Source organism: Ambystoma mexicanum, chromosome 7p, assembly GCF_040938575.1.
Source record: "Ambystoma mexicanum isolate Mex_15411 chromosome 7p, UKY_AmexF1_1, whole genome shotgun sequence".
Taxonomy (NCBI): domain Eukaryota; kingdom Metazoa; phylum Chordata; class Amphibia; order Caudata; family Ambystomatidae; genus Ambystoma; species Ambystoma mexicanum.
In genome coordinates, this window is record NC_090939.1 from 159,802,972 (window position 1) to 159,947,150 (window position 144,179).

Below are 144,179 nucleotides of genomic sequence, written 5' to 3' on the forward strand. Positions count from 1 at the left end.
GCACATGTACACAGTGCTGATACATGCAGCTGAAAACAACATACATGCGTGACATCACGGACATGTCTACTTACATACACATTCATCCAAACTTGTGTGCCCATACAACTGCATTTGGCATTCAAGCCTACACACACAAGCACCATCCATGTCTCACACATTACAGCCCTCGCATGTGTTAGCCCCACGGCCCTGTACACCCCCACCCATACTCGACCCCATACAAACAGATGTGCAACCTGCACACTACTGAAACATCACCACACGCACAGCTCACAATCAGGATGCATGTACACTTACCGCTCGACTCCAGACGGGTCTGCCTCTCAAGGACCTGGACGTGGAGCGCTGGGGATATGCGTTCCAGGACCCTCATCTGATCTTCCGACAAGTGGCCCTGGCGCCCCTTGGCATCCGCTGCCTTCAAGAGGCGTCGGGCCTTGTTCAGGGTCCTGGACCTGAAGTCCTCCCAGCGCTTCTTGACATGTTGGAAGTCGCGGACTGCCACCCCCTCTGCGTTGATGGCAGTCACGATGTCAGTCCAGATCCGAGTCCGTCCTTCCTTGTCGGCGCGGGAACCTCCGAAGAGGGCATCATACTGCCCCAGGACTTGCTCCACCAGGACACCAACTTCGTTGGCACTGAAGCTGGTGCCCCTCTGCCTCTCTGGCCGGGGGTTGTCAGTGGTGCCAGATGTTGCAGTGCCCGACATGACAACCCCAGAGGCAGGAGTGGGTGGGCAACTGGGTCCTGGGGCTGGGCTGTGAAGCGATGGAATCCCAGTTTGGAGTCTTCGGTTCCAGCAGGGGTGGTCACAGCAACAGCACCCCTGGCTGATGTGCAGGCAGCAAATGGCAGGGCACGTGGGCAGCAGGCAGTCAGGCAGCAGCAGATGGCAGGTGGGAGCGTGCTCAGGGCTCTGGGGGGCAGTAGATCGGCCTTCTGGGCAGGAGCGTGGTCTTCCGTGTGCTTACGCGTGGCCAGCTTGATACGGAGTGATTCGGCACGTGAAAATTCGGCACGTCAGCGTGTAATTCGAGGAAAGGCCCTTAGCGCGTAAGCGCATCTGCACGCATACGCAATTTCATTGGACAGAAGGCCCCTCAAGCGCAAGCGCCCCTGTGACATGACGCGCACAGGCGTGCATGGGCATTTCAGCGCGTGTGAAAAACTGCACGTCCGCGTGTAATACGAGGAAAGGGCCCATGCGCGTAAGTGACGTGATGCACGCGTGCGTTTCCCTCAGCACGGGTTAAAGGTGAGCGGGCCCAGCAGTTTGCCGTACGTGCCTTTTGTGGAGACCGATATGTTGCTGCTTCCTGTTGTTTCGCGCGCCATCACAACTTCACAGCTATCAAGGACGTATCTCTTCTTTTGGCGGGGGTATTGGCTACGCGTGTTTTTCTGCATCGCGCTAGTCAGACGGTGAGTCGCACACGCTCTTTTTCCCACTGCGGGTGCCCTGTGTATCGCACCCATTTTCGATGTCATAGTAGCCTGTGTGTCCCACGCGTACGTGTTATTCGTGTTACTGGGTGCCACCGCGTACTGCGGGAGGTTGAATCTACACACGTAGGCTGCAGGGTTGCGTGCACGGTTTTACTGCAGTTTTGGGGTGCCTGAGCGTTGCGTGACCCGTCACTACATCACCGGGGTCACATACAGCCTTGCAGGTGCAGGGGGCTGTTAACATCTTGCTTCCCTCCCCCTTCACCTCAATTGCCCAGGTCAATTGTGGTGTACACCTCCCATTGGCACCACTCCATCTGTGCCGGCACTACTACATCTGTGCCATGGTTGGGAGGACACCAAAGGTGAGGGGCGCCTCAGCTGGGTGTACTCCTCGTGGCGGGCGTGATCGGGGACGTGGCCGTGGTGACCAGGGAGTAGGGGGACTCCAGGGTGTCCAGGGCGGCCACAAAGGGGGAAGAGGCAGGGGTGTGCCACTTGAGCACAATGTTGTGCCATGTGTCGGTGCAGTCATGCCACCACCCCCTGTGGTTCCGGGGGATGCAGCTTCTGCATCTGGCACTGGCGCCCGTGTGACCCGGCAGTCCATTCCATCGACTGCCACGGGCCGAAGGGTAGTGGTAGCTGCAGGTGCAGCTGTGGACACTGCCACCCAGGCTCGGGGTCTGCCAACACAGGCTGCGTTGGCACTCGAAGAGCCCTTGGTAGATCTCCAGCAGGCCAGGGGGGAAACCATAGGGGCATGCTGGGCTGCTCAGACCAAGACACGTGTCCCTGGGGCATTCATGTCATCTGCTGCCCCGAACAGCCGGGTGTTGGCAAGTGCAGGGGCAGATGCACCCAACAGCACCCCGGTTGTGAGTCTGCCAACCAGGACCGTTGCGGTCAATGACCCTGCCACAGCTGATGTATCTGCGCAGGGTCCATTAGTGGGCACCCAGCTGCCACTGACACAAGTCAGGCCTTTGGTCATCCCTCCACGCACTCCCTTGGCTCAATCCACCGAACCCACTGGCCATACTGGTCAGGGCGGCATTAGCCAGCCAGGGTCTGCGCCACAGTCCAAGAGGAGGAAGGTTGCACCTGCAGCACATGCTTGGACCCCACACACAGCCACGACCTCCTGCACGTCGAGGAAGAAGCCTTTCTGTAAGCAGGAACTGGACTTCCTTGTGGACTACGTGCGGGGCCACAGCCGTCACATGCTAGTGGGTGCCAATAGTCAGACTACGGCTGCCCAACGTGACACCCACTGGAAGCATGTTGCGGAACATGTCAGTTCATTCGGCCATGAGGTGCGCACGACGCAAGAGTGCAAAAAGCGTTGGAATGACATCAAACGCAGCACTAAGGCTAAGCGTGCCTCTAATTACAACTTGACTCTGGTGACTGGCGGTGGGCCTGCACCAGAGGAGGAAGAGCTCACTCCGCATGAGGCACTCGTTGCGGAGTTCATACCACATGAATTGGTCGAAGGAGTGGGAGAGATGCTGGACTTTGATGCCCAGTCCAGTGAGTGTTGATGCGTGTTTGTTGAGGATGTGTGTGTTTCACTTGTGGAATGTGTTGTGCATGAGTGCCGCTACATGTGACGTGTACATGGTTCTGATGTGTAAGTAATGCAATTCTTCCGTCATGGATGTCTCCTCTGCCTGCATGCGGGGACTCATGTAGGCATGCTCCCTTGCCCCTCCTCCGCCACTCTGCACCCCAGTTCCACCTTTGCACTGGTGTTCTTCAATCTTGCCAATGTGTACTTTCTTGTTCATGCGTCCTGTGTAGATGCTAACTTCCAGCATAGAATCTGCCAAACATATGCCGTGTGGTACAGCCTTAGTACTTGATGCAGGGTATCTCACTTGTACTGTGCATAGGTCAGATGTCCCGCAGGGACATGAGTGCCCATTCATGCTCCATGTGCATTGCACGCATGCCCCTATGTGTCCTTGACTGGATGATCACTGTAATACAAGTCCTTGGTTACATACATTGCCTGCCATCTCATCAGCCTTCCCATGTCAACTGTGGCTCAGTCCTGCGTTGCACACATGTTTAGGGTCTGACAATCTGTGTGGCTCACAGGCCTCAGCCTGTTCAATGGCCAATGACTCTGTCCAACTGTTGTTGTGTCTTCTTCACACATGGGCGGAATCCAGAGTTTTCATCATGTGTCCTGCTTACTGTCCCAGCATCATTTGCAGTGTTGTCACTTGAATCACATTCAGCTGTTGATGCCAGTCAACTCTGCCTGTCAATACACAGGTGTATGGTCAGCCTTTTGATACCATGCTAGGCATCCCTGCTTTGGTACTGGGGTGGAGGGATGCTTGGCTTCTAGATATGGTACACATTGAATGCACAATGCACGTGATGTCTGAATTTGACATTGCACTGCCTTCACATTTCCTGGCACACACCATGGAGTCCTTGTACATGTAGGTAGTGAGTGGCGTACACATTTTCTGCACTGCATAGACCCACTTCCATGGAAACTGCCACCTTTCAACAGGTCTGATCACAGAAGCAATTCAAAGTTGACCCAGCATGCATGGCAGGTTATATGTTGTGTGTCACATGTCTGCCTGATGCATTTGCTGTCGGTGTGTGTGTGTGTTGTGTGCTTCTGACATGTGTAGTGACCTTTTTTCTCCCTATTTTTCAGGTGATGACGCAATGGAGGCAGAGGATGGTGTTGTCATGCCAGACACAGGGTTGTTACCACTACATCAACCCGGCACTAGTGGGGGTCGTGGGGTGGTAGGCCACGAAAACCCCCAAGTGCTACAGTCCATCTTGTCTCTGGCTGCCTATGAGTTCAGCCTTGATGACGACTCTGACGTCCATGTTGAGTTGGATGAGCATCAAGTCCATGTGTCAGGGGTGAGTGATTCTGATGTGGACACTCCTCTGTCTGCGACACCTGCACTGAGGGATCAGACAGTCTTGGTTCCTCCGCCGGTGGTGGATCGGGACGCAGGGTCACTCTCCACACCAGTCACTGATGTGCCTGGGACATCACGTCGACGGGGGCATGTAGTCGTGCAGCCGCGGGCGGTGCCAACACAGCGAGGACCCCCAGTCCTTGGGTCCCGCAGGGGTCAAGCCCGGAAACGCGGTCGCCGCGCGCAACCGCAGTATACTGAGTGGGAGCAAGACATGACTGCCAATTCAGAACGGCAGGGGGCAGCAATGGAGAACATCGCTGAGAGCATGGAGCATGTGGCCCGATCTGTGCTCCCCCCTGCTAGGCAGGTGCTTCTCCAGCAGCAGGCGGCACGGTCCAGGGCCCGCTCGCTCAGGCTGGGCATGGCGGCCTCAGACAGGGCACACCAGGCTGAAATGTCGTCTCTGCGTCAAGTAATTGCTGCTCACGCAGAGGCGCACATGGATGCCCTGAGGGAGGAGTATGCTTCCCTCAGATCCACTCTGGGTGTCCTTATGATGTCCCAGAGGCAGCAGTCAGAGGAGAGGTTTGCACAGCTTGAGCGTACCATCTCGGCTGAGCTACAGGCTTGCCGGGAGGTGCAGCAGTTGTCCAGCCAGGCCTTGAAGGAGGAACTCCGTGTTACACGTGCTACCTTGCAAGAGGAAGCACGTGTATCACGTGAGGTTCTGCATGCAGACCTACGTCACATTGCCACAAAGAACCAGGCTCACCCGTCCGGCAGACTTGCTGCCGACGAGGGGCAAGCTGCGGCTAGGCGTGGCCAGGCTACTGTGCCACATCCTCCTTTCCAGGATGAGCCAGACTCGGACGACCATCTATCTCCCACATAGGTTGGGCTGTGCAGGGGTTGAGCCCATGGAGGTTTTTTTTTTGGCTCCACATCATCGCATGTGGATGTTGAGCAGCACCCTGTACCTCCCCCCTCCCGGGTGCCTCCCCTCCCCCCCCCGGGTCGTATGTGGCCATTTTTGATTTTTCTTTTAGTTTAGTTAGTTAAGTTTCTGTTTGATAGTTAGTTTAATTAGGTAATGTAGGTTTTTCCATAGTTAGTGTAATTAGTTAATAGTTAATATAGTTTAAAATTGCTTGTCTATTGTGCTTTCATGTGACGGTGCGGTGCTTTGTGGCTTTTGAAGGCATCCACTGTCTGTTCCAGCTGGGCCCTTCAGGCTTGTCTTGTGTATGTGTTTGCTGCTTGGGCCCTTGACTCACATATGCCACTCCTGCCTCCCTTATCCATGGGCTCGCAAGGATGGTTCGGTGTCACAAACATTTACACAAGTGCTTTGGACTGTCATATCTGTGGCATGTCTGGTGCTGTGTGACTTGTGTTTACACCCCTAGTGGGGATGATTTTGGTGTTATTGTCCACTGTTCAGCTTTTGCTAGATGGGGTGTTTCATGATTAATGTGTACATTAATTGCTATGTATTGTGTAGTATGTTTCTTATCTTTACTGTACACGTGCTTGTTGCAATTCATGCTGTAGATAGTGTTCCACACTTTGGATGTGAAAGACGGACTGATGGTGTGATTTATGATGTGACTCTCTGACATGGTCAAGTAATGGGATGCCTGAAGAGACACACACAGATGACTTTGAAGCATTAATCATGTGTTTCATGCCCTTTCTGCAGGGGGATGAGCCTCCAGAGCACCTTTGCCAGCAGACATGGCCCATTGGCATCAGACGAATTCTGGACACGTTTGTTGGTGCCCACATGCACATGTGTGCACAAGCAGAGGCACAGGGATTGCAGACCTACATCCTAGAACTGCTGACGTGTTCCAAGGAACTCCAGGCAAGGTGAGCAGCACAGGGGGGCCACAACACAGCAAAGCTTGCACCAGGCGAGTTGCACATGCAGGCTTAGTCACAGCACTGCGGGTGAGCTTGGACGAATATTGGTGTTGAAGCACACAATGCAGCTCAGATGTGTTGGTGGACTGATGGCTGTTGATTGTAAGGTTGTCTGGGACACCTGCAGGGGCAGTGGCACATACCCTCCGGTACACCAAGGTCCATTGAGGCACTTGTATCAACCATGTAGCCTTCCGAGACATGGAAAGGGGCAGCTCACAGGGACATACAGCAAGGGACATACTTGGGTGCAGTGCATTTCATTTCCATGTACATTTTGATACATGCACTGCCAACTTTGTTTCGGTCATGGTGGTACGCAACTTGCTCTGAAGTCATGGCTTGCTATATGGGTCTGTCTGCTTACCCAGGGAACATTGCATGTTGTGTGAATTGTGACACATTGGTGTTCCATTTGCCACGCACCCACCGGCGGCTGACTTACTGCATTGACTGTGTATGACCCGTCACAGGGGTAATGTTATATATGGGTACGAAGCATCTACACCAGATTGTCTGTTTGTAGAGTAGTTTGTTGCTATGGGGCATGTTTGGTGGTGTGTTTTTGTGTAATTGGCACGTACAGGTTGTTGACTGTGGCTCTCTTTGCAGCATTGCAGTGCTCCTGTAACCGGACCTGAGAGTGCGCAGGCAGGAGGCCAGAACTCAAAACCAGAGCTAAGTGTGTTGTTGTTTTTCTTTCAAACTGCTCTGCATAGGCTTGCTGGGGGGTGCACTAATGCATGGATGTATGTGTGATTCAATTTGGTATTTTTTTTCCCCCTAATCACCCGGAATCCTATGCAATTCTGAACCCTGTACCCTCTACCCGGTGTTCCTGCTTCCCGTACCTATCCAAGCAATGTTCCCTAACCCTCTTTCCCCGCTGGGGTTGCGGATGCCTGTGTAAGCCCCGAACTTGCAGGCGCCAAAACCCTAGAGGGGGTGGTTGGTTCGTACCACTCCTAAGCCTGGACTACAGAAGGCCATGACAATGATGTCCAAGTTTGTTTGGATTGTGTATGTGTTCATGCAGGTAGTACATTTTCGTGCATTCCCTACTTTCATGTGTCATTCCTTCTCCCCTCTCCTGCCACTCATTCCAGTTATCCAGTGTGCCAACACCTGTCCCGACTGCATATCCCTGAACCTCCTTCCCCACCAGGGTCTCAGGGGCCTGTGTGAGTTTGACCTTGCAGGCACCCGGGACACAGTGGGGATGGTTGTTTCGTGACACTCCCGCGCCTGTACACGGGACCTGTGACAATACATATCCGTTCATGGTGCATCATCTTATGTTATGTACCACACATGGTTCACATCCTGTTGTGACATTGTTTTACTGTGCTACCTTGGTTGTTGCATCATTGTGGTAGTACTTGGCCTTTGTGAGGTACTGCTACGTCAAGTCATCTACTGGAGGGTGTTCGGGTTCGTTTTTATGCCTTGGATTTTGTGATTTTGGAAATGAGTGTGGATTCTGAGGGTGTAGGCACCTTTTTACACACAAGGTGGGAGATGGTGACGAAGGGTAAAGGTGATCCTGTGGCCAGGTGGAATTGAGGGTTGAAGGCGCCATGACCCAGGTGCAGTTGTTCAGTGGGTCATGGTCATTTGTGAGGGAGGGGGGGGGTTGTTGTTGATAGTTGCCTTGCCCTGCAGTGTGATGGTAACTCTGACATTGTAATGGTGTTATCCTATGTACATGTTGTGTTCTGCTGATCAATGCCTGTTCATGTATTGTGTTTACTTTTCAGGTGCGAGGGGATAGTTGTGGTTTGACATGCTGGGGTGTACACATGGTGAATGTTCACATGTGATGTGTAGAGAACACTGATGGTCACTTGAGTGCACATGCATATGTTGAGTGCATATCCTTGCAGACCCACACACTTGCACTCTGATGCACTACATGTACTCCCACCCTTGCATATCCACGTGTACACTGTTTGCCTTCTGGTGGCCACTGTGTCCCTGCAGCACATGTTCTGTGACCAATTATGGAACCTGTACATGCCTAATTTGCTTTTTGATGTGGTCTGTCGCTTAGATGTGATGCAAAGGGTGTGCATCACACACAATAGCTGTTCACTGTGCTGTGCGCTGAGCAGTGTGTTGCAGGAGTAGGACACAGCACACAGAAGCTGCAGTGTTGATTTTGCAATGCACAATGTGCATGTAGACAGGCATTCATTGTTATGTTACGTCTACAACTCTTGTAATGCATTTGGAAATGACTTATTTTGGGTGGGAGGTTGTTGGTCTGTCATTTCATCTGATTCCTGGTCAGGCATCATTGTCTCATGCCACTGTACATTTTGGACATGGCAATGTGTACCTTATTGTTACTGTGTTGGTGTATGGGTATTGCTTGCCATGTCATGTTGTGGTTTGGGAGGGTTTGAGTGACATAACAGTGATGGCCATTGCCTGTTTTGCAGGTGTGTGTGATGCACACCTTGCATGTCAGGGTCATCCGGTTCTCAGAGCAACTAGCTGGGGGTAGATCTCTCTCCGCGGCAGGGCCCTCCCTCTGGAACAGCCTTCCTGCCTCACTTGGACTTGAGGGGAAACATCTCCGGTTCGGGAAGCACCTCAAGACCTTCCTCTTTGCTTCTGCTTTCTCTCTGCCTCTCCCTTGCGGAATTCTTCACTGGAACTGCACTGGATCTGCAACTGGGCCACTCTCACCGACCTCGGTCCCTGGCCCAGCCACTCTCCACTTGCACTGGCTCCCTGGCAACCCCTGCACTGCGGTACTGTCTCTCTATCCCTACAGCCCCCCCTTCCCAGCACTTGTCTGCACTTACCTTTGCAGGGGCGCGCTGTCATGATTGCCAGTACCTGGTGTAGGCAGCATGACTGCGTGGCCTGTGAGACCCCCCCCCACTATGGCAGTAGTCCGCTGAAATGACCCAGTGGCCAAAAAATGCAGGACACTGAGCACCTTCTCCAAGGGGCTCAATGCTTGGGAGCAAAGGGTGGGGGATGTAAGGTCATCTTCCCACTCCCTGACCAGGTCTAGGATGATGTGGGGTGGAAACCTATACCTGCCATAGACCTGGTTGTCAGTGTTAGGCGGAAACCTGTGCAGTTCCCTCTGGGACCACTGCAAAAGATTTAGGACTACAGGTGTTTGGCGGTGAACCCACTTGGTAGCAGTCTGTACCACACAGATTCACTTGGTAGCTGTGGCTGAGCAGTCAGGCTTCTCCCAAGAAGAGTTAAGCAGTATGTAGAGTATACAATATAGGACAATTCTTCACAGTAAGATAAGCAAACACGCAACAAGGCTTCAGTGTAAAGATATTAAGGTATTTATTTATAACGGAACATCTATGAAAAACACTATGGCACTATCACGGCAAACAATTCAATTACAATTACTCTACGAAGAAGAAACGATCAAACCCCCTAACAATATTTCGACAAGTCTAGGTTCAACCGGCATCACTTATTTACAGACAGAGGTGTATACCTCAACCTAGATGGCACTCTAATATTAATTAGGACGGGAGAGAAAAATAGGCAGGTTACGAAATCAACACAGTTCAATACTTCATGGGTAAAATGCAAGGCAAGAAGGCGAGAACCACAATAGATCATAAAGTTCAGAGGCCAGGCCCACTCGGAGAGAGGCAAGGCGATATGTCCCAAAAAGTCTCTAGTGGAAATGCGTTCGAGTCTTTGTAGCAAATTGTTATCGGCAGATTGAACTAGTTCAGAACAACACGTGAGAAAGCTTGGAGGCGACCCAACGGAAAGGAGAGGATTAAAACACCTCACTCGAACCGATCGAAAGGGAAGCCAGGCGGAAACGGTACCTTGTTGTGGAGAGACAGCTCCGGTGGGGGCAGTTGTTCCTGGTGGTGGATGCACGTCGGGTCTTTGCCAAGAGTAGAGATGATCTCGTCGCTGAAGGAAAGTGAAGTCCGATGCACCACCAGGGAAGAGACCAGCCGCGGAGTGCTCCGTCACAAGGCACCACCTTTTGGTCACGGTACAGGGATAGTGGCTATCCGGTTGCCGGGGTGCTCTGCACTGGCAATTCGACCACCGCATCCTGAGGCGAAGAAAAAGCAAAGGGGACTGGTTGTTCCCACCAGTCAGGGGAAGAGACTCTCCGGCAGGGAGATCTCCTCTGTCGTCGGGAAGTGGTGAGTCGGTTCAGCAGGGCTCCACCAGAGGTGTCGTCGTTGCAGGTCGGCTCAGCGTTACCCTCGTCGGATTCTTAGGTCCTGTGGCGACTTCTGAAGATCCAGTCCCAAAAGCCCTGCTTTTATGCATAAAACCCCCATTCATTCAGCCTAGCTGTCAATCAACACTTGCTAAGTGGTGAGCGGGGAGGCTCACCACTTGGGCCAATCACACCAGAGTGCGACCGGAGTTGGCAAGGCAACTCGGTCCAGGGTGTCTAAACCCCCTCCCACACCCCTGTGGTAACCCAGACAGAATGGCACCACTTTGGAGGGTCTCTGTACAGAGGCCCGCCAAAAGTGGAACAAAGGGCTCAAACTTTGGTTTAGGAGTCACAGAGACGAACACAGACTCCATTTTAAAAACCGAGTTCTGGCAGAAAATACCATCCGATAAACTTATTTAAGATAAGTAGACCGGTGGTACGTTGGAGATTAACGAGGAAAAGTATCAATCTCCAACAATGGGACGAATCCCATAGGGTTATGTTCGGGGTCGAACATAAGAAGTAGTTTCCACTGCCACCAGCCAAAACTTGACGAGGGGGGATGGGACAATGCCCCCTCGAATAACAGATCCAGGAGTAATCGAATTACCCCTACTAGTACGTCCACAATAAGACGTACCAATAAGATGGTTTGTACTAGTTCTGTTAGTAAATTTTGGTCTAGTAAAGCCAATGGTGACTTTACATGCCCGGGGAGACAGTAGTCAGTCCCCGGGTATGGAGTCTATGGTGGAGGTCCGCTAGGACGCCCCAGTGTTACGGCACGTAGGGTGCGGTGTAACACACATAGAAAAACATATGAGACCCTATGGAGTAAAAGACCCCATAGCCCATAGAACACATTGACATTCAAAGGAATTACACACATTCACGTCCAAGAGTGGGAGGAAAAGAGTCTCACTCTTGGCAGGATGGAAAAAACAAACTCCCGAAATCCAGCAAAGCTGCTAGGGGACTTACTAGGTTAGGAAATTCAGCCTAAACAGAGAACTCTCCCTAACACTCAGGCATCCCAAAAAGGCTTGTCCGTGGTGCGAAAATGCGTGCCCTGGCTATTCTCCTCCTCTTGCGGTGTCCCACGATCAGTGCTGCGACAAATGGGGCATTCATCGTAGCTGTATATACGTGTTTGTTGTTTGCGCACACTTTTGTACAGTGCGCGGGGACGCTTCCGCCTGCCTTCGTGTGGCGGACGCGTTAACGCCTGTGTGCGTCTTTTGCCGTGCGCGGGTTTCCCGTATTCGGATCCATGAATACGGGTTGTTCGCGTGCGTGTGGGCGTTCCGTGTAGTTCCCTGCAGTACTTCCCCAGTTACGCCTTCTTTTTCACGTGTTGTTCCCCATTCCGCGTGTTACGCCCACTGTTCCGCCCACTTTGGTTGTGTGCGCCGCGGCTATGTGCGCTTTTGCTGTGCGCGTAGCGCACGCCGTGTATGCCTGCGTGCGCCGTGGCTGGATTGGGCGCACGGACAGCGGGAAACACGCGCAGCGTCTTCCTTGAATCGCACGCATGTGCGTGCGCTGCGTTTCTCACGCTTGCGCTCCCTTGCGCCTGCTTGCGCATGGATTTTCGGCGCACGTTTGTTCCATGAATCGGCCCCAAAATGTTCCTCAATGTTTTCTCGGTACTTAATCAATAATCCCCTGTGGGCACGACCTTACTGGCAGATAGTGGCCCATAGCCCAAGTTAGCGAGATCCCTGGTGACATTCGGTAATAACCTCCAGTGAGGGAGCGCCCTGGCATCATTTCTGGGGTGCTAATTGTTTTTTTAAGTTAAGAAACCCTGGCTGTTTCTCAAGTTAAATAAACTTCGAAATAAAATGGCTGCCACAGAAAGATCTCCTAGTTCCATCTCCATTATCATGGCAGTCATTGCTGTATCACAGAAGAGACGGCTGTTGTGAATGTGTTCCAGAGCTCTGCTCCATAGAGGATCTGGAAACCTGGGGATTGGGGAGTCATTTGGCGAGTGCTGAGTGAAGAAGGAGAGCCGTTCTGGGCTCCTGTTGTGATCCTCTAATAAACCCACCTACGACACATTTTGGCGACGAGGTGGGGAGTGGGGAACCACAACAGGCATTTTCAGGAGCACGACGTGGGGCAGAGCATTTCCACCCGACCAGTGACCAGCCACTAGAGCTCCGCAGAAAGCCCAAGACAGGATTCAGGGAGCAAAGGACAAGGAAGCCACTCCCAGCACGAGCATATAATTCAAACGAAAGGCTGAAACAATGCACGTTCTGAAGAATAAACCCTACACACAGCTCACATAGGGCTCCCCCTGCTGGATGCAGATTTTGACATCACAATATGGAATGACCCCTATACACAGCTCGCAAAGGACTCCCCCTGCTAGATATAGATTGTGAAATCACAATATAGCAGAAGAATACAGTGAGAATAGGACAGAAGAATACTTTAACCAGCAGACACTGGATGAACATAACAAAGGACTGCGATAAAGATATTGGAACACTTTAACACAACAAGGGAATAAAGGACTAACCAGCTTACACTAGGGAAAGTGTAAGAGGTACCACAGAAATCTTCTTGTGTGATCAACCTGTACGCACACAAACAAAAAGAAAAATCAGGGGAGCAAGTGAGCGACAAAGAAACCAACAACAGTCAATAAATAAATAAACAAATAAAAATAATTAGTTGCACAACACGCAGAAGGGTTTACCACCCTGCTGTTTCCTCACCATCCTGGGGAACCCACAATTCCGTGGGAGCAATGGTCAGATTCCTTTCAATTATATCTTCGAGCAATTGGAGGAGCAAACTTTAATGATGACCAAAGAGAGGTGTCTCTCCTGAATTGACTTGGGAGTGAAGGACTATGAATATTTTGCACACTCCCTGATGTGGTCACTCAGGAAGGTTCTGGAGATTCCATAAGCACCTCATCAAAGAAATATGAAATAGCTGTGGCCAAACTGGAACAACACTTCTCTCATAAAACTAATGTAGTAGTACTGGAACGATATTATGTTTTCTCAAGGAAGCAAAACAAGGTCGAGTAACTGATATATTGACAGCCGGCGACTTTCTCTTGTACACTGCTCACTGACTTTTCTACCAGGTAATTGGTTGGTCAACTGGTAGCTATCAACCTTCCAACTCTGCCAACTCTGACTAATCCTTACCCTCCTTCAGTTCAACCGCACATTATCCAACTCTTGCCGCAGCTACTCCATTCTTTGCTGTACTGTGCTGCACTTATATTCTCCCTCCTACAATGATACCTTTGCCACCAGTATTAATATGCACTTATTCGTTGTATTTATTGGTTGACTGGCACAGTTTAAGAGCTGTACAACATAGCAGAATCGTATGAGCATTCAGTCCATTCACCTATTGTCATAGGCCCATTGCATTCCATGACAATAATGTGGTTTATCATCTTGGCACTGATATTTGGCATAACGACCTGGCACCAAAACTCATATCCATTGTTATGTTCCATATGCACTCAAAATAAATCAGGGAATCTAGACTTCCTAGAGATGCTTCATCAGACAGGTACTTTGATGGAACACTTTGCAGGCGATTTGATTGAAAGGTGTCCTTTCTTTCTAAAGGCCAGCCTGTTGAACCATCCTAGGGTGATGGCAGTCTCATCTAAGAACAGGAGGACCTTGAAGTATTCCACTATCTCTAGGCAGATCTTCATGTGAGCCATTCACTTTTCTTTATTGGTGTGGCTGGTCATAGTGTATAGCCTGTAAAGTCATAATACGTCATGGTTCAGGTAAAATAAACGAAATGGACACTGTCCTGGTCACCAGCCAAACATAATGCAGAGGGGCGGTGTCTAAGGAGACAGAATAAGGTATGGTTATCATAAATGAAATGAACACACAAATATAACTGACCTTGCAGGCCCCCGCTTCCAGCCGATTGTCTGGTGAGCACAGTAGATCACCCTGCGGCTGACTTTTGTCCTTTGATCTCGCAACAGGATCACCTTTAGCTGACAAGAAGTCCTTTCATTATCTTGTTGCAGGAATCCCTCTATAAACTTGCACAGACGTATAAATAGAGGCACAAGCACAGGTTACTCTTTCAACATCTGTAAAAAATATATGAACAATAGCCACATTTTGGTCTAACAGATAGGACGTCTACATCCTTAAATAGGGATGATTTGCTTTTTTATATCAGTACCCACACCTGCTACAGTATTCAGTGCTGTACAGCATGTACTACAGTTAAACCCTTTTTAGACATTTTTAAGTTCATAAAAAGGAGCAGACTTCCCAAAAGCTCTTAAAGCACAGTACTGTACAACAATTACCCATCCTGATGCTTAGTGATTGACTTCTGTTGGTGTGGTAGTAGATGGCAGACAGCAGGGAGACAATCCAGAGTGAGTGACTAACCACAGCCAGAGTCAAATTCTCCCCCGGCTTGGTGCTCCTCTCTGGGCTGGTGAATTTAGTCAGCATTGCAAGTACAGCATTTACTTTATAGCCGGTACAGCAGATGAAGGCTCCCAAGATGCAATGCAAAATAAATAACTGCACTGCCATCTTCAGAACAGGGTCCTTTAATTTGGGTAGAATGGTAGGAGGCGAGGTGCACATGGCACCAAATGTCTGCAGATTAATTGTTTCATCATGTAACATCTTAAAAACTACAATTATGGCTATTTTGCAGTCAGAAAGCTCCATTAGACTACACATAAACAAACGAAGATACAATAAAGCATGGACATTCCGTCACAAAGAATAAAAATAAGAGATAACATAAAATGGTGTAGTACTTAATCTCATGAATAACCAAGGTGAATTACCAATTACCTTGAATAACTGTTGAATATGGACTAACTAGTGGGTCAAACCAAGTGAACATGCTTAAGCATGTCAGTTACGATCTTGTGTGACAGAATTGTCTTGGGATTGTTTTTAAATATTGCAGCCCAAAGAATCCTGGCTGCTGCTAGCTGCTCGGTCACCTCTGTGTGAATATTGCTGCCCTGGGCATACCCTACATAATAGTGCAAAACATATTTTCCACCACGCGCTAATGATTTTGCTCCACTTGTCCCCAGACACCTGCACCATATCTACCCACTGCCAAAGGCTTTCCAAGAACGATCTGCAGCAGCTGCTCTGCAGAGGAATACTTGAACCTGGACATCAACCTAAGAACCCCTCCCATTTACTTGTGACATCTTCATAACCTGTTTTCACAGGGTTCTCTCAAACCATATTCCCAAATAATCATATTGGCCAGACTGTGCCATCATTGCTCCATTTAGGATGTCGAACGAGAACACTTCTAGATGGACCGAGAATGTTGCTAGGTTCCTTGGAGAGGCCCCCAGGTATCACTATGATGTCACTCAGAAATAAAGGTGGGCAAAACATATGTTTCATGCGTTAATTTACAATTATGTTCAAGGCATAAAGTTTCAGGATATTTGTTAATCGAACGATCTAGCGTGTCAAAAAGTACAGTGCTGGATCACATTCCCAAAGAGTCCTTCTCAAATGTGAGGGTAAAGCAAATGTGGGTGCCCAATAAATAATTCAAAAGAATAAGGAACTCCCTTCACGAGCCAAAGGGTATCTGTGTCCAAAAGTCCAATGTTCCAAAGTTCAACAACAAAAGTTCGGTCCCCAGTGGAGAGAGAAAGAGCATCAAACAGAACGAGAACTGCTCTTGAGGCCTGATCTCAGTAATGTAAACAACACAAACGGAATGCAACAAACTCAGTCTCACTGACTGTGTACTGCTACTATTATGCTGATTGACTGATTGATTGATTGATTGATTGATTGATGGCACACAGAAGGGTTGCTTAGACAGACAACAGCAGCAGCAGGAAAAGTGCGCCTGGAGTAAATAATTAATTAAATTAATTATTGTGACTTTAAGATTCAGCAGAATTGCGCTGTGCTACAGGGCAGTGGCAGAATGAGTGTCCCTGGTCATGCGGGAGTCTCCTTTGTGCTAACAATGACACATTCCTCTATTTTCGGTGGGGGAGCCCTCACACACATGCCATCAAGATGGATGGCAAGCACAACAGTCAAAGGAGGTCTTACTATTTTTTAAGACCTTAAAGTGCTCATGTTGTCAACTCTTAAGGGGACCTTAAAGCACACATTTCACAAGGGATTCATTGCATTTGCCGTAACTAGAAACTTTGGGTTGCCACCGGACACACTGTTTCCGTCTCCTAATACCCTGGTGCTAACGGGACATTACAAGTTCCAGCGCCCGGGATATCAGGCGGTGGAAAATGTTAGTCGCCATTCCCATGGAGCCCCCTAGGACTCCCTGAGAGTGGGGACACAGAAGAGCTGACACCGTTGGTAATGGTGCTGGTGCTTCCGTGACAACTCAATTTTCCAGCGCAGTTGCGCCCGCCAGGTAAGACCTGCCGGGGCGCACAGGCCCAGTAAATCAGAGTTGTCGTCTACTGGTGCAGAAAGGGTGCCAGTACGATGCTACTGGCAGCCTTTTTTCCAGACCAGCAGACTCGTAATGACGCCCTTTGACTGTTTGGATCATGGTTACAACGTAATGTCGTGAAGTGTGAAGGTTTTCTGAAATATGTTGAACAACAGTTTTAAAATTTGAGAGGGGGAATTGAACACCATTAATAGCAATCCTCCGAATAGTTCGAACGACAAAATTACAATTACTAAAAAAAGGCTCAACTACTATGTTCCTACAATGAACGGTCTCAAACACCTTGTAGCAATGCCAGACATTACTTGAATATGTGTTGTTTTCAAAACCATAGTTCAGATTGTGCTTTTTTCTTTCTACATGATCTAAATGCCTCCCTGAGAAAACAATTCCAACTTTCCCTTTCAGTGACTCCTGTACAGGGGTAGCAGAGGCACCACTAGGGGTAGCAAGCAGGTTGCCAGGGGTAGCAGGCTAGCAGCAGCTACCCCGGCTGCCCCAAATGACAGCAATCATCACTCCTTTTATTGAACGAAGAAGGTGGTGTGCACTGACAGATTTTCCTAATCATAGCTCTTGCCCCTTATCTCAGTTCAGTGTGCTGAGGCACATGGAGGCCAGGCCAGACTGGAAATGAGGCACAATGAGGATGAAGGGCAGACTGTGAATGAAATGGTAGAAATGTGTAGGTTACCTATTTTGCAAAACCATGCATGTGTGACAAACTCAGTCTCGCATACCTTTCCGCCAGCGCTCAGTTTGCTTCTGCTGTCTCTCATGGGCGCAATTTTATGGGGGGGTCAAGGGTGTTTGTCCCCCAACATTTGTGGCACACTATTTGTCCCCCTCATTTGGCAGGGGCCCCTTTCCTTTAGATGTCATGTCTCCCCACCCCAACATTTTCCGCAAAGTTACTTCACTGCTGTTGCTGGTCTCCAGGCATCCATGCTGTCTTTTCCCTCTGCACGCCGGCATCTGTCCACAAACCGTCACTCTTGTCATTGGTCAATTCCTCCCCCGTTATCCTCCATTGGTTGGGTCCACATGTCCGAAATCAATCCAGCAGCTTCACTCTGCCCCAACAGCAGTTATCGCCTCAGCGTTGCTCCTCCGATTCTCCACGGCTCCTCTGTCTCCACTGGCAGGACAACATACACCGGACTCTGCCTCTTCTCGTATGCATTAAACTTGGCAAAGACTTGACAATCTCAATTAAATATTTCGGCCTACACACACACTTCAGGATGATTTCGGATTATCTTCTTCAACTATCCATAGATGACTCTAGGATGGAGTCACCCGATGACTCCAGAATGATTTCAGGATGATCTTCCTTTTTGAATGGAGCAGCCACTGACTCCTCCTTTAACAGCCCCGCTTACCTGTTGGAGGAAATAGATAAACAGAAAGCTCTCTTGATGACGCTTCAAGTGCCTTGTGATCATTACAACACACTGGAATAAAAAGTGCACTGCACAACAAGGAAATGCAGTGAAAAGCTTCAATGGTTTTGATTCAATTTGAAGTATAGAATAGTATGGGCACAGACACAGGCAGGAAGATACGGCGTGGCTACAGAGGGAGACAGGCAAGGGATGCAGGTTATGGAGTGTTCTAGAAAAAAAACCTGATAAAAGCTATACATGAGGTAGTCTTGGGAAATATTTAATAGCGTCAACACAAAGCAAACCAATACACAACACAGTAACTTACATCAACACGACAGCTTCCACAAACAAAACCAATCGACTGCCCCTCCCCGAAATGTCTTCGTTTTTACACACTTCCCAATGCATTGAAACCTATAAGAGTGGCGTGGATTCACAAACCAGTGACTTCACTTTAAGCAGGTTATCTTGTTTTCCTAACTATAATCAACAATTTCAACGCATCCAATCATTCTTTCACTTTCCCTGGACCAGCTCTGGCCATGCCACCTTTCATCCAGCCACACCTTTCATCCGGCCACAGTAAGCTTGTTGTAGAAGATTTATATTTGTTTATCTAGTTTTGGCTAAGAGCAGTCAGCCAGTATTTGGCGGTGCAATTAAAAGTAGGCAGAGTTTAACAAAGCAGGGAACGGTGCAGTAGCTGAGAAATGCAAAACAACATGCTCACTTTAGCATGGCAAGCAGAAACACATCTGTTAGGCAAGCGTTCCCTATTTCAAGGTGAAGCCTTCTACCTAAACAGACCAGTGAGGGATTATATGGCCATATATAAAACTAAAAGAGCCGCATGATTGCATTGTTTTATCTTCTGAGTCTGCAACAATTACTTTGGGCCTCATTACAAGTTTGGTGGTAGCCTTGCCGATAAAACCGGCAGGCTGCCGCCAAACCTGCTAATTTTTCCGGCACCCGCGAATGGGCAATTACTGGGTCATTACGGCTTTGCCGGACCCCGTAATTGCCAATTCACTGCCGCCGGAAGAAAATGCTCCCCATTCCCATTGAGCCCAGTTGGGCTCAATGGGAATGGGGAGCACGGTAGCACCGGCACTATTCACAACTGGAGGGCGGGAGGACCCCCGCCCACAGAACTCTTAGTTTGCCGGCCCGGTGGCAATGGTGCTGGTAGCTTACCGGCACCGTTACTACCGGACTGGCAAACGTGTAATGACGCCCATTATGTTATGTTCAAGTTTCTCTTGTTTATAACATATATATTTTTTTTTGCCACAGGAGGGAAGGTTAGGTGCAGATGTTTCACAGATTATGGGGTCAGCCGGTCCGGTAAAAATGCAGGGGAAAATGCTGGTACTACCGGCTCCAGCATTTTTACTGGACCTGCTCAATCCAAGTCTGCCGGTAGGTGCATTGACCTACCGGTAGGCCTGACCTGCTGGGAGTTCAGGCCTCTACCGGCACGGAAATGACAGAATCACGTGCACCGTTGGAATGGGAACTTACTGCAGTTGCCGGCACCTGTAATATCCCGGTAACACAGGATGGTGGAAGTGGATGGGGGGGAGAAGTGGACAGGGCTGGGCAAAGCTAAAAAGGGGCTCAGAGGATCAGGTCACTATAGGAATACTCAGCGGAAAGGGGGAGACCAGACTGAACACGGAGAGACAGCTGGACAGGGTGTTCCCATTTAAAAATAACCTGGGAGTGGTCAGATAACGCTTGTGAAAGGACCATAAAGAGGGGGTGGAGGCATAGTTGCCATTGGTATCCCATGGACTTTGTATATCACCTGCTCCTTTGCTCTTTATCTGCCACTGATGGGCAACAATCTGTGCTGCACATGACAACACTGTTACTTCATGTCTTCATGTTTTCTGTGCCACAGTGTACGAGTGCCACACCAAAATCTGAAGTAATGAAGTAAGGTACACGTGTGTATATATATTTTATTTTGATTTATTTTTACATTTGTAAAGCGTCCAAACCTTGAGGCACCAGGGCGCTGTTGCAAGACCAGTTACATGATACAATCTTACCGAACTAAATAGTACATTTCACATTAAAGTATAGAACAGCATGAATGTGAGATTAAGGACAGCAAACAGTGTTCAGAGGCAACCTTCTGGACAAGCCAGACCAATGAAGGCTGCATTGGCGGTGGTCAAGACTAGGTCTCAGGAGGGGTGAGGGTGATCTAAAGTCCACAATGAGCACACACAGTAAACGACACCACAAATTACTCTCAGTCAGGTTTATATATCAAAAATACATATACATTTATTAAAGGCCTTTTAACTCAAACGCAAAATGAAACCACAGCAATATTAACAATACTAACACAACACTATATGAGGAAACATATATACAGTAACTATTAGTCTAAGGTAATATTCAATAAGTAGAGATCCACAACCTGAAACAGAAAGGGGTCATACAGTGCAAATATACTTTAGGCAGTCCTTCAACAACTCAAACCCTAACTAATAGGCAGTCCAATCTCTACGAAGTGTGGAGCGTTGTGCTCAAAAATACATTCAGCACGCGAGCACTCGATCATGCAGTTAAGTACAAACCGGGTCTCTTCAAGGGGCTGTAGTGGCTCATGGATGTGGGTGAGGTGATGAAGAATAAAGTTCCACTATTCAAGGAGGGTCTCCATAAGAGGGCAGAGCGATTTCCAGGAATCAATATAGGATGGCAGCATAGGCTAGCCTAACAAAGGAGAGTGGCCATTGGGGGATACTCGTGTGTAAATGTCTATGGATGCACCAGGGGCCACTGGTAAGTGTTGCAAGTACTCACTGACCATCAATGCACTCTGGACCAAACATCACCAGTCTTTTCCAGTTCACTTGCAAGTTCGAGTCCAGCAGTTGCACGTCTCTCCGGATTTCAGGGGCTGCGTTCTGGGACCACGGTTCATGGCAGGACAGTGGCGTTTTCTACGTTTCTGGGGAAGGGATCAGGCCAGTTCCACTGCCGCTCATCTTAGGACACAGGGGGGCACAGCAGCAAGGCACCCACGGTAGCTCGTCACCACAGCAGGGTGACACGGGTACCGCATAGACTCGGGTTCAGGTGGACTCTCGTAATTACAGACCTAGGAATGCTAGGTGTATGAAACTCGGCGGAAGAGTGCCTTCCACCAAGAACTTACAGTTCCCAGTGTCTTGAAACTTGAGACAGTGGCGGTTCCAAGGCAAAGGTCCTGTACAAGCTGGTAATTTCACTGGGCGGTCCAGGAACACAGGTTAAGCAGGAGTGTCAAGGAGTGTCAAGAGTAGTTAGTCCCACTACTCTAATGGGTCGAAGCGCCCTTGCAGGCCTTCTGTGATCAATGAGAAACAGGGGCTCCGATGGGACAACAGCGGGGTCAGGGTGCCAAACCTTCCAACGTTCAGTGTGAACTAAGAAGATCGACCTGAAATAGGTTTAGAGTGCCTTCTCTTATCAGAATCTCCTTCGCGCCAAAACGAGGAGAAAGCATAGGAGATGTGCTCACATTCAACCATTCCTGATGTGGACCAATCACGGACCATGGTGGTCCCAGTCATCCCAGCACACCAGACATCCTGGCACCCAGGATGTGTATTGGAACTAGACAGCTCCAGCCCACATTCTGGGCGCGCATACACAATGCATGCAGAAGCCAGAGAATGCTCCGGTTTGTGCGGGGGTCTGCATGACCAAATAAGGAATTTCCCCCGTCTGCTCAACCTGAGGAAGGCAAAGGGACAAAATGGCCAAAGGACAGAACAAAGGACCTTGTGGCATGGCAATTTTAGGCAATGACCACTGTTCTGGGCCAAACGCGGTAAATGCGGTTTGGACCATTGAAAAGAGTCAAAAATGCTTTAAAGGTAACTGCTGCCACCAGCTCTGTCGTAGACACACTTGTACATTCACCAAATATCCTTTGAGGGTGTCTAAGGTGTTAAAATGAAAAAGAGACCCAGCGCATTGTACTGGAAGGTACATTGTGCCCTGATCAAAATGTTGCCAAGAAATGGCTACAAAATGAAAAACTACGGGAAACAAGGTCTCCCAGTACTGACAGTCTGAAGCGCATGTCAGTTTCCCCTTAACAAGATGAGCAAAAGCCCACTGGAGTTCAGAAGAAGGCTGGGCTTCACTGGTAAAAGTAAGGCTAGGATGGTCAGAGAAAAGCAAAATGTTGGGGGGTTCACAACTAGAGTGAAAAGTACCCATAAATGGAAATCTCTTCTAACACTCGGCCCTCCCAGACCAAGGACAAGGGGAACTAATCCACCCCTGGATGAGCTTCTTGTTCAGGTTGGTTAAACATTCTGGACAACCCATCAGCATTGCTATGTTGGACACCTGGCCTATGCTCAATGGTGAAGTCAAACCCTTGCAGCCATATGAACCACCAGAGCAACTTTGTACTCTCTCCCTTCAAGTTCATGAGCCACTTTAGGGGTGTATGGTCAGTTTGCACAGTGACGTGGATCCCATAGAGTTAGGGCCTCCGATTCCTTAGGGCTCACACAACAGAGAAACATTATTTCTCTACTATGGACCATTTAAGCTCTCTGTCCTTAAACTGGAGACCGATTAATCCAATAGGGTGTTCCTTGTCTTTCTCATCTACCTGTGATAGTACAGCACCTATCCCAGTGTCAGAGGCATCTGTCTGCACAATAAAAGGTATTTTTTCAGGTCAGGGGACCTGGGAACAGGGGCCTGGCACAAGGAGTCTTTTAAGCCATTGAAGGCTTTCCCACAATCCTCAGACCAAGAGACCTTATTGGGTTTCTTTGGAGTTGTGAGAGCAGTCAGATGGGCAGCTTTGGTGCCACATTCTGCCATAAAGTTTCTGTAATACCCAGTGAAACCTAAAAAGGCTCTCCCCTGAGTTTCAGTAGTGGGCGTAGACCAGTCGTGTACCGCTTGTACTTTACTGGGTAGAGGGTGAATCCTCCCTCCACCTACTTCATGACCAAGGTAGACCACAGAACCTTGAACAATCTGGCACTTGCTGGCCTTTATGGTCAGATGGGCCTTCTGAAGGGCCTGCAACACAATTCTGAGGTGTTTCACATGTTCCTCCCAGGTGGCACTGAAAACTGCTCTATCATCCAGATATGCAAGACGGAATTCATCCAACCCATTAAGGACATGATTCACAAGCCTCTGAAAAGTGACAGGTGCATTCTTCAATCCAATTTGTATTACCCTGAACTGGTAAAGGCCCTCTGGAGTTGAAAATGCTGTCTTCTCCTTGGCATGTTCTGCTAGGACTATTTGCCAATACCCAGCAGTGAGGTCAAATGTGCCGAGGTACTTGGAGGCACCCAAGGTATTCACCAGCTCATCAGTTCTAGGCAAGGGGTGTGTATCGGTTTTGGTGACAGCGTCCAGAGCCCTGTAGTCCACACAGAACCACAGCTCAGAGGTACCTGCCTTTGGTACCAGAACCACAGGACTGGACCAAGAACTACTGGAGGGCTTAATCACCCCAAGATCTAACATCTTGTTGACCTCTGTCTTGATGTAGGAACTCACCTTATCTGACATCCTGTATTCCCTACTTTTAGTAGGTACACTATCTCCTGTGTAAATATCATGTTTGCACCAAGGTGTCAAATCAGGAGCTAGGGAAAACAAGGGGGAGAATTCCCTAGCAAACTTCTCACTGCATCCTGTTGAACAGAAGTCGGGTGAGGGGCCACTTTGACACCCTCAATGGAGCTATATCTGAAGCCAAGAGCAGTGCAGCTATATCTGAAGCCAAGAGCAGTGCAGCAAATTTCATCCCCAGGGATGAAAGCCTTCAGCCTATTCACATGGAACACTATTGGAGCACTAAATATTTAACCTCATCTGCCCCACAGGTGTGGTGAGGGAGTTGAGAGGGCCCCAGTACATTTCTCTTCTTCATATGCCTGCATGTTTCAATTAATTACCACTTTCAATCACCCAATCCCTGCACTGCCCGGGTCAGGTCAGTTTCTAGCAGTCTGTTCCATAGGAATTCAAGTACCAGCGTCCCTAGCAGCGGAAGAGCCCACGAACAGCCCCACGCAGAGAGAGAGAGAGACAACAACAATCTGATGCGGAATTAGAGCAAAGGGTGCAGCAGTCTGATCAAGCCAAGCCATTACGTGACCCACACCAGCACAAATCCAGAGCTAGCAAGTGCGTGGAGCACTCAAACAATGTTCACATGCTAACCCACAGAGACATTGCACCCACCTGCAAGGGTGGGTGGGTGAGTGACTCCACAACTGAGTTAGGGCCTGACCATGTATCCTGTCACGCTCTAGACCTTATAGGGTTCATGATCAGGACTTGCTGGCCTGGTGTAAAGTTGACAAGGGAAGCCAGACGAAGAAGGCAGAATGGAACTATGGGAAACCAAATAATTCATAAAACCATGCCTGCTTAACCTCAGAATTTAGCAGAGTCTCCCAGTTTTCCAGCCGTTCCAGCGCTGCCAAGCAAATGCACACAAGTAACACACAATGGGCCTGATTCATGGAATTTTTTGCACGATTCAAAGTAACTTTGCACTGCTGAAAAGTGACTTTGCACTGCCGACACAAACCCTATACAGAGGAATTAAGTTTTAAAATAAATTGCTTTGTTGGCCATTAAGATTGATGAGGGATACACTGTAATATACTGTAATATAAGATGAGGCTACAATTACAATTCATTGTGCACTTATCTGTGGTTGCTAATACCACAAGATAACATGGCACTTTTATATGTAGATTTAGCCTTGCAAACTTGTACGGGGCATTCCGGTGACATAGGCGAGTTTGCATAACAAAAATCTGTTATGTAAATAAAATATCAATGTCCAGGAAATGACATGGCTGATGCAGAAGTACTCATTTCCTGAAAATGAGCTCATTTCTTATATATAACTCCCTGACAGACAAAAGCTAACCCGGCTCCTCGGTGAAATAGCCAAACTCTCAGGTTGTGAAGATGAGACTGCTTGTCCTGCTCTGCTCTGCTTGGGGTTTCATACCCTGTAAGTATGCCTGATTTATGTGCTGTGTCGCGTATTTAAATAATGCTGCAGGCAGGTACTGCCAGTGCTAGGTGCATGGCTAGTTATATTGGCGTCTTTTCTGTGTAGACAGCCTGCTTGCAATATTCATACCTCATGCCATATTTTCATTCATTTATATCGATCGTAATTTATGTTTCCGCCTCCCCCTTCCTCTCTGCAATACAAATGTACCAGCATATGCGATAACATGACATTTTATGAATTTCTGTAGGATCTGCCTGCTTTTTACTTCAACAAAAAGGAGGCGGATTGCATAGGGATCCATTGTAAACGCTGCCTGACATGCGTAAGTGCCTGGACTAGCTTGCCTGCTTATTGGACGGAATCGCTGTTCCAGCACTGCTCTGCATAATGACAGGAATTGTTGAATAGTCGTTTGTTTCATTTGAGGAAGGTAGAAAGCAAGATGCTTTGGCTCCAGGTTCAGCTTACCGCCTGCCATGCTTTGTAAAACCGGTGCTTATTACTATAACCAAAACAAAGATGGGCCTATTGGAAAAATGGGAGATCATTCCTCAAGAATTGCTGTCCTCTGGCAGGCCAGTTGGATTGGTAAGGAGTCAGTTGCACTCCAGGTTAGACTGAGCTCATTAAGTTGTTGAACCTAGTAAACACAAACCCAAGCCGAGTGATAGGTCTGGGGGTAGGGGGGAGGGGTGGCATGTGCGACTACACACAACCTCTCATTTCTGAGTGCTGTGCAGCCATACTTCTTCGCCAGAGTCATTCTGAGAAAGATGCTGCCATGCTGGGAGAGACTGAGAGTGACAGAGATTTGGTTTCAAAATGGGTGATGGCAGAGATTGTATAGCTGCAGAAATAGTTGGGGTAGGGAGGTTGTGTCGTCTTGTTGTCTAAGGGAAGCTTGCACTTCTACTGTGTTCGCATTGTTGATCCTGCTTTGTGGGAGGGAATACCATGCCATCGCTATCTGTGGCATAGTCCATATTCCAGTTGCCTGTGCTCCACAGCATATCTCCTTTGTGGCAGGGAATACCATGCCATAACTACCTGTGGCATAGCTCATATTCCAGTTGCCTGTGCTGCACAGCATATCTGCTTTGTCTGAGGGAATACCATGCCATAGCTACCTGTGGCATAGCTCATATTCCAGTTGCCTGTGCCGCACAGTATATCTGCTTTGTGGCAGGGAATAGCATGGCATAGCTACCTGTGGCATAGCTCGAATTCCAGTTGCCTGTGCTGCACAGCATATCTGCTTTGTGGGAGGGAATACCAAGCCATACAGGTGGCTCATATTCCAGATGCCTGTGCCGCACAGCATATCTCCTTTGTGGGGGGGAGGGGAATACCATGCCATAGCTACCTGTGGCATAGCTCATATTCCAGTTGCCTGTGCTGCACAGCCTATCTGCTTTGTGGGAAGGAATACCATGCCTTAGCTACCTCTGGCACAGCTCATATTCCAGTTGCCTGTGCCGCACAGCATATCTGCTTTGTGGGAGGGAATACCATGCCATAACTACCTGTGGCATAGCTCATATTCCAGTTGCCTGTGCTGCACAGTATATCTGCTTTGTGGGAAGGAATACCATGGCATAGTTACCGGTGGCATAGCTCATATTCCAGTTGCCTGTGCTGCACAGCATATCTGCTTTGTGTGAGGGAATACCGTGCCTTAGCTACCTGTGGCATAGCTCATCTTCCAGTTGCATGTGCTGCACAGCGTATCTGCTTGTGGGAGTGCATACCATGTTTTAGCTACCTGTGACATAGCTCATATTCCAGTTGCCTGTGCTGCACAGCATATCTGCTTTGTGGTAGGGAATACCATGGCATAGCTCATATTTCAGTTGCCTGTGCTGCACAGCATATCTACTTTGTGGGAGGGAATACCATGGCACAGCTACCTGTGCATAGTTCATATTCCAGTTGCCTGTGCTACACAGCATATCTGCTTTGTGGGAGGGAATACCATGGCAAAGCTATTTGTAAGAGACAATACCATGCCCTAGCTACCTGTGGCTTAGCTTATATTCCAGTTGCCTGTGCTGCACAGCATATATGCTCTGTGGGAGGGAATACCATGGCATAGCTACCTGTGGCATAGTTCATACACCAGTTGCCTGTGCTGCACAGCATATCTGCTTTGTAGGAGAGAATACTATGGCAAACCTATTTGTGGGAGGGAATACCGTTCCAAAGCTACCTGTGACATAGTTCATATTCCAGTTGCCTTCGCTGCACAGCATATCTGCTTGTGGGAGGGCATACCATGCCTTAGGTACCTGTGACATAGCTCATATTCCAGTTGCATGTGCTGCACAGCATATCTGCTTGTGGGAGGGAATACCATGCCATAGCTACCTGTGGCATAGCTCATATTCCAGTTGACTGTGCTGCACAGCATATCTGCTTGTGGGAGTGCATACCATGCCTTAGCTACCTGTGACATAGCTCATATTCCAGTTGCCTGTACTGCATAGCATATCTGCTTTGTGGGAGGGAATACCATGGCATAGCTACCTGTGGCATAGCTCAGATTCCAGCTGCCTGTGCTGCACAGCATATCTGCTTGTGGGAGGGTATACCATGCCAAAGCTACCTGTGGCATAGCTCATATTCCAGTTGCCTGTGCTGCACAGTATATCTGCTTTGTGGGAAGAACTTCCATGGCATAGCTACCTGTGGCATAGCTCATATTCCAATTGCCAGTGATGCACAGCATATCTGCTTTGTGGTAGGGAATGCCATGGCATATCTACCTGTGGCATAGCTCACATTCCAGTTGCCTGTGCTGCACAGCCTATCTGCTTTGTGGGAGGGAATGTCATGGCATAGCTACCTGTGGCATAGCTCATATTCCAGTTGCCTGTGCTGCACAGCCTATCTGCTTTGTGGGAGGGAATACCATTCAGTTGCCTGTGCTGCACAGCATATCTGCTTGTGGGAGGGAATACCATGCCATAGCTACCTGTGGCATAGCTCATATTCCAGTTGTCTGTGCTGCACAGCATATCTGCTTGTGAGAGTGCATACCATGCCTTGGCTACCTGTGACATAGCTCATATTCCAGTTGCCTGTACTGCATAGCATATCTACTTTGTGGGAGGGAATGTCATGGCATAGCTACCTGTGGCATAGCTCATATTCCAGTTGCCTGTGCTGCACAGCATATCTGCTTGTGGGAGGGTATACCATGCCAACCTGTGGCATAGCTCATATTCTAGTTGCCTGTGCTGCACAGCATATCTGCTTTGCGGTAGGGAATGCCATGGCATAACTACCTGTGGCATAGCTCACATTCCAGTTGCCTGTGCTGCACAACATATCTACTTCGTGGGAGGGAATGGCATGGCATAGCTACCTGTGGCATAGCTCATATTCCAGTTGCCTGTGTTGCACAGCCTATCTGCTTTGTGGGAGGGAATACCATTCGGTTGCCTGTGCTGCACAGCATATCTTCTATGTTGGAGGGAAGCTTGCACTGCTGCCACGGGTACTACAACATTTCCAGCTGGTGGCAACCCTGACCCACTGCGACCTGCACAGCGGATGTTATTTAAGAGGGAAGCTTGCCCACCGACTGGCAGTGCTGTATATCTGTGTTGTTGGTAAGAGGCTTGCACTGCCGGTGCCTGTGCTACTCTTTAGCTTGCTAAATGCCTGTGCTACTCTTTAGCTTGCTATGATGTCAGTGTCTGAAACAGGAGCCACAGTAAAAGCACTGCACCATCACTCAATCGTTCTTTTAAGTCGATTTTGCAAAAAGCCTATAGACACAATGCATTTGTAACGTGTATAAGTCTTTCGGCTTGGAGCCTAGCACTTGAATGCTTTCACAATGAATTCCGTTTTTTTTTAAAACGTTACGTTTGGCAAGCACAATTAAGAAACAGCATTATATCGTTTTTCAGAGGTACAATGATTGCATTATCGACCATTTGGTTCAATTACAGTGTTGCATACCACGATTTTATCAACAACTGTATCACAAAGCTTTGTTGGACTTTATAGCATCAAAAGCCCGGAATTGACCCAAGGGCCTCATTAGGAGTTTGGAGGTAGCCATGCCCTTAATAACGGCATGGCTACCTCCAAACCCGAGTCCGGGTTCCCTGAAAGGGGAAATACTGGGCCATTCCGACCTTGGAAGGCCCAGTATTTCCCTATTCAGGGAACCCGGACCATCCCCATTCCCATTTGAGCCCCCATTGGGCTCAATGGGAATGGGGAGCATGCTAACAACGGGCCCGTTAATGATGGGCCTGTTGTTAGCATGCTGGGCCGCTCGCAGGACCCGCTAAAGGCGTCTGGTAAAACCAGATGTCCAGAGCAGGTCCCGCGAGCGGACCTCATAATGCGGCGGTATGGGTTTAACGGCACCGGCAGCTCTAACGGTGCCGTTAAACCCATACCTCCAGGGTCCTAATGAGGCAGGGGAGTTGCTAGGTCTGGAAAAGACCCGGGGCTAAGCTGATGTCAGAACTGTTGGGACCGGGGGCTAGCTAGCCTTTTGGCTGTAGCTCCCGAGATTCTATCCGGGGCTACAACCAAAAGATCAGGGGCTATAACCCCCTTAGCCCCCCCCTAGCAACGCCCCTGTAATGAGGCATTATATGTCTTTCAGACAGGACGAGGTCGGCTGCGTCATTATATGGGTATCTTCACAGTCACTGGCCCATGTTAATTCCCTCAACCAGTGCCACTCATTGGGAGGGTGCAAGTCTTACCATTTCCGTAAGGTACCACGTTTAGAAAGCATGCATCCTTCCCAGCGTAATTCCTAATAGCAGCTAGTTCCATGTGCCCTAAATCCAGGGTGCACATGCAGCCTATGTCTGTTTCTACCATCCCTGCTTTATGATCCCACCAACACCCCCTCCACCTCCTGGTGCATGCGTTGTCTAAGCAGTTACTAATAAAATCATATTGAAAGGCCCTGAAAAAAGTGTGTCTAATATTTGTGGGTTCCATGATTAATCACTGCTGGCCGTGTTTGCCAAAGCCCATGTAACCGAGCCCGCCTTTCCAGCTGCGACAAGACATCATTTGTGGTCCCGGTCCCCCACAGATCCCCGACTTAATGTGGGCGACACCCCCACAAACCCCGTTCTCTCCCTCGCCCATCTTTGCTCGCTCCCAGTCCCATCCCCAATCTTGTGCCGGGGACACCCCCAATGTCCCTGTTCTCCCTCCAAGCCCAGGTGATTTCTCTTCCCTCACTCCACCCATTCCTCTGACACCCCCAAAGCACCTCACGACCCTCTCCAGTACGCAACTGAGACCCGCCATCCCTCTCCTTAACTCTTCTGTTGCGCCAGGGTCCTTCTGCCACTGCCTCCCTTCAAGTAAGTGCGAATAACACGTACACTATTTCCTGACAAGCCGGAGTTCTAAAATGCAGCCTGTCAGGAAATAGCTATGACAATGGACAGTTATGTTATGCTATGTTGTGGTACTTTGCTTTGTACTGCGCCGAATCACCACTGCAGAACTTTCAAAGCACTGAGCCTTGTCTGTGGTGTATTATGCCCCCGCCTGGGGAAATCTGATGGGAAGGGGAGGAAGAGTGAAGTAAGAGGGAGGCAAGGGAGGCAAGGAGGTTGCATACACACTGAGGGAATCAGGCAGGAGGGACATGCTTTGTATTAGTGTGGATGAATGTTAGTCCATTATACATTGATTATCTTCTGGAGAGATGCCACACAGGAAAGAATTTGTTGGGTTTTGGAACTCATAGGAGAGAACAGAAGAAGTCAGTTTTGTGCTAATTCTAGGCCAGAGATCGAGTTATGTTTGGTACGTGAGAGGTTCCAGAATATGCTCTGAAAATCCTGGCAGGTATGCAGGCTTAAAATACCTGCAGTGTTCATTTATGGTACCACAGGAATGTCCCTGAATAGCAGTCCTGGGGCTGCCAAGTCGACTCCAGAAGGTGGCTTAGTCCAAGATGAGAATTTGAGACAAGGTGAATGTTGTTGGTACCAGAATTTAAGGGAGTGGGATAGCTAAGATTAATAAAATCCCTTGCCCCTAGATGTCATTCTGAAGGATGCCTGGGCTAATAATGTACAAACAAGTAACTTGGAGGGGGTGATATAACAACCTTCTCCTGATGATACAGAACCAACGTTTTAGAGGGTTTCCACTGTATGTGCACAAGGAATGTAACTCCATGTCCTCTTCTGATGCAGGTTCTGCACTGGTTCTTCATGAGAAGACCCTTAATGCCACCGTAGGGAACAGAGTGACTTTGCATTGCCAACTCTCCAAGTCCCAGGATGTCCTGCAAGTCACCTGGCAGAAGGATGCAGGGGACTTCAGCGGCAACATGGCTACCTACAGCGAGGACTTTGGCCAGAGATTTATGGGTCATTACAAGCACCGTCAGGTTCATTTCTCCAAAGCCGAGCCCAACATCACTGCCATCACACTCAATTCTGTCAGCCTGAAAGACGAAGGCTGCTACAAGTGCATCTTCAATGTCTACCCTACTGGATCCGTCATCGGAAGGACGTGTCTGCATGTCTATGGTGAGATATGGACCGCCTCCATCCATGTGTTTATTACATCTTTTTGGGGTTCCTAATAGTCTAAGCATATGTTTGCATCCTTTGGCTCTCCAGATGTTTTGGACTACAATGTCAATCAGCCCTTGTCTGCATAGTCAGTGGTAAGGGATCATGGGGGGGGGTAATCCAAAACATTAGCACAGACACAGTTTGCAGAGCCAGCTAGCAATATGTCATCTCCAATATGGACTTGGCCATCTCTACTGATATCACTATAGTTGACAGGCATTGTCAGTCTCATGCTAAACTTCTTACTTCTGTGTCAACAACCTTGTTCTACAATACAAAGCACACAGACAACCTCCTGTTGTTCACATCGGTGTTTGTTTTAAATTTAAACAGTTGGCTCTCCTCATTGGACTTAGTTACCAAAATGTTTTTGGTGACCCCAAATGCATTTGCGCTCACATAAAAACACAATTTGCGCGAACGAAAAATCAGACGGATTGACAAAGGGTATCTGCCTGTGTGTAAATTCAAATGCACATGCACAATCTGAACGCCCAATGATCGGCACCTAAAACGACATCCATTTTGCATATGCAAATGAGTGCGGCTGGAGTAATCACAATGGGCAGGCAATGCAACTGAGGTACACACCTACTGACGCAGATGGGGCATGCTGTTTCAAAGAAAGAGCAAGGCACTTGCTCCTGTGGCAGTGGCCCTGTTCCAACTTGGCTTAAGTCAGACTTAGGCAAATCAGGTAGGGACAAACTCAACGGGCCTCATTACAACCCAGGCGTTAAGGGTTAACGCCGTCGCTAACCCTTAACGCCTGATTCCAATTTTAACGGCTGCTTTTAGCAGGCGTTAAAATCCATGGCGCTAAACCGCCTTGGTGCTAATTACGGCACCGTAATTTACGGTGACGTAATTAGCGCCTTCCCCACTCCCATTATGCCCTATGGGGCAAAAATGGGAATGGGGAAGGGAAAATGGGAAATGGGGATTTACCGCCCCACTCACCTTGGAATGGGGAGGTAAATCCGCCATCCACCATGGTGGTAAAGTTGGTGTACTTACCGCCTGGGTCGTAATGACCCCCAACTTGTTGTTATCATTTTTCCCTGAAAGTATTTAACTTTCCCCAAGTGTTGGACAACACTGTCAGGTCAATCCGTTTTTCTTTCACTTTTCAATTACCAGTTTTAAATTTCACTTCCAACAAATTACACCTGGGCATTTGCTCCTTTTTTGAGCATCAGGAGGAAGTTACACACAAACAGCCTCTTTATGAGTTTGGCAGTAATTCTATTTTACCACCAAACTATTTTACAGTAACTGCTGCTCAGTCTGGTGGAATTACCGGCAGATTACAAGTTGCAGTTTGGTAGCGTTCGTCCCCATTCATGGAGTTCATAGGGCTTTTTTGCGAATGACCTGGAAACAAATGTGGATTGTGAAAAGCATGAGGACTTGCCCTCGCTATTGGGCTGGAGCAGGAGGGGGAGCTCTGATTCGAAGGAAAGGACCCGCTGGAAAAATGTGAGCTGGCGCTCAAGAGATCTCAACGCTCTTGAATATACCGGCATCCCTAGAGTAGGAGCCAGATTTCTAGAATTCTCTCTGCACTTCGAGATACATTTTTCAGGCCGCTGTATCTTGGAGGTTATTCACTAAGACTACCAGATCGAGCTAATCACTTCTCCAAGAGCGACACCTACTTTGGAAAAAATCAGTTCCAACGTATCCATTGAAGTGGTGGATAGGGTTATGTGATCCTATGCCTCTGTGTTTTCGGTTCCCAAATCCTCATGGGGCTGCTGATTGGTCATCAGCCTCAAGGCGACCTACTGGTTGGTTCAGAAGATAGCGTTCAAGATGAAGACTTTACAGTGGACTATTTATTTCATTTCAAGGGTTGGCTTCCTTAGACCTCCCCAATCTATCTGTACATGCATGTGCCCATCCACCCCTCCTGCTGGCAGTATCTGCAGTTTACAGTGGGCCAGGAACATTTCCACCCTCCCTTTCGGGCACTGATCAGTTCCTGGTATCTTCACCAAGGTCTTGGCCTTATTGGCGGGTCTTTTGCATGAGGAGGATATCACTCATTACCCTTATCCAGACAACTGGTTGGTCCAGGGGTCCTCTTGTGCAATTACAGAGAGAAGTGTTGTTAGAACCTTCGGTCTGTTCAGGGACCATAGCTTCATTATCAACCGGATAAAACCTCACTCATATTCGCCCCAGAAACTACAGGTTATAGGTGCTGTATTTTGCACAGGCACCAGCTGGGCCAACCTTCCAGAGGACAGCCATCTCTCTGTCCCTCTCTCTCTTCAGGAAGACGTTTGAACACTTTGGTGGCTGAGGTAGGCACCGGCCTGATTTATTTGGTTGCGAATTTTGGGGTTGATGGCAGCAATGGTAAGAGGTGTAGCATTCTTTGAACTGCAGGACGTTTGAAGCAGTCTGTCCGGACCTCCTCTTCTCCAAACCAGTGGTTCAAACTTGCTGTGTTGTCGTCAGGACAGGCATCATTTCAGCCCTGGCCTACATACATTATCAGGGCGGAGCGAGTTCCAAGGCCTGGAACAAGATGTCCAGGTCCTTGCTGGACTGGGCATAGGCCACTTTCCTTGTGCTCAGAGCAGTACAAGTGAAGAGGGTGGAAATCCCTCTAGCGGATGCTCAGCCATTCCTTTCCGGCTTCAGCAGAGTGGTTTCCGTATAGGGAGGCCTTTTGATCCCTCTGACAGTTGTGAGCCCTCCTTATTGTGGACATGTTTGTTTCCACAAGGAATCCACTCCTTCCTTTGTTTTGCCTGAGGCTTCTGGAGCAAGGGGCTTGGAGAGTGAATGCTCTGATTGTTCGGTAGCCAAGGACTTTGACCTACACCTTTCCCCCAGAGGCCCTTAATCCCCAGGCTCTGCAGAATATCAGGGAGAGTGGGGCGTCAAGTGATTCTCATGTTTCCCTGCTTGCCCAGGTGGGGTTGATTGGCTCATCTGATACTGTGGTCGATCTCCCTACTCCGGCCCCTTCCCTGGGTTTCTCCCTGTGTGTGATGGTTGGATGTTAAAAGGGATGGACTAAAACATCAGGGTATCAGGAACGTAGCCTCCTCTTCTGTTCAGGATTCTTGTCATTTTACGCTGAAAGTTATGCCTGGCATTGGTCCACCTTTCTTTCTTCTGGTGCTGTAGGCATGGGGTCCTTCCTCTTGGTTGTGTAGTGGGATACTTTCCCAAATTCTTACAGGGACGCTTGGGTTTTGCTCATTCTTCCCTCAGGGAACAAGGTGCTGCTATTTGGACCTTTCCGGAAAGCCTGACCTGGGGGGTTTGTTCAGCAGCTCCCATTGCGGGTGGTTTCTTGAAGATTTTTGCAGTGGCCCACCACAAAGTGACAGCGACGGAAAATATTTTTGTACCTTTCTTTCATCGAATCATGCCAAAGCTATCAAGATCTCAAGGAAAAGCGTGCTCTTTACAAAGGTTTCCAATGGATGAAAGCTCAAACGTCAGTACGTTGCTATGGAGACACTACATAAACATGCAATATTACCTAATGTGAGGAAGTGTTGTTCTGTTGCTGTGCAGTGCATCAATGTGGCGAGATTGTTTGCAGAAGATGATGTCGTGTGTTGGTGTTGCTCGCTAGTATCAGTCTGTATTGACTGCCACACACCTGCAATAGCTCTATAAAATAAGGATTGTTGATGCTTTTCTCACTTCAGAAATGATGCACCTTGGCTAGTTCGTATTTTTGTACTGAGCTTAATTGTGTGCCATTAACGTTCTGCCAACACCTTTTTCGTCAGGGAGCTTCTTCAAAGCACGTGTGATGCTGGTTATTATTTATAAGTTATAGGCCCGCATTACAACACCAGCGCTAAACCGTAGCGATATTAGCACCATGGTTGCTGCCGGTATTGTAACGAGTCCGCCATGGTGAAATGGGGAAGTACCACCCCATTCCAAGGTTGGCGGGGCGGTACTTCCCCATTTCACCATGGCCCTTCCCCATTCCCATTTTTGCCCCATAGGGCATAATGGGAATGGGGAAAGGCGGTAATTACGGTACCGCAAATTGCGGTACCGTAATTATCGCCAGGGTCCCTTTGCGCGTCCCTGCAATAGCGGCTGGTTCCAGCCGCCGTTATGGGAATTGGGCGCTAAGGGATTACCGGTACCGGTACCCTTACCGGTACCGATAATCCCTTAGCGCCAGGGTCGTAATGACCCCCATAGTGTTGATGAAGTAGAGGATTTAAAATGAGGAAACAAGCGACACAAAGAATAAAGAAAGGATTTGGGAATCTTAAGATAGCTAACTATCCAAATAAAGGAAACACATTGACAGGGTAGTTTGATGCCTATTCCAAACTGTAAGTTCTTGTTATAGAGCAGAACATGGTCAAACATCACATAATCATATCATTATTGTGTCATGGTGTGTTATCTTATAGACTGTACAGATCTAAGTTAGTATCAAGCACGCTGCACACAGATCAGACACACCGCCCTGATCAATACATGAAATATGATCTAATCAGGAGGTGATTAAGTTATGTTTAGTCGCGTTCCACATGGCTATGGCGTACAATTATCCAGGAGTGAAAGTCTGCCAGGAAGGTTACTGCCTGGAAGGTTAGAAGGCTGTTGATGAGTTATTGGAAATCCAGGTCGTTTGATGTCTCTTGGATTTCACTCACAGGTGCTATGAATGGAAAGTTCCCACCTAATGTTTCTAATGACGCACACAAGATTAGAGAAAAAATGGAGTCTGGGAAATACCAGACACAATCCATCTAACATTTGCCACAAATACTAAAGGGAAAAAATGAGCGTACGGTTTACAGGGTGGGGTTGGGCCTACATTTGGTGAATGCAAAGATTAAAGGGGATATCGCTGGTACCTACACAAGACATTCTGTTGCAACCAAGTTACTTATAGATCAAGGTTTTTCGACCTCATGTATTATACAAATGTTATTCCTTGGATGTTATCAATCACCCTGACAGTGATCATACCATCCTGTATTCGTCATGGTGTTGGTTGATGTGCAGTCGGTTGGTGGGGAAAGTTATTTGAAGAGGGTGGCTTGGTCCTATGGTAATCTTAAGGTGTTGGGCGGTGTCCTTCATTCACTAGAAGTGGGTGTTTTGGGTACTTATTTTGAAGGAAGGTGTTACGGGCAAGGGCCTGCTCTGAGATGTTTGATGAAATACTTTTGAATTCAAAAGAAGATGGAAGCACATGAGAGAACAGCTGCCAAGCAGAACTTCGGTGTTAACAGCTCTAGGCAGTATACAATATGGTGTTAACCTGAGCTATATGTATTGAGGAAGTTACTTTGCAAACCACCCTGTTTCTAAAACTGAATTTTCTCATGCCATGTAGGGATGTGGACGTTTTGATCGAATTTGGGTGGTATCATTTGTTCAAAGCTTAATATACTGAACATGAGGAGTGGGGGTTGCAGGGTGTTCCCCCGCTTCCTTGACATGTGACCCTGCGGCGTCAGCTGCGGCCCACGTTTGAGGGACAGAACTGGCGCTGCAGGGCTGGGGAAGAAGCACCGACAGCCTGCGAGAAGGTAAGTAGCTGAGGTGGACTAGTATAAGGCTGCCTGTGGGGGAAGGGGTTTGGGTTGTTTGAAGGAAGGTCAAACAGAGTTGCGGCAGAATCGACTACAAACAATTCCGCTGCAAACTGTTTGAATTCGGTCAAACAACCCAGATCCTAGCGATGTGCTGTGTGGGTTTAAGTGTATTGAACAGCAGTTCAGAAATATTATCAACTAGAGAAAGAAAATGGTGGGCTGGTTCAGTGAGATGAAATTCAGAGGGTCGTAAATCAAAGGAACTCCCTGATTTTTTGGGAAATTAGTAAATTAGCAGAATATCTGGAGGTGGATTAATTGGAAATGAAGCATCATCTGGAGTGGCTCTCGAGAGTACTAGGATGGTGACACCTAAATTGTGTATGTTGTAAAGCTGCAATCTGTACACCAGGTTAAGACCTTATTATCAGTCAGTGAATCGTCTCACACTGAATATCTGTCCTCATGGTTAATGGAGCAGGCTTGCAGGTTCGGATTTGATGGATGCTAGGAGAGTCTGCTGTGGGATGGAGGGGTCGGTGAGGGTTTTTTCAGGTGTGAACTCGCCCGTCCAGCTTTTCTGCTTGTGTTTAATGCTTCTTGTAGCTCGTTTTCCATTAACATAAGTGCAGACATAGTTTGTGTTTAGGTTGGAATGGCTGCGGGAGAGGGGGGTCTTCAGGCTGAGTGTAGCATTCTCTGTCATTGGTTCTGTAGTATGACTTTTGTGTGCCCCTCTCCACTATATTTAAAAAAAACATCCAAATAGAAAGTATGAAATTAAGTATAACAGAGAAGGTGTGGGGGTTCATATACAAGAACTTGATGGGCTATCTTTATTGGTTCCCAAGATAATGTATTGCCCTCTTTGTCTTTGTAAGATTCTAAGTGGGATTGTATCCAAACTATACAACCTCTTCCAGGGATTATTAGTGGGTTAAAGTACCCAAGAACATCAGGTCTTGTTAGATTATCAAATGTGTCTCTTAAAACACGTCCATCAGAGTGGGTTGACTCCTGGGTGCTGGTGCGTAGGCAGTTTGGAGAGGAGTTTCCTGTCTCTGCATCCTGGAAAGGGGGCATCCTGATACCTCTGACTTAGAAAGGGGATAGAGTTAAACATCAAAGGTATTATCATTCAGCATTATTGGCTACTCCTGGGAAGTGATTAGCTCAAAATGGGATGGGACAGGTTAGGGAGTGAGCTATAGAAAAATGACTAGTCCTCTTGACACAAACTGATTTTCAAGCTGGACTGCCTGATTGTGTTGTTTTAAGTTTCATTGTAAAAAGAACAGTACTGGGGGCTTGTGGTGCATTGTATGTTGCCCTTGTTGATTACAAAGTAAGTTTATTTTACTTTGGTGCAAAACGGTGGCCTGGGGGTGGTATTCTATTAAGGTGAGGGCACATGATCAATGTGCATTATTTATGAAGGTACTTGGGTATATAGGTCTGCCTATATAATGGTTACTCAGTTACTCATTATGTGCCCCCCCCCCCAGATGTTTTGGACATTAACACGCGCTGCCCAGTGTTGTACATGAACAAAAGGGACACAGCCCCTTTAAGAACACCAACACAGAAAGAGCGGGAGGAAAGCGGAAGGGGAGGGGTTTGGAGGGGAAGACGGCAGTAAGTGTGAAGGAGTGAATAAAGGAGGTTCACAGCAGCGCCGGCTCCGTCTCGTCTTTGCATGCCTGTGCGTGATTGAGTGGAGCCCAACACCCAGTCAGCGGTGAAGGATCATTGGAGTTGTATTCCAAAACGGCCTCATAATGAACATGTTCTAGGTGACAGTGGAACACTTACACAGAGGTTCCATTATTAGCTAGGATAAGCAACGTTACACTTACACTGTTTCTAGTGATTTTCCGAAATCTAGAGCATTCATTCCGCAAGGTGACATTCCTGCGTTCCCAACACTATCCTACGCGAATGACACCACAGGTCAATGACGTGTAAGTCCATTATCTGAAAAGAACGATACTGTGCTTCGGAAAGGTTTGTACATTGTAAGGTATTTGGTCGGCAAATTGGGGGTCACAAACCTAAAGTTGTTAGTAAATATTGTTCTTTGGGAATATATTTTGAGACAAACTAAGCTGGAACAAGCAACTTGGCACTAACATTTTTCGAAAGCGGGCTCAATGAATGGGTACCTAGGCCTGCGCTTATACATCATGAGGGGGTCTAACCTATCAACCCTGGAGTGATGTGTATAAGAGGGAGGTAAGACCCTCTTTGATTTGAGTGTCGGGAATCTGCAAGGTTCTGGATTTAGTGGAGGGGAAAGCCCTATGAGGGGACATTGGGTCCCCACATGGGAACTCCTATACCTTTGCTAAGGCTGGAGCTTGATCATTCTCTGTTGGCCCCAGGGCAGTACCGCCTGCATTGTTGTTCTGTGGTTAACCCCTTCAGTGCCAAGGACGAGTATACGAGTTTGCATAGACTTGCATAATAGCCTGGCAGCTAGGTTTCTCATAGAATGCGACATAAACGAAGGGTTAGAAAGATAGTGTGTGCTTGCGTGCGTGTTTAAACATGCTAGAGACAGTTCATATTTAAAATAGCATTCAGAATTCTGTAGTGTTTATATATCAGCAGTAAAATTGCTTTACATAGTTGGTATGTGGGCCATAATCGTGAAAATTTAATAGGAACTATTATTAGCGCTTATATTAGAGGATTTACAGAAGATGGGCTCAAGTGATCCCACAGTACAATTCATAGGGTCAGAAGAATGTGTAGGTTATGCATGGGGGACATTGAAACCTCTTTCTGTGTGCTAGAAAAATGTATGAATTCATGGATGTGATGGAAATCTTGGGGCAAGTTCCCTGAAATGCACTATTTTTTGTGGCTATTGACTTGTGGCGTTCTTTAACATCCATCTGCAAAAGTAGTACTACTATGTATGGTTATTCATGTTATGGCCCTCGGATGTTTTGGACTTCCACTCCCATCATCCATTGTCAACATATTCAGCGGTGAGGGATAATGAGAGTTGTAGTCCAAAACATGTGGAGGGCTGCATAATGAGCAAGTATATACTAAGGTTTGACAGAAAGTTGTTCCTGATGTTTTAATGATTGTAATGAATATGTATTATTAACTGTTTTACGAAGTACATTTCTTAGTGTATATTTGTTGGCAATAATTCAAAATATCTTTTGATAAACTGTTTGTGAATGAATTAGGAATGTAAATTTATATTTTATTTGAAAACGTTTAAATGGTGATTGATTTTGTGATAAAGATTTGTTGTAAAAACTCAAAAATACAGTTGAAAATATTAAAATAAATAATAGGTCCAGCAGTTTTTGCCGTAGGTCAGAGCAAAAAGTCTTTGTGGGAAATGCAAAATTTGGGATCCACCCACCCGCACTATAAAGTTGCCTTTCCGGGACAGCTTTTTATGAACCTTTACCAAAGTAGGATGAATGTTTTTTTTTTGTTATGTTTTACGCAGTTTCGTTGCTGTTGGTCAAAGTTGGCAGCTTTTTAGAAAGTGTTCTTCCCCTGGGGAGTCCAACATGACCTTAACTACAGATTTGCAATTGCAGACGCTATATTTCCCATGGGCTTTCCAAGTGGCGCGAGTGAACACATTCCCCCTAAGCAAATCAGGTCTCACAGTTCCTCAATAAAATGTTTTAGGTGTTCTCCAGAATCTGCAAAGGCACGTGTGTTCCTCTTTACCCGAGAGCAATTAGCAGAAGTAGTAGATGATTCATACTGCCACCCTCCCCGCCTTCTCTATTTCTCGTAAACAGCCTAGTGAAGTAACCTGCGCAAACACAGAGTCAAAGCATCCCTTGTATTGTACGGTCAGCAGAGGTCCCCGTGCTTTCCCCCACGTTCCTGCGTGGTTACGTGCCGCGTCGTTACGTAAGTTTACGCATCCCTGGTGCTGTCTCATCGAAACCAGTAGACGTAACGCTTGCTCAAACGCTTCGAACCCATGACGCTCTGCTTTGTCAAAACTAACGTGTTGCCCCTGAGCTAATCTCTCGGCGTCGGCCCACTTCCGCTTTCTCACACAGACACAGGTTTATACAGACACAAATTGGCGCACGGGCATGGACTCACACGCCATCTTCTCTTAAGAGAAAAACACAACGATAAACTGGCGCACAGATACACGCATGCGCACTGATATGCACACCCTCACTTCGATATGCATTGACACACGTACCTATCAAACAATGTACTGAGGTACCTATCCTTTCGCTGAGCAACCCACCGAAATGCATTAATGCACACAGAAGCATCCAATCCATACACATTGATGCACATACACACAAGCACTGATGCCTGGTCAGTGAGTAGATGCGTGGTAGCTGGCATCGCTCTTCACATGGTCAGGCTCCCAGCCTTCCCTCTCCTGAAGCAGCACAGGGAGTGACAGCCAAGCTGTGTGTGTTGGGGGCGGTGGGCGCCAGGGTACACGAGGCATTCTCCAGAGTTTACGAGAGCTCTGTGAGAGAGTTAGGCAGACCTAAGATGAAGTAAACAGTGATTTTGGGATCTGAAGACTTACATGAGAGTCACAACCTAGCATGTGTTGGATCAGGCTAAACATTTGAAGCATTTTTAAAGCACTCCTCTTCAGATGGGCTGCTGTTCTACTGCTCCCTATTACAATTAAAGCAAAATCACATTCATTTATTTGAAGTTCATGAAATTGCTACTTGCATACAAAGTCACTTCAAAGCACCAAAGAGAGAAGCGGGCGAGGCTGGTGATTCTAAGGACACCAAGGTGGGGCACAGGGGGGCATGGGAAGCAGGAGAACCGATGATGGATATCCTTTGTGGGGAACATTTAAGTTCTCTTCTAGACAGACAGGTTTACCTCTAATCAGGGTTGTTAGTGGTATAGATAAGGCTGGGAAGGCTTAATGGAACATAAGGGGTTTTAGCACCTCCCTGAACCTGAGGTGTTGTGTCTCAAGTCTTTGTTCAAGTGGAAGATTGTTTCAAAGTTCCAGGCTCTTGACAGCGACCATTGTTCTCCCTCTTTTTTTGCTCTGGGGAACGGTTGGTTCTGTCTGATGGTAGTTGCAGAGCCGGCGATACCTTGTGGGGATGTAGTTGTGAATTATGTGGGTTGATGTGTTTAGAACCTAGTATCCAGCTGGTGCTGTGTGCAGTGCATAAGAGGGTGGCATTTATACACTGCTGGACAGGGTGCAGAGCAGGTGAAATGACTTCTCCTACCCAAAGTGAACTATCAACATTCCACGCTGATCGACCTTCTGGTAATATACCGCTCCTCACATGTCCTGCCCCAACTTTGCAGTGCTTCTCTACATGCATGCTACATGCATGCTCACACACAAACACCCACCCCACACATGTACACACAGGCGCACACAGACATACAAAAGCTCAGGGTCAGTCGTTTTTCAAAGAAACGTGCTGTTGGTAGATCTGTCTTCGGCTAGGGCCTCCCTTTGGAACTGCCTCCCGCCACCCTGAAACTTGAGGAGAACCATCTCCGGTTCCGGAAGTACCCCAAGACCTTTCTCTTCGCACTGCCTTTGCCCCTCTTCTCCCCTGCTGATCTGTCTTCTCTCTCGGCACCATGTACCTCGCCACCATCTGTCCTTCAGGGCCTAGGTACCCGCTCACCCTGCCACCCTCCTGCACTGACTCCGGGCCACCCCTTGCACTGGGTTCTGTATCTGTACCCATACCGTCCCCCACCCACTTTTCTACTGCACTGTCCCCAGGGTCTAACCTTTTCTCCCTGGCTGTTCAACCAATACCTGGCACTCCTGGCCCACCGCATATCCGCTCTCTGCCCCAACTTTCAGTGCTATGCGGATGACACCCAGCTCATCTTCAGGCTACCCTTGGCCTCCTCCTCCACTTTCCTCATCTCTGACTGTCTGTCTGCTATCCAGGAGTGGTGTGCCGCCAATGACCTCTGCCTTAATGCCAGTAAGACTGAGATTCTCCTCATTGGCACACCCGCTCCCTCCTTTCCTGTAGCTCTCTGGCCGCCCCCCCTTGGCACTCTTCCTGTTCCCACCTGTAAGGCTAAAAACCTCAGGGTCATCTTCGACTCTACACTCTCCTTTTCTCCTCACATCTCTAAGAAATCACACTACCCGCTGCACCTCCTCAGAGGTATTCTTCCTTTCCTCTCCTTCCCCCAGAATCTCACGGTCTCCAGAGCTCTGGTTCTCTCTAGGCTGGACTAGTGCAATAGCCTCTTTCTAAATCTGCCTGCTTCTACTCGCCGCCACCTGCAACTTATCCAGAACAGGACCGCAAGACTTATCCTTGGCCTCAAGCCCAGGGATCATATCTCTCCAGGACTGAAATCTCTGCACTGGCTCCCAGTGGCTGCGAGGATTAAATTCAAAACCCTCTGCATTGTCTACAAGGCCTTCTGAGGCCTCAATACCGTCAACTCTCTCTCCCCAAATACCTTCCGTCTTGAGCTCTTCGCTCATCTAGCTGTAATCCTCTGCTGTTCTACTTGCAAATTCTGCCTGCCTTATTACCGCATTGTGAAACCTAGGCCTTTTCTCCCTCTTTAGGATTCTCACATTTAGATTTGTCTTCCTTCCTATATTGGAATGCTTGGTGCCTTTCCTACGCTCGCCCCCTTAGAGCCGTCGTCTTGTTCCCACTCTCTCCTGCGCACTTGCCTCTCTCTGTCTTGTTTGTCTACCCCTTTGACCTCCCCCTACTCTATGGTGCTCTCTGTCTCCCCTATCTTTTCAAACTGTTTCTCTATTGACTATCCTGCTCTCCTCACTAAGTCTGGTAGGAAAAGGTTTAAAAAGGACACCCTGGTCTCCAACCCAGGTCTCCCTATCGCTGACACCTACACCAGTGCCTCATCCAAGGAAACTCTTACCGAGATCCTCTTTGTCGTTCCTTCACCTGATCTTTGGACCCCCCCATATGGTCTCTGTACTCTCTCCTTTCTCCTCTTCTGCCATTAATGGTGACACCCGTTGGGACGCCCTCGTGGCCCCCTTCCTATCCTCTAAGGTCATAATTAATGTCTACTCTAATGGGACCGTCTTGGTCCAAGGCCCTCAGGCCAACCTTCATCTCTTTGATAGACGCTTTCCACGCCTTATCAACTTCCTTTCTTCTCCTGCTGTCCCCTCCCCCCTTTCCTCGGCTACCTTGCCTTCTACCTCCCACTCTGCCCCCTCTCGGGCGCTCTCTACACTTTCGCAGGGCGTACCTCTGATCTGTACCCCTCCCCAGAAGTCTTTCAAGGAGGGCAACCTTCTCCACATTGCCACTCTTAACTCCCGCTCCGCTGTCAAACACTCCTCTGACATCTGTTGCCTTCTTGAAGAACTTGACCTAGATGTCCTCGGCCTCACTGAGACATGGTTTACGGCCAGCTCTGTTACCAGCTTTGACACACTCCTACCTGATGGCTACAAGATCCTCTCTGCACCCAGGCCCAACCGCTCTGGTGGTGGCGTAGCCCTTATCTTCCCTGAGTGGATTCCTGCCTCTGTCATTCCTATGCAGGCCTACATCTCTTTTGAATGCCTCGTCTGCAGGCTCTCTCTCTCGCCAAGCCATTCCCTTACTGTGGCTACTATCTATCAGCCACCCGGTCAGATTTCTTCCTTCCTCACTGAGTGGGCGGACCTCTCCTCCTCACTCCTGGCCTCAACCACTCAACTCCTCCTTCTTGGAGACTTCAACATCCACCTGGAAGCCTCCTGTCCCCCCTCTGAACTCTTTCGCAACCTCTGCGACTCTCTCTCACTCACCATTCTCCCCTCTGGCACGACTCATTCTGCAGGGCACACTCTCGATGTTCTGATCTCTTCAGACCTTCCCCTCTCTGTCCCTCTCTCCACTCCTCTCTCCTGGAATGATCACTTTCTCCTCTCCTCCCACCTCACCCTCCCTACCCCTCAAGCAAAGCACCGTCATCACTGCCACCCTCCTTCTCGGTCATCTGACCCATGAAGAGCGTGTCAGTTGAGGCTTTCGCTGCCACCTTCTCACCCCCCCCCTTCAGCTGACTCCCACCCTGACACAGCCCTCTCCACTCTGCTATATCTGATACTCTTGATATCCTTGCCCCTGTCATGAGAATCCGCCTGAAGCCCAAAGCCAAATGTAACTCCTGGTATGACTCGGATCTCGTCATCCAAAACGCAAGTGCAGGGTGGCAGAGAGGAAATGGCGTGCTTCATGTTCATCCTCTGACAAACTGGCCTGCCGCCTGCTCCAAAGGCAATACCGGCTCTCCGTTCTCACCAAGAAGAGAGCCCTTATCAAAGACCGCATCTCTGCGGCATCTAACAATTCGACTGAACTCTTTAAAATCTGCAAGGAACTGGCCAACCCTTCTGCAGTCTCTACCTCTTCTGTCCCCTCCCAGGCCCTCTGCATGGCACTGGCCTCTCACTTCATTTCAAAAACTCAGGACATCCTGTCCTCACTCTCCTCCGATCACCTCCCTCCCTCTATTCCCTGCTCTTCCTCTGGCCCTTCTGCAGCCACCCCTCCTCCCTCCTTCTCTGCCTTTCCCCTTTTCTCTGCTGACGAGGTTTCCAGACAAGTCCGATCTATGAAAGTCTCGTCAAAACAGGTTCAACCCTGTTCCTCCAAAACTATCAAGGACCACATCGACTCCCTGGCTCCTGCCCTGGCTGACTTCTGCAATCACTCCTTCACCTCTGGAGTCTTCCCATCCCCCCTTAAGCACTCCCTTGTGCACCCTCTTCATAAGAAACCCTCTTACGACCCCTCCTGCCCGGCTAACTATCGCCCAATCTCCATCACTCCCTTCCTGGGCAAGCTCCTGGAGAAACAGGCCATTTCCAACTTAATCTCCATGCTGCATCTGTTGGTAGTCTTCATGGCCATCAGTCTGGCTTCAGAGCTGCCAGAAGCACGGGCACTGCTCTCCTGAACATCCGTGAGGAGCTGCTCTCCAACCTTCACTCTAACACTCCGTGTGTTCTCATTTTGCACGATCTCTCTTCTGCCTTTGACACTGTCAACCATGCCATCCTGCTCAACCGTCTCCATGATAACCTGGGTATCACTGGTCAGGCTCTGGCGTGGCTGACTTCTTTCCTCTCCGACCAACCCTCCCAGGTCCAGCTTGGATCTTTCCTCTCTGACATCTTTTTCTCCACCTGTGGTGTCCCCCAGGCATCTAACCTCTCTCCCTGACTGTTCAACCAGTATCTGGCACTCCTTGCCCACCGCATCGCCGCTCTCTGCCCCAACTTTCAGTGCTATGCGGATGATACCCAGCTCATTTTCAGGCTACCCTCGGCCTCCTCCTCTCCTTCCCTCATCTCTGACTGTCTGTCTGCTATCCAGGAATGGTGTGCCGCCAATGACCTCTGCCTTAATGCCAGTAAGACTGAGATTCTACTCATTGGCACACCCACTCCCTCCTTCCCTGCAGCTCTCTGGCCGGCCTCTCTTGGCCCTCTTCCTGCTCCTACCTGCAAGGCAAAAAACCTCCGGGTCATCTTCGACTCCACACTCTCCTTCTCTCCTCACATATCTGATGTCTCTAAGAAGTCACACTACCAGCTGCACCTCCTCGGAGGTATTCTTCCTTTCCTTCCCCCAGAAGCTCACTGTCTCCAGAGCCCTGGTTCTCTCTAAGCTGGACTACTGTAACAGCCTCTATCTAAATCTGCCTGCCTCTACTCTCCGCCCTCTGCAACTCATCCAGAACAGGACTGCGAGACTTGTCCTTGGCCTCAAGCCCAGGGACCGTATCTCTCCAGGACTGAAATCTCTACACTGGCTCCCAGTGGCTCAGAGGATTAAGTTCAAAACCCTCTGCATTGTACACAAGGCCTTCTGGGGCCTGGGGCCAAAATACCTTCAACTCTCTCTTCCTAAATATCTTCCTTCTCGGGCTCTTCGCTCATCCGCCTCCAACTCCCTCAGGGTCAGCCGCTTCTCCAAGCAACGAGTTGGGGGTAGATCTCTCTCCGCGGCAGGGGCCTCCCTCTGGAACAGCCTTCCTGCCTCCCTGAAACTTGAGGAGAACCATATCCGGTTCCGGAAGCACCTCAAAACCTTCCTCTTTGCTTCTGCTTTCTCTTCCCCCTCTCCCCTGCTAAATTCCTGACTGAAATTGCACTGAATCTGCAACTGGGCCACTCTCACCGATCTCGGGCCTTGGCCCAGCCCTCTCCCCTTGCACTGCCTCCCTGACAACCCCTGCACTGCGGGACGGTCTCTGTATCCCTACAGCCCCCCTTCCCAGTACTTGTCTGCACTTACCTTGCACTTGTCACCAGCTGGCCCTTATTATTTATCTTGTTATTCTACTACCCCTGTACTGCACTTTCCCCTCTCCCTTTCCCCTTGCACTTTTCCCTTCCCCTCTACCCATGCACTTGCGCAATCTGAATGACACCTGGCCTAGTAGGATCGTTGTCTGTCTTCCCTTGTTCCCCCTACCTGCTTTGTCGCGCCTTGAAACACTTGTGCATAGGCGCGTTACAAATGCCATATCATATCATCATATCTACCTCAAACTCCTTCAGGGTCAGTCGCTTCTCCAAGCAACGAGTTGGTGGTAGTTCTCTTTCTTCGGCTGGGGCCTCCCTCTGGAACAGCCTCCCTGCCTCCCTGAAACTTGAGGAGAATCATCTTTGGTTCCGGAAGCACCTCAAAACCTTTCTCTATACTTCTGCTTTTTCTCCCCCTCTCCCTTGCTGACTTCCTGGCTGACACTGAATTTGCACTGGTTACCTGGTCACCCTCTGATCTCGGGCCCAGGACCCCTACCCTGCCAGTCGCACTCCTGCACTGCCCTCCTGGCAACCCCCGCACTTGGGAACTGTTTCTGTATCCCTACAGTCAAACTACCAGCACTTGACACCTGGTGTCGGCACTTATCCTTGCACTTGCCACCTGCTGGCTGTACTTTTACTTACTGTTTAATTTTTCTTTTCTTACCGCATGTACTGCACTGTCCTCTCCCCTTTCTCCCTCGCACTTCTCCTCCTTCCCCTTCCCATGCACTTGAATGATCTGAATGACACCTGGGCTAGTAGGATCGCTGTCTGTCCTCCCTCTGTTCCCCCTCCCTTGCCTCGTCGCGCCTTGAAACACTTGTGTATAGGCGCGTTATAAATGCCATATCATATCATATCATACCCTATCTGCCTAACCTAGCACTTGCTACTTGCTGGCTGCACTACCACTGTTGATTTATTTATTTTACTTATTATTTATTATCATGTTCTCTCCTCTTTTCTGCACTTTCCACCTCTCCCCCTTCCATGCACCTTCCCCCTTTTCCCTTTCGCATTCCTTGCACGTTCTCAATGTCACTGGGCCTAGTAAGATCGTTGTTTTTCTTTCTCTCCTGTTCCCCTCCCCTTGCCTGGTCGCGCTCTGAAACACTTGTGTACGAGCGTGATATAAATAAAATATCATTTCATTTCATTACACCCAGACACATTAGAATTACATCAGCATGATCCTTGCAAAAATGCTTTCAAGCAATGAACAAGCACAGGACTGGCAGGCAGCAGTGGTGGAGACCTTATTAACATGCAGAAAAATGCTCAACACAGGTATCAGCAGTTCATAATTTACTTGCATGCAGGAAACGTACAGCACAGGTAACAGAAGAGCAAGTTCCACCCTCTCACACTGAGAAGATACAGCGTATAGTCATGAAAAGAGCAAGCTACTTCTACACAAAGAATGGACAGTGTCCCTAATTTGTGGTTTGAATGTGATGACAGAGCAAGGGAAACTGGCTTGTCGGCCGGGAGACGGGCTGAAAGGGGTACCTCACAAAAGAACCCCTCGCTTAGACCTGTTGAGGAAAAGTCAGCTAGCATCAATCCGCCTTGGATTATTTTGGGGCAGTTTATCAGTTTTTATTGGTTGTTTTCATTCCCTTCCAGTTGTATGATCAGCGTTGAGCCACCGGCTTACAGGAGGAAAGGGAAGTTGAAGTCCTTCAGTAGGCATTCCATGGGGTCGCACGCATAGTGCTTGGAAGATTACTTGTGTGACCCTGCAGGTCTGCTGCGTTCTGGACAGGCAGTAATTGCCTAGCTGCACCCGGGCAAAGCGGTCTAACAGTAAGCCATGTATCCATCTAAGAGTAGGTCCCTGGATTCTTATGCTCTGTTTTTAAGTCAGAACAGGAGGATTTTGGGATTGATCATATTGTGAGCCACTGAGAGGCCCTGGATCTTCTGTGCTGCCGGTTGCTTGTCATGCAGGTAACTGATGATTTCTTCCTTGGAATCTAGAGGGATTATGTCTGTATCCCTGTGGTGGACTGAAGCCGTATTACCCGTCATGGAACCTGCTTATTTTCCATAAACTCCAGGATTTGTTTAGTGACCAGTCATTTGGTTACCTTGGCAGTGAATGGTAAATTCACCATGGGAATGTGATATGCCACTTCTGTCTGTTGCTATTATCTTTTGTTAATAGAAGCATGATTGTGGCCATCGTAAGGATGCTCTGAAGGTACCACACTGAGCTGCTGTAGAGCTCAGTGAGGCAAGGGGCAAAGCTTGGGATGCCGTGTTTCATTAGATTAGCAGAGCAAGGGTACCCCACGGGGTTTTAGAGGCCTTCTTGTCGTGTTAACCTTCCTTATCTTTGGCAAAGCGAATAGAAATTTGGTTTTGGGGATGTTTTGTCTGATTGCTGTGGCCTTATTAATGAAATGGTGTGCACGTTTGCCAATGCTTCCTGTGAAGGGGTCGTGGTAGTCTCCTGGCCGAAGTTTGAAAGGTCATTGGAGACCTGGAAGACTTGCAATAACTGCAGGGTTCTTACATTGTCTTATGCAGTTGCTCCTTTTTACACCAGCTAGTGGTCTTGTCAGGGATTCTGGTGATGGACGCATGAGGGGTGGAGAGTAGGATCTCAGAGTTAGTCGAGAGGGGGAGACAATTTTCTAATGGGGCAGTTGTCAAACTATTGGTCCAAATCTTTCCTGGAGATTTTCCGTTTCGGTCTAATTTGGAATCGGCTCTTGTGTGATAGGGTTATCGCCGCCAGGCTGCGATGTTGCAGGCTTGAGAGTTGCTGAGGGTTAGCCACTGGTCAGTCAAGGAGCGGTGATAGGACTTTACAGCCGTGAAGGCACGCTTAGGGTGAATAGCACACCCACAGATCCCACATATATGCATGGGACCTGGGTTAGGCTGCCTAGAACCCAGGCTGGACATCCTCAGTAGAAGGTCTGCAGCCACTTTGTTCATTGGTCCATCTTCCCAAATATTGAGGTCCACTGAGGCTAGAAGTATGTCTGCAGAGTGTGCTTGTGTAAAGCTAATCCTTGAGGGTGGAGGCGTTATAGATTTGAAGCCTGCATTCTTTCACTGCCATCGAGGAAGTGGTGGTATTCAAGAGGCATTCAACATTTTAAACGTCTGTAGGAGGAAAGGAAGTGTAGGCACAGCTACCAATAATGTTGCATTGAATACCTTGCTGATAAATCCAAGCCAAGCCAAGCCCCCGACGTGGCTTGGATGCTCAGTTCAGGGCATAGATGTTGTAGTCCATTGGGGATGGTACTTTCAATATAGCGTGTAGCTTGAGGGTAACAATGACTGGGTAATTCGCAAAACGTCATCCTAAGCCTTTCATGAGGTTCTAAATACTCGCTGCATTTTTGTTTGAGGAACATACGCTTTATCAGTTTGAGGGGAGTGGTTGTAGCCTGCTGTATGTGTCCATTTGTTAATTTATTTCAGTTATTTTTGCTTTGTGTTGCGCTGCAAGCCGCACAAAAGCGGCGTTCTTTCGTTCGTATATCACAAATCTCTGCAGGGTGCAAGCAACTCTCAGCAGCAGGGGGGTGGGCCTGCTGAGCTGTCTTGCCTAATTGGGCCACTGTCACCATTTAGCACCGCGATGCCTGTAGGCTGTTTTTTTTTTACATTTATAAAGCAGGCATCGAGGCGCTGTTACAGGAATAGTTTGTTTTTCTTAGCTGCAATTGTGTTTTTGTTTTTTTTTTGTCTTAGTTACGTATTTATAACGCGCTTAAACACCCAGAGGTTGCTAAGCGCGGACCCGGGGATCGAACCTGTTGTTGCTTCGTGTCGTCTTGCTTCCAAGGATATAGGCGGATGTGACAGTGGCCCTAGAAGACATGCCCTTGCGACCGAGAGCCGCTCCATGCAGGCAACAGGCCAGATGGCCTGTAAACGACGGTTCTTTTCTTGAAAACTATCCCGCACCCCCTTTAGTATTAGCTGTGAGGTATGGCAATAGGTTTCTCAGTATAGTCCCTTTTTATTTTGACACAACACTATCACTGCCTTATTTTCATTTGATGGCCGACGCTTGCTCCCATCTTCGATTTAGGTTTAGTTGTGTTTTTCCACCCTGCAAAGATTGTTCAATAAACACCCTTGAACTGTGATCACTTGTGTCTGTATTTACTGTTGCCACCATGAGTTCCTCACAGTAGGTAAGAGAGACACGGAGAGGGGATTGGAGCGGGACATATTTTAGTTACCCATAGTTTCATATGAGTCTGTTTTATAATAGTGGACCCCATTTCATGCCTTACAGGGACAGCGTTGTGAGGAAATTGACCAGCCATACATCGCCTGTATGTCAACATGTATGGCCAAAAGTCAGTCAACATTCTCTTTTCTATACTGACAGATGCCTACTTAACGCACCAATATTATGCTAGTACCAGTACTTACTTCACAGTTTAATCCCCTAGGGGGTTTGGAATAACACGAAAGTGTGAATATAGACCCTTGGTTGCAGGGCCATTTTAAGGAATCTTGGTGCCCGGGGCACAGACTCCTTCAGGGACCCCCTCTGAACCAAAGAAATTAGGGGATACAAAATCCCTGGTCGCCGTCCCCACAACACGATTAAACCCCCAGGTTGATTTTTTGTACTGCAGCAATGAAAATATGCCTGGTGCTCCCTACCAGTCTTCCTTACCCAATTCAGACTAGCTGGAATCAGAATAATAAACAAGCAGCATTTGAAGGGAATCATTTTCAGTCCAGGACGAGGTTAGTTGTGTTCGAGCATAGGTACAGGAACATTTTTAGAAATAGCAGCCACTAGAAAGCTGTAGTTCAAATGCAGGGCACAGATAAGTAGCTGTGTGAAAAAAGCCCACATACCCCAGCATAGAGAGATGTCTCAGGTTTGCAGTCTCATTAAAAGTAAAAGTGCTGAACCATGTAGACAGATTGCGTAGATTTGGATATAAATTAGAAGCTATTGTTTAAGTTTTGCTATTATTCCACAAAGAACAAATGACTTTGTGGTGTGCAATACATCAATGGTCACGATTATTATATACAATTCAACACTAGCCAGTAAAACCATGAGTGAGACTTTTTTTGAAGAGCATACCCTTTGAACTAAATGGCTCTTATAGACCGAACTGCCGATCCCGATTATCGGCTAGGTGTAAATTGACGAAAATATCGGATTATGTTTTACCGACATGTTCCATAATTAACACCTATTCTGATGGTCTCAGATTTCACTGAGGGAGCACACGATGCACCAGTTCAGGAAGCTATGCGCCTGTTGCCAGCATTGGCTTGAAACCAACCTGGCAATCACCAGTTCTGTAAACAGGTTGTTTGCATGTGGATTCTGGTGTTACTGCTCCACATTGTGACAGTGTAAAAATGTCAGACACATACACTACCTCCTTTGGTGGGTTCCATATGTTAATATTGCAGCAAAAATGTCGCCATACAAGAATGCCGCCATTTTCTTCCGGCAGTATTACCCCATGGAAGCTGCGGGCACACCCCCCTGTAGCCCCCATCTTTTTTTAAAGGGAGCTGGGGACACCCCCACAATCTCCGCTCACATTAAAACCTAATATTAACCCCATCAATAACGTCACCTATGCTGTACCCCGATGACTATACATATGGTGACATTATTGGTGTGGATAATATTACGTGATACCCTTTGGTGGTGGTCCGTTTATTGCACACTCGCTATTGTGGAGGAGTGTTACCAGAGAAAAGAGGCAAGGTCACCTCCCCTTTCCAAGTCACAACCGACTGTACACATCTAACCAGGCATGTCCATTTGCACAGCGGTAAACTAACAGAGTTAGGGTCTGATTCACAGAAGTGTTTTATAATGGTATAATCCCATTGGAAAATGTTCTGTGAATCAGGCCCTAAGTGCTTCTCAACAAAAACAAAAAATCTCACAGGTACACCTGATCCTAATTGTGCTAGTTTAAGTAGATATTTTACACACAATTGAAAGTAACTCTGCAACATTCCTATAACGACTGGATTGCTTTTTGGGGTGTCGGAGGGATGGGTTGGTGAGGGTTGTTCCACAGTGCTACAGAAAACATAAAAATAAACGGAATGCAAAAAGGGGTGTTTTGGGCAGTGCTTTTGTTGCGAATGTTGTGCAATTATACGAAACTGCTGCCTAAAACTTGCAACCCACCCATTAATTAAAATAACAGGCGATATGCAGACAGTTTATGACACAGCAGTATCCTCCTCTGCGCCGACGCCCAGGACCCCTTGAGAATAAGGACAGTACCGGAGCACACTGCGCCTTGAACAGAATCGAGTCCTGAGAATTTCAAACAGTTTACAGACTGGAAATCTGGACAAGTAAGGCAAAACAAGATTAAATGAGTTGCCCAGGATCACGCATGTTGGTTAAGAGGTGAAGCTTGGATTTGAGCCGAATTTGCAATTTCTGTACTTGACCACATTGTTTCCCAGTTCTTATCATAGAGCAAGGTACAATTAATTGTGTTTCACTTTCATGAACTAGAATAATACCTTGTTGTATTAAGAACTGACTTGGAAATTATGCAATTCACATAATAACCCAATATGAAGTATTTTAGGCAAAAAGACAATGATTCTAGCTTCATTTCCACTATCACCAAGCCATGTACATTAGCACCACAATATTAATTGATGTGACCCTTAACGCCTTCAACTGGGATTTCCATTTGTATTTTAAAGCTTTACATACACCCGAAAGACAGAATTGAAGACTGTTATTTAGTATGTGCAAAAGTACCTTTCAAATTGTATGATAAAGCAGACTGTTTCTTGCCAAATGAGCAACTAGAAAATATGTTTGCCAGAGGACTGTGACATTTGGTTGGCTTGCTTCTGTCTAGAACCCCTTGCAATCAAATGACCTACATGAAAAGAATGATGAAGCGCTAGGCTAAACAACGCCACCCGTAAGTGAGAAGGCAAACCTTTTCACAGGAGACAGCACAGCACAATAGAGTGGCATAAGATGATTTGTCCAGGATCAGTGTATCTTGCGCTGGAAAAGCCGGGATATGAGCCTCAACACTTTGGTTCCAGTGTTTTGAATTTGACAACCTAATCACCTCACCCTACTAACACTTTATGCTCCTCATTGGGAAGTGGTTGCCAGTTCTAACAACCCTCATTTGGAGGAACAATGCTCTAGACCTGTACCAGATGGAGGCTATGTCACTTTTTATAAGCTGGCGCTAACTGGTGCAATTAGATTTCTGTGTTGCACATGTTAAGTGTTACTCTAACAAACGTATATATACATGTACGTTTATCAACCTCAGACATAGGAAAGGATGAGTCGGCCTTGCTGGAATTTAGTACTGTGATTTGGCATATGAACACACATCTCTGTAACCAGTACCTAACAAACTGATCTATCTTCTGAGCAATCATGGCACTCAAATATATGAATATGCGTTTCAACTTTCGGTATGGCACATGATCTATATATAACCCACAGAAGGGTGAGAAAACTACAGGAGTTGTGCTATAATGACTGGACAAACTGTGTACTACAGTGAACACAAAAAGCATTTTAGGATTAATTGACCAAATGTACTGGTCAACAACAGCCTGGCTGCACGTTTGGCGCTTCAGCAGCACACCATATATGGTTATGGGTTATTTTAGTTTTGTAAAACAAATGGGCACTGACTGATTTCAATCAGGCAGCCATGTGGGGGCCCCTTCCAGGGCGGGGGCCCGGGGAAACATGCCCTTTTGCCCTCCCATAAAAACGTCTCTGCTTGGCTGTCTTAGTGACATTCAACGCACACCACATGGGTGAGAGTCAGAATTTACTGAGCTTTCAGGTTAGTGCTCTCTCCATTCAAATCACGTCTGAGCGAATTTGCAAGTTGTAACACATGCCTTTATTAGTTGTCCTTTGCGGCGTAAATAGACTCATTTCTTAATTCCAGGAAGGCTTTGAGTTCCTATCACCTGAAAAAGAGAAACATTCTCGAAAAGGAAATCCCAAAAAGGACACACCTTATCACCTTGTTCCTAACCAACATTGGGATCACTCCTGAATTAACTCATGCCATCAACAAATGTTTATTCATACCCATTACATCTGTGTAATGGATCTATGAGTTTATTATTGTTTACTTAATCTCAGAGTGAGAGATATTACGTATTTCTGTATTAATTGTCTTTGGAAAACAAGTGTAGCACACAAACTACACTAGCAAAGATGACCAAGTTATTGTAAGTTGGTACATTTGTCATATCTTTTTGGACATAGGTCACTTTATTGACTTTGTGGTTTGAACATTTATTTTGAATTTCTGATTAATACATATTTCTTGAAATGTATCCATATTATATCTGCTTAATTTTTGTGTATTTATCTGTGGATTTCCAGAACTAATTGAATTGTCGAGGGGTGTTCTTCCCATAAGAGTGTTCTGCTATTTGCCTGATTGTCTTCAGGCGACAATTGTGTATCTTTTCTGCTCCCTAGTAGAGCCTTGTTGGCATGATGCCAACGGCACACAGGACCTATTCTAGTAATTTTGCCAATTACACGCCCACATACGTCACATCAAGTGTATGGGTTTGGCAAAGTGTACACATGATAAAACTTCTAAAAGGCGCCTGAAGCATAATGGACATAATGAATGTGCATCTCATGGGAAGGATTGTTGCATTGTGGGCAGGGGTCAAGTCCTAAAAATTAAAGTGGGGGGACTCATCAACAAACACAATGGGATGTGACGTCACCAGAAATGAGCATATCAAGGTGAAATATGCACATTTCATTAAATTGCCTTTGCATAACCACCCAAATTGCACAGGACGAATGGCATTTGCCTTTCATAAAATCAACACACACACAAATCCAAGAGAGGATATTTTCTTCTAATAGTGTTTTTGAAAACGTTAAGAGGTGTGCATGTTTTAAGCTCCAAGAACCAATGCATTTGTTTTCCCTGGGACTTGCAGCACCGAAATGGGACATTTCACCTTTAGTTGTTTTGTTTGTCATTACGTTACATAGTGCTGTGGTGAAGTGTCCTGCTTGCAAACCTGACAACTGCGTTTCGATCCCCGAGGTCGGCTTTAATTCGTAAATTCAAATAGGACATTCAATGTTTCTCATTTTACCTGGGGGTACCGAGTCCCCCCTGTGAAAAAAGTGGGCGAACTCCGTCCCCCGCGTATACCCCCGACTTGAGCCCTGATTGTGGGTACTGGATCCACGGACATTTTTCAGGCAGCTCCTGTTCACTGGTTGAGGGCCGAACTGCTGCTCAAATCCTCTCTCATTTCCTATGGGTCGGATGCGGTAGTAGAAGAAGGCGGGCAGTTCCCCTGCTGTGATATCGGATATGGAAGTCATACTTGCATACACTTGAATATGACTTTCATATTCCAATGGTATGACATCACAGAAGGGGAATAACACAGTTATACACTAATGACTTCCTGATTAAGCCCTATGTAACAATATGGTGGGTGGGGCCGAATAACAGAAACCAGGGTGCAGTTCGGGAGGGAAGGAAGATAACATATTACAGGCACATTGCTACACAGCACACCATTGTGTTACTTGCATACTCACATTACATGGCAACTATTCACAAGTTGAGGAGAATGGAGATCAAGTGATTTGCCCATAATTACACAATATTTCGGGCCCAGACCCAAAGACGGGATATGAGCTCAAGTCTGCATGTTTCAAGATAGGCAGGTTAGCTGTTAGGAGTGGTTCCCCTCTTTTGCGAAAGTTGGGTGGTTTGCATGACAACTGGGTTGTATGGCAATTTCGAGATGAACAGTAGATTACTTAAACGTTCTTGGGTGGTATGTTGTTTTGACACTTAGAGAACTACAGACATTGTGAAGAAGCAAAGGGTGTCCAAAACCTTGAAACGTTACATGGAGCTGTCCAGTGCTGAAATTACAGCACTGGACAGCTCCATGTAACGTTTCAATGTTACAACAAATAAAGCATTGAAATGCTACTTTTAACATATAAAAGTGCATTTCAATTGAAACCGGTCCATGACTATTGTCGGCGGATAGGTTTTGAAAGAAATGCACTTTGCATGTTAAATATAGCATGTCACAGCTTTTGTTTTCGAAACTTTGGTTTCGAAACCTTTGTTTCGAAACTATCACTATAAACCGCAGCAAAGCATAGAGCGCCACAATTATTAGGCTTGACATTTTGGGTCTGGCTATAAACACGTATAGCTCTCTGACGTTGCAAACCTTTACATATCATACATAACACCCAAAAAGAGTGATAGTACGTGCAGGGGGATCTAACATCCACTGCTGCATGTGCAAGGCAGGAAATGCACAGCAGAGTGACCACAAGCGCACAACCATGAGTGGGGGAAGCGCACAACCATGAGTGGGGGTTGATGCACAGTGAGTGACCATAAGTGCACAACCATGAGTGGGGGTTGATGCTCAGCAGAGTGACCACAAGTGCACAACCATGAGTGGGGGTTGATGCTCAGCAGAGGGACCACAAGTGCACAACCATGAGTGGGGTTTGATGCACAGCAGAGGGACCACAAGTGCAAAACCATGAGTGGGGGTTGATGCACAGCAGAGTGACCACAAGTGCACAACCATGAGTGGGGGTTGATGCACAGCAGAGTGACCACAAGTGCACAACCATGAGTGGGGGTTGATGCACAGCAGAGTGACCACAAGTGCACAACCATGAGTGGGGGTTGATGCTCAGCAGAGTGACCACAAGTGCACAACCATGAGTGGGGGTTGATGCACAGCAGAGGGACCACAAGTGCACAACCATGAGTGGGGGTTGATGCACAGCAGAGGGACCACAAATGCACAACCATGAGTGGGGGTTGATGCTCAGCAGAGGGACCACAAGTGCACAACCATGAGTGGGGGTTGATGCACAGCAGATGGACCACAAGTGCACAACCATGAGTGGGGGTTGATGCTCAGCAGAGTGACCACAAGTGCACAACCATGAGTGAGGGTTGATGCAGAGCAGAGTGACTATAACACATATGTTTGCCCCAATAATAATAATTTCATACACAAGTGGGTTCAATAGGTTAATAGGGGTAGGAAGAGGAGCCATCATTTGACATGTCCAGGATAAGGATGAGCTAGGCTAAATCGCTTATTTTTTTAATGACAGCTATATCTACTCCCAAACTGGAAACGCACCTGGTGTCCCATCCCGACAGCCCAGAGAAAGCGGAAGTCGTGAGCTGCTCGGCAACAGGCAAGCCCGCACCAGTGATCACGTGGAAGCTCTCCGAGAAGCTTCAGGGGAAGCCGCAACTATATTCACTTGTCAACCCTAACCTCACAATCACAGTCATCAGCAACTTCACCTACGTGCCTTCCAGATCTACCCAAGAGAAACCTGTGACATGCGTGCTTCAACATCCAGGGCTAAATGTTGAGATTCAACTTCCCGACATGATTGAGGAGAAAAGTAAGTACACGATGTGGAGTATACTTAGTGACTTGTTGGTTTCCATCATCCATGGCTATGTCTCATGTGTGGGTGTTGCAGAAGCATTTTGTGCAGACAATTGCATATATGTCTCTACTGCATTATGTCCAGGTGCGCCTTCCTTTCAGCAGCACTGGCGGGCAATTCATAAATGGTGCCAGTAAATTATCCCTTCAAACCTTCACAATTGACCCAAATGGATTACGCTCTAATCTCGGTAGCAAAATCTGCCTTATTTGTAGCAAGTTGAGGAGTTATTAGATTTGATTTACCACTTTTATGGTTTGGTTCTCAAACATCAATGAAGACACACCCATAGCACTGACTGAATCCCTGAGGCCATCATTCCATCATTAGTCCAAAGAGAACACAAACTAGACCGAGAAGGCTGTAGGGCACTAACTCTCAGGGCATCGGCACCACTTTAGCAAAGCATTCCACGGGTAAGGCTTCCCGTGGTGGCACTCCAGACACTTACCTCCCCCTGCTTTTCCTTTCGCCAGTGGCCTCCCCTTCACTCTCCTTACCGACATGAGCGAATCCCCCTGCCTATCTTTCTGCAGTGCTCCCCAGCTATTCTGGGTTAGTCCATTTGCTCTCTTAAGCAGGGTGTCTTCTGGCTGTAGAAGTCGTTACCACGGTACCTTGACAATGCTAAGATGATCCTCTCCTGTGTCTGCGGTGTCACGCATCCAACTCAATTTAATGCACTCTTATAATAAACATGTTTTATGCAATATCTCTAAGAAATATATTTGAACCTTTACTGTCTTTCCTGGACATGAAGACACCCCAACCCAGAGAAGAATCCCAATTAATCACGTGCATCCCAAACAAAGATTGACGCTGCTAAGGTCCTTGTCCCCAGCATCCATTACGAGACTTTATCAAGAATATATTTAAGTCGGTGGGATTCCCGAATTGTGAATAAACAAATATGCTGTGTTGAAAACCCGCGGCCATTATTTAAAAAAAAAAATAAGGTGGCCAATGGTATCTCCCCTCCACTCCAACTACCCCCATCATCATCAGGCAACTGTGAGCCACTCAAGCTCGTTCTCAGCAAATGTGTGTAATAATGGATGCGGTGGATCATTACACGCTAAACACCAGTTCCACACTGATGCTATCATGGAAGTTATTGGTAGTAAATGGCCCCATGGCATTGTGTCAAAGGAAACTGAGCAGCAGAGAAAGACTGGGCGCAAGACAGTGATCTTGGATGGGGTGACTATAAAGACCCCACTTACAACAGAAAAGCATTTAGGTGACTGCTGTGTCCGTCTGTATATTTGAGACAAGCAAAAACCCATGTAAATTAAGCTATCATCCCTGCCTAGTTTATGGCCCGTAAGCCTGAGCCTAGGTAAGCCCAAGAACACCCCTGATAAAGGGGACATTGCTATTTGCACCCCAGGGCTACGTCCAGCGTGCAAATAGTTTACATTTTTTTTATTGTGTGATCCCAATCTCCTGTCAAATAAAAGAAATACAAGATGGCCGGGACCAAGAGTAAATAGAAAAAGGGATAAGTCCCTTTTGTATTTCAATGGCTGAGTCTTGACAGGAAAGGAGCACTGCAGTCAGAGCCGTAACCCCCACGCCAGCAGGTAAGTGGAGGGAGCAGGAGCAGGGTGAGGGGGTTGGGTATGATGTGCGGGTGTGGCACAGGGGTTGGGAGCCCAGGCGGTGTGGCACCGAAAAAAAACATGGAGGAAACTGGGAAAGGGGCTCGGTTGGCTGGTGGAACATGGGCGGGACACTGACACTGGCAGTTCCTCGCCCGTGTTTCATCCATGTGATTGGGGATGTGCCCTTCCCTAGGTGAGAATAAAGATATAAACTAGACTAGATACTCTACAAAGTGCTTGGATGCGTTGACGGACAAAATGAGTGCAGAAAATATACTATCCTATCTTGTCACTGATATGATATGATAAGGCATTTATAGCGCGCCTATACACAAGTTTTTCAAGGCGCAACGAGGCAAGGGAGGGGGAACAAAGGGAAGACAGAGACAACGATCCTACTAGGCCAAGTGACATTGAGATCATGCAAGTGCAGGGGAGGGGGGAAGGGGAGAAGTGCTAGGGGTGGTGGGAAGGGGCAGTACAGTACATAGGAATAACAGTAAAATAAATAATAACCAATAAATTCAATAAATAATAAATAAGTGCAGCCGGGGGGTGGAAAGTGCTGGTAGGGGGCTGTAGGGATACAGAGAACAGCCCCCGAGTGCAGGGGGAAGTGCAGGTGTGCAACTGGTGGGGAGGGGACCTGGGCAAAGAACAGAGGGTACCCAGATGACCAGTGCAGTTTCAGTTTCAGCCAGGAGTTCAGCAGGGGAGAGGAGGAGAGAAAGCAGAAGCAAAGAGAAAGGTCTTGAGGTGCTTCCGGAACCGGAGTTGGTTCTCCTCAAGTTTCAGTGAGGCAAGGAGGCTGTTCCAGAGGGAGGCCCCAGCCGAGGAAAGAGATCTACCACCAACTCGTTGCTTGGAGAAGCAACTGACCCTGAGGGAGTTGGAGGCGGATGAGCAACGGGCTCGAGAAGGAAGATATTTAGGAAAAGAAAGTTGAAAGTATTGAGGCCGTAGGCCCCAGAAGGCCTTGTGGACAATACAGAGGTTTTTTAACTTAATCCTCACAGCCACAGGGAGCTAGTGTAGAGATTTCAGTCCTGGAGAGATACGATCCCTGGACGTGAGGCCAAGGACATGTCTCGCAGTCCTGTTTTGGATGAGTTGCAGAGGGCGCAGTGTAGTTGCAGGCAGATTTAGAAAGAGGCTGTTGCAATAGTCCAGCCTAGAGAGAACCAGAGCTCTAGAGAAAGTGAGCTTCTGGGGGAAGGAGAGGAAAGTAAGAGTACCTCTGAGGAGGTGCAGCTGGTAGTGTGACTTCTTAGAGATGTGAGGAGAGAAGGAGAGTGTGGAGTCGAAGATCACCCTGAGGTTTTTAGTCTCACAGGTGGGAGCAGGAGGGGGGCCAAGAGAGGCTGGCCAGAGATGACAGGAAAGGAGGGAGCAGGTGTGCTGATGAGGAGAATCTCAGTATTACTGGCATCAAGGCAGAGATCATTGGCGGCACACCACTCCTGGATAGCAGACAGACAATCAGAGATGAGAGAAGGAGAGGAGGTGGCTGAGGGGAGCCTGAAAATGAGTTGAGTGTCATCCGCATAGCACTGAAAGTCGGCGCAGAGAGCAGCAATGCAGTTGGCAAGAAGTGCCAGGTATTGGTTGAACAGTCACGGAGAGAGGTAAGACCCCTGGGGAACACCACAGGTAGAGATAGTGATAGAGGAGAGGAAGGATCCAAGTTGGATCTGGGAGGGTCGATCGTAGAGGAAAGAGGTCAGCCACGCCAAGGCCTGATCGGTAATACCCAGGTTATCACGGAGACGTTTGAGCAGGATGGCATGGTTGACCATGTCAAAGGCAGAAGAGAGATCAAGTAAGATGAGAACACGGGTTGTTGGATCTTCTATAAGGATTTGCTTGACGCGAAGGGGAAACTTTGCCAGAAGCAAGTTTTTCTATTTGCTGGAAAGGAAAGTTGAGGCTTCACCAACTGAGTGCTCTCAATGATACCTCTTGTGATATTACGGGTGTAAATTGCCTCATGGGGCTGTGGGCTCTGGCAAAGTCGGAACAACATATTTGTTGCCTGGGCCAGACAGGTGTCTACAGCCAAGTGTAACCGCCTACCAAGGCTTCAGAGCGACAGCCGCAAGCTCCCTGAAGGCAGCAAATGGGGGAAGCTGCAGAGTTCCCTTCTTTCAAAGGTTCCGTGCCCCGATCTCAATGATAACCTATCTGACTCTCAGGCGCATATCATCCCTTTGTAACTTGACATTGGGCCTCCTTACAAGTTTGGCTGTATTCTGGTGGTAAAGACACCAGAAAACTGTCAAACAGAGTTACTGTTAGCGCCACATGTTCTGGCGGAATTACTGACGGATTACAAGTGTTGGTATGGCGGGGTTAGTTCCCATTTATGCAGTCCGTAGGACTCCATGGGGATTTCAGGCGGAGTTAACGCTGGCGGTAATTCCGCTGATTTTGCACATTTCTGCTGGTAAGGCAGCGTAATTACCTCCAGCATTTTGCTGGAGATGTTTCCTCTGTTTCACCACCCGAGTTGTAGTATGGCGATGTATTACCGCTGGTTTTTCCCCACACCACTGTACTTGTAATGAGGCCAATTGCAGTAATGCATATATGCAAGTTAAAAACATTGGCCTGAGGAATGCCTCAAACAGCTGCATGTGCCACAGTGGCCCAGTCAAGCTGACGAGAGGGTCAATATCCAAAAGGGACCAGCTGTGGAAAACACTGAAGATCCTTGGGAAGCAGGGCCTACTGTGCTGGAGAAACCTGGGAAAGAGACCTCAGGCACTGGACCCCTCTGACACACTGAAACCTTAAGATCACTGCAGTGTGAATGGCCCTTTGCCCTATTGAGTGAGAGGGCGGCTGGGACCCTTAAAGGGGCAATAGTAGAACGCACTGTACATCTCTTACATGAGACAAGTCATGGCAAGTGTACTTGACCCCTTCTATGCACATACACAAATGAACGAAAGAGAAGATAGAGGTAGTAGCGAGGGGAACAAGAGATCCCTGAGAGTGAGGAGGGCACCCTGACCTCTACAGTGAACCGGACACTATAATCCCAGATCAGTAACCAGTGTACCGCCACTATCCTTCTGGTGTGGATTACAATAGACAGCAGAGCACTTTACCCCTGTGTAGAGAACTGGGATGCAAATAAATAGTGGGAAGGGCAATGTATCCCTTATATGAGCCAAGCACTATGTCCCTTATTTGCACATGGAAAAATAGCAGTAAAGGAGGTGTAGGGGGTTGCAAGGGTACAAGAATTTAGACATTCTGATGGCACCCTGACCCCCACAGTAACCGAGGCACCATAATCCCGGATCAAGAAGAAGCGTTGTACCAGACACTATTCCCCTGTGTATTACAAATATCGGGCCAGGCGCTATAGCTCTGTGATGAGGAATTGTGTGGAAGAATCAGGTAGGGGCTATAGCCCCTAACACAAGGGACGGTTGCAAAGAGGTGGCTGATCGGTTTACCCTGAGACCGTGTTATGTTTCAGAGTCGCTAAGGGGACACCAGTATCTCCATGACTGGGAGATCCCCAACACTGTAGTGTTTGTACCAGCTTGACACTGGTTATGTAGTTCAAACCCAGGGAAGCTTTTCTGCTTTGTTTAGACACACTCCAAGTCTGATATACCTGTATCCTTTGCTCATCATGTTTCACCTAATAAAAGAAGTCATGTAGTGCCTGTTTATCCCCCACAGGGAGTTGCTTTCATACTCTAAAACGAGAGTGCATGAGGGATTTTCACACTGGAAGGGTTTTACCATTGGACTGCAACTTTTCTGGTTGCTAATATCATGGGACAAACACATTCGCGAGAATTTGTTTCTGTCTCGTTAAATCGATCATGCATCCATGCCATGCTGCCAGTTTACACCATAGATTGCCATCTATCCCAATCCCAGAGCCTGTCCGAGACCTTTCCCGGCCGGACCCTTTTCCCACTGGGTACCACAGAGAAAATTATTTCAGGCTGTTCTGCTGGATGGCTAATGACATCAAAGTAAGCCTGTCGATCGCGATTAGCCATCTTATACTGATATCGCACACTGTCGAGGTTTTTAGGAGATGTGGGCCATGGGGCCTTACTTACACTACCAGTGCAGTGCATCTTTCAGACCATTGACGTCTTTGGAGAACTTGCAAAGGGACCTGTTGATCATCATGATCACGGCGAAAGTAGACCGCAAATGCTTTAGCACATATTTTTATGCTGGAAGGGATGAAATTGTTATGAATTCAAATGATATGATATGATATGATATTTTATTTGTATCGCGCTCGTACACAAGTGTTTCAGAGCACGACTAGGCAAGGGAGGGGAACAAGGGAGAACACAAAACAACAATGATCTTACTAGGCCCAGTGACATTGAGAACACGCAAGTGCATGGGATAGGGAAAAGGGAAAAATTGCATAGAAGGGGGAGAATGAAAAGCAATAGCCGGGCCAAATGGCGTGGATGTAGTGCTCCAGCAGTACACGCTTTTAACGCACATCTTTTGATGGTTTGGGTACTAGGTATCACTTTGTTGGTATGTAGTGAGGGAATTTTGTTGAAATATCAAATTGTCTTCTCTAAACTGGGGGATGGAGAACATCAGATCAAGATTCTGAACAGAGTCTTTGGGAAACCGGCAGCGATGTTTGAGAGCGGTCTATGTGATTCTGAACTAGGCTGGGTTGTACGCATAGGAAGGGCACTTTAGAACATATGCCGTGGGAATGTTCCAAGATGAGTAGATTGTGAACAGATGTGACTAGCGCCATTAATACAGTTCTACGAATGGTCCTTGATTTCACATTTGATGCTCATACCAGGCAGGGAGACACAATTAGACGAGCTGTCATTTGCGCAGAAAGATTTGTGTTCAGAGCCACTACGATGGTGAAAATATGTATCTTGAAAGGGTGGAAAGCTCTGCAGCCACCAACTAGATTGGAATGGGTTCAAGAATTGCGCACAATGTCCTCGACTGATAGCGTTCTGTGTGGAAAACCTGTAAGATAAGTACTCTGTATGAAGATGTTTGGTCTTGTTTCCTAGAACTATTATGTTCCTGGGGGAGGAGGGATATAGGAGTGTTTTGTCGGATTCACTGTCATTTTGTACATCATGTCCAATTAATATGTTAATGACCAAAAAAATAAATGGATGGAAGAAGACTCAAAATGAGTCTGGAACCATAGAGTAGTGTGCAGAAAAAGAGGACCCTCCACAGATTTTTTTATTCAAAAAATAAAAAATGTTATTCTGTATCAAAAATTATATTGACAATACATTTAACAAATATTCTTTGATTACCCAATTCACCATCAAATCATACACAGTACTCCTAGAAAATCTTAAAAGAAGTATTTTTTCAACTAAATTAACTCCTAATGTCATACCTTCTTATAAGCATACACAAATGGTTGTAATGCGAGATTTTTTTAATCTTTGTCCCCTTTTTCTGCACACTACTGGTTTCAGACTTATTTTGAGTCTTTGGGCCTCAACACTTTCCGCCGCCCGATATCACAAGTTGCGGCAGAATGGTTACTCCCCATTCCTTGGAGTCCCATAACGGTGCCAGTGTTTCAGTGAGAAGTCTGCGAGAAGGGGCCTGAATTCCCGGCAGGTCAGGCCTGCCGGGAGTTCTACAGCCCCTACTGGCAGACTCCAGAAAAGGTGCTGATAGCAACGTTATTTCCAGACCGGAAAACTCGTAATGAGGCTTTGTTTGCTTATTGAGTCCGGGGCAAGACTGGTTCTGTAACACTATGGGCCTCATTACGACTTTGGAGGCAGCCATGCCCTTAATAAGGGCATGGCTGCCTCCAAAATCATGTCCGGGTTCCCTGAATGGGGAAATACCAGGCCATTCCGACTTTGGAGGGCCCGGTGTTTCCTCTTTCAGGGAGCCCGGACCCGGTCCTTTCCCATTCCCATTCGATCCCCCATAGGGCTCAATAGGAATGGGGAGGGAGCTAACAACGGGCCGTTAATAATGGGTCCGTTGTTAGCTCCCTGGTCCCCTCGCGGGACCCGCTATGGACGTCTGGTCTGGTAAAACCAGACATCCATAGCGGGACCCGCAAGGGAACTGTTAGGCAGAATCCTGTGCAGTGCCCTTAGGGACCACTACACCTGATTAAGACTACAGGTGGCAATACAAGTTTTACCTTTGGTACAAGCCTGTACTACTAAATTATAGTGGTAGCAGTAGCAGAGCAGCCAGGCGTATCTCAAGAGTATATGAGCAGTAGCAGAGTTTACACAAAGGGACCACAATTACTGTGACTCAAGCAAACACTGACTCAAGGTTTTAGGTAAAAAACCTATAAGTACATTTATTTTTAAACCATCAGTTATAAACACAACACCTCTATTAAACTTTAAACAAAACCACACGTTAAATATACTACAACTAACCAATTCACTTTGTACAGTAAGTCTCAAAGTAAGTACCCTGTGTTTGAATGAACCAGTGTTGTGAACATACACGATACCGCGGATATGTTTGCGATCACTTTTTGACAGTTTGGTCTACTAAATAAACGCGTATCCGTGACATGAAATGGAGGCAAAAATCACAGGCAATATTTAGGTTAGGCAGACAGTATCGAGAAACACTCAGAAAAAGGAGTTCAAAAGTCAAAGGGTCGGAGCCAGGTTTAGATGACGCCGGAGGCCTGTGCCGAAGATCACACCGTTAGACAGTTCACGATTCCGTATAGCCCAAGAGTACTTGAATATTGTCAATGTTCGGAAGCAAAAGTTATAAGAAGGAGGGGAGACAAGGACGAGCCTTGGGGATGAAGAAAAGGGGTTCACCCAGTTTCCTCAAGTAGATGCAGGTAGTTGCAGCAGCCGTCGATCTCTCCGCTTCTCTTCGGTTCCTTGTAGTTCCAGAGGCGACTTTGACTTCTAGCCCAAGAGACCTGCCTTTTATGCGCAAAACCCCCATTCACACAGCCTGGCTGTCAATCACGCAGCAGGTGGGTTGTCCAGCCGGGACAACCACCTCAGCCAATCATGGCGACTTGGGTTTCCTAGGATACCGTGTGCAGGGGGTGACTACACCCTTCCCTCACATTCAGCCCACCTAGACACCTAGGCGCCTTGAGGAGGGCTTCTCTGCAGAAGCCCGCCAAAAAGACGGTGAACAAAGAAGGCAAACCTAGTTTGCCGCGCAAAGTAAAACACAAGAAGGACTTTAACAAAAAGAAATGGCGAATAAACCCAACCGGAGCCAAAAGAAAGACGATTTGGTCAAGCGGGTTTATGTTCAGGCTAATATAATAGCCAAGAACAGTACCACTTTTATCTAATATAATCGCGGTAGAAAAGTTAGGGTAGATACCACTGCCACCAGCCAAGTCTAGATGTTAAAAGACCAAAACAATGCTCAGGGAGGTACAGACAGAAAAGGGGTACAGATTAGCCCTTTCCAGTACTCCATGTAAGATGGGGTGTACTGGGTCTGTGGTAAAAATTGACTATGTAAAGTAAATGGCAACTTTACTTTTCTCTGGGGGACAGTAGTCAGCCCCAGCGAAATGGAGTCAGAGGGAAGTCTAAAAGACAACCCTGGGTTACTACACTAAAGGTGCTGTGTAACCCATACAAGAACAGGGGCACCTGGAGTGGTGTGTTCCAGTGCCTAAGATCACACAATGAGTAAAAACACCAAACAGGCCAAAACACATTTAAGAGTGGAAAAAGATGTACACTCTTACCAGGTGAAGAAAATAAACTCCAGAAATCCAGCAAAGCTGCTGGAGGACTCACTAGGTGAGGGAAATTAACCCTAGAAGGAGAATTCTCCCTAACACTCGCCCCCTCCAGACTAAGGGACAAGAGGATTTAATCCACTCCTGGATGGATCTCATACCTCTAGTCGGTATAAACACCATAGAGAGACCATCAGCATTTTGGTGGTGACTTCCTGCTCTGTTTTCAATGTTACAATCAAAGGTTTTCCTTTGTAAGCTATATGACCTACACACCCTTTGAGAGACATATTTCTTTTTGAATCTATAGGGGATCTGTTTGACCAGTCCCTCAGAAGTTGGTACAACTCCTGGACCTGTGATAGGCTTTTTCATGGGGTCCTTATAAAGGATTCCCTTAGATCTAGAGTGGCCTCCAGGGTTCCTCACCACCTCTCTTTTGGGAGTAGGTTGGGTCTCGGGCCTCTTGGTTGGAGGGGCTGGGGACAAGCAAGGTACATGCTTTCCCTTCCTCTTAGATCTAACCTTACCTATTTTAGGAGGGTCTCTCCTAACAGTAGGATTTGAGTTGGAGTCTTCGGTAGAAGGTCCAACAGTCTGAAGGTTTTTGGCCTTAGACTTTTCTTTTCTGGTTTTCCACCAGTACTGAGAATTACCAGTTCTCTTAGGCCTAGAGAGGGGTCCAGTTGGTCTATCCACCTCTTCCGCAGAAGCAGGGGGAGTCAGAGACTTAAAAACTGGGGGAACAATGATGGAGCTTGGTTTGGGCTCCCATTTCCCTAACATACTAGCCTGAAATTTGCCTGGGTTAGAGGTCAATTTACTAACACCAGGGCTTTTAGTGGGGTTCTCTGTAGAGGTTCCCACAAGCTCAGAGTGGTCCCTTAAGGTGGCCTCTCTAGCCGATTTGGTTTGGTTCTGCTTCTCCATACTGGGAGGCCTGGGGGTACTGGATAATACTCCTAGAGTTTTTAGATCATTCCCCAACAGGACTCTCCCAGGCACCTCACTCTGAACACTGACAGGGATCCTCACTGTCATGTGGTTACACTGAATGAGAGCTGGTAGAATATGAACCATTTGGACAGGGCCTCCAGCAGGTTTGGTGGGGCCTGTGGGTACCTTAGCAACATCCTCAGCCTGAAAAATCTTTCGTCCACAACTGTTCTGCTGGCCCCACTGTCTCTCATGGCAGGGGTGTCCTGACCATTAACAAGAACACTGTCCACATAATACTCCCTAGAGTTTTCAGGAATGGAGTCATACACATCACTTTGTGGTTTCTTACCCAGACCCTTGGACTTTAAGGATACAGTTGCTTGAATAGCCAAAGGTTCTTCAGCCAACAAGTGAAAGTGAGCACTAGACATCTGTACTTCTTCCTCTGGGAAGAAGGCTAAGGAGGTAGTGCTTACCCCTGCAGGGTTACCCTTGCATCTGGGATCTCCTCTCATGTGGTCAGGTGACCCACAACTAAAGCATTTACCAAATGCTCTCTGGAATGGAGGTCTTTCCTGACTTACCTCTGGTTTGGCACCAAGAGGTACACTAGCCCTGTTTGGTTTCCATTGTGGCTTACCCTGGTTATGTTTGGGGACCCCTTCTGGATGGGAGGTATTGGAATTCCCTTGGTGGCCTTTCTTCAACTGCTTCCCCTCATCCTTCTTCTGAGTAGCCCCAGAATCCAAGTCAGCATCCTTAGCTAGGTTCCTAGGATCTATCTCCTTTGAATCAGCCAAGTGCTGTCTGAGATCAGGAGAGCAGACATCAAAAATAGACTCCAACATAACAAGATTCCTCAAACCTTCATAAGTGTTCACTTTGTAACCTTTAACCCAACCATCTAAGTTTTTCAAACAGTCACACACCCAGGTAGCCCAAGGGGTACCATCATGCTTTTTGAGGGTTCTAAACCTCTTAGGATACTGGGAAGGGGTCTTCCCAAATCTAGCTATTAATGCTAGCTTCACACACTCATAATCCTCTTTATCCTCCTCCCCCAGCTCCATTACAGCAACACTTGCAACAGGGGGAAGCCTAGAGAAAAGCCAAGGAATCAACTGATTTCCTGAGATACCTTGAATACCATGATTGTACTCAAACAGTGCTAACCAATCCAAAACATCAAGTTTAGTCTCATACATACCAATCATTTTCTTTGGCATATGGGGTCTCTTAGGGCTGGAAGACCTAGAAGACTCTGGGAGAGAAGCATTTTCTAGAGACAGTTTCTTCATTCCTAGTTCATGATTCAGCTCCATTTCTCTGAGCCTTAACTCTTGATGTTTCATGGCAGTTTGTGCAACAATACGTTTCACTTCTAATTCAAGTCTCATTTTCTCAAGTGCAATAAATTCAGGAGTAAGTGTAGGACCTGTGGGGGTCCCTGTGGACAGAGGTTGTGCATTCTGAGCAGGCAAAGGAGTTGTAGGGTTTCCTAGCAAGGACTCATCTACTTCTTCTAAATTAACACTCTCAGAATCAGAAACATCAAAATCCACATTGGCTGGAGGGGTAGGCCCTTCTGACCCACTCTCCGGACTTTTTTCCATTAACTTTGCAACCAGTTCAGACTTTTTCCCTTTAACAGAGAGATTCTTATCTCTACACATGGTTCTAAGAACCTCAGCAGTATAGAGTAAAAGACTCTCTTCAGTGTAGTTTTCCATATTTGACATAATTTCTCAGTTAAATATGTTTAGTGGTGTTAGCCTTGTGGTTAGTTGAACCCAAGCAATAACAGCACTCTAAGTGTAATCACTCTACTTCCAAATCCTCACCGCTGTACAACAGTGTTAGGCAGAATCCTGTGCAGTGCCCTTAGGGACCACTACACCTGATTAAGACTACAGGTGGCAATACAAGTTTTACCTTTGGTACAAGCCTGTACTACTAAGTTATAGTGTTAGCAGAAGCAGAGCAGCCAGGCTTATCTCAAGAGTATCTGAGCAGTAGCAGAGATTACACAAAGGGACCACAATTACTGTGACTCAAGCAAAAACTGACTCAAGGTTTCAGGTAAAAAATTATAAGTACATTTATTTTTAAGCCATCAGTTATAAACACAACACCTCTATTAAACTTTAAACAAAACCACACGTTGAATATACTACAACTAACCAATTCACTATGTACAGTAAGTCTCAAGGTAAGTATCCTGTGTTTGAATGAACCGGTGTTGTGAACAAAACACGATACCGCGGATACGGTTGCGATTACTTTTTGGCAGTTCAGTCTACTAAATAAACACGTATCCGTGACATGAAATGCTACCGGGGTAAAAACACACTTAGCACCTGAGATACCCAGAGGGAGTTGGAGGCAAAAATCACAGGCAATATTTAGGTTAGGCAGACAGTATCGAGAAACACTCAGAAATAGGAGTTCAAAAGTCAAAGGGTCGGAGCCAGGTTTAGATGACACCGGAGGCCTGTGCTGAAAATCTCACTGTTAGACAGTTCACGATTCCGTATAGCCCAAGAGTACTTGAATATTGTCAATGTTCGGAAGCAAAAGTTATAAGAAGGAGGGAAGACAAGGATGAGCCTTGGAGATTAAGAAAAGGGGTTCACCCAGTTTCCTCGAGTAGAACACTACCTTGTTTCCACGATGCAGCTGGAGCCCTGGCAGTTGTTCCTGTTGGTTTCCCACAGACCCACGATTCCTGGAGCTTCGTTGTGAAGGAGGACATCTGAAGGCGGTCTGCACCACACAGGGATGAAGCCGGCAGCAGCGACAAACGAAAAGGTGTGCTTCTTAAAAACAGGAGAGGCTCAGCAGGTGGCTATCCGGACCACTACAGCAGTGTGCAGCGATTTCGACCACGACAGAGATCTCTGGCTGAAGAAGATGAGCTGGTTATCCCCACCAGGCTCAAGGGAAGAAGACTCCGGACTGGATCTTCTCTTAGTCGTTGAAGGGTAGATAGCTCAGGACTGCAGCAGGGCTTCACCAGGACGGGGTAGTTGCAGCAGCCGTCATTCTCTCCGCTTCTCTTCGGTTCCTTGTAGATCCAGAGGCGACTCTGACTTCTAGCCCAAGAGACCTGCCTTTTAGGCGCAAAACCCCCATTCACACAGCCTGGCTGTCAATCACGCAGCAGGGGGGTTGTCCAGCCGGGACAACCACCTCAGCCAATCATGGCAAAGTGCGACTTGGGTTTCCTAGGATATCCTGTGCAGGGGGTGACTACACCCCTCCCTCACATTCAGCCCACCTAGACACCCAGGAGCCTTGAGGAGGGCTTCTCTGCAGAAGCCCGCCAAAAAGACGGTGAACAAAGAAGGCAAACCTAGTTTGCCGTGCAAAATAAAACACAAGAAGGACTTTAACAAAAAGAAATGGCGAATAAACCCAACCGGAGCCAAAAGAAAGACAATTTGGTCAAGCGGGTTTATGTTCGAGGCTAATATAATAGCCAAGAACAGTACCACGTTTATCTAATATAATCGCGGTAGAAAAGTTAGGGTAGATACCACTGCCACCAGCCAAGTATAGATGTTAAAAGAGCAAAACAATGCTCAGGGAGGTACAGACAGAAAAGGGGTACAGATTAGCCCTTTCCAGTACTCCATGTAAGATGGGGTGTACTGGGTCTGTGGTAAAAAATGACTATGTAAAGTAAATGGCAACTTTACTTTTCTCTGGGAGACAGTAGTCAGCCCCAGAGAAATGGAGTCAGAGGGAAGTCTAAAAGACAACTCTGGGTTACTACACTAAAGGTGCTGTGTAACCTGTAGAAGAACAGGGGCACCTGGAGTGATGTGCTCCAGTGCCCAAGATCACACAATGAGTAAAAACACATAGGCCAAAACATATGTAAGAGTGGAAAAAGATGTACACTCTTACCAGGTGGAAAAAAATAAACTCCAGAAATCCAGCAAAGCTGCTGAGGGACTCACTAGGTGAGGGAAATTAGCCCTAGAAGGAGAATTCTCCCTAACAGGAACCTCATAATAGGGCGGAATGGGATTAACGGCACCGGCACCATTACCGGCGCCGTTAATACCATTCCGCCCATCTTGTAATGAGGCCCTATATGTTATAGTGTGTATTTCAAAGGAGTCTCTTTTGATTTAAAAGGCGATCTGTAGCAACATACCACAAATGAGCTTCAACTGGCGGGAAAAGGCAAGGCAGATCAAACTGATCAATAGAACTTTTTGGACTCCAGAAATAATGTTTAAAAGGAGTCTTTGCGAATCCATTGCGGGCTCGGGGTTTAAATATGTTGAAGGGACGTTGGAACATATGATGTCAAATTTTAACAGAGTGAGAGTATTTCGGGTGGGAGTTGGATCATTGATAAAGTACTGGGAGTAGATTTAGAATACAATTGGTAAAAAAACACTGGTGGTAGGAGAAGACGCCACTCTGGAAGACCTAACTACTTCACAAATGAAATGGTTGTTCAGGACAGCAATGATTGCAAAGAAAATAATTCTGAGCAGCTGGAAATCAGATAAACCCCTGTCAAAAGTAGAATGGATAATAGAATGAAGTAATATGTCTTTGGTAGAAAAGGTGTTACTGAAACAACAAAATGAAGGTCATTTGCATGAGAAAATCTGGGGAAGAATTCTGGAATTTTCTCTGTAAGTGGCAGTGGTTTTACACCTGATCTTTCTATTTCTCTATGTGGGTTTGAGGAAGGGTGGGTGGGTTAAGGTCACATATTCTATAGCTAATTATGTTTGAACAATATATGAGAAAAATGAAAAAATAAAAATAAGAAAGAATAAAACTAAATAAATCTTTTGATGGTTTGGGTCCTAGGTATTGCTTTGGTTTATCTAGTGGAGCAACATCTAGTGATTTCAACAGTGACACATGTGAAAAAATGCCAATGAATGCCATCATTCTCTTCTCTGTTAAGGTTCTGTCATCTTGATTGTACTGAACATTCAGTGTGTGCCTTAGTTGCAAGTGGTTGACTCTGCTCTAAATGTAAGGGACAGATTCACAGATATGCCAGACTTGGGTGGTCATAGATATGCATGGACACCCAGAGAATGCCTATTAGGGACTTACCCTAGACCAAGCAAATATAAACACGTCGTAAAGTTGATGGATATCGCATGCATACTGGCAAAGAGAACCATAGCCATGGCATGGAAGACACCAGGAGGACCGAGGCATGAACGCTGGTTGAGAGAACTAGAAAGATGGACCACAGCCGAAACCAGAGCCTGGCAAGATGGAATCATCCCTGGTGGGGACATAGCGAGTCGCACCTTTGACTCTTGGAAAGCCCTCCTGCGAGACATACACTTCAGTGCAGATCATAAGCCCCCCTGATGAACTTTATTATTTTGCTATACCCGAACCCAAGCACTGAAACAGAGACAATGTCCCCTCGACCATTGCCCCCTTCACTTCCTGAGACATTGTACCCTTACCTGTAACCATGCCCATCTGAGTCGGATGAACCTTCCATATGTAGACTGTCATTGTTTAGTTTAGACGTTTTATTTTTGGTAACTTTGTACTATTTGTATGCACCTAATACAAATGCTAATGGAATGCGTTACAAAAAATGACCCCACTCTGGGGGGATGTAAACTAATAGGATGAAACGCATTTGGAGACAGTTACTGTTGGTTATTGTTTGGTTTTAATGTTCTTAAATTTGTGTTATATGCTATATGATGGCAACTATACATATTGATGGCACTATGTTATTTTAAGAAATGCCAATAAAAACATTTTAAAATAAACAAACTTGGGTGGACATGTTTTTTTTCTCTTTCTTTGTTAGTTTGGGGGTGGCACGGTATACCGGCTTCGGTATTAAGCGCATTATAAATGGACAATTATAGAGCCTTACCATCAAACTTTGTGCTTGAAGTTCCTTCCAGTATTTTTTCACAGCAGTCTTCTGAGATTTAATGACTTAATTGGAGCCGTAAACCTGCTACTGGTGTAATGAAAATGTCTTAACCAGCCACTCGGTTAATAAGCACTATGCATTTCCTTCACTGAAGTCCTGTTAAAAACAAGCATTGGCAAACCATCCATTTTGGCTAATGTATTCGTAATAGGCATTTGCCAGGCACTGCTACTAGATGCCAAGGTGCTCGCACCATTTTGCACCTGCTACCATCAATAGCCAGTTAATAGCACTACGGCAGCGACTGGCAAGTGCTTTCCCCATGGCTACACAAACGCCCAAACAGTTGGCATTGCCAATGCTTGTTTTACCTGATCATACGTTCTGTTAAAAACATCAATATATTATTATCACCTGTGATGGTGTGAACTTTCCTGCTGTCCTTTAGTCATGTCAAGAAGTTAATTGGGACATTTATGGCTGCACTTAACACATGGCATCCAAAATCTGTTGGCTTTGCAGATGGTTCTTTGTAGTGAATGGATACAGTTTGCCCTTATATGTGCAATGTTGATTCATGTCTGATTTAGCACGTTTTTAAAACAAATGCATACAATTGCACAGAATTTCCAATAAAAAAAACTCTGCACAAGTTGTATCATCGTCTTATTTAGTTCTCTGTCACCCTCTGTCTTATTCTCATTCACCTTCTCTCTGTCTCTTACCAATAGGACTCCATGGGGATGGGGACAATGGAAACACCGGTTCCGTCTATGACGGAGCCGGTGTTTCCATTTGCACCTGCAGGCGGGTGATGTAAGGACTCTTAATCAGCTGGTCCGGAAACAACAGTGGCAGCGGTTTTTCCGCCACTGTTCTTTCCGGACCGGCAGGGTCGTGAGGAGGCCAACTGTCTTTCTATCATCCCACTATTTCTCCATTTGCACTCGCTTCCTCTTTCTTTCTCTCGCTCTGTTTCACTCGGTGTCTCTCTGCTGCGGGTGAGAGTTAGTCACATTGTCAGGTGCACATTTGCTAGAGCCAACCAAGCCATTGTTGACCAGCAGCACAAACATAAAAGCAAGCATTGGCAGCGCCAATAGTTTGGGCGTTTGTAGTTGTTTATTGCATTTTACATTTAGCATGGAGGGAAGGAATGAGGAATGGCAGCACAGGAGGGAAGAAATGACAGCATGGAAGGGAATTAATGGTAGCAGTGGGGGTGAGAAAAGCACTCTGGGTGGGGAAAAAGAAATAAAAGGCAACGCAAGGAAAAACAAAAAAAATCCAATAAATGCAAGGTGGGCCAGCAACAGTAAACAGGAGCATTGTGCAACATTTGAAGGAAGGAGTGACATCACAAATGGAGAGATGGAGTACCAGTGACAGGGAAAAGTGGTCGGCGCAACAGCGCCAGGGGGGCTGATCCACAGCACAAAAGTGGCTGGAGCAACAGCGCTAGAGGGGGCAGGAGGGGAGAGTGCAAGGAGTGAACAGGGGAAGAACTGCTCAAGGGGGGCAGGACAGCAGGAGTAGGAAAAGTGCATCTGTTGGTTGTAAGTATAATTGCAGCCTTTGGTCATAGTTGTCCTATATTGCCATTTTGATCTCAATGTGATTTCTTACAAGGACATCTGTATTCTGTCCGTGGTACTGCACCTCTCCAATGAACCACAACCTGCAGGTGTCCTCACAACCTATTTTATTGGTGAGGTGCAGTACCAATGACAACATACATATGTCCTCAAATCACATTGAGATTGGAGAGGCGTAGTACCACTGACATCAGACAAATGTCCTCATAAGAAATCACCTTGAGATATCTCATGAGTACGTCTGTATCTTTTCAGTGGTACTGCTCCTCTCTAAAAAGTAAAATAAAATAAAATAAACAAGACCCAGAGAAATATGAAATTGAAATGGAAACAGGTTGTGAGCAGAAGAAAACATTTGTCAGTGGTAACGCACATCTCCAGTGAACTACAACTTACAGATATCCTCACAAATTATTTTATTTGCGAGGTGCAGTACCACTAACTACAAACAGATGTCCTCATAAGAAATCCCATCTGTATGTTGTCAGTGTTAATGCAACTCTCCAAAAATAAGCGCGTGTATGGTAAGAGTGTCCAGAAAGGGAAACCTACATCTAGCCCAATTATGCCCAGGAAGTAGCCCGGATATAGCCCAACTCCCTCTGGCTGCAAATAGAAAGATCACTACGCCATTTCAGCTTTGAAAACCACTATTTAATTACATTGGTTTAATGGACAAGAAATAACATTTAGTGTGTTGACCAATTATGCCACAGCATATCCAGTTGTCATGCCAACATCAGAATTAGCTTTCTGATACTCCTTTACTCTCTCTCTCGTCTCTGTAGCAGTGGTGTCGGTGATATGTTGGTGGCTGCACCTCCAGAATGCACAAACCCCAACAATTTGAACGGGGGAGTGCTTTTTTGTATTTAAAAGTAGAATGAGAGCAGCAGTGTCCAACGGACTCCGTGATGTGGGGTCCGGCTTGGTATTTGGAGACATATTGTCATTGTGTTTGTCCTGCTGAAATGTCACCCTGAGAGGGCATTGTCCATATTGTGGTGTCGGGTGCAGGCAGGCGGGTGCAGGCAGGTGCAGGGGCCCGACACTGGGTTAGGCCTAGCCAGGCCTGATGGCACAGCACGTCGCTGCGCATGGACAAATCACAACCGCTCGTGATGGTGCATAAACCCGGACTGCCGTAATTACGCCAGTTACGGTGATTCCTTTATTATTCCTTTTCCCCGCCCCTGTCACGTGACTGGCCAATCTCCGGCACGTGACACCACATTCCTTCCCAACTTGGAATGATTTTTCATAACACTTAACAACAACACATCATAACAGGTGTAGTCTATTCTAGTCTCTCGGGTTTCATCTGGGCAGGCTCACCTGCTGGTAAATTCCATCCACCACGTATCCTTGGAGGCAGGGCGAGGGTTTTGGCTTTTCCCTCAGGTTATATCGGGGATGGCTTCTCTCCGAATCGTCCGCCGGAGGGTTCTCGGGCTGGACTTCCAATTCTTGCTGGTGGGGTGTCCTTGGTTCTCTTGGCCCTTCATAGAGTCCCGGTGTCATTTGGCCTTGCGGTCTGCAGGGCGATTCGATACCTTCTCTCGCGGCTCTCGGGCTTTCTTTCCATAGCTCAGGCGGTACTTTTCTGAAGTGTGAAATGTTCCTTGTTACTGTCTCACTTCCCCTGGTGGCAGTGATCATGCTGTGGTTCGCAGCACTGACTGTCCAAGGCTAGAATCCAAAGTTGAGGGACATTTTCTTGGGGGTGGCTCGGTTCTTGACGATGACTGTGTCTCCCGGTGCTAGCTCCTGGTGGCTGATTCATCAAGAAATGCTCTCCTGTTCATTTTGTTTCTTTCTCTTGGCGTCTATGGTTGGAAGATCTGGCTCAGGCGTTACCCACCTGGGGTGTATGGGGAGTTCTGCCTCTATGGGCACTCCAAACATGAGTGCTGCTGGGCTGATTCCTGTCGAGGAGTGCGGGGTCTGCCTGTGGGTCCTCAGAAATCGATACACTGCCTTCAGCCATGAATGACCCCTTTCCTTTGAGATGCGGATGACTTTGTTAAATGACCCCATGAATCACCCGGCGTCACCGTTCGCCTGTGGCCATCCTGGGGTGATTCGTTTACGTCATACGTTGAGATCCTGGAAGAATTGGCGTAGTTCCTGGCTGGTGAAGGGCGGCCCATTGTCGCTTTTGATTTTTGATGGGATTCCGTGTATTGCAAATATCTTCTCCAATGCGAGTGTCATGGTCTCGGCATTGGTGGATGCCACGTGTTGAACTTCGGGATACCTGCTGAATTCGTCGATTAGGACAAGTAGGTAGCCTTCTCCAGCAATGGTGCAGTAATCAATACTGACAGCTTCCCACCGTTTGCTGCTTCTCGGGGCGCTGATCATGGGTTCTGGGTTCTCAGCTCTCTGGGTGGCTTAGCAGGCCGCGCAGGACCCCACCAGCTCCATCACTCGCTGTTGCATGTTGGCCATCCACATTCTGGATTTTAGGTATGCTGTTGTTTTCACGATACATTGGTGCCCGCTGTGGGCTAGTTTGAGGGCTCTTTCTTCTAATGACGTGGGTAGCACAATGTGGTGGCCTTTGAGTATTACCCCTTTGGGGGCTTTGGTAAGATTGTGGCGGATTCCGAACAGTGAAGAAGTTTAACTTGGGTGGCTGCGGTGCGCTGAGCCATGCAGGTGAGGAAGTTCTTCCAATTCCCTGATTGGATGGCGGTTATGGTGTGGGTTAGGATGGTGTCTGTCTCGTTAGCTATCTCTCGCAGGGTCAGAGCCTGTGGTCGGGCGTAGGCTACCACGTGGCACACATGTTCATCCGTCTCCCTCGCGTGGTGTTCTTCTTGATCTTTGGCGGACCGTGGGTGGCGAGACAGTTAGTCGGCTAGGTTGTCCGTCCCCGGTCGGTATTCCACCTCTATGTTGTAGACCTGGAGTTGCAGCATCCACTTTTCGATGCGTGCTTGTGGATGGGGTGCCGATCCTCTGAATATTGGGATAAGTGGTTTGTGATCTGAGAATACTTTTGCCTGTTTGCCCAGCAGGTATACTTTGAAGTGTCCGCATCCCCACAGGATAGCGAGGGCCTCTTTTTCTATGTGTGCGTAATTCTGTTCCGTTTTGGTTACCACACGACTGGCAAAAGCAATTGGGTGGACGTTTCCATCGTTGTCAGTCTGGGTAAGCACGGCTCCAAGTCCGACTGGGCTGGCATCGACTAGGAGTTCTGTATGTCTCTCGATGTCGAAAAAGGCCATTGTTGTGGATGTAGATAGAGTGTCTTTGATTTGCTGGAATGCTTGTTGGTGGGCAGGTAACCACTTCCACTTTTGGTTGTTCTTAGTTAGTTCGCGGAGGGGACTTTCAATGGTGGCGAGGTCTGGAATGAAACTCGCACAGTACGTTGCCATTCCCATGAAACTCCTTACTTCTGTGGCTGATAGTGGGGGCCTGGTGCTTTTGATGTCGCTGACTTTGGCGGGATCCGGCGACACCCCTTTTGCGTTGAAGATGTATCCAAAGAAGCTGAATTCTTCCTTTCCAAATTCGCACTTTTCGGTGTTCAGGGTCAGTCCGGCTTCCTCTAGCCTGCGTGGGACCACCTCAAGGCGCTTGATGTGTTCACCTTCGTTGGATGCATATACGATGATGTCATCGCTGATGTTCGTTGTCCCTTCCAGGCCGGTGAGGACCTTCCGAATTTCGTGCTGGAATACTTCGGCGGCTGACGATATTCCAAAGTTTAGTTGCTTGTAGCGCCGCAGTCCGAGGTGGGAGGAGAACGTAGTGATGTATCTCGACTCCTTGGCTAGTTTAAGTTGATGGTAGCCAGACCTAAGGTCAAGATTGCTAAATATGGTTGCCCCAGTTAGGTCAACAATAAGTTTGTCTATGATCGGTGTGATGTGGCGTTCGCTCCTGATGGCTACATTGGGGAGCCATCATGTCAATGCAGATTCGTACTGCGTTGGGTTGTTTGGGTTTTTTCGCGACCACCATGGGGGATACCCACGGGGTCGGCCTTGATGTTTTCTCTATGATGCCCGCTTTTTCTAGTTTGTCCAGTTCTTTTTCCACAGCTTCCCTCATGTGGAATGGTACTCGGCGATGGCGTACTGCTTTTGGTTCGATGGTGGGGTCAATGTGAAGTTTGATGGATCTGCCCCTTAGGCACCCGATGCCTTGGAATACCTTGTGATGTTGTTCTAGTAGATCGTCGATCTCCTTGCATTGGATGTTGAAGGCAAAGTGGAATAGTCTCAGCTTCTCGGCAGTTCTGCAGCTTAGCAGTGTTTCGCAGTTAGCATCGACGACGGAGACTCGTGCTTGGCACATGGGGCTGTTGTGGGCGAAGTCAGATCTGAATGACCCTTGTACCGGCAGAGGTTACTTGCAGCCGTATGCATATAGTCTGACCTTCCTTTCGTGGAGTTTGGCTTTGGGTGAAGTTTGATACTGGCATTACATTGACGGTTGCGCCCGTGTCTATGACCACGCGCAGTGGTTCTCGGTCAGAGATGACAGTGCATGATGACCTCTTTCGTTGTCTGGACCGGTGCGGCTCTACGGCCGAGATGAGGTGTACGCGGTGCACTCGTTTGCTGGATTTTCCCCTTTTATCTTGGTCCCTTCTATTGGGGGATGTGCTGTCCTCACTGTCTTCGCTTTCACTTGTGTCTGGTGATCTCTGGTGTGTTCTACTGCTCTCGCCCTCCCTTTCTTGCCTGGTTGGTGGGGTGTTTCTCAGGGAGCGAATTTCTTCCAGCGTTTTTGTGTCTGCTGCGGTGTTTGCTCTCGACCGCTTCTGTTTGGTGGGTTTAGGCAGACTGCTGCGTAGTGGTTAAGGTGGTTACATTTGCAGCATGTCGATCCCCTTGCAGGGCAAGACTCTCCCCTGTGCCATGGGCCACCGCACCATTTGCATGCATTGTCTCTCCCTTGCAGCGTTTGGGGTTTAGTGGTGTTTCCTCTTCGCTCGCCTTGTTCTCGGGTGTTCTGGTGGCTCGATATGGCTGCAACGTCTTCCGTTGGTTTCGGGTTGTCAAGCGGGAGTCTTTGTATTGCCGCCTCGATTACTGCCACCTGGTCTTCTGTTTGTTCGCGCAGGCGTGCCATTTCTAGGATTCGGGAAAGGCGTACATTCCTCTCCGATAGGATGGTCCTCCTCAGTTTTTCAGATGAAATTCCATTTATGATTTGAAGACGGATGGCGAACTCTTCGTTGGGGAACTCAAAGCTGACTGCCATTTCGCGTAGACGTTCGTGGAATTTGTCCACTGTCTCGTTTTCACACTGGCTATGCAGAAATGAAAGCATTCATAGTCCGGATTGAGGTCAGGCCTGAACATGTTGGTGAGTGCGTTCTTTGCAGCGTCATAGTTGTTTGCGTCTCTGCGGTCGGGATCGCGTTGAACAGGCGTAGTGCTGCCGCTCCGATATAGAGTAGAAGAAATTAGCGTTTCTTCTTCGCTAATGTGATCTCCCTTGCATCGAGGTGCATTTCAAATAGTTATAGCCAGATCTCCTACCGAATGGCTGCTCCTGTGGTGAAGGGGTCAAAAGGACGCATGAGGGTGGTTAGCGCTGGGTCGGGGTGATCTGGGTTGGTATTTCTCCCTGCTGACAGGATCGCACCTGTCCTTGAGGGGCTTGTCTCAGCGCTGAACATGGTTGGCGCTGTTGTGTTTCCCTCGTGAGAGATGGGAGGTAAAGCAGTGTCCTTCTTGGCTTGATTACACTCACCAATGTCCCGGATTGGTGCTTTTGTGCATTTGTAATATCATATGATAGTTCCAGCCTTGTTTCCTTGGCCTGTGTTGTTTGGGGACCTTGTTGCTTGCCGTGACTGCTTCTGTGCTTCCCAATTAACGTTGTGGCTTGAGAACGAGGTTCTGTTTCTTCCGCCATTTCTGTTGACAGCTTTGGAATGTTGGGGGTGTGGAAGCGAGGCTCCGCTTCCTTGTATATTAGCTGGCCGTGTGTTAGAACATTGGAGGTATGAGACTGAGGCTCTGCTTCCTGGAATGTTACGCGGCCTCTTGTTCCTCGCGTGTTGATATGCCGCTCCGTGGGGCGTTAGAAAACCTCTTGATGGCTCAGCGCGTCGCTGCGCATGGACAAATCACAACTGCTCGTGATGGTGCATAAACCCGGACTGGCGTAATTACGTCAGTTCCGGTGATTCCTTTATTATTCCTTGTCCCCGCCCCTGTCACGTGACCGGCCAATCTCCGGCACTTGACACCACACATATGATGGGAGGTGAGGGTGACGCTGATAAGCTCTGCAGGGGTGCCAGGGTTCTGCAAACATTGTAAGGGACCAGAAGACCAACCTGCAAGTTCTACCACTGTGTTTATTTTCTATTTTTTGCTCATTTCTTTGTGTCCATACTGTGATAAATGTGGGTTCCACAGCTGTTCACCAACCAATTAGTGGCCAGCATGCAAAATTAAACATTGACTTAGTGCTCATAATTGAAACAGACCATCAGTTTTAATCTAAGCATTACCCTTTCCAAGAAGCAAGGATCTTTTGAGAGAAAACATGAAGCTACTAAAAAAAGAAGCTACTAAAAAGGAAATTATTTAATTGTACTAACATTATAAACTGGCTCCACTTAAATATAGAGCAAGCACATTAGCAAAACCAAAAAAACCCATATCAGTTATTTTCTAATAGAAGGTTATCATTCCAAGATTCACAGTCTGGTTCATTCCTATTGCACTCTTTCAAAATACCCCGACAAGAAAAGCAAAGGGGCCAAATAGCATCTCTGGGGGTTCCTGTCTTTGTTGCGTAATATCAAAAAATATTTTGGTAACTTAACAATGGCCACATATCTTTATATTGGACACATATGTCTCTGATAAAATTGTTGTCTGCCTGAATTAGTAAGTACTTAATTTACACTGGGCTTGTTACTCATTTCATTTTTTACAGCACTCACCTTAACATTAAAGTGTCTGTAACAGTTAACCAAATATACTCCTTCAGATAGCCTCAGTTTTTGGATGTGAGACTAAAACATCTGCAACATTTGTCACTTCAATAGGTTGCCCTGTTTCTCATTTCTACAGATAGTGTTTCCCCACCATATGAGGGGCGCCTCACAGAATTGTATATGAGGAGGTGCTGTGTCTCAGAGTAACACTTACTGGGCATGCATATGATATGGCCCTGTACTCACAGACATCCTTAGAGAATTATAAATGTACGATGTTTTGTTTCTTCATTTGAACTTAAAGTATTTTTTATGTTTTCCTTACTTTAATTTCGAAATGAATTTCAGAGGAGAAACAGGATAACTCTTTTTGGATAAACGGGGAAGTCAGAAGTAAACTGGGGTATCCAATTCTTCAGCCAGCAATGAGAGCACTAGATCCCAACTCTTTAAGAGGGTGCCTAAAGACGAGTTGTTTTGTTTTGGCACTATATAACTGTAATCACTGTGACAATTCATCAGATATTGCCAGTTCTCCCTGAGGGGGAGCCCCCCTCCATGAGGCCAGGGAGGTGAGGCTGCTATCCTACAGTCCCCCTGGAGGTGGTACAATGCGGGAGGATCTCATGGGCTGGGACTCCCACCCCCGCCCCCTGCAGAGAAGGACGAACACCTGGGTAGAATTAGGCACAACATTCCAAACCTAACCTTTCCAAACCCTATACTATCTTTTTGCCAACCTCCACTTGCTAGCACTTCTATTTGCTATTACAGCATTTGACCATTTACTGACCCCTATACTGAGATAAAGAAGAATCCCTGGGAGGCAGGTACTAACACAAAGAAGATGCACAGATGTAGGAAGAGAACTTCTGGGAGTGCAGAGGAGCATTCTAGCCTTTCAGGAAGAAACATGGACTTTAAAAAGCAAAGAGGGACTTGACACATCGGCAAGCTGTCGCCGGAACAACAGCGTTCATGGAAGTTGTTTGGCACTGGAGTTTCAAAGGGCTGGAGACCAGGACACCGTCGAAGGAGGATATGCGTCTATACCAAGTCTGACACAAGACCCTGCAAGAAGATGGCAAGGCAGTAGCATGGCCTCCAGGAGGAGCTGAACCACACAGTCCGAAACAGGTACTCATACTGCAAGGAGCCAAAGACCGCAGAGCCGCATCGGAAGATGCCGAAGACCACGACCAGGCCAGTGCAAATCCCCAGGAGACACCAGAGAGTGGCGGAAGCATCCCAGTAGGTACAGGAGAGAGTGGGCGGACCAGTGGGGGCACAAGAGGGTCCTGGCAACCAAGTATCGGCACATGGGGAAATAGGGGAGGCACCAGTCCCCTAATTTGAAGGGAAGTACGAGGGAACTTTGCATGAGAGGAAATCTTCCTTGTGTCAATGATAGTACCAAAATCACTGACCACCAGAGAAGGGTCAAGAAAAGAAAATTTGACTTTTGCATTCGAGGATGCCTTCCTTGCGTTGGTGGTAGCCTCAAGGCCACAAACCATCAGAAACTATCAGAAAAGGGGCAAGGACCCCAACAATGGGCTAAGTCAAAGAAGAGGTGAAACTAGCATTCGGTGTTGTAGGTGTGGAGCCTGATATGGAGAGGACCAGGTGTATGGAGACATTCCACCTCATTGTGAAGAACTGAGTGCAAGATACCAGGAGAAGGGAGTCATTCTCCTGTGTCGGGAATGGCAGTAAAGTCCAAGATGGCCTGGGAAAGGGAGTCATTCCCCCAGGCTGTTTGAAAGAACAGGTAACTGAAACCGGCACTATGGTCAAAAAGGGGCCTGGGAAAGGGAGTCATAACCCCAGGCTATCTAAACGCATACATCTGGAAAAGGGAGACATTTTCTTGACCCACCAAGAGGGAGCACCAGAGTGTTTGGGATTCTACTGTCATGGAAAGTGAGCCAGTATTGTCTGGACCATTACTAGCAGGGCATGGGAGCTGTTCCCCCTGACAACCTGTGAGACACAAGACTGTTTTGAACTGAATAGAACTGTTACAACAAACCAGGAACATGAACCAAGGAGAAGGGAGTCATTCTCCTGGGATCATCCAGCATGATACTACTTTAGTTATAGTTTCCAGTGTCAGGGTCATAAGCAAGGTTTTCATGACACAGGACGGTAGACATTTTGTGTTGACAGAAATACTGACGTCACCTTAGATATTTTAGTTGCAGCAGTGAACTCCCCCCCCCATTCACAGAGGAAGGGATAGGTAGGTTTTCTTTTCTCTTTTTCACTGGATAAAAGTCTTTGCCCACACATATGTCACCTTTGTGCCTGTCTCCTCCTTCTGCACTGTTACATCACTCACTCTAACACTTGCTCATTCATCAGATTCAAGGCAGCTTCTGTGCACTGCTATTTGCCTGGGCATTGCTCCATTGTTCAGTATGTGCCTGCATTTTCTATAAATCAGAAGACGTATTTCTCTGTCATTAACTCTTTTGAATGGTTTTGCTCTGTTCAGAAGATGGGAATTCCACATCATTTCCAGAAGGGGCCATAGCATTGATAGTAATTCTGGTTCTGCTCTGTCTGCTGGGGTTTACTATTTGGAAGAAGTGCTCTAAAAGACAAAAAACAGTGCACTATTTTGGTAAGTAGTTTCCTACATTTTACATCAAATGCTATTTAAGTTAAATGGTATGTGGCGTGGACTTTAATTGTGTCTGCTTTAAGTACTAACGTGCATTAAATCAGATTTCTAATACCAAGCCAATTATGCTATTATAATAAAGGCCTATTCCAGCAGGCTCTGTTATGGGGCAAATGTCTTGCAAATGTCTTTCTCTCATTAGATGTCCTCTCTTCCACTCCCGATACCTGATTTTGGGTATGGTCAGTTATCCCATTACAAGCACAACTGAAACAGACTGAAGTAATAGTAAATTAGAGTTGATTTGAATTAAAATTCACCAAACTCATACATTGGAAACAAATAAAAAACATAGAAAATATCGTAAAATGCCAATCACACATCTACAAAGTATAGTTTGTTCCTTATTCCAAGCTTGTGTATTTAGGAATACGGGAATTTGATAAAAACATGGACATTTTATCGGTTTTCTTGCATAACAATTAAACACCAGAGCTAAATAATTTTCAGCCTTGAGAGATATAAATTGATAAAGTAAATATGCTTTATGAGATGTACAAGAAGGTCTGGGTGCCCCTCTACCAAGAATGAACACGGCAAAACAACCTGTTCTATGGGAAGGTGCCCTCTCGGCAGGGTCTACAACCATGTTTTAGCTCACACTACCTTTTGCATATCTGCTTTGTCCCACCCACAAGGGCAGTCCAGCACCAAAATGCTAGGCAATTCTCCTCTGTACAAGAGTATCAACAGCAACCCCAGACACGTGTTTCGGACAAATCGGGCCTCATCAGTGATTTGAAGTTGTACCTCTCTAAGCTCAGTGAGTGAGGGGTCCATGTCTGGAATACCCTTGGTAATTTAGGGTGAAACCCAAAGTTCCCAAAAATGCACAAAAAGGTCTGGGAGCCCCCCTACTGAGAACAAACATGGCCAAATAACCTGTTCTATGGGAAGGTGCCCACTCGGGAGGTTCTGCAACCACGTTTTAGCTCACTACCTTTCACAGAGGGGCTTCCACACTCCTGTGTAACTTTGTAAAACTTGGGATTTCACCCTAAGTAACCCAGGGTAATCCAGACATGGACCCCTTGCTCACTGTGTCTTAGAGAGGCTTAGCTTCACCTCACTGATGAGGCCCGACTAGACCGAAACACGTGTCTGGGGTTGCTGATGGTACTCTTGTTCAGAGAAGAATTGCCTATCATCTCGGTGCTGCACTGCCCTTGTGGGTGGGACAAAGACTGATAATCAAATTGACATTTCTCCTCTCTGAAGGGTGCAGTGAGCTAAAACTTGGATGTAGACCCTCATGAGTGGAAGAAACTCCATAGAACAGAGTATTTGACCCATGTTCATTTTCAGTACAGGGGTTCACTTTATGAGATGGTTTACGTTATTCACAGGAACTAACAAATAAATGAATGCTTTAGTTTTATCGCCTGATTCAACAGTTTTTTAGAATTGATATCAATAGATTCAGGATGCAAAAAAAGATAACCTATCCTCAGTGGAGTCAGGCATGCTTCAACATAAGATAGCCATACTATATCCTGTGTCTTGTCTAATTTCAATACATCCTTCAATATTATCTTATTTAGGTGTGCTTCATCGTACGCCCACATGAACAACTGTAAAAGGGCAAGAGCATATTGAGGCTTCGATGACACCTCGATCAACTCGGTCTCACAAAGCAATAGACCCTCAGCAGTCGACGATGCAACTCCCAATACCGATTTCGGGAATTTACGTTCAATTATCGACAAATGAGAGAGCTTGTTAGTAACCCATAACCCTGCACCATATCGGGCAATACTTAATGACTTAGCCTTGAGCCAGCATCTGATCACTCTGACAAATAGAAGCGCATACTTCCCATATTTGCTTGGTTCATACGAGTCGCCACACAATCAATCTGTGGGCACCAGGATCTTGTATCAGAATTTTAATTTGTAGATAATCAAAATTATTCACTGTGGACAACCCAACAGCTTTCCCATAAAATGTTTAAATCGTCTTAAAACTTCTTTGATAAAGTAATACTTTTTTTTGATCTATTGACATGCATCTTACAAGATGTCATAAAATTCACATACCCATCCAAAGGTTTCTGTAGTGCAACTTCCGTTCTTCCTTTCGGCATCATGTCGTCCTCATAGTCTAAACATTGTTGAACCGATGCACAGCCCGAGGGACATTTGTTGTTACAAATGGTACATTTACGTCTATGGCATCCAAATTATCCATTTTATACAGTTAATTTTCTATGGTTCTCGGTCTTTGTTCGATTTCTATCTTCCTTTCTTCCTTCTATTCTGTTTTACTCTCTTCTTGAATTCTTTTAGTTATAGTTTTAATAGTTGATTTTCAGCGTTATTTATATGCCAGATTCATTTAGGTTTGTGTTATTGTGATAATTTGGATGATTAATGATGTTTGTCACATCTGTATGATATGCATTGAAAATAAAAAATGTAACTTGCAAATTATCCATTTTACTCAGATCTGCTTTGGAGCCAAGCATTGCATTTCCATCTCACTTTCTTTAACAAATAGTGCTTCCACTGAGCCACTCTATTTCTGTACCCATGGCACCTAGTGGACGTTACCTTGCTCACTCTTGTGGCCACAATCAAATCCATAAAGTATGCACAATGAAAAAGGTTTGGAGATGTAGTTTTTGCTGAACCTTAAATTAAATCCCTTAATATTGCCAGGAAGATATATATTCTGCTATCTTTTGTCCTTCTAGACGTTGAGTCCAGGCGGGCCACCCTATTATTTACCTTGAGTCCATTAGGGGGCCGGTCAATCCCTTTGGTCTTGGCCACAAAATAAATGGGAGAAACACTGTCTTCCCTTCTTTCCATACTCAAGATACAAAAGCAGTGAGGCCCTCTTCCAAGTGCTAATGAAAGCTGACAATAATGTCCAATCTATTATTGTAGTACAACTCTGCCATTTCTTTTTTTCTGTATTCAGGTGTGAATTCCGTGAATAATAGCCTTTGCAGACCAACGGCTGATCACACAAGTTTCATTACAAACTCAGAAATAATATCTAGAAACATGTAAGCACAATCCATAGCAAGACAACAATGTTAAAACCTTAACCACAATCATTTAAACTTTCCATAATCATGAAGCAATTTTCCCACGATCTGCGAACTTCACTGGCCAGTAAAGGCCCGGGGCCCAAGCCACAGGCCTTGGATTCCGTTATTGGGCCAGTGAAGCTCGCAGTACACAGGATTATTGCTATTAGCAACTTCAGGCAACCCTCAAGGTGCTAATAGTAATAGAAACAAAAAGTCTGCCTACACTGCTTTGTTCACAGCAGCGGCCGGGGAGAATCAGGGTTGCCATGGAAATGGAAGGCGGGGCTCCACCGGAGCTCCGCTTCCATTTCCATGGCTTCAACAGGAAGCCGTGTGTCCCAGGCAGAGGAGCCCTTAAGAGTTAAGGAGATTTGGATGGGGAGGGAGGATTTGGGGGAAGGAGTAGGGGTGCTGGATTTGGGGAGCGGGTGGCAGGGGAGGAGGGAAAACAGCAGCACCGGGTGTTGTGACCACTCAGCTAGCTCCAAACCCAGGCTTATCAGTAGATTCAGCCTGGGTTTGGAGCTACCTGATTGGCTGCCATACCCTCCAAGGGTGCTAATATTCCAAAAAAGTACAAAGTGCATTAGCCAGTGATAATGATCTCGGCGAAGTACTATCCTATTTGACCAACAGGTGCAGGTAGCTGAACGTAAGCTCTGTAGTGAGCTACGAAGTATCAGGAGTCACACTGGATCTAAACATAGTGCAAAAGACGTAAATCTGCTGGCCTAACCATGAAATGGCAGCAACGTGTTAATGGATTGCAGAGTCGAAATTTGAAAGCACTGTGACAAACACTTTCACTGACCAGGGGCTCTACTAGCACCAATATTCCGAATTTGAAACAGTCCCTTCTATCTCCTTGAGAATAGGCTTATCCAGGCATCTTCTTCCTACACAAAAATCCTGCTAATTATTTCTCCTACACAAATATCACAATCCCACCCCTCTTATTTGTCATTTTCATCAGTCTACTTACATCTGTATAATCAACTTGAGGCATTTGGTACCGACTCCTCCTCCAATCTGACCACTTTGTCTTCCATCCGCAGAGCACCTGCCCACCTTCTGCCCACAGGAAACCCCACAGCCTAGTGGACAATGGTAGAGGATGCTCAACTATCCGAAACTCTGAAGCCAAACTAGTTTGTATTGAAACCATGCACACCGCTACCAGATGAGCTTTCGCGCTGGGAGCACATATCTGGGGTGTATGGGATTACACCAGAATAATCGGACAAACGCAAGAAGATGGAAAATTACTGTTTTATTAACAATTATCTAAAACAGTGAGATATAGCAGACATCAACGGTCATTCGTTCATTCTCAACAATCTTTGTTTAAAAAACTGTTTTTTTATCCTTAATGCACGTCAGAATGATGTCATTCTACGTTTACAAAAACCTATCATGGGTCGGGATTGGTTAAGAGACACATCTAAGTATACAATCATATAGGATATAGTCTTGTTATTGGATGCCTGCTATGAGGTGGACAGCTTGAGACTACCTCAGTTATACAGCAGCTGATTGGCCTTTCAATGCAATATGGCCCATCAGTATACAGACTCCTATAATTGGTTTGGCACACTTGCACCCCATCTAGAACATTTGGTTTGTTAGCAGGACATAAGCCAAGGAACTAGGTGCAGAAAAACACGTCAGAGAGTTGTCCTACCACCCAATTAGCGGAGCATCTCTCATCACCCATGCCTCTTGCCACAAGTTTCTCTTTGTAGTTTGGCCTTGCAAAATGTTCTTGTCCTGAGAATTCAGAATTCAGAGGGAGTGAAGGTACTCGCTTTCTTGTCTGGAGCTCAAGAATAAAGCTCAAGAATAAATCCTATTTCTAGCCTTTAAATCACGTGGTAAGAGACCATGAATGTGTCCATTTTGCAAGCTGTTCCTGTGTTTTGATTGTTTGTAGCTCGGCACCATCAGTGTTCTTTTTTGCACCTAGTCCGAGAGAATGCATCCTACATACACATGCTATCTGGAACTTAGATAGCTGACCTTGGTGGGCATCAGTTGTGCTTCTTGGTATTTGACTTCTAATTGCATCTAGTTTCTTTCTTCATTCACTTGTTTTTCACATTATATCTTCAACTTCATCGTCATTCTTTAATATGTATGCCTCGTTTTCAATGTTTCTTCTTGCTTCTTCATCAGGGTTGTCTATGTGTCTTTGCATTACGTGTTTCTATGACATCACCGGGTCTCTTGCTTGGTTCTGTCTTATATACCTTCAGGCAGTGATTCCTGCAGGCTTACATCAACTCTGGGATACATTTGTTGTCACAATGGGAACTGCCTCCCAAATACTCGCTGCGGTATTGGTATTATGGCTGGTGTTCGATATGGCACAGTCTCATGTGTCCAGTACATCTGAGTTGAGGGGGTGGGGTAACCTGCTTACGTATGTCTGCTCCTCCATACCAAGGTAGCAATGTCTAGGTGAACATTTGTGGGCCCATGTATGCAGTTTTATTCCGCAGGCAGCAGGTGACCATCATTCAGACTGTTGGCAGGTAGGAATTATGTAGAAATGTATAAGTGTGTTCAGCTTGATGCTTAGGTTTAATGGCAGAGTTCCATTTGCTTCTTGTCCTCTGTGACCGGCACTTCTAAAATGTTAGTTATCCGTGTTAAGTGTGAGCTAGCTATTGGCATACCTCCAGGTTAGCAGGCCCAGTGAAGAGAAAATCATCTGGGTAGTTAATCATCCCTGTAAGGCCGGCCCTGCATTCCCGTGCAAGAAAGGTATTAATTCTTATAAACAAAACGAGGTGATTGCATAACCTTTAGTTAAGTATACATTGGACTCCCAAAAACCATGGTAATGGGGAATTCCAGGAGTTTACTATAAAAACTGAAAAAGCCAACTGAAGCTAGGTTGAACACATGACCAAAGGTATTTTAGAACTCAAAATAGACCTCCATGCTTAGGATATCATTCATAGAGCACCTTGCAGCTAATACAATAAGGAATCATGCAGAGCTGCCAGAGATATATTTGGGTGCTTACCAGAGTGGAACCACACAAAATCATCTCAGCAATGTTTTCAAAATCTCGTAAAGAATGTCCTGATGTAGGTGTAGAAAAGGGTTGGATAATGTTGGTGCATCTGTTTGATGGTTTGGTGACTTTGGGGTCATTTGCAAGCTCAAAAAGGAAGACTGTTCCTTTCTCCCTCATAAAAGGAGAAGGGAAAGAAGGAATCAATGGTGCAGACCCATGAGCTGTCAATGAAACTAATGGGCAAATCCAAGTATGCCACTTACATCTTACTTATGGAATGAGTGAATCTGAGATTAAATAGGTTATCTTTTAGCCTACTGAAGTATGCCGTCCGTGATCCTTCTTCCATTTCCACATTACTGCATGCTTTGGGACCAGTGCCATTGTCTTTCTCCCCACCAAACCCTGTACAGGCTAGCGTTAGACAGGGCAAATAGAGTACGCATCACTGTACCCTGCACCGAAAGAACATATGTCTGGTCAAACATGACCCAATTATAGTTTAGTACATTGACCCAGGAAGTATATCAGAGCATGAATGCACAAATAATGCAGTTTGCTTGTAAATAAGGTGACCACATATAAAGTAGATAATATTGTTCCCACAAATCTTCATTGAATTGACAAAGATTGCCTTTTGTGACCTTTACATATAGTAATATTACCAAGGCTTACAAATAAACTAATTCACAAATTGCTAGATGCTCCCCTGGTGTGAAGCAACAGGTCTCCTAACAAATTGGGTAAATAATTTGTTTGTCTTTGTTAACATGTAGATGACAAGAATCACCAGAAAGGAATTGTTTAGATATCATCCATCATCACTATAATTCATTCTTGTTAAAACTATTCATACAAATCGGAGATCTAGAGGTTTAGAATACCTCCTCAAATGAGAGATGCAGGTGTACATCATCTTTAAAGATGCAATTTGGCGGCCTCTAGTCACAGTGAGCCACCAGTAAGGGCCAGCAGGGCAGAGGAGTATTTTAAACCTTTCTATTTCAAGTGCAAAATAGAAAAAATATTTGTTTATATTTTTTGGTGTCCAGTGGGGGGCATGACATGCTGTATGGCAGACAGGCATGCTTTGGGAGGGTGTGTTTGGCCAGGTTCACTCCCATACAAGTAAGTATTTATAGGTCACTTTTGGGGAGGTTTTGTCCCAGCTCTCTCATAACACACTTCTGCTGCTATTGATACATGTGATAAATGGATCCATTGAGGCTGTTGAGCACCCTTCATCCTATGTCATCTAGCTCGAGGTGTTTTTGCCAGAGCATAGAATAGAATGTGTGAAAACAAATCTAAGTAGATGTTTCTTGTCTACCCTAGGTCAAGATCTGGAAGAGAACTGCTGCACTGTGTTTGGAAGACAGAAAAAACCACCTGCTCTGAAAATCTGGCTTTGAGATGTTGCATACGAACATAAGACAATTTACAATATGCCGGAATCTATGCCAAATGTTTTGGATTCGACACACACTTTACTCTAGGTGACAACACACTTCTCGTTAAAAGATGCAGATGTCACCCGTGGGAAATATGTTTCAGTGAAATGGACACTTGGGCCAGTAGAAACTGATTTACGGCTGAAGATATGTCCATCCACATCCTCTACAAGCCCCATCTATTGCCTTCACCATGTGCACCCACGTCCTTGTGGCACCCTCTATTGTAGGCACCGGACTGTGCAGGATTTTAAGCCTGTGGTTAAATACCCAACAGGACCAAGGAGGTAGTGAATTTGCACTATATTGTTTGAAAGTGTTTTCTGGTATAAATCCTTTCCAATGAAATGTTGATATTACGCATGTGTACTCTTGATTTGAAATATCACAGTTTGTATGGATATAGATGTCCTTGCGACGTGCACACAGACGTGCCTGCCCCATTTCTTTCTGAAGTAAGGTAAGATGTCTTTATTGCAGAGTGGTCACATTCTCTATGTGTCATAGGAAATGCCTTGCTTGCACAACAAGAAGCCAACACTGACACGCTGTAAAAAGACCCCTGGAAAATGGCAGCCTTCCACCTGACGGAGTTCTATGAATTCTGATTGGTGCTTATAACAATGATCAGGATAGGACACAAAGCGAAGCTTCTGCTACGCCAACCTGTGCACATGTGAATAGGAAATCAAGATGCAGGGGCTGCAACACTAGTGAGCAAGTACTAACTAGTGATTGCTTGTGAGACATCAAGCAGACTTTTGGGAAATTGGATGGCCAAAATGTGTGGTCATGTAGCAGCCAAGTTCTGGTTTCAAATTGAAGCATAACAGGCAAGCACACCTGAAATGGAATTGCAAACTGTATTGAAAGCAATATAATTATCACTCATATGGGTATGTTTCAAGAAACTAGCATGGTTAACTGAGCCGAGGCATGTTATGCAGTACTCATGATTCAACAAAGAGACATTGCGACAATGGGTCGACACATTACCTGTCTCAGCAGTGCTTAAAGGTGTTGGTTGGTCATTTACACTAGTGATAATTATAACTTGTGCACCTGGAAGCGCATTGATTGGCAAGGAAAAATAAATGATTGATGGTCAGGAAATTTTAAGATCCATTTTGAAAATAGCAGAGGTGGAAGTAGATAGAAAACTTTCCTTAGTCTATCCAAGTGATTTCTGGTCACTTGGATAGACTAAAGGTGGGGGTGGACAAGCCTCTATCTAAATCTTCCTGCCTCTACTCTCCACCCTCTGCAACTCATCCAGAACAGGACTGCGAGACTTGTCCTTGGCCTCAAGCCCAGGGACCGTATCTCTCCAGGACTGAAATCGCTACACTGGCTCCCTGTGGCTGCGAGGATTAAGTTCAAAACCCTCTGCATTGTCCACAAGGCCTTCTGGGGCCTGGGGCCAAAATACCTTCAACTCTCCCTTCCTAAATATCTTCCTTCTCGAGCACTTCGTTCATCCGCCTCCAACTCACTCAGGGTCAGCCGCTTCTCCAAGCAACGAGTTGGGGGGAGATCTCTCTCTGCAGCAGGGGCCTCCCTCTGGAACAGCCTTCCTGCCTCCCTGAAACTTGAGGAGAACCATCTCCGGTTCCGAAGCACCTCAAAACCTTCCTCTTTGCTTCTGCTTTCTCACCCCCTCTCCCCTGCTAAATCACTGAAACTGTACTGAATCAGCAACTGGGTCACTCACCATTCTCGGTCCTTGGCCCAGACACTCTCCCCTGCACTGCCTTCCTGGCAACCCCTGCACTGCGGGACTGTCTCTGTATCCCTACAGCCCCCCTTCCCAGCACTTGTCTGCACTTATCTTGCACTTGCCACCAGCTGGCCCTTATTATTTATCTTGTTCGTTACTAACCCTGTACTGCATTTTCCCCTCTCCCTTTCCCCCTCGCACTTTTCCCGTCCCCGCTACCCATGCACTTGCGCGATCTGAATGACACCTGGCCTAGTAGGATCGTTGTCTGTCTCCCCTTGTTCCCCCCTCCCCGCCTCGTCGCGCCTTGAAACACTTGTGTATTGGCGCTTTACAAATGCCATATCATATCATTAAATAATTACATGAAGGATTACTTTCAGGATGAGGTTTGTGGGAAGGCCAACAATTTGCGTGGACTGAGTTTCCTCGAATGAGGTGGAGTCATGTATTCACTGATTTACCATGGTCGATAGTTTGAGATCAGTGAATGACCAGAGTGCGGCACAGTTCTGATCTTCAGGGGCTAGAATCACACCACGTTTTCAGGATCTACCCAAGAGATTGATTTAAAGAAACTGAATTAGTATTCATTCCTAAGCTATTGTTAAACCGGCAGCTATTACATTGTTTTGCAATAGGATGGAGACCTCATGCCTACAGTGATTCATGGGCCTTCAATATCTGGAATGGAATTGTAAACTAACTTTTAGGTACAAGATGTTCTTGGATTCAGTGTCTCCCCCATATGCACATGCACTTTTTGAAATTTCAAATGTTTACCTTGAATATGGCAAAATGTACCTATTCTTGGAAGGTCATTGGTTGCAGTATTTGCCCTGTCTGCAGGTATGGAGAGGAAAACAATTACCCATGTTATGCTCCCATGCGAAGGGTCCAGGACCCTGAGGGCTATATAGTTAAAGCCTCTCTTTAATTTATCTAAGATCCGTGGAAATGAGGAGGCAATGAAAATGTGCAAATAGTCAGAGAATCTTAACATTGTTTTTTGTGTGACTAAATATATTCATTGTACATGGTCAAGAAGAACCGATTTGTTAAAATGAGCCATTTTGATTTTAATGATAGGTTTTAATGAAGTATTATTATGTGACTGTGTTTTACAAGTTTTAGTGTATGAATTTGATTCATTTTAATGAATTATCTTGTTAGTACAAGGCATTGATAAGTTTTTAAATCTTCGTATCTGCTGGAATTGTTAAAAGGTGCATCTTTCATGGCGGAAAGCTGAAATAAAGTACATATGAAATAAACAGAATCTAAATGAGAATCATTTACATCGTCAGTGGCTCTTCTGATAGCAACTTCTGGGGCCAGGAGCTGTACATTTTTAGCAGTGATTGTTCGGTAGGGCCTAGAGGACATCGTCCAAACTTTTACAGGGGAGTGCAGTAAAATCCCGGGAGGATAGCTCAGTGGCAACGTGCTCACCTTGGAAGCAAGACGACACGAAGCAACACAGGTTCAATCCCCGGGTCCGCGCTTAGAAACCTCTGGGTATTTAAGCGCGTTATAAATATGAAACTAAGACAACAACAAAACAATTCTGTAACTTCACCTCGATGCCCCCGGGCTGTGTGAGCGCTAAAATAATAAATAATAAAGATAGTTCCAAACACCAATTAGTGATTTTCGAAGAGACTCTAATGTCTGAACGTTTTAAAGATTCTAGAATCTAGAGTCTATTGTAGAACCTAGTGTATCATAATATCAGTTCAGAGCATGCAGTATCCAAAACGGGATCAGACCTTTTTAAATTGCAATTTACAAATGAGCAATTTGCACCTGCCACATTTATACTCAATAAGAAAGTGTTCATTTGAGCCACATTTGTATATTAATGTTTATGAATAGCAAACATTTATTATTTCTTTTTTTATATATGTATTTGTATATGTATAATGTATTTAGTATTTATTGATGCAAGGACATCACCTTTCTAAATAAATTGAATGACAAATGAATTGAATGCAGACTGTATTTCTGTATTAACAAAATGGCATGAATTTGCACCCAGTATATTGTACTAATTTGGGGTGATAATCTCTACACAGTGCATTAATGAGACAAGAAAATAAATAGAAAGTGGTGCCCTTAGGAGGGATGATTAGAATCTCAATCTTAATGAAAAGAAATGTTTCATGTATGCGTAAAGACTTGTTTATTAATATTTAACGTGAGAAAGGATTTGGTCCAATAAGGTGCACACACCATTCCTGCTATTGTGAAACACATTCATTGCAACTAAACATACATACATAGATTGTATTATATTGGAGTCAACGCATTTTAGTTAATCAATGTAGTATATAGATAAATTCAGCAACTTTTAAACCGTTATATTAGTTGTGACAAGGAATCCTACATTGCTGAAATAAATGTGTGATATTGGACTATTAACTCTGAAGAGCAGTCTCTAAGAGGGAACATTTAATCAAAGTGTGGTTGTATTTGAGAATAAAAAGAATTCTTTTGAAATAGTGCAAGTGACATGCACGTTTCAGCATAGCAATAATTCATATGACTTCATCAGGACCCGAGTATTGGGATGGTTCGATCTGTGCTTCACATTTTAGTCAACAGTACCAAAGTCCCTTCTATTAATCTAGTCAGAGGCTTCGTGAAGACAAGCATTTTTTAACATTGACCCAACTAACCCTGCACTTTAACCTGGACAAGAGACTAGAAAGGAATACAAACAATTTGGTTGATAAGGGGCCTAGAGAAAATTAAGTGCTAGCTTTAACATGTATGAATGTTCCATGGTGGGACCATTGCCGAGGAGACCTTATGATTTGTGAATTGGACTCGTGGAAGGAAAGAGTCAAGAAAGAATCACATTAGTTCCCAAAAGTTCATGTATCTGTTACTCGGAAAATGTAGTCTTTCACTTTGTGTGAGCATAGAAGCGAATGCTTAAGGAAAAATACCTTGATCATTTTACAAGACATTCTATATGCCCCTCCAACCCCTATCCATTTTGTCAAACTAATGCCCAATAATCATGTGCATAACTGCATTTGAACCATTAGAAAAATAATACTCTTTTCTATATGCAAATTCATCATTATTCTGTAGCAAATAGTAGGTTATGTTCAGCTGTCAAGGATGGCACTCTGTCAAGAGTGGCACAGGGCCCCCAGGTAGGGTTTGGGTGGCTGTGCTGATGTAAGGTGAGAGATAAGTACACACACAGCAGGAAACTCAACAAGAAAGAAAAGTAGGCAACTGTAGTTGTGAACAGAAAGGGGCAGGAAATACAAAGATACAAACAGACTGGATTCCCTCTTGGGGTGTATGTAGAAATGGAAAAGAGTGTTCCACGGACCTTTGGAAACTCCAGCCTTCTGCACAGATTACTCTTACAGGGGCTCACTCTGTCTGCTCATGGCTAGGAACAACAGCTGTGGGTGTCTGTAACACTGAAAACGCGACAGGGGAAGGGGCAGAGGTCGCCTGCCGGGAACCAACAGTCAAGCTCTGTACAAAGGATCAACATAAGACAAGAGAGACAAGAACAGAAATAACCTGGGAAAAGGAAGTCTAAGAGAAATCTAGCAGAAGGGAATGAAGTGAAAAACAGTACAATAGAAATGGGTAAACTAAAGGGGAGGACAGAGGACACAAGGAATAGAAGGACAGGGATCAAGAACTAGGGGCTGCAAACAAGGAAGAGAGCAAGGGAGCAGAAGCCAAGAAATAGGGAGGCTGCAAACAAGGAAGCAGGGCTGCAGTAACGGATGGCACAAGGTGCAGAAAAACTGTAGTGGATTGCAGAGGACTGTAATAGGCTGCAAGGCAGAGAGTCCAGAGGAGCAGGACTGAGAGCTGTAGTAGGCAGCAGACAGAGAGCCCAGAGGAGTAGGGCAGCGAGGAGCGAACCCAAAGGAACAGGGCGTCGAGGCAGGGAGACCAGAGGGTCAGGGCTGAAAGCAGAAGAGAGTAGCAGGCTGCAAGGCAGGGAGCCCACAGGACCCAGGCTGTAGGCAGCGGAGGATTGCAGGCTGCAAGACAGGGTGCCCAGAGGAGCAGGGCAGCGAGGCAGGGAGCCCGGAAGGCTATGGCTGTAGGCAGCGGAGTGTAACAGGCTGCAAGGCAGGGGGTCCAGAGGACCAGGGCTGTGAGGCAGGAAGCCCAGAAGGCTAGGGCTGAAGGCAGCGGAGTGTAACAGGCAGCAAGGCAGGGAGCCCAGAGGACCAGGGCTGTAGGCAGTGGAGGGTTGCAGGCTGCAAGGCAGGAAGCCCAGAGGAGCAGGGCTCTGAGGCAGGGAGCCCAAAAGGCTGGGGCTGTAGGCAGCAGAGTGTAGCAGGCTGCAAGGCAGGCAGCCCCAAAAGAGCACTGATCAAAGCAGGAAAATGCAGCAACAGGAACAGCATACAAATTTGAATCATAAGGCAAAAAGGGGCTGGGAGAACGCTTGATGCAAGAGACTGAGCTCCTGCAGGCAGCTGCTTAAATACAGCCCTGCCCTGTACTGAGGCAGGCTAATTGGCAGCACCTGGAGCAGCACACCTGAAGATAATCTGCCTCCTCCCTCTCCGGTCCTGAGATGGTGGAAGCAGCACTGATCACTAGGGCTACTGGGGATTGTGGTTCCAATACTGACGAATGGGAATGGCCAGGAATTGATAGCTGTAGCAAGGTGCATTATGGTACATGTAGTTAGCTGAATAAAATAGGAAAGTACCAATGTCGTACAAATGGAAATTAAGGACCAAAATGTGAATAGGGGTTGTTTAAAGAGTATTATGAAGATGAACAAGTACCATATCGTCCATGATGGTTGCCAATGTGTGCGCCAGTGGCACAGGCGTGAAATCAGGCCACATTTTAGAAATAGTTTTGAGTGTATCATGTCCAGCAGTGCCTTCCAGGTGCATACACCAATCATTCTCTTTACGCGTGGGTTTGAAAGTATCAGGCCAATACATTCCGAGAAATAAAGTTGTGCGTCCCCTTATTTTAGCCAATAAGACGCACAGGGACGTCATTTCACCAAAATGCCAGGGGTAGCGGAAAGTGACATCACACAACCCTTGACCTGATGACATCACAGGAAGTGATGTCATTTGACCCCACCCGAAGTGGTATCGCAGGAAGCGATGGAACACAGCTTTTCACCCCTCGACAAAAGAGGAAGTGGCATCACATAGCATTGTACACTACGAAAAATACGGTTACGATATCACTATAATGTAATATACATTTCATACAAGAATGATCGCCATATGTATCGTTAAGATCAGTGTGTATAGGCCTATATTACAAAATTACTATGAATGCAAGCAGACGTCCATGACCAAATGATAATGATGTGTTATTATATAGCACTTACGCTTAAGGGCTTTATATAGAAAAAATATGCACCCAATATGAACCTGTGTTGGTACTCAATTATCAACCTCAGAAGGATGAAAAGTTGAGTTGAGGCGTTTACGAACAGACTAAATCAGTGACTCACCCCCTGAAGTGTGCCTGAAATAAACCTTTAATGAGTCTAGCAATTATTGGATAGAATTCCAGAATTACACATTATTTGGTATTCCTATTCTTTCTTATATAGGGTCAGTGCTGAAAGTGTTAGAATTGTGGCATTCCTGTTCTTTTTTTCTTCTTTTTTTTTAAGGGGCCTGAACAAGAAAGCCAGCCACTCGAGAAGTAAAGAGCCACATGGTGCTGGCCACAGCCCAGGAGCTTACATTACAAACAAAAAAAACAAAAAAAATTATAACTTTTCTTTTTTTTATTTAGAGGTCGCAAGGGAGAGCACAGAGGTCGCAAGGGAGAGCACAGAGGTCGCAAGGAAGACCTCAGAGGTCACAGTTGTGACATCTGGCGACCCCTAAATGACATCCCTGAAGATGCAATATCTGCCACTGGGCTACGATAGTAGGGTTCTTACTATGTTAGTAAGTGAGGGTGAGAAGCTGTATTGATCTGCGTGTTATTCTGTTTGTGCTGAGAGATGGTGTCTTGGGACTTGACATGGGTAACTTCCAGTGAGAGAATGCGGTGTGGGCTGAGCTGCAGTAGGTGCCAGGCTGAGCCTAAGATCTTGCTTGACACCTACCATCATGGTCTCATTTGGCCACCTCACAAGGAATATCATTCGTTCTCCATTGAGGCCCATGTGTTTCAATTTGCAATGTTGACCTTGGGTGTAAAACTTGCTCCATGGGTACTTACAAAGTGTTGCCACTGAAAGGACTAGTGCCTGCACATGCGGTACTGATGTAACCTTAACTGGCCAACTGGTTGATCCATGCTCCATCATGGCATCAGTCACCCATGGACAGTCAGTGGGTTAACACTCTGATGAAGACTTTGGTCTGTACGTCAACATCAAGAAACTGCATTTGGTTCTTAGTTAGAGCTTAGATTTCAGTGAAGTGCCTTTCAAGGCAGACCGTATAACAGTGTTTCTGCCATCGGGCAGGAACCAGATATTGATGAAATGACTGTCAACCCTAATATTCGAGGTGGCAGTCAGAGTCTGATTATGGTTAGAGGGAGTCATGGAGGTTTCACTTTTCTGATACTTCACTGACGTCTCCAATTGATGCCTCATATGAGGTGTAGCCGAGCAATCTACTGTAGTGTTTCAAAGTGCTACAAGGCAAAATGGAAGGGAACAAGGGAGCAAAACATGACATTTGAAGAAAATGACAATGAAAAACAAATGGCAAACTAAACCCGTTAGACACTAACAGGTGACCCAATGATGCACTCCTGTGGGGAAAGTACCCCAATACAATTTTGTCACAAGTGTTGTGAATATTAGATACAGGATCGTGAACTCCTAGTTAAGAAACATTCAAAAGGTACAATTCAAATGTTGCTTTGTGAACCAATTAAGGCTCATCTGATACCATATTACTCTTCTGGTTCATAAAGTTGTACTTAATTTAATACAAGTAAATTCGTAAAAGAATATTCAATGTTAATCAACAAAAAACCGGTAGACAGTTCCACATATGTACATGGATATTCGCAAGTGTGATTACACAAATTAATGTTAATGGAAACAATGACAGAGGTTGTGTTAACATTTCACACTCCACAGTCCTTCTCATTTGCAGAACACAATTTACAGAATTGTGTCAAAAACATGACTTCATACACATCTAATAGGCTCCTTGGGTGATAAAAATGTTTGCCGACGTGTTTCGGATTTACAAGAATCCGTCTCCAGGGCTTGGATGCCTAATATTTCATAAACTATAAAGATTCAGGTTTCCATTGCGCAGTCCGAGGAAAGGACCTAGGGGTAATTTATAGAAAGGTAAGTGTCAGAAGATAGACCTGCAGTTTTAATGTAACAATGTGAATCATAATTAAATGACGATTGTGAAGAGAGAGATAGTAAATTAACTAACCTCAGGGCCACAAAAGTGGTTGGATACGTTTCTCAGGGTTGCACAATATTTGAAGACTGTCAGAAGTCCGGTAAGGAAACTACCGACTTGATAGTTATGCTGTTCGTTCACCAGAAATCCGTGCATGTCCCTACCCCCTGCTGTAAGGAGGAGGTGATTTGTAGGAGACATAAAGTAAAGGGTCTTTGTCAGCACAATAGCTGGTGTGCTGAGGATCTAATATCCAAAGACATAGTGAGACTATAGTCCCATGGAATATCCCACGTGTCGCATTCCCCAGTCTAGGTGGGGCATAACGTGTTTACATAGTCTATGTATAAGTTATGGCAGGATAGTAAGATAGTGAGAACAGTCTCGCGTGCAGGGAATGTAAGCTACTTAAACCGTAACATAAAAAATACGGCAGGTAGGGTAAAAATCTCTGGGGATGTGAAGATAATTGTGAAGGTGGCGGGCCTTAGTACAGGTTAGGGAAACACATCTTACCTCCGTACACGGCGGCTCCAGTCGACTAAGATACGCTGTGAAGGCACTATGTCGGATGATGCCGGGTATTTGGTCTGGTTGCTTGGTAACTCACGCGCATGCGCAGAGGTTCTGAGGGTTGCCATCTTGGTGTGGGAACTTCGTCATGGCGACGTCCCAAGCTAGAGGCGACTTGCTGCGTTCGATGCCAGAGTCAAACGGCTTACTGACAGTGGCAAAGTCGTCCCACTGGGACTGCAGAGCAGTCTTCCAGGGGTCTGTGAGATCGGGACTAACAGGGGGAGTGGCATCGATCCGAACCAAGCCGTAGTCAGTACATTGTCAGTAAGCCGTTTGACTCTGGCAGCGAATGTAGCAAGTCACCTCTAGCGTGGGGCGTCACCATGATGATGTTCCCACACCAAGATGGCAACCCTCAGAACCTCTGCGCATGCGCGTGAGTTACCAAGCAACCAGACCAAATACCCGGTATCATCCGACAGAGCACCTGCACAGCGTATCTTAGTCACCTGCAGCCGCCGTGTATGGAGGTAAGATGTGTTTCCCTACACCTTCATGATTATCTTCACATCCCCAGAGATTTTTACCCTACCTGCTGTATATTTTATGTTACGGTTTAAGTAGCTTACATTCCCTGCAGGACTGTTCTCACTATCTTACTATCCTGCCATAACATATACATAGACAATGTAAACTCGTTACAACCCACCTAGACTGGGGAATGCGACACGTGAGATATTCTGTGGGGCTATTGTCTCACTATGTCTTTGGATATTAGATCCTCAGCACGCCAGCTATTGTGCTGACATACTCCCTCTACTTTATGTCTCCTACAGATCACCTCCTCCTTACAGCAGATGGTAGGGACATACACGGATTTCTGACGAACGAACAGCATAACTATCAAGTCGATACATTCCTTACCAGACTTCTGACAGTCTGCAAATATTGTGCAGCCCTGAGAAATGTATCCAACCACTTATGTGGCCCTGAGGTTAGTTAATTAACTATCTCTCGCTTCACAGTCGTCATTTAATTATGATTCACATTGTTACATTAAAACTGCAGGTCTATCTCCTGACACTAAGCTCTCTATATATTACCCCTAGGTCCTTTCCTCGGACCGCGCCATGGAAACCTGAATCTTTATAGCTTATGAAATATTAGGCATCCAAGCCCTGAAGACGGATTCTTGTAAATCCAAAACGCATCGGCAAAACATTTTTATCACCCAAGGAGCCTATTAGATGTGCATGAAGTCTTGTTTTTGACACAACAATTCTGTAAATTTTGTTTTGCATATGAGAAGGACTGTGGAGTGTGAAATGTTAACACAACCACTGTCATTGTTTCTATTTACATTCATTTTTGTAATCACACTCTTTGGGGTGTTACATTAGCTTGTTCCCAAGCCCTGCCTGATTGGCCAGCTGCACCACATCTACAGCCATTGGACGCCGGCAGGCGAAGCCGGCCCTCTCTGTCCAAGGCCCTCGAGACTAAGGCTGGAGCCTGTTCTCTGCCTGGTTCAGTGGAGGATCCCATCCGAGGAGCTGGAGCTCACTCACGAGGCCCCGACACTGCAGGAGCAGCGGGCCTGGCCAGGAATCCATCCGGAAGCAGATGCCGAATTCCGGTAAGCGCTACCTCACTGTGCATTCTTTGTGCTCGAATCTCGGAACTCGCTGCACATTCTCCAACAACTGCACCTTGATGCCCCACTAAGAGGCCAAGTAGCCCTGCACTAGCCCTGCACTGAGAAGTGCAATTTACTGCCCTAACTACAGCCTCTGGTACACGAGGTACCCCTCCCAAAGATGGCCGCCGCACTCTAGGCGAATTCGAGTGGTGCCTTACCAGGCACACAGCAGCACTCCTGGCCCTGCCTGATTGGCCAGCTGCACCACATCTACAGCCATTGGACGCCGGCAGGCGAAGCCGGCCCTCTCTGTCCAAGGCCCTCGAGACTAAGGCTGGAGCCTGTTCTCTGCCTGTTACCTGCCATCTGCCAGACCCCCTGGTCCACCGTACGCACTGGCCAAGGTAACACTGTGCCTGTAATAACTACGCTCCGCGGAGCTCACAAACTACCTTTAATTACACTCGCATTCGCATTGTGTTGTGCCCTATAGTCGCCCAGACCTCATTCGCATTGTGTTGTGCCCTATGGTCGCCCAGACCTCATTCGCATTGTGTTGTGCCCTATGGTCGCCCAGACCTCATTCGCATTGTGTTGTGCCCTATGGTCGCCCAGACCTCATTCGCATTGTGTTGTGCCCTATGGTCGCCCAGACCTCATTCGCATTGTGTTGTGCCCTATGGTCGCCCAGACCTCATTCGCATTGTGTTGTGCCCTATGGTCGCCCAGACCTCATTCGCATTGTGTTGTGCCCTATGGTCGCCCAGACCTCATTCGCATTGTGTTGTGCCCTATAGTCGCCTAGACATCACTTGCATTGTGTTGTGCCCCACCTATATCGCCAATGCCCCCTACCCGCCACTCCTCTGTATATCAGCCTAGCCCTAGCATGCTACTTTGCCTGACTGCGATTATGTTCCCCTTCTGTGTCATGCAAAGTAACACACCTTGCACTGGCAACAGTTACCTAGCTTATAACAATGGTTTAGTCAGACCCGCCTGCCCAAGACATCACCCGATTACCTGCCCTACTCCATTCCTGCCCTCTACACCAGCCTTCCTCCCGGATACTAAATCCGCCCATCCCACCCATAGCCATGCACACGCTCCGCATGTCCCAGCTAATACACACCCAGCTGTCTATAAGCTGAACCCCATTAACACGAGAGCATCATGCCCCACCATTGACTACAACACCTCTTCAATAGCTAACCCTACTAACTCCCGTAACACTACCCTCATCCCTTCCGATCGGAATACTAGACTTGGCGCCAGAACCTACCATAGACCTAGCAAAGGCCCAGCTAAATCACTCAATAAGACTAACCCTCACACTGTAACACCTATCAACACCATCCATCCCAGTCCTAAAGGAGCTCTCCTAAATGTCAGATCATTAGTCGCCCATTCCACAGAAGTCGCAGACATTATTCTAACAAACAACCTGGACTTCCTTGCGGTAACCGAAACTTGGCTGCACGATGCTGCAGGTCCATCTCTCGCCCTAGCCATACCTGATAACTACACCATCCTTAGAGCAGATAGACCGAACGTTCGAGGAGGTGGTGTAGCTATTATCTTTAAGTCCACGCTTGACATCAGACTATCCTCTGCTCCCCCACTCAAATCCTGTGAACACATTACAGTTAAATTTCAAACTTCCCCTAAAAGTACCATCACGATACACCTAATTTACCGACCCCCGGGCCCACCTGGCTCATTTGAGGAAGACATCACCTCACTAGTTGCTGAAAGTTCCAAACCATCAGCACAAATGATTATACTTGGAGACTTTAATCTTGGGTTTAACGACCCCCTAGACACCCCAGCCACTGCCCTGGCCATGGCATTAGATGAGCATGGCCTCCAACAACTCTGCTCTAAACCCACCCATTCGAAAGGTAGAATCCTCGACTGGATAACTACCCTCAATTGCAACATTACTATGAAAAATCCTATACAACTCATTTGGACTGACCACTACCTCCTCCCTTTTGACATTCTTACCAGTAATTCAGCACATAAAAGGCCTATCATTGCACCTGCTTGCCCTACCAGGAAAAAGAGCAATATCACAGCAGAAGCCTTAATACCCCTAGTGATCCCTACTTTGAACGCACTACCTGTTACAACGGACCTGAACCAATTGGTCAACGTCTACAATGAGTCCATGGCCAATGCCATTGACATCATTGCCCCACTGAAACTGCGTAAAGGGATACCCAAAGCGCACCTGAACACATGGTACACCCCGGAGCTCAAAACCCTCCGTCAACAAAAAAATAAACTCGAAGCACTATGGAAATCAGTGCCTTCTGTAAATAACAGAACTAATCTCACCAACATCTCCACCCTCTACAAAAATGAGATTATACGTGCCAAGAAAGAATCTCTCAATACTAAGATCTCCCAGGCAAGCTCTAGTACTAAGGAGCTCTTTAACATACTAAAGGAATTAGAAAACCCCATTACTCCTACCGACTCCTGCACCAAGGATAAACCTTGGTGCACAGGGATCCAGAATGCCCTAGCCAACAAAATCTCAGGGCTCCAAACTAAAATCAACAACAAACGACAACAACTCACCCTCGATCCTACCTCCACCCCCACTCCCCCTCCACTTACTGCCACTAGTTCAGGCTTCACCTTCAAAAAAGTATCCATATTGGAGGTTCAGAAAATTATAGCATCCCTGAAACCATCGAACTGCAAGGGGGACAGCTGCCCCGCACAGATTATAAAAGATGCAGCTAGGGATCTCTCCCCTTTTATCACTAAATTAATAAACCTGTCCTTCGCCAATAACATGGTCCCCATCAATCTGAAACAGTCATGGGTCCTACCTCTACTAAAAAAAACTACTCTCAACCCTGACATACCCACGAATTATAGACCTATTACCACCGTCCCATTCCTACTAAAAATCCTAGATAAAGTGGCTTATCTACAAATCCAGGACTACCTCGAGACTAATCATCTACTAGGAGTTCGCCAATCCGGCTTTCGACCACAACATGGGACAGAAACAGCCCTTGTTGATCTCAAATGCCAGATAGACGAACTCAAAGACAAAGGCAAGGCTGCCATCCTTCTACTCCTTGACCTCTCCGCCGCCTTTGACCTGGTCGACCATAAAATCCTGTGCAACCATCTGTCTCTGGCAGCACACTTCTCCCACTCTGCGGTCACATGGATCCAATCTTTCCTGGACAATAGAACCATGCGGGTCTTCTCTCCCCTAGCAGCGGCTGACCCTATCCCCATCACCTGTGGTGTCCCACAAGGATCCTGTGTCTCACCTACCCTATACATTATATTCACTAAGCCCCTATTCGACAAGCTGGACAATCTGGGTGTCACCTACACAAACTACGCAGATGACACCCAGATACTCCTCACCTTATCAGGCAACTACAACAAGGACGCCAAATGGATCAATGAAGTCTTTTCCATCATTCAGGCATGGATGGCCACACATGGCCTGTGCCTGAATGATGACAAGACCGAACTGCTTCTTGTCGGCTCACCTAACACTATCCGAAGGCTCTGTCCCGGCTACAGTAGCTTCACTATTGACGGTAACACCATACCCATCGCCAAGAGCGTAAAAACCCTCGGCTTCTACCTAGACACGAACACCAACCTAGCTAAACAAATCAATATGACCGCCTCAGCCACTGCCTACACTGGCAAACTTATCAGGGCCTGTAGACCATTGATCTCCCCTAGCAATTGCCTCATCCTAGCCAGAGCACTCATTCAATCTAAACTGGATTACTGTAACAGCCTCTATGTAGGTGCCAACAAAACAGTAATCAATAAATTGCAAGTCCTACAAAACAATGCACTCCGTGCCGCCCTCAATATTCCCAGAAGGGAACACATCTCCGCCACCAGAACTGCCTGTAAATGGTTGTCCATACAACAAAAAATAGACCTGAAAACTATATGCCTTACATACAAAGCCCTCAATCATCTTGCCCCGCCCTACCTCTCTAACAAATTTACATTAAGACAGAACACCAGAACCACCAGATCGTCCAACACACTGCAACTAACAGTTCCCAAATACTCCCTCAAAAGAGCCGGCGGATCCAGCTTCCCAGCTCTGGCATCACAACTTTGGAACTCCATCCCACTGGATATTAAATCTACACCCACCTTCCAACCCTTCAGAACCAAGGTCATCTCCTGGTTAATCAACAAATAACCGTCCTACCACATATGTATGCACACCCAATCTCCAATCTTACTTATGTTGTTTGACCACTATTATCTATGCATTTCTGCCTCTTTGTTCAGCTCTCCTATGACCTATTACTACTGCACTATTGTCTGTTATTTGTAACCTGATGTTCAAAGCGCACATATACCCCTGGGTCAAGAGCGCTATATAAATAAATAAACAAACAAACAAACAAACCCACAGATAACTGAAAAGGATGACAAATGACTCCCTTTACAGTGTTCAGAAACTCCACATCTTGTGGTTTATTATGAGATATTCTGGTGCCCTCTGTGATTACACGTGTTTCGATGACTAAATCATCTTTTTCAAATCAGGGCTAGTTGCACTGTTTCCCATCTGGGAAATCTGGGATTTAACCCATGAAATTATTCACAAGGTATTAAGAATACTAGTGGGAAACAGTGCAACTAGCCCTGATTTGAAAAAGATGATTTAGTCATCGAAACACGTGTAATCACAAAGGGCACCAGAGAAGAAGGGAAAGACCAAGATGGGAGAGAGTGGTTGCAGAAATCAGCAAGCTCTGGAGCGAGGGAACAGATATTGTCCTTGATAGTTCTGGAAAAACAGGGAGAGACCTGTTTGGATGAGACCTTCATAGAGTGAAGTACTCTAGTGACCTCGTCTGATGTGATTGGAGGGAGGGAGGAGAGAGAGGAAGAAGGTGAAGCAGGGGCCAAGGGAGGCAGGGTGATAGGGGGAGGAGTCGGGGAAGGGGAGGAAAGAGAGAAATCGGGATGTTCTGAGTTTTAGCAGTGAAGTGGCTGGCCAGTGCAGTGCAGAGGGCCTGGGAAGGAAGAGGTGAGGTAGAGACTGCAGATGGAATGGCTAGTTCCTTGCAGATTTTGAAGAATTCAGCCATGTTGTTAGAAGATCCAGAAACACGGACCTGGATGTGAGCCCTCTTCTTGGAGCAAGAAGAGAGACGATATTGCCTTTGGAGTAGGCAATAGGCCAGTTTATCAGAGGATCAGCTCGAGGTCTACCACTTCCGAGAGGCCCCAGGTTCGAGGGGTGGAAGGAGTGGTAAGACCAGGGAAGCGGGAAGGAGAGAGGGTCAGAGAGCAGAAGATATGCATGGATGAAGGCATCGAGAGTGTGTACAGCAGAGTGGGTAGGACCCAAAGTGAGAATAGAGAGGGATAAAGAGGTGCAGTGGTCACAGAAAAGCGTGGAGGCTATGTCTGAGGAGTCGATGTGGATGTTGAAGTCACCCAGAAGGAGGAGTTTAGAGGTTGAAGTCAGGAGGGAAGACAAGAAATCAGCCCATTCAGATAGGAGAGGAGAGATAGGGCCAGCAGGCCTGTATATAGTGGCAACGGTGAGAGAAGAAATAGGAGATACGCCAAACTTGCAGGCCAGGCTTTCAAAGGAGGTGTAAGGCTCTGTGGGTAAGAGGGAAGAGGGGACCCACTCAGGGAAGATCAGGACTATCACACCACCAGATCGGTTAGGATGAGGCTTGGAGATGATCTTGTAGCCATCAGGGAGGAGGGAGTCAAAGGAAGTGACTGAGCTGGCATTAAATCAAGTCTCGGTGAGAGCGAGGACATTGAGATCAAAGTTTTCAAGAAGGAGGCAGATATCAGAAGAATGTTTGATAACAGAGCAAGCATTAAGCGTGGTTAAGTGAAGCCGGCCAGTCCCCTTGAAGGTTTTCTTCGGTGGGATGCAAGGGGTGGGTACACCCGTCGGAGGTGGTGAAGGAGGAGCAGAGAGAGAGGAAAGAGGGATAGCAGGAGTAGGATGGAAGTTGATGAGAAACACAGACGCTAGTCAAAGAGGAGGAGATTGGGTTGAGGACCCTGAGCCATAACAGTGCCATTGTGATACACATTAATGTTGCACCTAGAGGATGAGAAATGAGCCAAGAGTACTTCCTATCTAGTGCCACCATTAATGGTTGAGGAAGTGAAAGAGAAAGTTGTAAGCCAATATCACAAAATGACAGTATAACAAGTCCAGTATCGTAGCTGGGCCACTGTGCTCTTGAATTCTGCCTGTACAAGTGAAACGTAGAAGACATATCACTGGATCGAGTCTCCCAAAAGGTGGTAACAATAAATGACAGTTTTGTCGGTTCAGGAGCCAAGTTAGGGATATAGGGCGTCATCAGGAGTTGGCAGGTGCGGTATAATGTGCCAGTAAATCCATTTACCAGCACTTTACTGCACTGGCCAACTCCAAGTTATACCGGCAACTCCCCCATGGAGTAATATTGGACTCCATGGAATAGGGAGTAACTGCCCTTACTGACACTCGGAATCTGGCAGTAATTCCACCAGACCGAGTGCCGGTAACAGTAATTCTGTTTGGTGGTATCTCGCAGGATATACCGGCAGAATACCGCCAAACTTATAATGAGGCCCAAAGTCTACAGAGGCCTAGTTTTCTGAGTTCACAGAATGGTGTCCTACAATTGGATGGAACTATAGGTGATCAGATGGGCACTTGCAGTTTTGCCAACCAGTCCAAGGGTTCCACTGTGCTGGTCACAACAGATAATAACATGGGGAAGGCTCATGTAAGTAGACAGGCAGAAATAAGATCAGTTATGTGGACATTTAGCAGAAAGAACCCTTTGGGGGCAGAAGGGAACTGCAAATTGTGCAATGTCATAAGGTTGGGGGTCGCTTTAGGTAAACATTTTTCACTATTTCACAGTTTATTTATTACTGAGGAGGTTTTAATGCAGATATGTAGGCGATTGATGAGGTCTGCATCTACTTGTATCATTGAATTGTCTGTTATTGTATTCCCCCAAAGAGGGTCCCCTTATTTCTTAATTACGAAGATGTTTTCTATGGTCATACGAGATTCTGGTAGTTGCATTTTGTCCCAGGAGGTCATTGTCCCCAATCCTCAGAATATGTGCTTTGGGTCCTAAGAGGTTTTCCCTATCCCCGCTGGTTCCAGATTGTTCACCTCTGATGCTGGATTGACACAGGTTGTCAATTTGGAGGTGGTGAGGAAGGTATTTCAATAGATGGGATTGTCCAGGCAACTGGAGTGGGTAGACCATTCAGGCTTGTTCCTGTGATGCTCTCAGCATGTCAGGTTTTGTATGGAGGGTTTCACAAGGGGCAGCAGTCAGAACCTTTCATTAGTGTTGGGGAGAAGTAGATGTGTGGAAACCTGCTGTAGCATTGTTGTCAAAGCGTTTTTTGTGTTTCTTCTAATCCCTCCTGGAAGATTTTGCTCCCAGATTGGGATTGGCTGTTGGTGCGTAGGGCTATGCAAGGTTCTGCTTTTCATTCATTTAAGAACATGTCACTAGATGTGCTCTTGATTACAGTACTTGTTTGGGCAGTATCTACAGGGTTTGGGTGCCTCTATTCCCGAGGCTCGGGTTTTGAGTAGAGGCCCCTATTTCCATCAAAAGATGAATTCATCGTTTTAACTTGAAATTGTACTTGCTTCAGGTAGCAAGGATCAAGTTGGTCAAAAAGATGCGTTTATATATATTGGGGTTGGATATGCGCGAGGTGATTTTTATGTCTTGATCGTAATACGTCTTTTCAAGAATCTGCCTGTCTCTGTGAGTTTTGCTAATGCCACCTTTGGTATAAAGCTGATTTCATCGACTCTTAGTGGATGCATCAGGAATTTGATGTCCATATTTCGGCTTCTTGTTTGCTGCTGAATCTCTACGTACCGGGTTGCTACTATGGAAGCTCCTCTAGTGAATATTGCTACAGATACTTCTCTTAATTCAGTGGACAGATTTAAATCTCAGGTGTTGCATTCAGTGCCATCTTGTCCCTTAAAGGTTTTCAGTCGCAAACAATGACTAAGGTATATCCTCCAAGGACTGAGACGAGGCAGAGAGATGAGGGTGTAATGGAAAAGATTGCTTACAGGTATTCCTTGTTAGATCAACTCTTCTCCCTATTGTGGCAGTGCTTAAAATCCTCGCACATACCCATCGTAGGCGGTGGTGTCAGTGTGAGGGGTATTGGTTGGACCTACTCAAAATGGTGCAAGAGAGGATGGGTTTCCTTTTGTGGATTGGAAAGAGGGTCTTCGATTGAAGGAGATACTTGGAAATTGTTCCGTATTCTAGGTTGCTTGTCTGGTGGGTATCAAGGATACATTCAAAGTGAGGAAGAGAAGACTGTTTCAGGAGGATTACCAATAAGTAACCATAGCCATTAGCATTAGCCCTTATCGACTCGGGGTCACTAGGTGCTTATGAACAGGCTGAGCAGGGCAGAGTTTTCAGATGGTGGTGAGAAGATGGTTATAATGGGTTAGCACAAGCCTCGAGGGGGAGGGAGTTCCAGATGATGGCACTACCTCTGCAGCCTACCACACCACTGAGACCCGGCCATTCACTTCATTGATCCATTCCCCTCCATGAGATAGATTTGATGGATAGACACAAAGAGAATATGAGCCACCAGGGGCGGCGCTACAATAGGACTGCTGGCTAGGGGGTCAACGGCAGTGCAGATCTAGAGGCTTGCTTTGCAACCCTAAATTAATAAAATCCGGCCCCAGTGTAAGGGATGCAGTCGCTATCAAAATGGCAGTTCATCTGTGCCATCATAAATGCTTGCACTGGCCCTGCACCCACCAGAATTACTGGGATAGTTGTACCCCTATAATCAACATTAAATGTGTTGAACCAACAGCAAACATCAAGAAAAAAACTGCAAACCACAGAGCTGGCTAAACCCAACCAACAAACTCCAATGTCCCAACAGACCGAAGACAGTTCTCATAGTGCATGGAAAACAAGCACTCCAGCAAGACAGAAGAAACACCTGATCGGGCCTGAAGCCAAGTGCCAAATGGAACCATTCCATCCCAAAATGTACTCGTGGCCAAAGGATAGCTGCACACTGCCCCACAACTTCACTCCACTACCAGCAGCAGTGAGGCCCACACAGGTGCAGACAAGCATTACCCACTCTACCTCATCAGCCAGATATGCCCTTGCAGTGCACATTATCCCAAACAAAGCTAAATATCACATCCTTGGTATTGCAGAAACATGGTTCACTACCCATTTCTCCACATTATTTATTGAGTTGACCTCCAATCCCAGGTGACAAGGCCATGCACAAATAAAGGTATCTAGAAAGGGAGACAGATTGTCCAATATGTACCTGGGAGGTGCTTGAGGAGGGGTGGGCACTGAGAAGCTTTGCATGTCCAGAAAGCATTTCAGTACCTTTTTACAGAATGAGCAATCATCTTAAGTCCTTCCCTTGCTATAGCAGTGGTGCACTGAAGGCTCGGGTAACACACCATCTTTTGGGAAGTAATCCTCAAGCATTACCCTAGCAAATCTTTCAAAACTCTTTCCTAAACAAGCATTGGCAAAGCTAACAGTTCTGGTTGTTGTGTATGCATGGAATAGGCATTTGATAGGCAGTGCCATAATTGTAATACGTGTCCCTAAATTGGCAACGGCTGGCAAATGGTGCGTGTACCTGAGCAGGCAATTGCACTGCCTGGCAAATGCCTATCTAATACCTATATAAGAGCCCAAAGTGTTGGTTTCATTAATGTTTGTTTTTAATAGGCATTTGGTGCAAGGAACAGGTGTGAGGTCGCACAAATCAAGTGGCTGAAGGCACTTATTTTATTACCCCAGGTCCAGCAGCAATTAAGCCTTTATGTTTTAGAAGACTGCTTGCTTAGAAATAACTATGACAGTTCCATAACAGCACATAGATTGATGTTACTGCGATGGAGCTAGCTTAAAGAGACCCCAGGTGGGTGTGTATTGGATTGGGAGGGATAGGAAGTGGGTGTGAACATGTATTAAAAAATCCTCCTCACATCCCATCCCCCTGCCGGGTGTACTCCTATGCCAAATGTTTTGGCTTATAGGTAGCACTAAAGCACCACCTTATAGTCAATAGTAAAAACCATATTGTGTGTGATTTCAATATTCAGGTTGATAGGAAGAAGCAGGCCACATAATTGGTAGAACACCTCATGTTAATATTTGTATTAGATTTTCATATAACACAGGTAGATCCCATCCACATTTTTATTTTATTTTTTACATTTGTATAGTGCACAAGCAGCCCTTGGGCATTGCGGCGCTGTTACTTGTGGAGAACTTATTTACAAGGGAAAATACTAGTTGGATAAACATTTACAGGTTATACATTTGTACATTTCAAGCATAAGCCACGTAGACAGTTACAGATTCTAGCTTAATACAGTTATGCAGTAATGTGGGAATTTGTTGAGCATGGTTTAGAAGAAGAGCATGGTTTATATGGCTTTTCGGAATGCCATACCAGACCTCTCCTTCTCCCAAAACACTGAATTGTTTTCTGCTTTTGTGAATAATTGGCTCGGTTGAAGGCTAATTCTAGCCTTTTTCTTAGAGTACACCACTGCTCTTGCATATGTTTATGTAAGATCCTTATGTCGTTCTTAGTTTGTGGGGGCCTGTGACGAAAAGGCTTCTTCTCAGCAGGAGTACAAGGATGAATAGTGGCAAAACTGCCTACTGAGCCTCCACACTTCTACAAACCAACAGTGAACCCAATCATAAAGGTAAAACAGGCCCATCTATGAAATATACCTCCTGCTGCGTGGGCTGAGAGAAGGCTATACTCGTAGAATGGGGTGTGCATGCGAGGGAGTAGGAACCCAAACAGCAAAGTAAAACAGTCCAAAATAAAAGAATATCCAGCCAAAGTTCTATACAAATATATACTTCAATTACAAAAATCAATTGTACACTCAACTATCAAAGACGCGATTGTAAACCCACCCCTGCAAAGGAAGACCAGGACATACAGAATGTAATGATGGAGCACTCTGGATACTTAGCAGGGATGAAAACACACAAGAAATGCAACAAGGAGTTCAAAAAGGATGTGTTGTGTGGGAAAAAAGATGCAAACGTGTCTTAACTAGTCTCTAGGGTTCCTACAAGTGAGACGGGGGGGGGTGGGGCCTTCCAACAATATTTAATGTAGTTCTTGGTAGTTCAACAGTGTCAAGCCATTGTTCGTATCACTGTACGCAGCCTAGGGCTGCAGATGACCACATGAGCAGCATTTATTTAAATGACAGGTAAATTCTTTGCTGGGCAAACTTGAACACTTGTTTGATAGTTACAAAAGCATTATTGTTAAGTTAACTTTTCATTTATTTTTTCAAGGAAATGACAACCAAACTCAGCGTGCATTAGGTATTTAGTGATTCAGTCAACTCTCTCAGACATATATGTCAGATATAAAGGTGTTTGGTCATTCTCGTGCTCCAAAAAAGCTCTTCAATATGCAAAACAACCAGAACATCATTCGCTTTATTGGTGCAACTACCCATTATCATTGGAGTTCTTTTTAATCAACACACACACAAATTGAAAAGGTCAAATGTTATTTGATCAAGTATGCTAATACCTCGGTTTATCATGTGTCTTTGATGACATTCAGCTGCGCACTCAGCAATACCAGGAGAACCAACTGCAAAGTATGCCAAAAAATGCATAAAAATTATGTTCATCAGTAACGTTTACATGAATTGAATTTTAAATACGAGGTTGGAGTTTTACTGATTAACAGTACCTCAAACGACGGTGTGAAATCTATATCATTAACTCACAAATCTCAAAATGTTCCTGTGTACAGTTCAATCAACTCTAAGCAGTTAACTGACATTTTGCATTACCATAAACACAAGCTGGTAAAACCTACAGCATAAACCATACCACAAAGGTAATGTTGTGCTGGAACCTCTGACCCATTACTCTGAAATGTTGGGTATTTTGGACAATGACACAAACAGCAATGATGCAGCTATTAGCACCCGGCACCCGGCGGGTGTGCGGTAGGGGAACGGTAGGGGAACGGTAGGGGAACGGGTGGGAGCCAGCCATTCAGGTGGCTAGGAACGCGGGATTAAAGCGCTGCTGTAATCCTGCATCCAAAGTCGCCTGAAGGCGGCCTCCCCCGCTGACATCTTTTTTTGTCCCTTTTTTGTATTTTTAATCCATTCCTGTCCCCAAACGTACCTTATTGCGCCTGCGGCGGGATGCCGCTTTGGTAATCTGGGGTGCTAATGGCCTTAGCACCCAACCCGGCCCGCTGGATCGGGTGTTAACGCCACAGTATGTACCACTTCGATTGTTATAAAAATATGCCTGCACCGAACAGCTGTGCTTTTGCTTCCCACCCATGAGTGTTCAGGGTCGCCCTTATCCATCATTCCACCATGAGAATGCACAGCCAAACGCTCCAACAACCTTCTCCAAATGTCTTTACTCTACTGAGGTGTTTCTGCCCAAGGAGGGTTTAAACTTTTCCCTTGTGTTTTCCCATCTTTTAACAGCGCTCAAGCGCAAGGGATTAGAGGTAAATGGGCTGCAGCTGATGGTAAGTAACTTGCCTTATTTCCATTTTGTCACCTTCTAACACCAGAGCTATGACCATGAAAAGGAGGTTTGTTATTTTTATTCAACTTTTTTATAAAATGCACATGTACCACATGCTCTATTTCGTATATAAACTTGACCATTTGACAAGACTGCAAGATAACATTCATATTACAGACCAGTCTAGATGCTTATCATGGGGTGACAGCGAGCAACTTGCGAGAAACCATACATAGCCATTTATACCAGAATTACTCCTTCCATCCCACCCTCACTTCTATACAGTTGCAGACAGCTTATGTTCTGATCGCTTCCTCTAAAATATTGGTTTCTGACCTAATCAAAAGTAGACATTTGCCCTCAACAAGTACCTATAATGCGCTCAACAGTAGAACGCTCTGCTTTCTCCAAATCTTGGACAGCGGAGATCTGAAAACACTCTTTCAACTAACATAAGATAGAAGATAGCAGGCTTGAAAACGTCCTTATGTTGTTATGGATCCAAAATGGGTGTGAAGGGGTGTAGTTTGACCAAGGTGGACAGAGTCTGTTGAAGGGGCGGAACCTGGTGAAGTTGTAGAGTCTGGCAGAGGAGGAGTAAAGTTGGGGAGGGAGTACATGCACTTAGGTGGGCCTAAGGCAGCAGAAAGCCTAAATACACCACTAACTATGAGTATGTTGAACTAGGTTTCTGTGATTCTAGTTGTGTAGGTCCAAGCGGCAAGCAGTCATTGAGTCACTTCGAAGCAGTAGCTCTAGAGCAGCTTGAAGCAATGCAGTTCGGAGGCTTACCAGGCTTTTGTTGGAAGGTCGAGCTTGTTTGAGATGTTTGGTAAACACTCGTTAGGATCAATGAGTTATGCTCTAGCAGTTGAAGTTGAGGTCCGGTGATGGTTTGAAGCTGTGATCCTGATGGTCCGATGTGCGGTCGATGAGGCAGCGGTTTGAGGTTGAGCTAGTTCAAGACATTGTTAACCACTGGTTCTGTTCGATGGTTCCAGTGGTTTGAGTCGCGGTCTGGTGATGAGCTGGTGGTTAGAGACGAATACGTGATGGGCTTAGCTTAGCTTAGCTTAGTACGATGCAGCGTTGAGCACACGTACAAAGGTACAAGCACAGTTGTTCGAAGATGGAGTGCCAAAGGCAGCACCAGCAGGTCTATTTGGTTCAAATGTGGCGAACATGGCTCGAATGCAGTTCGATAGGTTCAATGCAATGAAAAAAGATATCCTTTCTGTTCTGATTCTCACAATGCTGCAAGACCAAGACTCCAAGGGCTCAGGGAGAAGATGAGTCCTTGTTCTCATTCTCCCAACACAAGGGAGGCTGGCAAACAGCTGCAGTGTGCTTTCACCTACAGTGAGGTCCTGGGTACTCGTGTAGCTGGCCGAGAGGCAGGTCTTGCTCCAGCAGCACGTCACCCCAATATGCCCTGGTAGTGTCCAAGGGAGCAGAGCATGTCTATATGGGTTTCACAAACCGGATCCAACACGGTGCACCATCCATGGGTCTCGTGCTTGTCTACAGACACTTAGCTGCAGACGTTCTGTCTCCAACCTCGAGTCATCCACCTTGGCGGATTGACACAGCGTCACCCTATGGCCACCTGATGGATCACCCAGCCTCAGGTTACCTATAGGATCAAATAGACCTCGTAACCCTCCCAGTGTATTTGGACACTGTTTTCCTTCCGAGCCACTGCGCTCTCAAGATCCGACCTCTCAAGATACCTCCGCCCTTGGAATCGTCTTGTCCTGATGAAGGCCGTCCTACCAGAGCTCAACTAGCTCATTCCCTGGCCGAAACACTGTTGTGTTGACTTTCTGTATTTTTGTGTGTTGTTGTTGTTCAACCCTACAATGTTCTGATTATTTATGTGCTATCACTAAGTCCGCTAGTCTCCTTTCCAAGGACACCTTAGTGGACGAAGAAGCAACTGATTGAGACTACAAATATCCAGCATTTGTACCCGACTAACTGGTTAACTTACCTCAAAAATGTACACTGGCGTATGTGTCTTGTGCTCATGATTACGTGTATTGTAAACACCCGCTGCAATCTAATTAAAACCCTATTGCAGATCACTTAATCGTCTCATCAAAATATGTGTTACAAATATTCATTATAGTAAGAAACCCCACTACTCACAGATGGCTTTCCTTTAGGAGTGCTTTTAAGTACTCAGCAGTAAGACGCTTATGTCCTTACTCAATTCTGCCTTAGCACACTACATCTTCACCTGCCTGCCCCCTTCTCAGCAGGGGAGGACTGGCAACCTTTGGCCTGGGGGCATGTACTATATAGTGGCCCATGTTGCAGCAGCCCCAGCCCAGGCATAGTCGCCCTAAACTGCAATTAACATGGTATAGTTGACATGAAAAAATACTTGTGACATAAAACACAAAGAAAATAATAAGTTAGTTGTGTTTGGTATAGTCATTTATTTATAAGGGCTACACCGTGGACAGCGCCACTAACTGTGCCACAGTATGGAGAGTCTGTCCGCACCATGCATTGCACTATGTCACAGAGGCAAGGGGCAATTTAAAGCACCAACATACAAAAGTAGAAGAAATAACAAAAATATGATAGCCACATGGACTCTGGCAACCTACCTGACAAAAGATTTTACTGACACATTAGAAAAGGCTTATAGACTTTTCATCACTTTCAATTTTGTATTTTTGGGCGAATGGACTGGTGGGACAGGGTGACAAGAGTCATTTAAAGGGGGTGTTCTTGGAAATAAGGAACTTGTGCACAGTGCCTGACTATTCCTCACACTCTGACCTTGGACTTCTGGCTGCAATGTGACCTCCAACAGCCGAGGATTAAATGCGTTTTCATATTTTACATCTCACACGAATAATCACATTTTTTGCACTTGGCAATAAACTAAAATAGGGGCACTCAAAATATAGTTAACAACTAGCAAAACCAGATTGAGCTTTCATAATAAATGGATGGGGCTTTGGGATGCCACCTGCAGCCCAGGTAGTACAAGACTGTAGCCCGGTTTAGAAAACACTTAAAAATATTCCCCTCTTTTTATATATATATATATATATATATATATATATATATATATATATATACATACACACACACACACACCCGCTGTGAACGCCTCTGCGGCCGCAAACACTGCCATAGAAAATAAAGACTTCCACAACCATTGCTAAAATGCTGTCAAGAGGTTTAGATGAATGCTCTCTCTCACTTTCCTATACATTAATGGACACAGGTTCTGCACATGGGCCAATGTTCAATAAATCGAACTGATAATAGTCGTAGTGCTTGCAATCCCGCTACAGAGCAACACAATATAATTAATGTAAGCAGCTTTAATGGCACACAACATATTAACCTCAAAAGAAAGAAAAAGTGGGCGGGCCCCTGTGGAACATAACGTAGCCTAGAGCAGTATGACCACAGATCTCCGCTCAAGCATTCAACCCACTGAGCTGGAATGGCTAGATGTAGCTTGCTAGTGGTCAGTCATCTGTTTGCAGTGATGGCATGGGAGAGGCACTGCAGAAGGTATCACACGAAAATACCATATATAAAAAACAGAATGGTTGACATGATCGGATTTCGGCTGTACCAAAATGGCGTATGACCAAAAATGTCAAAGATTTTAACTATTTGGTTTTCCTTATAGTGAACAAGGGAAGCGGGGGTTGCGGGGTGTCCCTCGCACCCTTGTTCGCTATAATAGAATCGAGGCCAGCAGGGGTGTGCCCCCGCACCGAAAACAACGTTTTGGAGAAGAAAAGAAAGGACCCTGCAGCGCCAGCTTCCATCCAGGGAAGTGAAGGGCAGGGTCGGACTGGGACAAGAAATAGGCCCGGACAACAACAAAAAAGTGGCCCACCCCTCGCCTCAGAAAAGTGGCCCTCAAACCATCATCCGTGAATCGCGTCAATTCATGACCTTTACAGAAAATTATACATATTGAGGGTTCATGTGTCTGTTACATTACAACACAACTCATAAAATAACATTACTTTGCATACAGTTCTGTGACACGGTCCGTCCACAGCTCCGAGGCGCAGGAGTGGCATGAACCAACCACCCACACTGCGGTTTTGGGACCTGCTGCAAGTCAATGCTTATACAGGGCTCTGCAACCCCAGCAGGGAAGGAGGGTTAGGGTGACAATGGTTGGATAGGAGGGGAGGGGGGTAGGGAAACCGGAATGAAGTTTATTCAGCAAGCAACACTGGTCAAAACTACTAGTCGCAGTGTGAATTAACTCATCAAACTGGCCCACATGGGCCAATAAGGGTCCCACTTTGGCCAAAAAAATGGTCCCACACCAGCATTTTGTGTTTTTGGTTGGCCCTGGGCCTATTGTCCTACAGGCCAGTCCGAGGCTGCTCCCAGCTCAACTGACTTTTCAGTACTGACACGTTTTCCCTCATCTTTTCCCCCAGTTGCAACCCCTCCACACAGAAAAAAAGTCATGTTTTACCATGGGCAGGGCCACAATCCATCTCTATCAAGGAAGCCTAAATGCTTTGAGAGCAATGTAGCAGCATGCAATACTCTTTACCTAACTATTCATGCCAATGAACAGGAACAGCCGGTTTCCAAAACGGATACGGTTACATTTCGCTCATGCCGACATTGCCCAACAAATACAACCAGCTCTGATGCCCAACGGGCCGCACAGCATAACTGGTACAGCCTGCTCCCAGCTATGGTAAAGCCAGCTCAAACACAATCGCCTCCTGATAATTCTCTGTGAACGTTGCTGCACCCATTTAGTAACAGGTAGAGGAGCGAATTCCCACATATGTCAGGCAATAGATAGCGCAAGGTAATGAAACGGGTATTTGTAAATCAAACCACATCTGGCAGGGATGTCATGTAGGGGTTGCCAGGGCTCTGCCTGGTGACCCCTGATGCCTCCCTTGCTACCCCTGTGGTCTCCCTTGCTACCCCTAATTTAAAATTTGGGCTCCTGGGCTGTGGTCAGCAGCATGTGGCTCTGTGTTTCTTAAGTGGCTAGTTTTCTGATAGCTATACCCGGTAAGATAGCTCAGTGGGTTCAGTGCTCACTGCTGCATTGTGCGTGTTTGCTCTGAAGGTTGCAGGTTCAGCTCCCAGAGAGGTCAACTCAGCCTTTTATCCTGCTTAGGTTGAGTGAGTACCAACACAGGTTGAGTGACTTTGTAGGTATATTTGGTCTATATGAAGCTCTTACAAGTAAGTGCTATATAATAACACAACATTATCATTTGGCCTTGGACATCTGCTTGCATTCCCAGTCATTTGGTAAATTGGCCCATATGCGCTGATATTAATGATACATATGGTGATCCATTCTTGTATATGTATATCACTTCACAGCAGACCTGCATGCACCCCACCCCCCACCCCAGGCACACTCACATGGCATGGCATGGCAGGGAAAGCCCCTGAAAAGGGACGGTGTAGAGGCAGCAAGTGGGCAGCAGCAGTGCCTCTCACCTTAGCAAGGAGGTGTCCGGCATGAAGTGCTATGTAATAATACACATCATTCATTGCCCTGGTCGACAACGGCACAACCGAACTCTATTTGTATTATGGAGGACACTGGAAACATTGTGCAAAATAAAATAAAATATAGCTAAACGTGAGGCGTCAGCCGACACAATTATGTATCTCACTGCACATATGGTGACCATTGCATACACATTTTATGAAACAGGTATTTGTAAATCAAACCACATCTGGCAGGGATGTCATGTAGGGGTTGCCAGGGCTCTGCCTGGTGACCCCTGAAGCCTCTATTGCTACCCCTGTGGTCTCCCTTGCTACCCTTAATTTAAAATTGGGGCTCCTGGGCTGTGGTCAGCAGCATGTGGCTCTGTGTTTCTTAAGTGGCTAGTTTTCTCATAGCTATAGCCGGTAAGATAGCTCAGTGGGTTCAGCACTCACTGCTGCAATGTGTGTGTGCTCTGCAGGTTGCAGGTTCAGCTCCCAGAGAGGTCAACTCAGCCTTTTATCCTGCTGAGGTTGAGTGAGTACCAACACAGGTTGGGTGACTTTGTTAGGTATATTTGGTCTATATGAAGCTCTTACAAGTAAGTGCTATATAATAACACAACATTATCATTTGGCCTTGGACATCTGCTTGCATTCACAGTAATTTGGTAAATTGGCCCATATGCGCTGATATTAATGATACATATGGTGATCCATTCTTGTATATGTATATCACTTCACAGCAGACCTGCATGCACCCCACCCCCCACCCCAGGCACACTCACATTGGCATGGCATGGCATGGAAAGCCCCTGAAAAGACAGTCCACTCCTTACCTCAGTTGGCTGGCTGTTGGCTGGGCTGCCTGCTGCCTGCTGTCTGTGTGGCCGGCACTGGCACTGGGCACTCCACTGTCTACTGGCCGGCCGCCTCAGTGCTGCCTTGTGGTCCTCCTGTCCTGTGTGGGCTGTGAGCACTGGCACTGTCGTCGGTGTCGAGGTCCACTGCAGACGGTGTGTGCTTGTGTTGTGGGGCACTGGGGCTCATATAGCAGCAGCCCAGCCAGCAGCATAATGTATGCATGCAGCATTGGCGATTTGGCGGCAAATTGGGCAGGCATTCGTCCACGGCACCAGCGGCCCCGGGGCCCAGCCCAGCCCCCAGGCACACAAGTTGAAGACAGTTGCTTTCAACTTTGCAAAGAAGTGTTACTTCCTGCAGCAAAGTTGAAAGCAAGTGTGAAATCAATGTGTCACTGTGTTTACAGTGCCGGGCTCGGCCCCAGCCCAGCTCAGCGGAGCCCTCAGTCAGACTGCAGGCAGGCTGCACCCCCCAGGGTCAGGAGGACTCGGAGGGGAGGAGGGAGGCAGGTGTTACAATTGCTTTGGTTGGTGTACCGTGTTTGCAATTGCTAAGTTCATCCTGCCTCCCTCCGGCTCCCGAGTCCCACAGTACAGATTAAACAAGTCGTTCTCTCTGTGGGCTGTGGCCGCCGCAGCCGCAAGCCAGAGGCTCGTGAGCTGATGGCAGGCGCACCGGCCCCCTGCAGTGGCACTGGCGGGCGCCCAGCAGGCCCACCGATGCGACACCGGCCCGTGAATTATGCACATGCATCTGCATCTGCATGCATCATAAATTATGATGGATGCATGATGCAAATGCAATCATCAAAGCAAGGTAACATCTAGTGACTACTAGTGTTATCTTGCTATGATGATTGTGCAGAGCAGCGGCGCCTCCCCCTCCTGGCTCCCACCTCCCGCCTCCATGCCCTGCCTCCTCACTCACACCAGGGCACTGGCAGGCGAGGCGACTCACTCACCACCCCCCATCCGGCCATCCCCATCTGACTAGGCCGCGGGCCGCATCGCCGCGAATACTCGTGACGCGGCTCGGTGCACTATCTGCAGCGCACACACACACTAGCCCCGGGGCCGAAAAAAAAAAAAGATTTTTTTTTATTTTTTTTAAAATGGCCCAGAGGTGGCTGCCGGAAAACCGGCCCCAGGGGTCCCCAAAGTCGTTCGGCCACGGGCCGAAAGACCGAAAGGGCCAGTCCGACCGGGAACTGCCGCTGCAGGGACTCGAGGCACACAGCGAAGTGTGCAGCCAAAAGGGAGGTAACGGAGTGGAGGGAGCCTGGTCTACGAATGGGATTCAGCTGTGGGGTGATTATTTTTCAAATACAAACATTTAGAATACAACCTTTTCGTCTTCGAAATGTTTTTATTCGAAATAATCACGTACATCCACTACAGAGCGTTTAGAGAGTACTTTAGCTATGACAAGGAGCATATTGGGTTGCACTGTTTCGTTTTGGTTGCATTGAGGCATCCGTGAATATCATAGCAGCACTTGGGCACAGAATGTCAATAGCAAATGGTAAGCTATGATGGCATGAAAGTCAAAACCATTCATGTTGCCAGTGCTGTTCTTGCATTTTCCCAGTGGCCTGGGACTTGATTGGGCCACAATTCCTCCTAGATAATTCCCAAGCTGGCATGAAGTCCTTTTCGGGAAACTCCCAGAGTGTAATTGGCAGGGGCTATCTAATAGGCAGCAGATTGTTCGTAGACAGTGGAAATCTGGCGCCTTTTAAAGAGAGGATGGATTAATGCACGTTTACTCAAGGAGGCGTGTACAAAAAAAGACTACTGCTCAATGGATAAAGTTCCCGTACAATAAAATAATTTCACAGCGCCATCTAGTGGAAGAATACAGTTTAATACAATGCAGCAATAATGGCAATACCGACTGTAAATGATTGACATCTGAAGCAATGTGAACTACAGCACTGTCATCCACTTGCTTCAGTTCACTTTTTGGGGAAAATAAGTACTACTTTCCATGTGTACAAATGTTATGTCATCACATTTTCCTGGAAGATAAACTACTTCCATTGTTACAATGTTGAGAGTGAATGAAAACTGTGAAAAAGAATACAAGTCATAATTTTATTAAGAAGACAAGCCGAATTCTCCAGCCTTCTGTTTCATTACCTTTTTCTTAATAACAGATTTCATTTTTTCCAAATGTGCATAATAGTCAACCACATACAAAACCACGACAGCGTAAATTTCCCCCAACTGCCCCATTCACCCCCCAACATTCCTCTCTTACCAAGCACACCACAGTCCCCGGTCAACCCAACTCCCACACATTTCTTGTCTCCAGAAAGCATTTTGTACACAGTCATTCGACCACACAACCCATTTATGATGGATTCCTTCGTCCCACAGATTCCTTATTTTTTATATCTATCTCACAGAGTAGCTGCTCTTCAGAAACATTTCCGCCGCCAGGGGGTGCAGCACGGCTCTGTGTCAGCTCTGGCCTAAGCCTCTAGGCACACTGCCCTGGACATGCTGTTGGAGCCAGTATATCTAGGTGCCACGCCTGTCACCTTAATTCTTTTGCTTGTTTTAGGACACCGCTACTTTCAAAGTTTTCTCATTCTTTCAATGTAATGCTGAATCCATCCAAGTGTTCGGGATTTAAACCCTGTGTCGGCTGCAGACGTCAGATGTTTGTCTCAAATCATCATAGGATCTGTCTTTATTGTCTCAGTGAGGGGCGCGACATGCAGGATTACACTTCATGTCAGTCGATGCACTCCAAGGCGCTTTGTAAATGGGATGTGAACCAGTTCACTTTCTTCCACAAGGAGAAGAGTGACAAGTAGATTTGTTCAAGGTCACCATGCACTAAATGGCACACTCAAGAACGGGCTCCAGTCAGCAAGGAGACAAGAAAAACAAGTACAGCAAGAGGTCTTGGTTTCCACTTTAAGGACTCCCCTGATGACCAGCTACAGCAGGTTAATTTCGAGGAAATGGAAACCCAGGAGTGGCAGGCGGGCAGCTACATAGGCTTGGGATACAAAACCTGGGGCAGCTTTAGTTGTGTGTCGGCCAAGTAAGGCCTTGGCCAGGACAGGTCAGCGCCACGTGGACCGGGGACACTTCATGTAGCTCCCAGATTGACGGTTTCCAAGTGCTCACCTAGGCCAGTAAAATGAATGAAAGAACATGTGTGGGTGAGGAGGAATTCTGCTGGGGGGTAGGAGGGGTGGAGCTATGCTAAAGCCACACGAGGGTCTTCTTGTGGCTATGAGAGTATGTCTCAAGAAATACGATTTGGATACAAGCTATTTGAAGGTGTACTGCACTAAACCTTAAATGAGGGTCATCTAGGCGCTAAATGAGAGCGCTTTGAAGGTTAAAAAAAGGAATGCCTAAAACAATATGAGGACATGCAAGGCCTTCTGTGATCCTGCCCTAAGGTTTTCAACACGACAAAGTGATGGGTGGAAAACTCTGTAATTAATCATAACCAATGGCAGCTGTTCTAGAGAGCCTTTGATTTGATAGTTTTCAGCCTCCAGTGCTATCAAATAAGGAAATAAAAAAAAAAAAATAAAAAAAAAAAAAAATAAGAAAACAGAAAGCACCCCAGGATCAAAACTCAACTGACCTCTATCCATGTGGCCCAAACTTTCTCTAATTTGTTTCCGGCATCCAGTGTCTCGCTCCATTTCGGCACAATAGTCCACCCCCTGCACCCACTTATGTATACTGTGCGGGGTCATGTTACCCCAATCAACTGCCAAGATTTTCTTCCCCATCATCATAGCCGTCTATATCAAACACTTTTTTTTGCCAGTGAATCCTGTATCCCCCACATGCAAGAACATTACCTTATGGCACACTGGAACTGGTTTGCTAACCACCTTACATAGTCAGACCCTTATACACCCCCAATAGACTTGCACCTGTGGGCACTCCCATAGCACATGGAATAGGGAGCCCACTCCCACTCCGCACTTCAAACATTGGGAATCTGAAGCCCTGCCCATGTAGGGGAGGTGGAACCTGCAGTAGTACACCATATGCAAATCGCTGTACTGTATTCAAAGCAGTCGCATAGTTATACTTGCTTCTCTTGGCAACATCACTGCCTCCGCCCAGTCCTCCTCCTCCATGGACCCCAGATCCTCTTGCCGCCTTTCCCTTAACTTCCCCAGGGGTTTGGACGTATGGTTATTGATCATCTGGCATAATTGCGTTATTGCCTTCCCCTTAATCTCTTCTTCCAGGAGGTTGGCTTCCATTGGGGATCTCTCTGGGACATCCCATGCCTCCCGCCTCTCCTGCGACATATGTTATGTTATCGGAACTTGTTGAGTGCACGTACGGCCAGAGGCATCATGGCGCTGAGGCACACAGGACATTTCAATAAAATAAGCTTTTAGAATCGTATAGTTTTCAATTTCCGCCGAAAGAAAGGTGATCGACAGCCCTCCGTAAAGCAAGGGGAAGCTCATTCCAGGCTTTTGCGGCCACAACAGAGAAGTCACGCCCACCTGAGCGGGCCAGCCTAAACCGAGGAACAACTATCAAGAGGGCTGAATGGGAGCGGAGAGCGCGAGTTTGAAAAGAGAGCACACATTTCGCCTGCAAGTACTCTGCTCCAATATCGTAGAAAGCCCGATGGACAATACACATAGACTTAAACATAATCCGAGCCGCTAAAGGGAGCTAATGTAGTTGTCTCAACAGACGGGACATGTGCGTTCCAAGCGAAGGGCGAAGAATGGATCTGGCCACTGCATTTTGAAGAAGTTGTAGCCGCCTGATCAGGTCGAGAGGCTGCCCTAGATAAAGTGAATTGCAATAATCTACACCACTCAAAACTATGGCAGCTACCACTGGAGCTTAGCAGGCTGAGGGAATAAAAGGAACAACCTTCCGCAGGACCCGAAGTTTAAAATGGCCAGTCTTGCAGACTGCAGCCACCTGCTCGTCCATGGACAGAGAGGCAGTGATTTTTATCGGACTGAGATAGGTCAAGGCGAACCAGAATCTGGGTGTCGTCGGCGTAGAAATAATAGCGGAATCCATGAGACTGGAGAAGGACCAGCAGGTATCTAATATAAACATTAAACAAGATGGGCGATAATGCTGAAAATTGCGGAACCCCCACATACAAGTGAGACAGGAGCTGAGCGGAAAAGAGGGAAAGATACTGACTGAGAGCGGTCTGCCAGAGAAGCTGAGAACCAGCCAAGAACTTTGCCATATAATCCGGCCGCAGACAGTAAGGAGACCAGGGTGGGATGATCGACAGTGTCGAAAGCCGCCGACAGATCTAATAACAGGACGGCTCCAACACCACCCTGATCAACCAATCATACAAGGTCATCAAGCACTGAATTCAGTGCCTCTCACCAGCCGAAAGCTGGATTGAAACACATCAAAATACCGAGAGGACTCTAGGAAGTTGGATAAAAGAGGAGATTCCAAGGCTTCCAGAACCTTCATCATAAATGACAGCAATGAGATGGGCTGATAATTGGCCAGCACTTCAGGGTCCAGAGAGGGTTTTTTTTAACAAAGGAATGACCAGAGCGTGCTTAAATGAAGGAGGAATGACCCCAGTAGAAAATGAAAGATTAACAGCAGAGGTAATGTGAGCAATCAGGTCACCTGATGACTCCTTTATAAGGGCCAAAGGTATGACGTCCGCAGGGGAGACAGATTTTAATTGCTGTATAGCAAAAATAATGTCACAGTGTGAGAAAAGGGGGAAAGTGGACCATGACCCCGTAGCTGGGGGGGTTTCAACATGTACCCTATCAGTGGTCAATGCATGCACCTTCTCTTTTATAGTGTCTCTAATAACAGATATTTTATTCACAAAAAATGTCGAGAGTGAGTCACACAAATCCTGGGAAGGCTGCGCCGAGGAGCAACCTGTCTCCGGAGTAGAGAGTGACTGAATCAAGTCAAATAAGGCCTTAGTTTTGTTTAGAGCCTCCACTAAGCCTAACATAGAATAGCATGCTGCAGCCTGGCCTAGGTGTACCTATCCCTGTCTTGCAGGCCGAACCCCTCTTGCAGCCTTTGAAATGATGCAAGACTGTCCTGCGTTAGGATATCCCTCATTTTATGGATCCCTTTTTCCTGCCATCATCTTTGCACCACCAGTTTGTACACCTCGAGCAGATCTAAGTTCTCCCAAATGGGAGCCTCCCTGGGCACTACCCCATTCTATAGCTCTAAGGGCTGCCGTGTGCAATGCCAATGTACAGATCCCTGGTTGTGTGAACCCCCCTGGTGGAGCCCCACCATATGGCAGCTGCAGTGGAGGTCGAGAGCCCATCCTTCTCAATTCCTCTTCTACATGAGGCCTATCCTCCCCCCAAACATCCACTCATTTATCGTCCTAATCTGGGAGGCCCAGTAAAAATGCTGCACATTCGGGATCCCCAGTCCACCATTCCAGGTGGACCTACCTAACGTTTTTAATGCGATTCGCAGGGTTTTATTTCCCCAGATGATCTCTCTCTCCAATGTCTCTATTGTGCGGAACACCGCGGCCGGGACCTTCACTAGTGTATTTCGGAGGACATACAGGAGACGCGGCAACACCAACATTTTCAATAAATTTGACCTTCCTATCATTGAGATCGGGAGAGTCATCGCAGAAACAAGGAGATCTGTACCCGCACTTTTACGCCCATATACTTTATAGACTCACTTGCGATCACAAGCGGGCATCCCTTAGGTATCACATCCACTACCTCCTGCACTGGCATGAGCATTGACTTGTCCCAGTTGATCCTAAGACCACTCCCCTCCCCAAACTCCTGCAAAATGTTTACCACCCTCGGCCCAGTGCGTCTTGGATCCCCTATGTAGAGGAGAACATTGTCCGTTTATAATCATATGCGGTTCTCCCCTCCTTCTGGCCCACTGAAAACCCTGCACCAGGGTGTCGGATCTCACCCGTTTCGTAAATGGCTCCATCGCCAGCAGAAACAGGAGTGGCAAGAGGGGACAACTCTGTCTCGTTCCCCTCTCTAGGGGGAAGGACTCCGAGTTGCAACCGTTCACCCTGACCTGAGCTACCGAGTTGGTGTACAGCAGCTTTGTCAAACCAACAAATCTAGGTCCAAACCAGAACCCTTCCAAAACCTCCCAGGGAGACCCCCATCCCACTAGGTCGAATGCCTTTTCTGAGTCTATTGCCATGACTGCATGTGGACCCTCTAGGGAGGAAGCTGCACTCAGTGTGTTGTGCAGCCTTCAAAGGTTTATCCTGGTGGCCCTTCCTGGGATAAACCCGCATTGATCCAGGTGGACCTAGGCCCCAATAACAGGCAGCAGTTTATTGGCCAGGACCTCTGCCTAAATCTTGGCCTCTCCATTAATTAGGGAGATCGGGCGGTTTCCCTTTTTGGTGTAGGACTACAATCGTGGCCCTTTGTAAGTCCTCTGGTAATGTACCCCTTTCCCCCACTCCATAAACATGGCTCTCATTTCCTCTACCGGTCCCTGCCCCACTAGTTTCCAGAACTCTGTGGGGAATCTTTTCCTTTGTTCTTGGCTTACCCTGGGTAAACCCGTCCCCCTTTACGTAATGCCCTATCCCGGCCCCATCCCTGAACGCCTGAGCCTGATACAAATTTGCGTAGCATTTGGCTAACTCTTCTGCTATGTCTTTACTCTGGAATTCTACTTCCCCACCGCCCTTCTTATCTCCCTCACCCACCTCGTCCCTTCATCCCTCCTTTCCAGCCAAGCCAGCAGTCTACTGCACTTATCCCCAGCAAAAAGACCCTCTCTTGCTTATCCCAATGGGCCGCCCTCGCCACATCCTGAGCCACCGTCTTGTACTGCTGCTGTGCCCTATTTAGGGCCCTCTTTGTGACTTCTGTGTTTTGCCTCGCATGATCGACTTCAGCGTGGAGCGACTCTCTACTGTCCCTGAGTTTGTCTGAAAGTAAGCCTCACACTCCTCCCTTAGGGCCCTCCCTATCTGCACGTCCTTCAAATAATAAGCACTGAGCCTCCACCCCCCTCTTTGCTGGACCTCAGAAGCCTGGCAGGCATGATCTGATATGCCCCTCGGCACAAACTTGACCATGGTCGCCCTACCTGTCATTGTGATCATGAGGAATATGTAGTCAATCCTCGATAAGAAGTGTGCGTTAGACAAGAAAGAGAACCCCCTATCTCTGAAGTGCATATCCCTCCATATGTGCCTCAGCCCTGTGGCCACCGTAAAAGAATTAAACTTCGTTGTGGAGTATGTCACCCCAACCCTTTATGGCATTCTATCCAGCCTGGTCTGTGACGTAGCGTTAAAATCCCCTCCCACCACTGTAATGTCCCCCCGTGCTCAGTCAGCTATTCCTGCACTCTGATGAGAGTGTCCACTTGTAGAGTTGGAGAGGCCTAAATGTTATTAAAGCATATTGTTTCTCCCCATAGAGTTCCCTTCAGGAGAATCGGTCTCCCCCTGACCCCTCTCTACATTCTGCATCTCCAATAGTAACAACTTCCTTATTAAGATAGCCACCCCCCTGAATCCCCTTGTGAACCCAGCGTGCTCCACCACCGAATATCTATCCCTCCCCAGGAAGGTGCACGCTACCCCCAACATATGGGTCTCCTGCAAGGGAGTCGGAGACCCATAAAATCTGGGGGGGGGGGGAGGCAGGGGACACCTGGGGTCTTGGGCGGGAGAGGCAGGAATTGCCTACTTGCAGATACTCCTTTAAATCTTTCCCTGTCACTGACATATGCAGTAGATTGTACAGGAGATTACCCAAATGTATGGAAATACTTTGGTCTTAATAATATTCCCCCACGGGCCTTGTTTTTCTCTTCCAACTCAGTTGGTGTGATGATCCGTTTCACTCCTTGTGTTTCTCCATGTCTCCCAGCGATGGACCTTTAGAGAGATCTTTTATAATACTCTCACCTGTGCTTAAGTGCAGATGCTTTATGGAGTTTCGCCAACCCTTCCTATCCTATTCCACTTGAACCCTCAGTGATGGAACATGAGTGCGCCCCTTTACAGCAGTGTATGAGCTGCAATCATACCTCGGCACAAGGGTATTCACTGGATTTACATGGATAGCGGAACAAGTCCTGTTGTGAATCTCGTGGCTCCGCTTTATTTTTTTCTGGGTCACCCAGATGGCTCATGGTGGCCTCTATTAAAACTTGTCTAAAACTCATTATTCAGCTTGTGGTGGGTACCAGAAATTCAGTTGCAACCCTATATAAAAACAAGCTATGGCAACGCCAACCGTTTGGGTTTTAATGTAGGCATGGAAAAGGCACTTGCCAGGTACCGCCATAGTGATATTAGGTACCCTCTGATGGTAGCAGCTGCAAAATGATGCAAGTACCTGGACATTTAATGGCAGTGCCTGGCAAATGCCCAATACGTATACACAAGCAAACACTTGCCATTGCTGGTTTTTAGCAGGACTTCAGTGCAGGAAATGCAAAGTGCCAATAGAGTGGCTGAAGGCATCCCTGGATAAGACATTTGTATTACACCAGTAGTATGTTCCCAGCTCAAATTAAGTTATTAACTACACAGGGCTTTGTAGTATGATATGATATGGCATTTATAACACGCCTATACACAAGTGTTTCAAGGCACGACGAGGCAAGGGCAGGGGAACAAATGGAAGACAGACAAAAATCCTACTAGGCCAGGTGTCATTCAGATCGCGCAAGTCATGGGAAGGGAATGAGGAAAGTGCGGAGGGGGTGGGGGGAAGGGACAGTGGAGTACATAGGATAATAAGATAAATAAACAAAGTAAAAGTAAGGCCAGCAGGTGGCAAATGCAAAGGTAAGTGCAGACAACAGGTGTGAAGTGCTGGTAGTGGGAATGTAGGGATACAGAAAACAGTCCCGAGTGCTGGGGTTGCCAGGAAGGCTGTGCAGGAGTGCGACTGGCGGGGGAGGGTGCCTGGGTTCGAGATCAGAGGGTGGCCTGGTAAACAGTGCAGTTTCAGTATCAGCCAGGAAGTCAGTAGGGGAGAGGAAGAGAAAAAGCAGACATTTTGAGGTGCGTCCGGGACCGGAGATGATTCTCCTCAAGTTTCAGGGAGGCAGGGAGGCTGTTCCAGAGGGAGGCCCCAGCCAAAGAAAGAGATCTACCACCAACTCGTTGCTTGAAGGAGCGTCTGATCCTGAGGGAGTTGGAGGCGGATGAGCGAAGAGCTTGAGAAGGAAGATATTTAGGAAGAGAGAGTTGAAGGTATTGAGGCCCCCGGCCCCAGAAGGCCTTATGGACAATGCAGAGGGTTTTGAACTTAATCCTCACAGCCACTGGGAGCCAATGCAGAGATTTCAGTCCTGGAGAGATACAATCCCTGGGCTTGAGGCCAAGGACAAGTCTCGCAGTCCTGTTCTGGATGAATTGCAGAGAGCGGAGAGTAGCAGGAAGATTTAGAAAGAGGCTGTTGCAACAGTCCAGCCTTGAGAGCACCAGAGCTCTGGAGACAGTGAGCTTCTGGGGGAAGGAGAGAAATGGAAGAATACCTCTAAGGAGGTACAGCTGGTAGTGAGACTTCTTAGAGATGTCAGAGATGCGAGGAGAGAAGGAGAGTGTGGAGTCGAAGATGACGCTGAGGTTTTTGGCCACACAGGTGGGAGCAGGAAGAGGGCCAAGAGAGGCCTGGCAGAGAGTGACAGGAAAGGAGGGAGCGGGTGTGCCAGTCAGGCAAATCTCGGTCTTACTGGCATTAAGGCAGAGATCATTGGCGGCCCACCACTCCTGTATGGCGAGCAGACAGTCAGCGATGAGAGAGGGAGAAGCAGTGGCTGAGGGTAGCCTGAAAGTGAGCTGAGTGTCATGCGCATAGCACTTGAATTTGGGGCAGAGCGCGGCAATGCGGTGGGCAAGAAGTGCCAGGTATTGGATGAACAGCCAGGGAGAGAGGTTAGACCCCTGGGGAACATCACATGTAGAGATAGAGATAGCTGAGAGGAAGACCCAAGTTGAACTTGGGAGGGTTGATCACAGAGGAAAAAAGTCAGCCACGCCAGGGCCTGACCGGTGATCCCCAGGTTATCAAGGAGACGGTTGATCAGGATGGCATGGTTGACTGTGTCAAAGGCAGAAGAGAGATCAAGTAAGATGAGGACACAGGGGGTGTTGAAATTAAGGTTGGAGAGCAGGTCTTCATGGATGTTCAGGAGAGCAGTTTCTGTGCTTCTGGCAGCTCTGAAGCCAGACTGATGATCATGGAGACAACCATCACATTCAGTGTGAAGATTGAGCTGGGAGATTGCCAGCTTTTCCAAGAGTTTGCCCAGGAAAGGAGTGAAGGAGATTGGGCAATAGTTAGCTGGGCAAGACGGGTCGGCAGAGGGTTTCTTAAGAAGAGAGTGCACAAGGGAGTGCTTCCGGGTTGAAGGGAAGACTCCAGTGGTGAAGGAGTGGTTGCAGAAGTCGGCAAAGGCAGGAGCCAGGGAGTCAAGGTGGTCCCTGATGGCTTTGGAGGAACAGGGATGAACCTGTTTTGATGAGACTTTCATAGATCGGACTTGTCTAGAAACCTTGTCTGGGGAGAACTGGGGAAAGGCAGAGAAGGAGGGGGAGAGGTGGCCGAAGAAGGGTGAAGAGGGAAAATGGGAGAGTCCCTTCCCCACATTCTCATCCGAACCATGGCCTAGGACATCACGGCCCAAGCACCCCCCACGAGAGGAATTTGACCCGCTCACTTCCACACCAGACGGCAAGATCCACTGTGGCCATGCCCCACACAGCCAGGGAGCCTGCCCATTAATGAAACCACATGCAGGAACCTCAGGTGGAACTGACATCGAACTTATGGACCAACTCGATTAGACAGTAACCACAAAACGCCATCATCGTTAGAGATGCCATGACAACATAGCTTACAGAATAGAACACATGTGCCACCATGCACATCGGTCACTCACACACCAACCTACACAAAGAACATACTCAGTGCTATGACACAGAGGACCGTGTACACCCACAGACATGCATCATGTTATTTTCCACACAGGCCACCTACAGCACCGCAGAAACGCAAGATGCCTGAAGAGCTTGTGTTAATGCTTGCAGATGCTTTCTCGCCACTAATGCCATGAAGACGCCACCCTACATATTTACTAATGCAGGTAACCCTCTGTCTCCCCTCACAACCCCCACGTTATGGATCATGTACCGCCACCCAGAAACTAGGCCCAGGTAGGCCGCAAAGCAAGAGTCCCCAGGCAGAAGCTTCTCAGATAAAACTGCAAAGTGCTGATCATGCAGAACGAGCCCCAAAGAGAGCCCACAGCCAAGGCCGCGATGTTGCAATCTACATGCCAAGCTCCCCGTGCCAAGGTTACACCTGCCACTGCTAAACGCCCATACGAGCCGAAATACAAATCAAATGCTCATAATTCTGCTCCAGCCACGGTCTTGCCACATGTGACCAAGCCGACCTGACACAATGCCAAGCATACGGGACAGAAGAGTGCTGGGGTCTCACGTCTGAGACACAGTCTGCAACAATAAAGTGACAAATTGGAGACCTATAGCGATGGGAAAGACATGCACACTAGCCAGTAGTCAGACCTGTCCATTGTCCGGCACTGACGCATAGTCACACATTGTTGCCAGCACCATGTACACTGCGAGCTGGGAACAACGATGGTCCCAGGCTTGGGGGCTTGCGGATGAACCAATCAGAATACGAGGGGCGCATCATGATGCCAATATAGTCTAGCCAATAACCAAGTGTTCCCTTGTAACAAATTTGTTGTAGCAATTGTTAGGGATGGCCCAAGCGTACCACCTGACCCTTCCTCACCCAATAACACCCTTTCCTATAGGTAACCATGTTGACCCTACCACTCGGGGAGCCAACCCGAAGTGACGGTAGGTTTTGGGGATAGTTTTCCCAGGTGACACACGTAGCACATCATACAACGGTAAAAAGGGCCTGTGAGCCCACTAATGATGAGAGCCTCCCTGATGAATCTGGTTCTGAGAGTTTGTCCCTACTCATTTCTGTAATAAACAGCAGTATCTACCTTGCTCTTGTGTGTGCCTCATACTCCTTTTGGGAAGCGGGAGAAGTTGGGGCCTCCCCAGCCCCGAAGGTCCGCGGACGGCCCTGCCGGCCCCCGCAAAACTACCCCGAAACTACCCCGACAAGTTGGAGGCACCGCTGAGATCTGTTTGAGATCTGCTTAATTTAAGGGCAACCACGACAAGACCTCTGGCATCAAGGTGGCCCGGCAGCGCGACCCCCTCTGCCGTTGCCCCATTTTGAGGACTACAGGACCATCGTGGAACTGCAAGATGACCGGACAGCGCACTCCGGAGATTGGCCCTTGGGAGCCGACTTGAGAAGTATCCCGCCTGCGGTTGGGGAGTGTCCAGACGTGATCCAGACGAGGGGAGACGACAAGCTGATTGGGAGGGGTGCCCGTGGTCGAGCACCGGCAAACGAGGACTTGATGTGAGTATGGCACAAACAACCAGCAATGTAATGTTGTGTGGGATGGGGGAGGAATTGTAAAGAGGGTGGCGGGTGGTTGTTACAGTGTGGTGAAAAAGATTTTGGTTAATAAGTGGCGATGGACGTGTGAGGTGTAGTGGGACAGGCACGAGGGCCGTCCCTATAACGTCACAGAGCGGATTGGGTGGGGCTTCGAGCACCCACGTATGACTGACAGATCACGCTGATTGGTCTAGATCGTGGACACCTGTATAAGGGAGGTGTGGCTTTCCTATGAATTGACCCTGTAGATCAATGAATAGATGAGGATTCCTACTAGTTGAGTGTTTTAGCTCGTCGGGTAGATGACATATTCCCGCAGGAGGTAGCTAGATTGTTTCCCAAGTACGGAAGATAATTGGCTGGTTAAGCTCCCCTAGAGAGGGGGCTTGTCACACGCGAGGCGACGTAGCGTGCGCAGACCGATTATAATTGTTTATTGATTTTTGGATACTCCACTCCAGACGTGGTGGGAAGACAGCTGTGGGGTTAACGGGGAATAAGAGAGTCAAAAATATCACGCGTTAATTGGTTGTGTAATTGTACGTACCGGTCATATGTTGTAGAGGTTGGTGACGTCACCCACAGGGCTTGTATAGGACACAAAAATCATCTCGGCTTGATCCGGGGGTGGTTGGGACAAGGTAACGCGGCAAGGGAGGGGCGAAGGGGGAGAGGCGGCCACGCAGAGAGAACGCCAGCCCACGCTCGACAAGAGGCACAGGAGGGGATAAGGAAGTACAAAAATGTGCAGGCAGTGAGGGTGGGGGAGGAGGAGGAGCTAAGTTGAAGGTGTGTCAAGTATCAGCAGCACAGGAAGGTGTGGCGGCTCAAAAGCATGCCACACAGGACAAGCAGCCGCAGGGGGCTTCGTGCACCACGGCCGAAGCAGGCCATAATTGAACATCGGGAGAAAAGAACAGTAAAGCATTGTAATAAAAAGATCGTTTTCCTTTACAGCGGACAGTCGGAAGTCCACAATTTACGGGGCCAGGTAAAAGGGTGATATCGAAAAGAGTGAAATTGTAAAATGTCCACCTACTATGGGATAGGGGCGGGAGCGGGATTAGGGCCCAGAGCAATCGCTTTAACCACACCACTCCAACACATCTGCACGACATTAACACTGCACAGAGAAAAGATAGTAAAATATAGCATTGAGTGGACACAAGGTACGGACAACAAGCTAAGGATAACCTGGCCGCTGAATGGCAGCTTTGGTACGTGTACGCAACACTCTCTGCTGGCATATCTACACAATACATACAAGGGGAAGAAGCTAATAAATCATTTAGAAATTTTCAATCTCTGGAAGATGTTCCATGGGTGTGCACCAGGAGCACGAGGAATGTTCGCCATGCAGGGGGTAAAGGAGGAGAAAGAGGTAAAAGAGGAGAAGGTGAATGGAGGGGGCAGGGCTACAGCGCCAAAAAACCCACCCAGTACTGAAGAAAGTGAGGAAGAGTCAAAAGGATCATTTGCAGTGTCAGAGGCAAAAAATAAAGGTGCAGGGGAAATACTGATAGCTAAAAAAGTGAAGAAGGAGGAAGGGGGATTGTATCCAGTAACAGAACTGAGAGAAGTAGCCCGATCACAACTAACAGCATCTGAGGGGTATTCCAACCCTGCATACAGCCCATCACCATACGCACCAATGGATAGCTACCAAGAGGGGTCAGGGGTTAAGAGCACAGCAGAAACAAAACAAAAACAGACAAGCACGGGGGCGGACAACAGGTCCTGGGAGATTTAGCAAACGTAGGGCCAGATGAATGGATAGCAGCACAGGTGTTTCTGAAGTTCCGGGGGACGCTAACAGGGGAGGAGGAGGAAGCAGTGAGACAGGTAAGTAAGGAAGAGATGGACTACCTACAACAAGGCACGGGGTAAGTAAAAAGGTTGAAGGACAATTGTCACAGGACGAGCAAGAGATGTTGGAGGAAAGACTGGCAGAATTAAGGGAAGTACGGAGTGTGCTGATCAGACAGTTCGAGCAGGAAGCGCAGGAAAGAAAGGAAGAAAAGAAAGCAAATAAGGAAGAGAAGGTGAGGATGAAGGAACAAGAAGAAGAAAGGAAAAAGGAAGAAGCGCGGATAAGGGCAATTGCCGAAAGAGTGGCACACATGGAGCAACGGGAGATGAGAAGGAAGGAGGAGGAGCAAGAAGAGAATGACAGGGAAATGGGACTATGGAAAAAGAAAATAATATCAGAGAGTGTGCGAAAATATGAAGAAGGGAAGGTTATAGAAAGAATATTGAAAAGGGAGGGGGGAATATGGGAAAGCAAGGAAGAGGAGGAAAAGATATTAGGAAAGGTGAGCGACGCAGTAATGAATGAACTTTGCCGAGCACGAGCGGAAATAGGTGGCGAGGTAGTAAAGAAGAAGAAAGAAGAAAGAGGAGAGAGGAGGATGGAACATGGGGCAAAAAAGTATACACATCAGGACAAGGAAGTTGTGACAACATCAACACAGGGGGCAGCGAGTAAGCGAGGTGAGTACACAGACATAGACTTAATAGATTTAAAGACAGTGACGGTGGGGGAGGGGACGCACAGAGTGGGGTTTGACATTTCCAGATGGATTCTGCAGCGAGGAGGAGGAAGGTTTGTGCGGAGGTCGAAGTGATGGAAATAGGGAAAGTTTAGGTAAATTATACCTAACATGCACTGACTGCGGGTCACCCTGGGAATGTGGGACACGGGGAGAGAAAAACACAGAAGAAATGAAAAGTAGACAAATAAACAGAAAAACTGAGCCTCCACCCCCCTCTTTGCTGGACCTCAGAAGCCTGGCAGGCATGATCTGATATGCCCCTCGGCACAAACTTGACCATGGTCGCCCTACCTGTCATTGTGATCATGAGGAATATGTAGTCAATCCTCGATAAGAAGTGTGCGTTAGACAAGAAAGAGAACCCCCTATCTCTGAAGTGCATATCCCTCCATATGTGCCTCAGCCCTGTGGCCACCGTAAAAGAATTAAACTTCGTTGTGGAGTATGTCACCCCAACCCTTTATGGCATTCTATCCAGCCTGGTCTGTGACGTAGCGTTAAAATCCCCTCCCACCACTGTAATGTCCCCCCGTGCTCAGTCAGCTATTCCTGCACTCTGATGAGAGTGTCCACTTGTAGAGTTGGAGAGGCCTAAATGTTATTAAAGCATATTGTTTCTCCCCATCGAGTTCCCTTCAGGAGAATCGGTCTCCCCCTGACCCCTCTCTACATTCTGCATCTCCAATAGTAACAACTTCCTTATTAAGATAGCCACCCCCCTGAATCCCCTTGTGAACCCAGCGTGCTCCACCACCGAATATCTATCCCTCCCCAGGAAGGTGCACGCTACCCCCAACATATGGGTCTCCTGCAAGGGAGTCGGAGACCCATAAAATCTGGGGGGGGGGGAGGCAGGGGACACCTGGGGTCTTGGGCGGGAGAGGCAGGAATTGCCTACTTGCAGATACTCCTTTAAATCTTTCCCTGTCACTGACATATGCAGTAGATTGTACAGGAGATTACCCAAATGTATGGAAATACTTTGGTCTTAATAATATTCCCCCACGGGCCTTGTTTTTCTCTTCCAACTCAGTTGGTGTGATGATCCGTTTCACTCCTTGTGTTTCTCCAGGTCTCCCAGCGATGGACCTTTAGAGAGATCTTTTATAATACTCTCACCTGTGCTTAAGTGCAGATGCTTTATGGAGTTTCGCCAACCCTTCCTATCCTATTCCACTTGAACCCTCAGTGATGGAACATGAGTGCGCCCCTTTACAGCAGTGTATGAGCTGCAATCATACCTCGGCACAAGGGTATTCACTGGATTTACATGGATAGCGGAACAAGTCCTGTTGTGAATCTCGTGGCTCCGCTTTATTTTTTTCTGGGTCACCCAGATGGCTCATGGTGGCCTCTATTAAAACTTGTCTAAAACTCATTATTCAGCTTGTGGTGGGTACCAGAAATTCAGTTGCAACCCTATATAAAAACAAGCTATGGCAACGCCAACCGTTTGGGTTTTAATGTAGGCATGGAAAAGGCACTTGCCAGGTACCGCCATAGTGATATTAGGTACCCTCTGATGGTAGCAGCTGCAAAATGATGCAAGTACCTGGACATTTAATGGCAGTGCCTGGCAAATGCCCAATACGTATACACAAGCAAACACTTGCCATTGCTGGTTTTTAGCAGGACTTCAGTGCAGGAAATGCAAAGTGCCAATAGAGTGGCTGAAGGCATCCCTGGATAAGACATTTGTATTACACCAGTAGTATGTTCCCAGCTCAAATTAAGTTATTAACTACACAGGGCTTTGTAGTATGATATGATATGGCATTTATAACACGCCTATACACAAGTGTTTCAAGGCACGACGAGGCAAGGGCGGGGGAACAAATGGAAGACAGACAAAAATCCTACTAGGCCAGGTGTCATTCAGATCGCGCAAGTCATGGGAAGGGAATGAGGAAAGTGCGGAGGGGGTGGGGGGAAGGGACAGTGGAGTACATAGGATAATAAGATAAATAAACAAAGTAAAAGTAAGGCCAGCAGGTGGCAAATGCAAAGGTAAGTGCAGACAACAGGTGTGAAGTGCTGGTAGTGGGAATGTAGGGATACAGAAAACAGTCCCGAGTGCTGGGGTTGCCAGGAAGGCTGTGCAGGAGTGCGACTGGCGGGGGAGGGTGCCTGGGTTCGAGATCAGAGGGTGGCCTGGTAAACAGTGCAGTTTCAGTATCAGCCAGGAAGTCAGTAGGGGAGAGGAAGAGAAAAAGCAGACATTTTGAGGTGCGTCCGGGACCGGAGATGATTCTCCTCAAGTTTCAGGGAGGCAGGGAGGCTGTTCCAGAGGGAGGCCCCAGCCAAAGAAAGAGATCTACCACCAACTCGTTGCTTGAAGGAGCGTCTGATCCTGAGGGAGTTGGAGGCGGATGAGCGAAGAGCTTGAGAAGGAAGATATTTAGGAAGAGAGAGTTGAAGGTATTGAGGCCCCCGGCCCCAGAAGGCCTTATGGACAATGCAGAGGGTTTTGAACTTAATCCTCACAGCCACTGGGAGCCAATGCAGAGATTTCAGTCCTGGAGAGATACAATCCCTGGGCTTGAGGCCAAGGACAAGTCTCGCAGTCCTGTTCTGGATGAATTGCAGAGAGCGGAGAGTAGCAGGAAGATTTAGAAAGAGGCTGTTGCAACAGTCCAGCCTTGAGAGCACCAGAGCTCTGGAGACAGTGAGCTTCTGGGGGAAGGAGAGAAATGGAAGAATACCTCTAAGGAGGTACAGCTGGTAGTGAGACTTCTTAGAGATGTCAGAGATGCGAGGAGAGAAGGAGAGTGTGGAGTCGAAGATGACGCCGAGGTTTTTGGCCACACAGGTGGGAGCAGGAAGAGGGCCAAGAGAGGCCTGGCAGAGAGTGACAGGAAAGGAGGGAGCGGGTGTGCCAGTCAGGCAAATCTCGGTCTTACTGGCATTAAGGCAGAGATCATTGGCGGCACACCACTCCTGTATGGCGAGCAGACAGTCAGCGATGAGAGAGGGAGAAGCAGTGGCTGAGGGTAGCCTGAAAGTGAGCTGAGTGTCATGCGCATAGCACTTGAATTTGGGGCAGAGCGCGGCAATGCGGTGGGCAAGAAGTGCCAGGTATTGGATGAACAGCCAGGGAGAGAGGTTAGACCCCTGGGGAACATCACATGTAGAGATAGAGATAGCTGAGAGGAAGACCCAAGTTGAACTTGGGAGGGTTGATCACAGAGGAAAAAAGTCAGCCACGCCAGGGCCTGACCGGTGATCCCCAGGTTATCAAGGAGACGGTTGATCAGGATGGCATGGTTGACTGTGTCAAAGGCAGAAGAGAGATCAAGTAAGATGAGGACACAGGGGGTGTTGAAATTAAGGTTGGAGAGCAGGTCTTCATGGATGTTCAGGAGAGCAGTTTCTGTGCTTCTGGCAGCTCTGAAGCCAGACTGATGATCATGGAGACAACCATCACATTCAGTGTGAAGATTGAGCTGGGAGATTGCCAGCTTTTCCAAGAGTTTGCCCAGGAAAGGAGTGAAGGAGATTGGGCAATAGTTAGCTGGGCAAGACGGGTCGGCAGAGGGTTTCTTAAGAAGAGAGTGCACAAGGGAGTGCTTCAGGGTTGAAGGGAAGACTCCAGTGGTGAAGGAGTGGTTGCAGAAGTCGGCAAAGGCAGGAGCCAGGGAGTCAAGGTGGTCCCTGATGGCTTTGGAGGAACAGGGATGAACCTGTTTTGATGAGACTTTCATAGATCGGACTTGTCTAGAAACCTTGTCTGGGGAGAACTGGGGAAAGGCAGAGAAGGAGGGGGAGAGGTGGCCGAAGAAGGGTGAAGAGGGAAAATGGGAGAGTCCCTTCCCCACATTCTCATCCGAACCATGGCCTAGGACATCACGGCCCAAGCACCCCCCACGAGAGGAATTTGACCCGCTCACTTCCACACC

At 46.9% G+C, this 144,179-nt stretch overlaps 1 protein-coding gene across 2 annotated transcripts; it reads left to right on the top strand.

Annotated features, from left to right (window-relative positions):
- Positions 1 to 25,225: 25,225 nt before the first annotated feature.
- LOC138525777 (nectin-1-like) lies at positions 25,226 to 97,079 on the top strand. Of its 2 annotated transcripts, XM_069635979.1 has the most exons (5): positions 25,226 to 25,323; positions 31,524 to 31,862; positions 58,876 to 59,178; positions 86,385 to 86,513; positions 93,968 to 97,079. In XM_069635979.1, the coding sequence occupies exons 1-5, from the start codon at positions 25,278 to 25,280 to the stop codon at positions 94,042 to 94,044; spliced, it is 894 nt and encodes a 297-aa protein (XP_069492080.1). In that variant the 5' UTR covers positions 25,226 to 25,277; the 3' UTR covers positions 94,045 to 97,079. The 2 variants fall into 2 exon arrangements, with proteins under 2 accessions (XP_069492080.1, XP_069492081.1); XM_069635980.1 differs by lacking the exon at positions 86,385 to 86,513.
- Positions 97,080 to 144,179: the final 47,100 nt, after the last annotated feature.

What these genes read in the sequence shown, in the direction of transcription:
- LOC138525777 (XM_069635979.1), top strand. Translation starts at nt 25,278, where the DNA reads ATGAGACTGCTTGTCCTGCTCTGCTCTGCTTGGGGTTTCATACCCT. An exon ending in TGCTTGGGGTTTCATACCCT is followed by an intron (nt 25,324 to 31,523) that starts GTAAGTATGCCT and finishes CTTCTGATGCAG; the next exon opens with GTTCTGCACTGGTTCTTCAT. An exon ending in AAAAACAGTGCACTATTTTG is followed by an intron (nt 86,514 to 93,967) that starts GTAAGTAGTTTC and finishes TGTCTACCCTAG; the next exon opens with GTCAAGATCTGGAAGAGAAC.